At 34.6% G+C, this 121896-nt stretch overlaps 5 protein-coding genes and 1 long non-coding RNA gene across 11 annotated transcripts; 5 read left to right on the top strand and 1 right to left on the bottom strand.

Moving 5' to 3' along the window:
• Positions 1-1015: 1015 nt before the first annotated feature.
• LOC127878515 (uncharacterized) lies at positions 1016-4776 on the bottom strand. The gene is made up of 2 exons (XM_052425047.1): positions 3780-4776; positions 1016-2091 (listed from the first exon to the last, which is right to left on the bottom strand). The coding sequence occupies exons 1-2, from the start codon at positions 4774-4776 to the stop codon at positions 1016-1018; spliced, it is 2073 nt and encodes a 690-aa protein (XP_052281007.1).
• Positions 4777-7362: 2586 nt separating this feature from the next.
• LOC127880304 (uncharacterized) lies at positions 7363-9507 on the top strand. Its single transcript, XR_008049503.1, has 3 exons — positions 7363-7452; positions 8261-8407; positions 8943-9507. It is a non-coding gene; the product is annotated as an uncharacterized LOC127880304 (long non-coding RNA).
• Positions 9508-13076: 3569 nt separating this feature from the next.
• LOC127878082 (26S proteasome regulatory subunit 6A-B) lies at positions 13077-30927 on the top strand. Its single transcript, XM_052424498.1, has 10 exons — positions 13077-13167; positions 14235-14315; positions 14913-15146; positions 18994-19056; positions 24031-24168; positions 27165-27237; positions 27925-28134; positions 28907-29013; positions 29544-29771; positions 30575-30927. The coding sequence occupies exons 1-10, from the start codon at positions 13126-13128 to the stop codon at positions 30683-30685; spliced, it is 1287 nt and encodes a 428-aa protein (XP_052280458.1). The 5' UTR covers positions 13077-13125; the 3' UTR covers positions 30686-30927.
• Positions 30928-38499: 7572 nt separating this feature from the next.
• Positions 38500-69093, top strand: LOC127876829 (secretory carrier-associated membrane protein 1-like). Of its 4 annotated transcripts, none has more exons than XM_052422308.1 (10): positions 38500-38712; positions 43832-43924; positions 44644-44673; positions 45816-45944; positions 46997-47063; positions 47633-47761; positions 50604-50763; positions 55106-55204; positions 57407-57524; positions 62798-69093. In XM_052422308.1, the coding sequence occupies exons 1-10, from the start codon at positions 38656-38658 to the stop codon at positions 62969-62971; spliced, it is 1056 nt and encodes a 351-aa protein (XP_052278268.1). In that variant the 5' UTR covers positions 38500-38655; the 3' UTR covers positions 62972-69093. The 4 variants fall into 4 exon arrangements, with proteins under 4 accessions (XP_052278268.1, XP_052278269.1, XP_052278267.1 ...); XM_052422309.1 differs by lacking the exon at positions 57407-57524 and adding an exon at positions 59701-59818 and having other exon boundaries at positions 38502-38712; XM_052422307.1 differs by lacking the exon at positions 57407-57524 and adding an exon at positions 60628-60745 and having other exon boundaries at positions 38503-38712.
• Positions 69094-91838: 22745 nt separating this feature from the next.
• Positions 91839-95263, top strand: LOC127876010 (perlucin-like). 2 transcript variants are annotated; one of them, XM_052420834.1, is made up of 6 exons: positions 91839-91918; positions 92083-92171; positions 92520-92622; positions 93106-93251; positions 94184-94287; positions 95098-95263. In XM_052420834.1, the coding sequence occupies exons 1-5, from the start codon at positions 91876-91878 to the stop codon at positions 94265-94267; spliced, it is 465 nt and encodes a 154-aa protein (XP_052276794.1). In that variant the 5' UTR covers positions 91839-91875; the 3' UTR covers positions 94268-94287; positions 95098-95263. The 2 variants fall into 2 exon arrangements, with proteins under 2 accessions (XP_052276794.1, XP_052276793.1); XM_052420833.1 differs by lacking the exon at positions 95098-95263 and having other exon boundaries at positions 94184-94876.
• An 11310-nt stretch (positions 95264-106573) lies between these two features.
• LOC127878537 (uncharacterized) lies at positions 106574-112392 on the top strand. 2 transcript variants are annotated; one of them, XM_052425068.1, is made up of 4 exons: positions 106574-109894; positions 110020-110064; positions 110204-110269; positions 111830-112392. In XM_052425068.1, exons 1-4 carry the CDS (start codon positions 109738-109740, stop codon positions 112081-112083), a joined length of 522 nt encoding a protein of 173 aa, XP_052281028.1. In that variant the 5' UTR covers positions 106574-109737; the 3' UTR covers positions 112084-112392. The 2 variants fall into 2 exon arrangements, with proteins under 2 accessions (XP_052281028.1, XP_052281029.1); XM_052425069.1 differs by lacking the exon at positions 110204-110269.
• Positions 112393-121896: the final 9504 nt, after the last annotated feature.

The raw sequence follows: 121896 nt of genomic DNA, 5'->3' as shown, positions 1-121896 counted from the left end.
ATACTCGCTGGTTTTGTTATGGACATAACAATATAATCGTTGTGAAAAATCAATTAACAATTCTAAAGGAAGTCTCAATTTTGACCTCAACAATAAAAACGTGTTTGTCTGTGTAAGTTTTTCAACATGTTGACCAATTAAAAAAAGAGTTAATTATATATCAAGTACAAAGAGATATTATTATAATAAAAAATAAATGTTAAAATTTTCAACAATTTGTTAAATAAAAATTTATTGTGAAAAATGTTTCTTAAATAATGTGCAAATGTCTGATACGGATTGGTGCTTCTTTTATAAATAAAATATTTATCGTATGTATGACTATATTTATCTTGTTTTTAAATGCCGTTCAAGTTTATGAAAAGCCGGGTTCAGAGGCACAGACATCGCACCACAATGTTAATTCAAAATCATGTACAGCTGCAGCACATGACGCTTTCACATATATACACAAATTAATGTGTATTTAAACCATACCCTAAATAATTATATATAATAACGCAAAAGTAAAAATTAAATTAATATGCTAACATCAGAATGGAATTTTGTATACAAAGCATGAAAAACAATATACAGCTGTCCAAAGACCCAAAACTTCTGTTGTTTACAGGTATTGTTTATTGTGTGGTGGTTTGTGGTATGGTGTTTATTTTGAGGGACATACTACATGTTCAGCCTTATTTTATCATAATGGAATATAACACTAATGAAAGCCTTAGTTTATCTGAGACGTAAGACAATTTAATTATCCAGAAAGCATATAATAAGTGTAGTTCTGATTCTTTTAAGCAGTACACAAAAAATATATAAAGAAACATAATAAAGTAATTTACTGTTAATATAAGAAAAACACAGATATCCCCATTTAGGAGAATTAATTTTCCGGTTGAAACTGATATACAGCACAGAACAGTACAATGAAAGAAGATTTAAAAACATGCATTTACAATCACTTTTTATTATCATATTAAGTGTGTGTAACGGTATTGTTAATGTTTCAATTCTTCAACGAGGTTCAAACAAATCTGTAAACTTCTATCTCCTCAACCTTCCATCGCGTGATGACCAGGTCCTTATTGATAGGGCTGTAGCTGATTGAGCACGGTTTACTCAGCTCCGGTCGAAATTCCTTCAGCAGCTGACCGTTATGTAACCCCGTCAGCACATAGATACAATCGGGGTCAGTGGTCAGCACAAACACGTGGCCGTCGGGATCAAGTTTTATGTCCCAGTATCGCTTAATGTCCGGGTTTCTGAATTGGCAAATCACGTCTCCAGACTTCGTGTCGAAGCCAACAATTCCATTGTCAAGGTCCGATACAAACATACGCTTGCTGTCTGAGGTTATTGCAATGTAAACTGGTTCTTGAAATACGCCGTGCTTCGGGATGATGACTTTCCGCAAGTGGCCGTCTAGCGAATAAGCCTGAATCTGAGCATTCTTACCGGAACCGCAAACGATGTACAGCCATTTCTCAACTTGATGAAACGCCAATCCGTGACAGGTTCTGTCCGTTTTTATTTTCGCCTCAATTTTCATATCCATCCCTGTTGTGATAATCTCGACCGATTGATCGTACGGATAAGACACAGCGACGACAGTTTTGTAACAGCTCGTCACATTCCAAGGTCGTTCTTCCAAGGCTATCCCAGACAAAAACTCATATTCAGAACTGTACAATTTTAGGTTCTTGTTGTGATTGTCTATCAACACTAACCTGCCATTAGGAAGGAAGGCTGATCCTGTCACTGACGTTAGTTCTGCGTCGAAATCCGCCATTATCTCCTTACGGCCAATGTATGTTATTTTCATGTTTGTATTCTTAGGTCCGAACACTTCCCCGATGACCTTCGCTTTAGAGTTATTGGCGAGATGATAGCCTTTGTCAGACTGTTTGCCGACTTTGGGCGTTACCAGACCGTTTGATGTTCTCGTCATGATCGTGCCTCGAGCTGTCCGTATCCCCTGAGGCAGACTGTTTGGTCTAGGCCCCAGAGAATGCCGGATAAGATCCGGAAGGGGTGTCTTGGACTTGCTCAGCAAATTGGTACTTTTGACCCAGGGAGAAGGGTGCGCTTTAATGTCGTCACCTTAAGAGGAAACAAATACATTTCATTCAAGATTTTTTAAAGATGGTGCGAGGTAAATGTACTGGCATTATTTAGTTCGTTATAACTCCAAAGAGCTAAGTACTTGCTGGGCTTCGTGTTTAATCTCTGTAGCTTATGTAAAAAAAGTAGTTTTAGCGCTACACGGTTTTTAACACTTTCTCCATAAACGAAGTATACATTTTTTAACACAATCATCGATAACTTGAAAAATTATGTTAACCCGAATAAGACTCATAGCCTCGGCAAAATAATGAATATTTCAAATAGATATTAACTTCCGTGAACTAGAGCATCGATAAGTCGAAAACTCGAGCACATTTTCTACCCTTAATTCTGTGCAATATTGTAATTTCCTATTCATCACTCGATGACCTTATTCACATGTGTAATCAAAGCGCTGAAGGCACTGAAGTTTTTCGCTGTTGTCGTCCTTGAATAGCTTGTGCGCATTGCACAGGCTAATCAGTGTGCACAGGCTAATCTTATTTGACGTGCATTAAGCCCCGTTTTCCCTAAAAGCAACCAATATGTACAGATTTCAATGATAAACACTAGACTGGCCAATGTCGACTTACAAGCTGGTATATAAACTCACTGCAAGAGGGTATATACACTCACTGCTAGAGCAGAATCAGTTGTCGTCTGCTGCAGACAGGCAGCGGTAATCGTCCCTTGCAGAGTGAGTTGTGGTTCTTACCGTACTTAAGGCTTCTAAGCACATACTGGTTTGCAAAATATGCTCTGTACATTTAGCTGGCAGCTAACGCGACCAACTTAAAACTATCTGACATGGGAAAAACGTTCGAACTTTGTGACAGATGCAAACTTATAAAGGGGAAGGGTTCTCAATACCAGCCAATTAGCTTAATTTAGTTAGCGTAAATAGCAAGCTTAATTTATTATCTCCAATATCGATGTACACTTAAAAACAATACTGGCAACTCATTTGATTTAATGACTCATGCTCATACTATACTTTTATAAACACGGCATAATCATTATTGAACAAAGTAAGTATTTATAACGCCGTAAATGATTAAGTTGGTGGATGAACATTGCTTTTTCCAGCTGCGCAATATTGGAACTTCAATAGCATAAAACATTCGATAGCTTGAACATTTCTCGTATATGGATGTTAACTCGAATTAAAGAATTTTTCTGTTTGTTCGTAATTGTGCATTAAAATCCAGAGGGCGACATGCGATAGTGCGATAGTACGATGGCGACAATGCGATAGTACGATGGCGACAATGCGATAGTACGATGGCGACAATGCGACAACGCGATAATACGATGACGACAATGCGACAGTGCGACAAAACGTTGACGAAAGTGCGATAGTACGATGGCGACAATGCGATAGTCATATTGTACTGTCGCAATCGTGTCATCGTATTGTCGCCATCGTACTATCGCGTTATCGTACTGTCGTCATCGTATTATCGCATTGTCGCCATCGTACTATCGCACTGTCGCCATCGTTTTGTCGCACTGTCGTCATCGTACTATCGCATTGTCGCCATCGAACTGTCGCACGATCACATTGTCAACCTCTAGATGTTATGTGTGACCACGATGACCCTAACGGTATTCCGTAGTTTCATCATATTACTACATGTATTTTAGCTATTCAATTATTGTTAGCATAAACTTCCAAGCCCATGTACCTTCCCAAGGAGGCTTGAATTTGGAATCAGCATTTCTTATCGAGGGCGCATCATTTCGTTTTGAAGTAAGATCAGTGTTGTTTCCGTAAAGTCTGGATGATGTTACTTTCATTTTACCCATGTTTTCGGGAGCCTCCAATATTCCTTGTAGACTTGCGTTTGGAACGAATTCAAACCTAACCTCGCTTTTGTCATTTTCAACACCAGTTACAATTCCATCGTAATGCGTTATCATGGCTTCAAGTTTCTTCATCGCTATCCACATATCTTCCTTTTTACGACCCCTGTAAGCTTCATCAAGATGTTTCTGAGCTACCTCAAACATCGGACCAAGATCATCGCAGAGTGTTGCGTCTTTTTCTATTAGCTGACTCTCCGCTTTGCAAAACTCATCTTTTTCTTTTACAATGGCGGCAACCATACTATCGAACATTACATTTATGCGTTCTCTCAAATCCCTCACGTAATTTTCAAATAATGTGGCTTGTCTGGCCATGTTAATAATCTCTTGTTTCTTAGCGTTGCCAGCTTTTTTGCCACGTCTGCGTAAATCGGACAACTCATTTTTGGACTCTACCATTTCGGCCTCTGTGAGCACATCTTCACACATAGTTTTAATAGCATCGATCGTACAACCTGCATGCAAGTCTCTTGTGCAGTCATTGCAACACAAGGCCCCGTGGTCCAAGCAAAAACTTTTGATTCTCCGTTTAGGATGCGTTTCGCATTTTTCCAAGAAATTGAATGTTGGAACAACTGGAGTCTCAAAATGGCTAATCAGTCGTATCTTGTCGGCCCAATGACCGGCCTGTTTAGGGGTCTTCTGGTGCTCAGAGGCACAATTTTCGCACATGACACCGCAGTATTTACAGTGAAACTGACCATCCTGTAGAAGTTTATGGTGCTTCTGGCACGAGAAACACGTAATGTCAAACAACTCTACGTTGTCAACACCCAACGCACGAGGTCTAACTTTCTTTTCTGTTTTCTTCCCCATCTTGTTATCGTGTCATAAATCACGTCGCAAATCTTGAACCATCTACAGATAGTACTATCCACTTCTTGCTACATAGCTTTTTTATATTCACATTACTTAATATTTCATAATGAATCACCCGTTTTAACAGATTTGGTTGGTTATTATTGATTTACATAAATGTGTTCAACACTACAGTGTATTTGAATACATGTATATTCACAGATCGAACCAGTGACAGTTTATTTATATTGTTCACAAATCATACGCTCTGGTTGTTCTTTTGTTTTAACTCAATAACTTGAATTGAATTTAAAAGTGAGGATTTATTTTTTAAACCCGAAACACACACAAGTAATAGGGGGAATTTGGCTTAAAATTGAAAGCAAGGGCCGACGAATATGTTTTATTGTTGTTTATTCTTAATTTGATAAGCATTTTCTTGTTTCGTATTTTTTTTATAATTAAGATATGACAGTTGTCTTAGTAAAATCATGTTTTGAATTATTGGTTTTGCTGACGCTTATCACGTTGTATGTTTTAGTAAGTAAAACGAGTGTCGTTAAGCGTATTTGTTTGTGTAAAACATTACCGGTATATGATAACTCCATTATGATGTGCATATATTTAAACTAAATATTGTAAAATTCTGTGTCTAAAATGCTTTAATTGAGTCCAGAGAAATTAATATGCATGCTTTGAAACATATTTATGCTTGTTATTTGTTTTAATTTAAACAATTTTGTTATATGTAATATAAACAGCATTATTTGTTTTTGTCAGTTGTTTTAAAATTATTAAGTTACCACAATGGATATTCATGCTTCTTTGGTATAAATTACGATAAATTACGCCGTTGCGGAACGGTTAGCACCCAAATGTCGGCAGAATCCGGGAGCACGTTATGTACACGCTTAATTGATACTTCGGTGTAAGACCCATTGATATGACGTCCTTTTGACTTAATTCTTTCCGGATTCGATGTTCGAGGCTAAGCCCTGTATTGTAAATTTGAGCTGGGTTTCATATCATCGTTTATACACTTGGGGACTTTTCTAACGCATCACTTTTCAAACTTGAATATCTCAGTTATGAGTAAAGAAATTGATTTAAAATTTTACATACGATCATTTGACTACGTTCTATGCAAGCTCACGATAAAATCATTCATCCGTGACGATTGGACGCTTTAGCACGTGGGATAGGTGTGGCTCCATATTTTTGCACGTGGAAATGTTGAAACGCGATTTAATTCTAGTTTTATTTCAATTTAATTATTTTTGGTGGGTTCTTACACAAGGAAAACAAAAAATTAATTTACAAAACAGCTCGTATGAATATTCAGGAGCGCAATCGCGCACTTTGCATTTTACAGGCTACAATTCCCACTTGCTAAAGCGTCCGATCGTCACGGATGATTGATTTTATCGTTAGATTGCACATATTGTAGTCAAATGATCACATGTGCAATTTTAAATAAAAATATTTACTCATTACTGAGATATGTAAGTTTTAAAAGTGTTGCGTAAGAAAAATCACCAAGTGCAGTAAAAGACGATATACATGTTATTCCAATTTAATTTCAATTTCATAACTCTGGGTAAGTTTTTACACAAGAAAAACATTTATTACAGAAAAATAATATGGCTCGTATGAATATTCAGGAGCGAAGCGGCTCAATCGGCATGCTGCAAGCCGGTCAGTTATTAAGACGTGTAAGTTTATGCGTTTTACTTTTCATATTGTTGTTATTTTACGCTGTACGAGTTTGCGAATTCGACTTTTGAAGTGACGTTTTTAATTTGTGAAGTTTTATATTTTGTTGTTGTTCAATTTCGAATACATTTTCAGGAATAAGCAGATATGTGTTGAATTATTCTTGGTCCAAATTTCAACACAAGCCGTTCAAAAATAAGGGAGCTATTTTGATATGATTAAGTGATGCGTTAGAAAAGTCTCCAAGTGTACATGAATTTGTGTTGGTTGTTGTCAGTATTCTTACTGAGTTGCGGGAGTATCACAAAAAAAGTTTTTATTGAACGTGGTGTATATTAGAAACGGTGAAAATAGTCTCTGGCTTGTACATTGGATTAAACAGGGGTCAGATATCAATCCACAGTGTGTAGATTTTTTATATCTACACGTGACAGTATTGGCCCCAACTCATCGACCGTCCAGTACCACTGATTTTTATTGAAAAATTAAACAAAAGTAATAACGGGTATAAAACGGAAAACAATAACTGTCTCGGCATGGACGTCGCCATCTTAACTATCACGTGATTACCCCCTCTAAGCAGGGACCTATACAAACAAATTTGTTTGTATAGGTCCCTGCTCTAAGTTAGAGTAAGAACTTTGACGCGAATGTAATAGTTCGGCTTATACAGGTTCTAGTTCAGCTAATATCGCATTGACCAAGATCCACCTTTTCTCCCATACAAAACAAATACAAGAGCAATATGCGTCAGTGAGTGAAAGATTACTTATATGTACACACACACACTTAAAAAAGTTGTTAAGTAATCATCATTTGCAATACAATTGTTAAAACGCGAAGAATATGTACATGTATATTGTTTCTGTTGTTTTCGTTATTTTTTATGAGAACACGTTCACCGGGGATGAACAACTTTTGTCACGTGACCGCAAAAGTCAACGCCGGTTGCAGAAACAGATTGTAATCTTGTACATTAAGGTAAGTTTTGTTGTTTTTTCATATAATCAAAATTTCAGTTTTTAACAAGTGATAGCCTATGACACAGTATACTAAATAAACTTTTATTTGAAATGATTCCATTGCCTTTACTGTTTCCACTTTCCGAGAACACTTCGACACAAAATTCTGAAATGCATTGCAAACGCTGTTTGTTTATGTGGTGTTGATGATTTTCTTTCAACAATATTGGTTTAACGACTGAATTAGTATGATTTTACACTTCATTTTAATATATTTAATAAGATTCATGACAAAAATAGCGGTGCAAATTGAAAAATATCTTATTTTTTTGTTTTGTTTTGTTTTGCAAACGCAGGTTGGTATTTCTTGAGCAATAGGAAATGGCAAACGCAGGTTGCGAGAATATTCAAAGGATAATGAAACGCACACTGTACACATTTTTGAAAGTCTTCTAAAATATGATATGGTTACAAATACGAAAATATTAACTATTCAACACAATATATGACTACGGAACTTCAATTGAGGACATTTAAACAGAGCGGAAATATGCTTATCAACACATTAAGTACTGTTACAAGTATATTGAACCACAACGTGCGTTGCCTCCTTTAAGCGGACCTCGAATGACGCTAAACGCGCCAAAACTCACGAAAATCCCGTGCATTAGTAAACACGCATGTTTATTGAACTGTGACGAAAAGAATAGCAGATAGTGTGTCACATCCAATCACTTGCGTTTCATATCTCTTTTGGTGTAGTCTTTAAAACTTTATAAAAACATTTTAGAAATATATTTTAACAAAAAGTAATTCTTTCATTACAGAAACATGACGCTCGTGTGTGAAATCTGTGGAAAGACATTTAAATCGAAGTGGGGGTTAAAGCTTCATGATAAGCGCCACAGAGGGACTGGACGATTCGCCTGTTGTGGAAAAACATTTTACACAAAACAGGCGTTCAACAGACACAGGTTTGTATTTTTTTTGTTTTTAGTACAATGCTAGGTTCTGTCGGTTTAAAAATCAAGATACAATTCAACATAGGTCATTGCATTCTGAGCGAAAGTATGTTTTTATAACCTAGTTGCAAAGCACTATTTAAAATGTTTTGAATGGTGTTTTCGAAAAAAGCCGGCTTTAAAACACTTAACACATTATTACAAGTGTGGTGCATATTGGTGTGCTCATTATAGTATTTAGTTTTTAACGACCATAATTGTCCAGATAAATTTCAATGCAAATTGTCACTGAACAATTGGAATTTACACCGTATAAATCCAGAATGTACGCGTTCCGATACTTCACGTATGTAATTGGACCCTTAAACATATTATTTAATGCGTATTTTGGATTTTGAAATGCGTAAATACGCGTTAACGCGCCTTATCTGGAGCGCTTCTGACGACCATCATTTTGTTAAGTTCCACATTGTTATGGATAATATTCTGTGTGTATTTTTCTGTATTGAATAATAATTCAACAGTTCCATTTGTTTTTGTTATATAGATGCAGCATTCATGGTGTTGAAAAGCCGTTCCCCTGTGAACAATGCGGCAAAAAGTTTTCAACCAAAGATGACCTGAATCGTCACGTCCGGAGGGAGGTTGCTGCAAAGCAATTTACCTGCTCAATTTGCAATGCAACGCTCCGGGAGAAAATTGACCTTCAGGCCCACCTTGCCACCCACAATGGAGAGAAAAACTTTGCTTGTGATATGTGTGAAAAGAGGTACCGGCACCGCAGTAGTCTATCAAAGCACAGATCTGCAAAGCACCGGGCCTAGTCATCTGTTGCATGACGATGATAAGACCAAGAATTATTTTTAATTCTTACCAATGTGCCGTGGTTATTTTCTTAATTATTGAAAATACAGACTGTCATACAATAATATATAGTATTACGCGTGTTTTTGCGTCTTAAACATTGTGTTTCATATCGTTTATCTTGTGTTGTTTTGTTTGATATTCCTGTTTTTAATAAGATTATTGTTGTAATATTTATCATTCTAATTTAAAATGATTATGATAATGGTTGATCTCATACAAATTATTGTGTTCATTATTGCTCATCTGTGATTCTCAGCCCATGAATTGTGATTTATATTGATTATCTGTGATTATTGTTGATCTTATCAAAATAATTGTAATTTATGTTGATTATCTGTGAATTTTTTATCTTAACCTATTAATAGTGATTTATATTATCTGTGATTATTGTTGATCTTATCAAAATCATTGTGATTTATGTTGATTATCTGTGATTATTGTTGATCTCAACCGATTAATTGTGATTTATATAACCAGTGATTATTGTTGATCTTTTCAAAATCATTGTAATTTATGTTGATTATCTGTGATTATTGTTGATCTTTTCGAAATCATTGTAATCTATGTTGATTATCTGTGATTATTGTTGATCTTTTCAAAATCATTGTAATTAATGTTGATTATCTGTGATTATTGTTGATCTTTTCAAAATCATTGTAATTTATGTTGATTATCTGTGATTATTGTTGATCTTTTCAAAATCATTGTAATTTATGTTGATTATCTGTGATTATTGTTGATCTTACCATATCCGCTGGAATATACATTTGAGCCGCGCTCTGTGAAAAGGGGGTTTAATGCATGTGCGTAAAGTGCAGTCCACATAGGCTAATCAGGGACGGCACTTTCCGCTTTTATGATATGTTTTGTTAAAAGAAAGTCTCTTCTGAGCAAAAATCGAGTTTATCGGAAAGGTTTGTCCCTAATTAGCCTGTACGGAATGCACAGGCTAATATGTGACGACACCTTACGCACATGCATTAAACCCCCTTTTCACAGAGCGAGACTCATTTGTAATCTGCGATTTTTGTTTATCTATTTCGAATCAATATGATTAAAATATATTTTTGGTGAGTTAGCTTTTTGTCTCATTGGAATCATTGTGCGAATTGTCAACAATTACATGTAAATCTGTAATTCCTTCTCAAGTTGCACATAGGCCAGTTTAATGTTTTGCGTATAAGCTATTATTGCGATACGGGATATTCTTTGCAGCAATAAAACAATTAATCTGCATATGTTTGGTTCGTTTTGTTGTTAAAGACACTGATCTTGTTTGCGTTCAACCGCTGGGTTTTTCAATGTTTTTCACAGTATAGTTAGACTTATCTCGGTGAAGTGTACTTTGTCATGGATGTAGTATGCCTTCAGCTTTATTTTAAGTATTATCTCCAACAATCATATTGTAAGATTGTCAGGATTCTCACGTTACACATAAAGACATTATATTGTATGACCAATATGAAGACACTAGTGATTTGCAAGGCGCCCATGTAAAGGTCAATAGTTATTATTATATTTAAAGTTTCGGATCAAAAGATAATGGTATACACCTAAAATGAAAACTATGTCTTGCAGAATAAGAGGAATCGATTGTTTTATTTGGGACAACACTTAACGCACATGCTTTCAACCCCCTTTTCACAGAGCGAGGCTCAGTTCAATTTTGCTATTATATTAAATTTATACTGGTACGTTGCTAACGGAGACGCCGTGCTACAACCTGTAACTCGAGCCCATTGTCGTAAAGTGTCTCAACATTCAGGTGTTCAATACGTTTTCCCAAACACCGTATATTTTGTTTTTATTAACTTTCAACATTTTTGTAAAATGCTCGTGTGCCGAAAATATAGTATTATGAATTGCGGAACAGTAGCAACACTGTAGAGATGATTCTCACAGTTCTTCTATAAATTGTTCCCTCAATCTTCACAGCTGAGCAAAACATATGCATACAATTGTGTTCATTCAAATTGCATTCTTTAACTACCAAATCTTAATATTAAGATAATATTTAATATTAAATATATTTGGACAACTAACAAAACAGCATGAGAAAAATAACATTCCGACAAATTATTTTTCAATTCTTTTGAGATCTTCATTTTACAATACTCCGCTCCGAATCGCGATTTATTTTATGATGATAATGGCGATGAAGATGGAGATGATGATGATGAAGATGTTGATGATGATTTGATTTGAACAGTACATATCGAGTATCGCTTCGTGTGTCGTGTGTCGCGGTCTGAAATTAGACCGCGTTACACGAAATTCGGATAATATGGGCGATATTTGAATAATAAAATATCGCGCGTCGCCGCGACTGTCGCGCAAAATATCGTGTATCGCTTCGTGTGTCGTGTGTCGCCCTTGATGAAAGAAGGGCAAGAATATAGATGTCACTATCCGGATTCCGTAATCTTAACCAACCTGCGTTTGCCATAATCCAGCTTCAGCAAACTGCGTTTGCTCAACCAACCCGCGTTTGTAAATTTTTGAAATAGCAAGAACTGCCCAAATTAAATATAACAACAACAACTTATATCGCAAATACAATAAATCATCAAAAATTAAGCATCGTGTGCTCTCATTTTTCTAGAAATATGATTTATTCGTGAATGGAAAGTAAAAAAATATAAAATCAAACTGCGTTTGCATCGAAAATCTAAAGTTTGTGTCGAAGTGTTCTTAAAAACTGCAAAGCTTCGAAACAAGTGCAATGCGTCTTAATATGCGAAAAGGTATGAAGCATGTCATAAGCTTTGTATTGTCCAGAAATTTTAACATATTCTCTATAAAAAGATGAAAATTACCTGACGGAGCGGGATTCCTGATGTAATTCAACAACCTGCGTTGACTTTTGTGGTCACGTGACAAAAGTTGTTCATCCCCGGTGACGTTTGTCAAAATATAATGTATAAACGTATACATGCAATAAAGCGAATATTCGATAGGATATACTTTCAATCCAAACAGGAAGTTGATTCGAATCCCGATTATTCTTTATTTGTTTGTTTTTTCTTTCTTCTTCAATATTTGTTCTGATGTTTAAAGGGATCTTTTCACGCTTTGGTAAATTGACAAAATTGAAAAAAGTTGTTTCAGATTCGCAAATTTTCGTTTTAGTTATGATATTTGTGAGGAAACAGTAATACTGAACATTTACCATGGTCTAATATAGCCATTATATGCATCTTTTGACGATTTTAAAACCTAAAAATTATAAAGCGTTGCAACGCGAAACGATTGAATAATTTGAAGAGTTCTGTTTTTGTCGTTAAATTTTGTGAAACTACGAAGATTGCTTATATTAGGTATAAAATACGTCAAAATTGTGTACTCGGCGGAATAGCTCAGTAGGCTAAAGCGTTTTTACTTCAGGACTCTGGCAGGACTCCAGGGGTCACTGGTTCGAAACCTGCTCCGGGCAATGTTCTTTTCCTTTTTTTAATTTTATTCTTGATTTTTTACTGGAGCTTTTACGATCCAATGTTTACATTTATCAATATAAAGCATTTAATGAATAAGTTAAAAAATGCCAAAATCTGTGAAAAGGCCCCTTTAAAACTATTATTTTAAAGGCATTGAATTGCAATCTTCAAAACAAAAATCTATGTGATTTCATATTCATACATGGTATAAATAAAATTACGCCTGTATTTTACTCCACTATTTTATTTCTGGATGATATATATTTTGAAATAGTACAAATATTGTTTGCAGTTGGAATTGATTTTTGTATAGTCGGCTTCTTTCGAGGAATTGATATCCCAAAAGAAATCCGTGTTCTGGACAAAATATAAATTGCGGGTATTACAACCAAAATATATTGTACACCGGCGGCACAAGAAAAAATAAAAATGCCAACGCTGGAAGATAAAGCTATTTGGGAGGATGTTGAAGTAATTATACAAAAATGAAAACTATTAAGTAAACCATTTATAGTACAGAATCGTATCATTACCTTTGCCTTTTCCCGTAATTTCTCGTTTTGATGTTTTTTCATTGAAATAGCATTCGCTGAATCATTGTTGTAATAAGTGGGTGGAGAATGTTATGGTCACAGTATACTAGCACGTCTATCCGAAGTATCGGCCCTATTAATGAATACTAATAAATATTGGAAGTGAAAAAATACAAAAACAGGAATGTCTTGTATGTTAATTTATAGTCAAAAGTGTATTCTTGAACTTAACAACAAAAACTGCATTTAAATCTGAATTGTTTTGACAAACAACTGGCTAGACTTAGCTCCCTGAAGTAATATATATCATGTACAATGGTTCTCATGATATCGGCCCTTCTGCTTGGTTGTTAAGGTTTGTTACCTTGCCCATTTGCTTGTTCTAAAAATAGTATCTTTATGGGAAAATGAAACTTTGCTCATGTTGCTCTTAAAATATATTTTTACATTTTATTCAAAAATAACTAAAATAAGCAGCATGTAAAAGATTTGATAAAGCTGCCAATAATCCATTAACAAACTAACTTAATTGCGTGTTACATAAGAAAAAAAAATCATAGCATCGCCCTGGAATAAACATGACCTACTTTCCAATGAACATCAGAAACTATGAGAATGATACTCGCAATAGTCCTAGATAACCATCAAATAAATTACAACTTCTAAAAACTAAAAAAACACTCCAGCACTTCTGATATTCTCATGTATTTCTGGATTGTTGTAAGTCTGGTTTTCTGATGCACATTGTGGTACAAAATCAACAAGGACACTTTCCAATCTGTATAGCCTAAAGAAATTCAACTTTTAATGTGTCTTCAAGGTTGTTTTGTGAATTAGAAAAACAGACAAAATTTCTTGATAGCTTATATAATTCACATTAAAACAGCGCCTGAATCTCTGACAGGAACAAGAAAATATGAGCACGCTGTCCTCCAACAGCTCTTGTTATGAATACACTTGGGGAACAAACACCAAAGTACACTTAAGTTCTCTATTTTCATGTAGGAATCACTTGGAGAGGAGGTTCTCCGTATGTCCAACGATGAAATTACCAGCAGAACACGACTTCTAGATAATGAAATCAAGGTACAGTGATTGATTTATATTGGCTGATTAATTTGAAATAATAAAGACAGGTCATACATGGTTACCACACTCTTTTAAAACTGTTTAATTTTATAGTAAAAAATATATGTGTTTTATTTGATTTACATGTACATGTTCAGCAATTTTTTTTAACCAATTGGAAAAAGTACCGGTACAAGCCAAATTGGGAAAATTTGTGCGCTAAAAGCCCTGAAATTGGGAAAATTCGCGTCGTGAAGTCTTCACAATGGGAGATTGGTGTATTTGATTTTTTGCTCCCAAATACTATAAATTGATAACTTAATGTTGTCAATTTGTCAATATTATATTGACTTAGGTTCAAGCCATAGAGCTGCATAGGGAAACTAACTAAATGTTACATTTTAATAAAAAAAAAAAATTTTTTTTTAGAAACCTTTAATTGGGAATTCTTTTAAAAGCAACTGGGATTTTTGCAGTTTTTTCCTAATTGCGAAAGTGCTGTTTTACGGTACTTTATAAAGAAGAGAAATAATGGCTGATGATTTTGTTAAATTTAATGTAGACCAGAAATAATTAGACAAATATGATCAGATGTATAAAATTCTTCTGTCACAGATAATGAAATCAGAAATAATGAGAATCTCACACGAGCTTCAAGCGCAGAAAGAAAAGATAAAGGAAAACACAGAGAAGATCAAAGTGAACAAGACCCTGCCCTACCTGGTGTCTAATGTGATAGAGTTGCTGGACATGGATCCACAGGATCTGGGGGAGGAGGACGGTGCCAATATTGACCTTGATGCTCAAAGAAAGGGCAAATGTGCAGTCATCAAAACGTCCACTAGACAGGTGACATTGGACTACCGCTGGCTCAAAATGTTTCTTTTGCTTGTATATTTGTAGTGTACAATGTCAACATTATTCTCATTTTAACCATTTTATTTGTTTAAAGTAAGTGCTGATAGGCCCTTGCTAGATTAAGCAGGCAAGTTTTGCATTGTTGTATACATTTGTTTCCGCTCAGGGCCCTCAATCCATTTTAAGGGAAGCGGGTCGCTACCCATAGCAGGGGGAATTTTCGCGGCGTTTCCCTTTTTGGGGGATTTGTAACTTACTCTCTAATTATTACATTTGTACATGTTTGCACTATATTCATTGCTTATTTCATAATTTAGTATATTTGACAAGATTAAATTAAAAAAGAATTGAGATATAGCAGTGTCCGACAAATTTCTTATTTTTCAGGTAGCCCACTGGGCTTCCAATAAAAATATTTGGTAGCCCATAAAATTTTTCTACAAAATGATAAGAGACAGGTTTTCATCTTTATTTTATTTCTTCATTTACATATACATAATATGTATACATACATGTACATAAAACAGCAAGTAGTCTGATGTACACAGTCAATATCGTAAATTAATGTTACAGAACAGGCACCGTGTACTTAAATGTAAATGTACCAAAGAAAATCATATACTACATGTAGATATTACATGTATGTGCACATGTATGTGTACTTAAATTCGGACAGCACGTTAAGTCGTAAACGTAAATAAAGTGTTTAGATGATCAATACGATTGACTCGTATGGTGTTAATCAATGCAATTGCCCTTTTTAACAACAAATACCAAGTTTCAAGAAATCAAGAGTATTAAATCATTTATTTACTTGTGTCCGACTTTAAGTACTGTCCGAATTTACGTTTTGCATCCGTATGTTACGACACTTGTATGCAGTTAGTATACAACACAATAATTGTTTCAATAATGAAGGAACTGATACAGCGTAACGGTAACGATACAACGTGTTTACATGATATTTTATTAAGAGAAAATGTCAATGCCAAATAATTCGCGAGATACCCCGGTACTTTAGTTGAAATTCACAACGAAACTTTTAATGGAAATTAAATGATCTCAGTGTTGTACCCGCTACGAAATTTTTATTTACAAATAAATACACCCACGCCAATTTTCGCGCTTTTTTATCAGGACAAAGGAATTCATTTCTTAAATGTAGAATTTTGTAACCTAAAATAGCTGAACACAACGCGTGCAAACCGTGGCAGGTTATTTACGCATGTTGCAATACAACGGTCCTGATTGGGAGCTTATTTCATCATATCTTTAAATAGAACCAAATGCCGAAATTCATTTGACACTTTAGAAAATTTCAAACGTTTGTGTTAATGACTCTTATCGTCTATATTACCCACCCATAAATCGGGCATATATGGGATTATTGATTAACAGTCGATTAATCCAATTATTAATTGACAATGCAAACTAATTAGCAGGTGTTAACCGCATTCACAAAGTTGTCATTAATATTCATTTTCGGTTTCGTTACCGTTTTGAAGAATCCGCTATTGCTTTGATTTATTTAATGTTTGGCGTCCTTGGATATTTAACGACATCAAAAACGTTGTCGCTATTACTCATTGTTGCGGTTAACAAAGAATTCCAAACTGTGAAATGATGTTGCATCATGTGCGCCAACTATCCAACCGGCTCTCATTATATTATTAGCAGACGACAAATGTTGATTCTGATTGGATGATTAAAATACACTGTTACTGTTTAAGACATTACCCCAAGTGATCGGTGACTGATTAGATAATTGATTGCACTTTGTTATCGGATTATAAGCAATACACAGTGTACAAACACATGGTCAGCGTGTTTATTCTACGTATGTCTGTCAATAAACCGGGCTACCGCTCTTATAGATTTATAGTAGCCCGGCGGGCGTCAGCTGGAAAATTTCAGTACCCTGATGAAAAATTTCGGTAGCCCCAGGGCTCCGGGCAATGGATTTGTCGGACACTGGATATAGTAATCATGAGACATCATTCTATCTATTAAAAAAAAATATATATTTTTTTTTTATTTTAAAAAGGGGAAAAAAGTATACTTTTCAGGCGGGGGAATGCGGCCGAATTTTCGGCCGTGGATTCGACAGATTGAGGGCCCTGCCACTATATAGATAAATATTCAGAAGTCCATGGTAGTCTTTATTTTGCAAGTGGTGATTTCAAAACAACAGAGCTCCAGATAAGGGCCGTACAGCCGTAAACACGGCTTTTTCATGAAGGTTTACGCATTTATTTTTATAAACTAGACATACAATTACGACTTTAATATCCCTTTTACGCATTTAGGAAAACAATCTGGCCGTACCGATACGTCCGGGTCAGCGTGGCGTGATTTGTTGGTCTCTAACCTAACGGCGCTTTTTGTTTATATAAATTACCGAAAAGTTGTAGACTGGGTTCCGATATTATTGTCTATTATGTCGCGTGATTTCCAGTAACTTGTAAACCCGTCAAAAACAATATGTATTCGCGCAAGGGAAGGCCGGCTAACTTTCGGTTTCAAAAAACACTTTGTTGTCATATAATGGCTACATACGGTCGTCTAACTATCCTGATATTCAATATGTCAACCCAGAAAAAGACATTGTCGCCCCGATATTAAACAATTTGATTGCATCGGATGCTACTTTGCAACTTTGACAGTTAACTGCTAAAGCAACGATTTTTTTTAAATGAAACACTTACATTAGTGTTCATTTACTTAGCTTACTAGTTGGCTTGTGCTTTATTGTCAAGAAAAATGAAGAAATAGTATTTAGTCATGCGTTTTAATGTGTAGTTTTATTTGTATAATAATGCAGAATGGAAAACCTAATAAAGTAACTGTTTAAGAAGCTAAGTATATTTAATATAATTTCTGCAAATGTTTCTGTAAAGTCGGTAATATACATTTCAATATACAAGAACACGGGTAGTATAGTACTACCTGTATTTTTGGATATGGTAGTACAGGTACTTATTGATTTTCAGCGTTACTCCTTTTCTTTCTGTCAGTGGCAGTACGGTTACTAATTTCACAAATCCTTATCTGGAGCTCTGAAACAATGCTTGTAAAACAATTCTGTTCAATATATCTACTATAAGAAATGACCGCAGTGAAACATTTGGTCAAAAAAGATGCTTTGTGTCTAAAATCAATCATAATTCATATATAATTTTGATTATTCCATAGATAATTTCTTTGAAATTGTCAACACACCCACATCACCTGACTATTGGAAGGCCTAAATTACTCATTAACCAAAAATGACATGTTTCATCTAAAATCAATATTTCTTTCTACAAAGTTTTGATGCTTGCATTGATGTTATCGGTTAACACTTTCATCACATCCACATCATTTGACCTCCTTTTTACCTTGTCATTTAATTTCTTTTGGGCTAAGACAAGTAAAGAAGGTCAGGATTCTTTGTTCACTCAAAGTAACCGTTCAATTATTATTAACATAAATAATACTTATTTATTATCTTGTAATCAATCTAATTGAAAATTAAAAAAGTTCTGCACCTTTTTGCAGTTAGGATTTATGTAAATTTTTTAGTGTTACGTTATACTTATATATATATACTTAGTGTGCAAAAATACATTTTTCTGAAACAACAACATCCTACTGTGTTATATTTGGTAAGTATCATTAGTATGTACCGGTAATATTGTATAATAGCCACGCTGCCTAGTTTCAGCAAATCATGAACTTTGGGTCAAACCCCGTTGTCAGATAGTTGATGTAAGGGGGTTCCACATTACTGACACAAGCACCATTTATTTTATGAGTTTGATGTAACTGTTAAGTTATGTTAATGTAATTTTGATTGCAGACCTACTTTTTGCCAGTAATTGGACTTGTTGATGCGGAGAAGTTGTCCCCAGGAGATCTTGTGGTAAGTTTCCTTGGTCAATAAACACTAGTCAGAAATAACAACTGGATTGTCAAACTGTATTTTAATACTGATTCTAACAAAATAATTCAGCTCACCTGGGCTTTGAGTCTCATGGGAGCACAAGGTAGTAAGTCATTGTCCATCATTGTCAACAATTTTGATTTGTTTCATTCTCCTTTTCTGATATAAAAAACATGGTATGAATGTTCTTTTGATGGTCCTGTACCAAAATACTCCAGATTAGTTTGATTTGTTAAGAAACATTTAGTGTTTTTCCCAGGCCATTTTAGCGTGGCGAAAAGCCACGCCGCCCTCCCAGATCGCCATGCTGCCCTTTTCAAAGGCAAATTTTGCCACGCGCCATCCCAGATCGCCACGCTGCCCTTTTCAAAGGCAAATTTTGTCACGCGCCCTTTTTTTCAAAGGCAAATTTCGCCACGCGCCCTTATCGATAACATCTTTATTGCCTTACGATCTAACTTGGTCCGCAAAATCAGCTTTCTTGATTGTCTATGACGCTCCGACTGTGCTTGATTTACTCGAGAGACGGCAACGTCTAATCGACTACATTAATCGAGTAGATTTAATCTATAACAGTGCTCGATTTATAGGTAGTCAAACTGACTGCTTCAAAGCATATATGCGAGGGAGTATAAAACAGGCTCAATTAGAATGAAGTAATCTTTATACGCATCCCATAAGAAACATGTTCTTAGATCGATGCAAACACAAATTTCTGCGTTCGATAGGGATTCATGTTAAATTTATCATAAGTATTCACGTACAGTCGACAAAAACATGTTTGTGTTTAATCTTATATTCAGAGTAAATGCACGATTTATTATTAATTATGTATTTACATACATGTATGACAATTAACTTACACACCTTTACCATAGTAGATAAACCAAATATACGGACTATCTAGCTAGAGATTTTTAAGGTGTGAAAATTGCGGCCATGTATTATAATGCGTGTCAATTCATATATATGTCTTTCCTGCCAACACATGATGGGCTTCAAAAAATGGACTTTTTTCTTAAAAAAAAAATACGGGCTCTTTAGCTAGCGACATGAAAGGTGTGAAGAGGGGGTCTTGTATTAAAATGCGTGTCAAATCGTAACTTACCTGCCAACGTTTATAGGGCTTCAATATACGAACCCTTTTATAAAATACCCCATACATTTTTAATCGAACTTTAATCACATCTCTACGTCTGTAAAGAAGTGTTGATCAGTGCATTTTGGAATACATAAATATATAAAAGACTTTAATTTGGACAATTTATTATTTAATTGTAAAGGCGTGTTGCTAATATTTGTTAAAGACTGAAAATGTCGTCGTGTAAACGGAGGTTGGCGCAAATGGAGAAGGAAAATGTGAAAGTTGCAAAAACTAATATAAGCTTATTAAAATTCATTATGAAGATCGACGGAACTGAAAGGTAAATATGCATACATGTATAGTATGAAATGTTACTGTGCAACTGTAAAGACTCAGTATATAACGCAAACTAAAACACATACTATAACGAAGTTTAATTTATTTCTCATTTACGTTATCTTATTTTGGACAGCATAATAATCTAATATTAATTAAACCATGCGGTACTAGTTGAAGAGCATTAGACATAAAAATAAATTAGTATTTGCCGAAACTTAATTGTTAAATTTTCAGGAATACAGATTGCTTGATTTTTTGCGTTGCAATTAATAAATACGTGAAATATGCGTATTATAGAATAAACAAACATACAAACCAATTATAATAAACAGTATCGCAAAATGCATAAATACTCAATATTCGTATTCGCATTTTTTTGCGAAATTATGAACATATAATTACTTTTTTGCTTTAAATTTACAGAACGGACACGGCTACGGATGGGGCGCGCGAGCACGTGACCATGCCGGAGCCTAGCGACATCGCTAAGAAGAGCGAAACGGATGCTAGCAAGTATGATAATAACGGCCATACGACTTGCTTTCGCGAAGTCCGTGGCTTCGTTGTGAAACCGCCATTAGTGCCGATGGACACAAGTTTGAGAGTATGTTTTGTGCCTTGTGTGACAAGTGAACTGTCGGAAATAACCCTGTTGTGTGGACAAAAGTAGGATGCACATCAATACGTCTCGACGTCATTACTGTTACGAAGAATCGGCTCAGCACCAGTCTTGCGTTTCTGCTGAGCTCAATAAATCTTCACAGATCGACGCGATCAGCAGGGAAATGGACACGAAGGAGGCGAAGGCTCTGATCGACGCCCAAAAAGTGTTGTACTTTCTTGTTCAACACAATCTGCCGCATACTACGCTGTTCAAGCCGCTGGTGGACCTGTGCGTGGAGCTCGGTGCTAAGAACCTTTCGTACTTGAATAAAGCTAAAAATGCGCAATATACAAGCCCGAGGATAGTTAACGAGTTCCTGCAGTTCCAGGCAGACACCGTTGAAGAAGACGTTCGCCAGCTGGTACAAAACAGCGAGGTGTACGGGTTAATGGTGGACGAATATACTGACGTCAGCAGTAGGAAACATCTTGCTATGGTAACGAAATACGTGGACAACGGCGCCAGTAAGTTGGCCTTCCTGCAAGATGTTCAGCTTCCGAATGGCACTGCTGACGTCATCTATTCGTCCATCAGGGACTACCTGAAGACGGCCGACATTGATCTAGCAAAGATGACGTCGTTTGCCAGCGACGGGCCATCCGTTATGGTTGGGGGAAAAAACTGAGTTGTGGCGCAGTTAAACAGAGACAATCCACGTTTAATCCACGTGCACTGCATGAACCACAGACTACAACTGGCAGTATCAAAAGCATTTGGAAGTGTTAAGGCAATTGATTCAGTGGACGAACTGTTAACTGCCCTTTGGAAATATTACCACTACAGTACAATCAAGGCGGGAAGCTTGGACGCAATTCAAGATCTTATGCGAGAACTTGGTGGCCTTGACACAAAACAGAATTTAAAAGTTAAAAAGGCGGTGCACACCAGGTGGCTGAGCCATGAGAATGCCCTCCAATCAATCAGGAAGCTGTATGAAGCTATATGCATGGACCTGGAAAATGCCGTCACATCTGGCAGGGACAAGGCGCTGGGTGATAATGCTGGGGCTTCTGCGGGAGTGTTGTTGAAATTAATGAAACAGTACGACAAGCTGTTCTACATTTACCTTCTTTGTGACATTTGCTCTGTGTTGTCCCGTTTAACACTTTGTGTTTGAACGGGATGACATTGATCTCTCGGCAGTCCAACCGCAAATAGAATCCACGGTTCTGAATTTAGAAAGAATGAAAACCAGAGCGGGACCATTCTTGTCCAAGGTGCCAGCACTTGTGGAAAATACTTGAGGTATTGTTGTCGAGGACACAAACGAAAAGATCCATAAAGCTTAGGAAAGCTTCATTGACGCACTCCTGGAGCAACTGCAATAACGACTCGACCACTCAGAATTGATAACGGCGATGGCTGCCTTAGACCTGACCCATGTGCCACAGGGCCAGATCCCCATGCACGGGGAAGAGGAAATACTCAAGCTGGCTGGGCACTTCCAGCTACCAGAAGAAGAACTGCTGGCAGAGTGGGCAGATTTAAAGTTAAAGTTTGTGGCTGAGAAGAAATCCCCAAAGTCATCCTGAAGGAACTTGTGGCGAAAAAGGGATCAATTGGAAATCTGTTTCCAAACATGACCAAGCTTCTGTCAACTCATGAAACGTTGATTCTATCAACAGCGGCTGTTGAAAGAGTGTTCTCACAAGTACAATTAATCGTGACAGAGCACAGGAACCGTCTGGAAGTTCATACCACTAACCGTCTTCTCATAATTAAACTGAATACCAGCTCCCACACTGACGTTGACATGCAAAAAGTGGTTACAGCTTTCCTGAAAAAGAACAGGAGAATCATGTGAAGCCACCAAACAAGATACATACGTAACAAGGAATCGTTAAATATAAATATATATATTTAAAAGTATTATTTAAATTGGTTTAATAAAAAAGCATATGTTGACCATTTTATTTATAAATGATATATATTATTTTAGAGCAATTAATATGTATGGCTCTATATATATTTATTTTGTATTGATGAAATACACATTCAAGTTTCAATGAGTATTATGCAAAACCTTTTTCTTCTTGTATGTGGAACAAAGCATCAACGTATGTTGATAAAATTGTTTTGGTATACCTTTATTGCACAAAATATAAAAATCCTAATAAAATATATCCCGTGTTACCTTCATTATGTTGTCTTCATTGTTTCACACATAATTATGTGTAAGAAATGCACTTAAGTAAGATATGCATCTCTTCAACTTAATGATAAATGTTGTAATCACATTATAATTGATAAGTAAAAATAACCTAAACAAGTATACCCATAGCCGTTATCATTGATAAGTTATTATCTATAACATTACTTTCATAGCTTAAAAGGCACCACGCCTATGTCTGCCCTTTTTTGCAAAAAACGCGCGCTAAAATGCCCTTTTTGAATTTCTGCAACATGCCCCTTTGCCCTCCTGGGTCAAACACTAACATTATTATGATCATACGAGAAAACTTATTAGAAACCAAATTCAGATTTTGACAATCTTACACCATTTTTACTCATGGTTAGTTTTCAATGAAAAAATATTTTTTATGCCTCCTACCGGTAGGATAGCATATAGCATTTGAACTGTCTGTCCGTCCGTCCGAAAACTTTAACATTGGCCATAACTTTTGCAATATTGAAGATAGCAATTGGATATTTGGCATGCATGTGTATCTCATGGTGCTGCAAATTTTGAGTGGTGAAAGGTCAAGGTCATCCTTCAAGGTCAAAAGTCAAAAAATGCAATCCAAGGGAAGTAGTAAGTAGTTTACTGTAGATAGAAGTATGATGTAACATCCAGATTATTTTGTCAGTCATTATAATAGTTCTTGAAGTTCAAACAGAAGTTTAACTATTGAACTCTCTTGTGTAGGGTGTAAACAAGGACTCGTACCTGATACTGGAGACCTTGCCTGCAGAGTACGACTCCCGTGTGAAGGCCATGGAGGTGGATGAGAGACCCACAGAGCAGTATGCAGACATTGGAGGGCTCGATAAACAGATTCAGGAGGTAAAATGATGAGTATTGAATGCTTGTGTTTACTGACTGGATTCACTTATTTTCAATCGGAATACCCCGGTGCTGTTTGGACATCAATTTCATCAATTTTTAAAAAAAAGTTTAGGCAAAAATTCTGTTGATAATTCCGGAAAAAGACACATAATTTAAAACACATTTTTTTTAATATTAGACACAATTTGCTTTTTTTTAATGGAAGTTCCTGATTCTACAAGATTATTGAGTAATAAGTCATGAAAAGTCGTATGTTTGCAGTCATTTGTTTTATGTTATTTTATATTAACTTCTTCATTTTTACACCGATTTACTTCAAATTGATACTGAGCATCTCTTATGACAATACGGTCAATCTCAACTATGCATGGCCCCATTACCAACCCTGGGGCGCCCCCTGGGTCAAAAGTTATGGGGGTTGGGTTGGGGATTGGGTCAGGGATTTTCACTCATTTTTTATGTTATTTTAAATTAACTTCTTCATTTCTACACCGATTTACTTCAAAATGATACTGAACATCTCTTATGACAATACGGTCAATCTCAACTATGCATGGCCCCATTACCAACCCTGGGGCGCCCCGCCCACATAGACCACGCCCACCCAAAATTTTGTTTTAACAACTTCTTGATTTATTCACCAATTAACTTCAAATTAATACTGAACATCTCATGGTCAAGATCACGAGCTATTTCAGCATAATTAAAATCGAAGCCAGTTTGGTGGTCAAGATCACAATTTATTTCAGCATTATTGAAACCCAAGCCATTTTGGATGTCAAGACCCCGAGCTATTTCGGCATAATTAAAATCCAAGCCAGATTGACGGTCAAGACCCTAAGCTATTTCAGCATAATTAAAATCCAAGCCAGATTAGCGGCCAAGACCCCAAGCTATTTCAGCATAATTTACATCCAAGCCAGTTTGGTGGTCAAGATCAGTATTATTATAACCCAAGCCATTTTGGCGGTCAAGACCCCAGGTTATTTTAACATAATTAAAATCAAAGCCATTTTTGTGGTCAATACCCCAAGCTATTTCAGGCTTATTAAAATCCAAGCCAGTTTGGTGGTCAAGATCCTGAGCTATTTTAGCATAATTAAATCCATGCCAGATTTGCGGTCAAGACCCCGAGCTCTTTCAGGCTTATTAAAATCCAAGCCAGTTAGGTAGTCAAGATCCTGAGCTATTTTCGCGTAATTAAATCCAAGCCAGATTGGCGGTCAAGACCCCGAGCTATTTCCGCATAATTGAAATCCAAGCCAGTTCAGTGGTCAAGATCCAGAGCTATTTCAGCAAATCCATAACCAGATTGGCGGTCAAGACCCGAGCCATTTATCATAAATAAAATCCAAGCCAGTTTGGTGGTCAAGATTCCGAGCTATTTCAGCACATATAATAAGCCAAGCCAGATTGTTGGTCAAAACCCCGAGCTATTCCGGCATAATTAAAATCCAAGCCAGATTGGAAGTCAAGACCCCGAGCTATTTCAGCATAATTAAAATCCAAGCCAGATTGGTGGCCAAGACCCAAAGCTTTTTCAGCATAATTTAAATCCAAGCCAGTTTGGTGGTCAAGATCCCAAACTATTTCAGTATTATTAAAACCCAAGCCATTTTGGCGGTCAAGACCATAGGCTATTTCAGCACTTTCAAAAAACATGCCAGTTTGGTGATCAAGATTCCAAGCTATTTCATCATCATTAAAATCCAAGCCAGTATGATGGTCAAGATACCGAGCTTTTTCAGCATAATTAAAATCTAAGCCAGTTTTGTGGTCAACACCCCAAGCAATTTAGCCTTATTAAAATCCAAGCCAGTTTGGTGTTCAAGATCCTGAGCTATTCCAGCCTAATTAAAATCTAAGCCAGTTGGTGGTCAAGATCCCGAGCTATTTCAGCATAATTAAAATCCATGCCACATTACCCACCCAGGGCCCCGCCAATATAGGCCACACCTACCCAAAATTGCCTTTTCGTTCGTCCGTCCTGACCACTATCTACTCCTTCACTATTATCACTAGAACCTTGAAACTTTAACACATGGTAGCTTGCGGCGTGGGGATATTCGTCATCCTTTGCCGCGACATTTCTAGTTAAAGTGTTGTTTTGGGCACAATGACATACTTCGGAAACACGACTTTCAGAAAGTATTGGTGGATTTCAAAGAAGTAGAGGGAGATGCCATTCATTATGAATATTGAAAAGATGTGATAGACATGATGAATGCATGATTAATGATAAATGCAATTAAGTCTAATAAATGGTTTCTTGTTTTGCAAACATATTTACCTTTTAAATACATTTTCCTCATTTAGGGCAAACAAAAACGTTTTTATGCCCCCAACAGGGTGGGATAAAACAGTTGGACAGTCCGTCAGTCAGTCTGTCAGGCATCTCATTTTCCAATTTTTTGTTTACCCAAACGCTTTTTGATATTGAGCTGATATTTGGTATGTGAGTCTACCTTCATGGTCGACTTTACCATGAAGTGTAAGTTTCATTACGGTCCATTGATTTATGGTAAAGTTATGGGCCTTGGACATTGAAAATGTGTCTATATTAATTGTTTTCCGGAGTGTTTTTTTACGAAATGCATTCAGATATTAAGCTTGTTTTTGGTTTGTGAGTCTACCAACATGACTTACAGATGAAGTGTGAGTTTTGTTCTGGTCCGTTGATTTTTAGCAAAGTTAATGGCCCTGGTTCTCTAAATAAGCTTCTATACGGCTTCAAAGGTAGTAGGGAACATTGTGTTTTACAAACAAAGGTCTTGTTTATCTTCAAGAGCAATCTCATCTACTTGAATTTAAGGGCCTTTCCCCCAGTAGAAAAAAACATCACTTGGAGGATGAACAGTGATTGCTCTCTGTTGTAATGTGTTTTAATTTCACAGCTATTTGAATGTACAGTACAATGTACAAATGTGCCATCTCACAATGTCAACTGAAATTCCACTGTGATGCAACTTATTTCAGATAACTTTTATTTACAGCTTATTGAAGCAGTAGTCCTTCCAATGACCCACAAGGAACGCTTTGAAGCCTTAGGAATCCAGCCACCTAAAGGTCTGTGAACATCTCGGGGTTTCATTACATTTTGCACCAGCATTTTTATAACTTTAACAATACCTGTACATTTCTGTTGTTTTGAGAAAGAGATTGGTCCATATATATCGATTTCTGTATTTTCTTAATTAAAAAAAAAAAAGAAAAACATCCAAATGTCTTCCCAGTGATCCATACATGGCTATCTTCCCCCAAACATAAATGGCTTAACTGTGCAGGGCTATGAGTCGCATTTGTTACAATCCTCTTGATAAATTTTACTTTAAAAAAAATGGCAATCAAAAATCTTTTATCCTATTACCAGATGAAAATAGTATAACAACGATGGAATAAACTTTAGCTTTATACTATTGCTATTTTTAGATCAGATTTGGGTTTTTCCAAAAATTGGAGAATCTGTTTTTGTCAACTTCCTAAAAACAAAATCGTCAAAAAATTTGATATTTGATATTCATTAATGGAGAAGGGAAGAATTAATAGGATAAATAGAATATTATGTGAGTTTTGAATAAAGATCAAGTTTTTCATGCTGGGCAAGCCTCACGCTACCATGGTTCTAAGCCTTGCATGATAAACTTGATCTTTATCCAAAACTTACATAATCTCTATATCTTTAAATTTGTTTCCAACAGGGAACAAGAAACACCACACAAAAACATTTCACACTTTAATCATGTTTCACTACAGGTGTCTTACTGTACGGCCCACCTGGCACGGGTAAGACCCTGTTGGCACGAGCCTGTGCTGCGCAGACTAAGTCCACCTTCCTCAAGCTGGCAGGTCCCCAGCTGGTGCAGATGTTCATCGGAGATGGTGCCAAGCTCGTACGAGACGCTTTCGCTTTGGCTAAAGAGAAGCAGCCTGCTATCATCTTTATTGATGAATTGGATGCTATTGGTAATTTTTAAGTACTTTGTCGTGTGTGTTTTTCTGTTGTAATTAAAATACTGTTATTTGTATCTTTGTGTTTGATTTTATTGTTGCTGAAGTGATTTTTTGGATATGATTTATGTTAAACACTAATTTTATTTAAATCAAATATTCAATTAAACTATCACCTGGAGTCTTATACCAGACAATGTTTAAAAACCATGAATTAAAGTTGCAACAAAATAAAATATGGGAGATTTTACAAATCCATGTTATTTCATGTCAAAGAAATTATAAAGACAAAACATTTTATGACTATGTATTATGAAGCAATATTAATAAGTATATATTTAATAGTTTAAGGATCACTTTTTGCTGTTTTTGATTGATAAAATAATGTACATTTTGAAACTGAAATGTGCTTTAACAGAGGACAGCATTTAGTTTTATCAACTAAATGGCCAAGTGAAATAAAATTTGTAAAGGCATAAAAAATGTACACACAAGAGCAAATTTGACACACAACTATTGTGATCAGATGATCACTTCAGATTAAAAACATGCTGTAAATACTCTGTAATTCTTATTATTGTATTTCTTATTATTTAAGGGACAAGTCATCAATTAAACTTTTCCAAATTATAGGAGTACCAGAAAAAGTTGATACCACCATCATTATTGTATTGACAAGAAGCAAACCTTATTGAGCCTTGTTCTGGGATAACTGAGCTTAATGCATTTGCGTAAACTGTTGTCCCAGATTAACCTTTGCAGTCCGCTTTACTGTGTTCTTTAATAGGCACAAAGAGGTTCGACAGCGAGAAGGCAGGTGATCGTGAGGTCCAGAGGACCATGTTGGAACTGCTCAATCAGATGGACGGCTTCCAGCCCACCTCCATGATCAAGGTATGCACTGCAGTACGGTGAGATTAGACAGGCCACATCAAACTTAGAGTAAATGCCAGGGATCAATAGAAAGACAGAACTTATGTTGTAAGGTTTTGATGTAAGCAGAGTGCTGATTATGTGATTTCCTCAAATGTTATGCCTTGAATGACATTCATGCCAATAATTATAATTTTTTCAATGTTGAAAACTTTGCAGATTAATGTTCATTATCATTTGGTTCACAATAGTGTAATTTACCTTATTTTTCTGAGTTCTTACCCAGTAACTTTTATAAACACAAATTACCATTTACACAGTTATGGTGCTTACTCAAAAGTCCCATGATCAAGACTAGTTTTTTTATGCAGCTTTGAACAGTATTTATTTTTGATTTTCATTGTAAATATGTTGTTATCTGATGTGTATTGAAAAATGTGTATACTGTTTCAAAACTTTTTTGTTGAAAATGAAAATAAAAGTACAGATTTATCTAACTGTTTAGTTTAATAATTGATTGCCAATACCATTATAAACTATCTTGTCTGAAGGTAATTGCTGCAACCAACAGAGTGGATATTTTGGACCCAGCCTTGTTGAGGTCTGGTCGTCTGGATAGGAAAATTGAATTCCCAAACCCGAATGAGGAAGCAAGGGCAAGAATTATGCAGATCCACTCACGGAAAATGAACGTGAGCAAGGAAGTTAATTATGATGAGTTGGCCAGATGTACAGATGACTTCAACGGAGCACAGCTGAAGGCCGTTTGTGTAGAGGCAGTAAGTGTTCATGTTTCTGTGTACTGAATACTGTACATGTAAAATAATGTGAGATTGTTGTATATGGTTCATCCTTGGTTAAGAAGATGTTGTCTGATAATTAATGCCTTTGCTCAATTCAGGAGTACCACATTTGTCTTTGTTCTACAAACGAATGAAATTACAAATCTAAATATGACAAGCCCTTTGATAAGTTGCTTCAATTCTTGGAAAGCTTGTTACTATTTCAGGTGCAAGTCTTATAAAAAGCTTTTAATAACACATCTTTTCTCTTGATAAAGAACATAATTCATTATGATTAATGTGTTTATGAATTTATCATTCCTTATGTTAGTATGTTAGTTACTGATGAAAAGCTAAGCAAAATACCAATGAATTATACCAGATATTTTAAGTCGGATGTTTTCTTAAAAATATATTTAGAAAAAAAATCGCTGCTCAGAATGTTGATCAAACTTGGTTTAAAGAAAGGTACTCTACTGCCCTGCTATAAAAGTAGCTCAAAGAGCACTGTACATGTAGTATAATTCCTCCTTTTACCTTAACCTTTTACATAATTGAGCAAGTCTGTGGCAAAATCGAGCTTAATGCATGTGCATTAAGTATTGTCCCATATTAGCTGCTGCAGTGCCCTAATCAGGGATGACACTGTCTGCCTAGATTGGATCAGAAAGTGTCATCCCTGATTAGCCTGTATGGTCTGCACATGCTGATCAAGGAGGATACTGTTTCCACATTCATCAAGACCGGTTTTACCGGAGTACAGCTTGTTTTTAATACTGCTGGATATTGTCCCCTTGTAGGGTATGATAGCATTGCGTCGTGGTGCCACTGAGCTGCAGCATGAGGATTACATGGACGGTATCATTGAAGTGCAAGCTAAGAAGAAGGCCAACTTGCAGTACTACGCTTAAATATATATATGTATGGAAACCGACATCTGACAGTGTTTTTTTTTGTAATTGCCTATGGTTGGAATAAAATATATGACAAAGCATAACGTTGAAAAATTTATTTGACGCTTGTTTATATCATCACAATAATAACAATTTAAAAACAAGGAGCAGTGTTGAAAAGGGAACATTTCACAAAAAGGATTTATTGTTTTGTACAGCAGATTTGTTTTTCTTTAAATAAAATAAAACATGTATCTTGATGGCAATGTTTCTTATGTGGCTGTATACTAGTAAAACCATTTTAGCACTCTACAAGTAATATTTTAACCCACTTATGAAACTTGCTTGTGTCATTAAACAATTGTGTTCTTATGATATCTGGGATGAGTTTCAAAATGATTGTGGTTTGTTCAAAAGCATGGCTGCCATGTGTTGGGGTAGTTTTCCTTACAAGTATATTGTGAAACCTACATAGGTTCCTGATCAAATCAGTTTAGTTCCTTAAGGTTTCATGTGAGCTTTCTTGTTTTATAAATGTGCATTACTTATGTACAATAACAGAAGTTGCTATGAAAAGTAAATTGTGCATGCATATATATACTGAGTGGATATATGGTATATGAGGTGTAACACACACATGCCATTTAACAAATATGAACATCTGTTACAGGACCTATTGTTGATCTGTGGATCAAGTTTTGTAATACATGGATCTTGATTACCAAAGGTGTTTTGTTACGTATTGTTTGTATAGACCATTATTAGAATGTCAATTGTTGTTATGTGGAGGCACAATTATTTTATGAAACAGACTAGTACAAAGCAAACTGGGTTTTGTTTGTGGCTTAGATTACTAAGAATTTAAAACACTGTCCTGCATACATACAATTATGGTATGTGTAAACATGCAAATATACATATGGTTTAAATGAAATAGAATATTCACTATTGGGCACAATGACAGTTTTCCAGAAAATTGACATGGATTCGAAATATGCAGACATTAAATTTGATATTTAAACAAGCTAAATGTCACTCTTAAGAGGACAATTACAACGAGCGAGGCATGGTATAGGGGAGATAACCCTGGGTTATGGTTAAGTTAGGGTTAGTATTAGGGGTCGTGTTAGGGTTAAGGTATGGGTTAAAGCTAACACTAACCCGAGCCCCAACCCTTACCATAACCCTCTAACCCCCCTACCCTCCCCATGCGCATTACAATACCATTTCTCCCTCGTTGTCGTTGTCCTCTTCCCGTTTAAAATAGGATGCTTCCGAGCGTTAAACATACCATTGTAATGCCGGAGTAAGCGAATAACCCAGTGGTAACGCGTAAAATGGGTCCAAGATTCGAATCCTGGTGAAGGCATGTTTTTCATTTTACTTTTTATTGATTTAGTAATGATACTAAATTGTTCCAAATTGTTTTATTAGCTGACATGGTGAGATTATGTGACCGTGTGATGTCCGGCGTCCGTTGTGCGTGCTTGTGTCTGTCAACAATTTGTTTGTGTAGACAGTAGAGGTCCCAGTTTTCACCCAATCTTTATGAAATTTGGTCAGAATGTTTATCTTGATGAAATCTGGGTTGGGATTGTATTTGGGTCATCTGGGGTCAAAAACTAGGTCACTGGGTTAAATAATAGAAAAACCTTGTGTAGACAATAGAGGTCACAGTTTTCATCCAATCTTTATGAAATTTGGTCAGAATGTTTATCTTGATGAAATCTGGGTTGGGATTGTATTTGGGTCATCTGAGGTTAAAAACTAGGTCACTAGGTCAAATAATAGAAAAACCTTGTGTAGACAATAGAGGTCATCATTTTCATCCAATCTTTATGAAATTTGGTCAGAATGTTAATTTTAATGAAATCTGGGTTGGGATTGTATTTGGGTTATCTGGGGTCAAAAACTAGGTCACTAAGTCAAATAATAGAAAAACCTTGTGTACACAATAGAGGTCACAGATTTCATCCAATCTTTATGAAATTTGGTCAGAATGTTTATCTTGATGAAATCTGGGTTGGGATTGTATTTGGGTCATCTGGGGCAAAAACTAGGTCACTAGGTCAAATAATAGAAAAACCTTGTGTAGACAATAGAGGTTACAGTTTTCATCCAATCTTTATGAAATTTGGTCAGAATGTTTATCTCAATGAAATCTGGGTTGGGATTGTATTTGGGTCATCTGGGGTTAAAAACTAGGTCACTAGGTCAAATAATAGAAAAACCTTGTGTAGACAATAGAGGTCACGGTTTTCATCCAATCTTTATGAAATTTGGTCAGAATGTTAATCTTGATGAAATCTGGGTTGGGATTGTATTTAGGTTATCTGGGGTTAAAAACTAGGTCACTAAGTCAAATAATAGAAAAACCTTGTGTACACAATAGAGGTCACAGATTTCATTCAATCTTTATGAAATTTGGTCAGAATGTTTATCTTGATGAAATCTGGGTTGGGATTGTATTTTGGTCATCTGGGGCAAAAACTAGGTCACTAGGTCAAATAATGGAAAAACCTTGTGTAGGCATTAGAGGACACAGTGTCCATCCAATCTTTATGAAATTTGGTCAGAATGTGTATCTTGATAAAATCTGGATTGGGATTGTATTTGGGTCATCTGGGGTCAGAAACTAGGTCACTAGGTCAAATCATAGAAAAACCTTGTGTAGACAATAAAGGTCACAGTTTTCATCTGATCTTAATGAAAAATGGTCAGAATGTTTGTCTTGTTAAAATCTGGGTTGGGATCGAATTTGGGTCATCTAGGGTCAAAAACTAGGTCAAAGTTTAAAAACACTTGTGTAGACACAGAAGAGGTCACAGTTATCATCCAAACTTAATAAAATTTTGCCAAAATGTTTATCTTGATGAAATCTGGGTTGGGATTGTATTTGGGTCATCTGGGGGTCAAAAACTAGGTCAATAGGTCAAATAATAAAAAACCTTGTGTAGACAATAGAGGTCATCATTTTCATCTGATCTTAATGAAATATTGTCAGAATGTTTATCTTGATAATATCTGATTTTGGATCGTATATGGGTCATCTGGGGTCAAAAATTAGGTCAACGGGCCAATTCTAGTAAAACCTTGTGTAGATGAAAAAGGTCACAGTTTTCATCACGTCTTAATGAAAATTTGTCAGAATGTATTAATTGATGAAAGCTGGCTTGGGATTGTGTATGGGTCTGATAGAATTTAAGTTGATGTAGCAAGGTTGTTAGTCAGGTGAGCGATCCAGGGCCATCATGGCCCTCTTGTTTCAAACAAGCGCGATACCTTTCGCTATGTTGACACGTATTTATAGCTTAAATCAAGACAGAAAAAACGTGAATCTCCCGGATTTCAATTTATTGTGCACAGTTCTTTAACAAGCGATTCATGATCCTCTCAACGTATGTGTGACCAACACGACGAAGAGCAGATATTTGTATGACCTCCTTTTTCAAAGCAAATAGGTTAAGTCCTTGTGAAAAAGGAATATAATTGATTTGGGAGTTAGAAAATCAAGTCACGGAACATGCCAGTCAATTTTTGCAAACTGAAGTATGTGGCAAAAATATATTGATCTTCACCTCGTTTAAAACATAATTGACGTCAGTAGTTTTGATATTGTCTTTCGAGATTTCATACGGTGTGCTTGGCCGCTTTTAGAAGAGTTGGGGGGGGGGGCTGCGTGTGTGTGTGTGTGTTTCAATGCTCAAAGCCCTTCTGAATCTCGCGATGTCATTGCATATTGCTTTTCCAATCCCATATATTCGGCGTCAGCTGAGCTTGCATCGATTCGTCTACACAGATTTTATAGCAAGGACGCTAGTCTGAATCAATATATTGGCCTTTGGAAGTCATCTTCACAGGACGGATGTATTCTCGTGTGGTTTCCGGCTCTATCGGTGATAAATTCTGTTGCTTGTAGGATACGGATTTCACGTATTGATCTTTCGTGGTCAGCTGGTCATCTCGGTTTCTGAAGTAGCTACTCGGTAAGTAGATTGCCGCTTGTTCTCGCTAATTATTGTTACAGCTGGTACGCAGACCTGTGGATTCATTCGAACAGTATACCGATAATGGGTAATGCAAACTACAATCTACCGGCGTATCGTATATGGATGCAATGACCACGTTGACAATCAAGTATATAATCCATACATACATGCGATGTTTACATTATAGCAATCGATGAATTTTATACAGGAAATGAAATTTCAATAAGAAAATCGTTATATGTATGGATAATCATTACTATAATTATATTTGAAAAATATATTAAAGCGTGTGTGACGCTTATCAACGATAATTTTACCGGAGACAGCCAATTTTTTTTAACTGTGTATGTAAATTATCTTTTATGATTATATCTTATGAATTTTGCCGGATAGTCAATGTGGCATTTTACCTCTTGAGACATAAGAGGGAAACGTTATCATGTCATCTATCAAAAATGTATTCCGAGAATGATGATTATATTTCTTCTCTTCTTTTCGAGATTTCTTTATCTTTGTTTGAGGACACTAAGACAGACGAATAGACTGGAAGATTGGCGTCCTGTTAAAGGGCTTACCTATAGACCAAGTTTCATGATGATATCTTTGTTTTTTACAATAGTAATAGTTTGTCCTCGCATCTGCCGTTTCGAGGAAAAGGTGGGGTACACGTGCTTCCGTTTGGTGCAAAATCACGTAGTAGTACCTATATACATGTTGAGAGGCATGTGTACCACAATGCAGGGACTTGGAAGACCTTGCGAAGACCCCCGTCTTTTGCACCATTTTACTAACATCATTTTAACCCAATTGCATACTTTGTATTTGCATTTAAATATTCTTCGATAATGTACGTGTGCGTGTTCAAAATTTCGCCTGATGCGGTAGTATGTTAGTATATCCCTGGAGTTTATCCCATCACTCATTCCTGATTTAATTACCGGTACTGGCTATATATTCACGAAAATAGGACTTATTTTAATTGCAGTCATTTTTACCGGATTGTAGCATCGAACGACGACCTAGGTCACCTCGAGATACGTGCCGCATGCATTTGATCAGATACTAGTGTATCACAACAGACATGTATCCGTAAAATAGGACTTATTTTAATTGCAGTCATTTTTACCGGATTGTAGCATCGAACGACGACCTAGGTCACCTCGAGATACGTGCCGCATGCATTTGATCAGATACTAGTGTATCACAACAGACATGTATCCGTGATCATCATACAGTGACCATAAATTAATGATGTTTTTTATATAAACAGTGTTGTCATTGTCATAACCTTTTTTTCGTGTGTGTTGAAATAATCGTACTGCAACTTTGCAATATGACAATTTAAAATTTAAAGCTTGCACCAATTATATCTGTTTGATATACACGCGAAATTAAAAGTGATCACATTAATACATGTTGGATATTTGCCAAAAAAATGAGAATAGTCATTATTGTGACAATATATTATTGAGACCATAAAGTTGCATGTCGCTGCCTAAATGGTGTCCGCCCAGCAATAAGGAGATCGTTCTCACGAAAGTACTGGTTTAAATTTAACGTAAGAAACTGACTCAAGGATCGCAAAATTGACAATATGCCTCAGATACCATTTGATATATTCCTCGAGCCTTGAACGTGCACGTCATTGCTGTGTTAAATTAATTTTCATTACATGTTATTTACGATAAAACAAAAAAACACACCAGAAGTATGATTTTCAGGAACAGTTGTGTTTTGGTTTTCAAAATTGAAATTGCACGGCAAACTTGCGGCGATACGCATGCTTCACCTGCACTCCTTGACCGCAAGAATATGAATATGATTTAACTAAACGCATGCATCTGTTAATCTTAATGATCTTCAAACTTAATAGCAAAAAGGGGCGAAATTTAAGAATGTTTGTATTGGCGCCCTAGCTTTCTGTCGTTCTTGCAGGTATATTTTTCGTTCTCTCGTTTTGGCGGCTTTGAAAGTTACTGTGTGGGCTTCTCAAATACAGACTAAATGTGCAAATGTTGATGCCTGTAGAAATATATTTCTGTGGCATTGGTATAATTATTATATTTGTTCACATCAAACAAGAGGACAAGCAAGATTACAGAATATTAATAACAGACACCAAAACAAAGCAGGGAAATCTAATTGTAAATAAGTAAAAGAACCATGACATGCTTCCTAATACCACTAATACCGACGATTAATAGAAAACAACATTATAACGGTGATTTCCTTGATTAATCAATCGTGAAAGTGTAAACAAGTAGTTTACAAACTTTCACATAAAAAACATTTAGAGAATGAAACAGGCAATAAAACAAATCACAAAAATAAAGAAATACATACAGAGGCATATATAGGTGGGGTCTAGGGGGCTAAAGCCCCCCCCTCCCCCAGCTGGCTGGCTAGATACGATTAAAAAAAATTAGCCCCTTACAGTTTCAATCCACTTGTGTATTTCCTGTCAGTTGCCCCTAATTAGGCCATAAACAGCTGTCGATTTGTGTGATTAGCCTCCAGGCATGTGAACAGACGATCTAACCTTCGCCAGCTAAACTGCACGCTTCATTGACCGTAAGTGAAAAACTGCGCTATTTGATAGGCTAAAGGAGATAAGTTCAACAGAACAGAACAGAACTTTATTTTCACCCACGTATATAATAAATACAATATTGGCAATATAACAAAGTACAATATAAAGTACAATATTTAGACTTCCTATATTTTTTACAACAACAACACATGTTATACAGTGAGAGTGGGGGGATGAACGGTAGAATGAATATATATACCGGTATAGAAGATATTGAATTTGTAGAATGAAGCAACACCAATACTCATACATAGTTGTTATTGCAAACTAATGAAATTCATCGATGCATTTAGCTATAGGTAAATGTTTACAAATGGCTGCCGCATGGGACTTATGAAAAACAATATTTCAATTTGTAGCAATTAAAGAGTTTAGACGAACGCAATGGACAATCATCATTATATTTTCGGTAAGTTTCTATCATGAATTTAAATAGGTAAATGTTTACAAAAATGGCTGCCACATGGGACTTGTGAAAAACAATATTTCAATGTGTAGCAATTCAAGAGTTTAGTCGAATGCAATGGACAATCATCATTAATTTTTCGGTAAGTTTATTTGATGAATATAATTCGTATTAGCTCTTGAGAGTGATAATCCTTTTGAGTAACAAGTTATTGCCAGTGAAATTCAACAGCACACTTAATGAATGGCAATATATTTTTTATACAAATAACGCTAATTGCTTTGATGTTCATCCATAGTTTTTGAAATTTAAAAGGACTCAAATATGAAGAATTACTTAGCTAGTATGAAACTTAATCATTTAAATAGGAGGTCCACCCATCTAACACTGTTAAAAAATTCTGGATAAAGACTATGTCTCCCACCACTTTAGTGGTTTGAGAAACATTTGAATTACCCTGTGTGTCTGTCACACTTGATGTCTGAACTCAAGTTCTTGTTTGTTTTACATGCACTTTTATCATGCAAAATGCTGATTAGATAGCAGAAAATTGCATCATTTAAATGTGCAATTTCAAAAAAAAAATTCGACGACGAGAGGGGCCACCCCTCCCGCACCCTCCCCGCTTGAGCCCCCCCCCCCCATCTCAAACATTTGTGGATACGCCTCTGACATATGTAACTAACGTTCATCTTTCGTCTGATATTTGAATACATCTTTGTAGGCTACTGGATAAAGAAATAGAATTTTTGGGTTTCTATGCGTATTTAATATATGTTTAATTGAAATGTCCATTCATTTACTCGTGAGCAATTTGTCATTATTGATTCTGTCGATGACGTGCACGCATGTGACACATTAGTTATGCGCATGCGCCAAACGGAAGTTGGTGGTTAGCCATATTTTTTGGACACCTTACTAGATCAAAACAACTGTCAAATTTGATATTGGAGCGTAGATCGATTTTTACTCGTGATTTTGAATCATAAGACATAGAAAAATCATGTCTGACTACGACAGCAATCCGTTTGCTGATCCCGAGGCGATTAATCCGTTTTCTGTGAGTATTAAAATGTCCAATGAATCGACAAGACAACCGGTGTTTTTCATATTTTCGTTTCGTTGGTGTTGTATTTATTTATACGTATGACATGCTTGTGAAGTTTGTCAGTTGCATGTCATTTCAATTGGAAAATGAATTTTACATTAATACTTCACACATAATAACACAGATGAAAGCTTTCACCCTTCCACATTTTACATCATTACTGACGTTAGTCATTAAAACCTTCACATTAGGTTACACACAACCAGATTTATTTGTAAATGAGTCGTGTTCTGAGAAAACTGGGCATAATGCATGTGCGTAAAGTGTTGTCCCAGATTAGCCTGTGCAGTCCACACATGCTAATCAGGGACGACCCTTTCCGCTTTTATGACATTTTTAGTTTCAAGGAAGTCCCTGCTTACCGAAGATACGTTTAGGCGGATCACGGAGTGTATATTGACAGGAGATGAATCGAGTATTTGAACCTTACTGTAGTAAATTCAATCTTATGCAAAAACTATTCATCCGATTTTATTGGTTTATACATTATCGTGTTGCTTATTAATTCCTCTTTCAAAAAATATAACTTTTAGTATATTCCCGTTGATATTAATGGATTTATAGCGAGTTAAACACAAGAAATACACATTTTATGTTTTACCACCGCGCCTTTTAAGTGTTGTGGCTATCGATCTTTTACAATTAGCGTACAGCGAAGCGCCGAGGTTATACATTTTGATGTACCCACTCACGTCTTTTGTTAAATTATAGTTTCATTTCTCGGCCGATTTTGACAACAGGGTTTTTTTTGGCCCGATTTTATAGCCGAAATTCGGCTATGTTCCCAATCCCAAAAAGTATACTTTTTTCCCAAAATGTGGCAAAAATTTCCCAATTTCCAAAAAAAACAAAAAAAAAACATTTTTTTTTTTTTTTTTTTTTTTTTTTTTTTAGAAAGATGTCTAATGTATATTTTATCTCGTTTTTAATTCAATTACATCTAACAAAGTATTACTGTGAAACCATTATTAATCGTCAGGCATTAATTTTCATAAATTTCGTCAGTCGACCGATCGGCGAATTTAAGATCCTAACGAACAATCATGCTCTATGTTTGAACAAAAAAACAAACTAAGTTGAACAATATTTTAAAACTTTACCGCAGACGTGAGGCATTCAATTCCAACATAATCCATGCACACATTCACTGCTGTTTCAGAATCAAGATTAATCCGGTTTTGACACAAAGGGATGTTGATTACACAAGGTACTTAACTGACACGTTACACTTCTTTAAAACGCGTGTGCAGTACAGCTGTATCGAATGCGTTGACTTCGTTTATGTAGAATGGTAATGAATTAGCGCTAATTGTTTATAACTTTATTACCCATTAGGTGCATTGTGTTTTTCAGGGGTGTTGCATATTAGCCATCACGCAGCGAATGCCGATGAAAGACAATAAACCTAATGAAAAGATGACGATGTGTGATCAACATGCGTATTTATCACAAATAAATAAAGATTATTTTAATTGCAGTTTGTTGTTTGATTGTTGCGTTTAACCACACTTATTACTATTTTATATGTATCAATTTATTTATTTTTAAATTATTGACATAATTGATTTATATACCGGTAGTTTACTTTTTAAGAACAAACACACACATAGAGTTTATAATTTTAATGTTGATATCAGAATAAAAAAGCATTTTATTTGAAAAAAAAAACACTTAACAATCTGGAACCTCTTTTGTATAACACAAAAAGTTTTAAAACAGTATCGACAGCATTTTAATAAAATTGTTATCAGTATGGCAATTATAATAATAGAATAAGACTAATTGGCAATTGACCTGTTGTTACAAACACTCGTTAACGGTTATTCGATCCTTCTTGTCCGCTAATCATAACAATGAACGTGTGAAAGGCATATATTATGAGGGTCTGATATTATGACTGTCCCTTGATAACAAAAGACTAGTTAATTGGCATGTGACAAACAGGCCCCACCTCCTGCAGTGATTCCCAAGTGTGTTCCCGCATTCGTACCACGATTTTTCGCAACTGCGATTGATCGCGAATATGTATTACACACAAATCGGATATTGACTGACGCATTTTTTTTAAATTCAAAATCAGAAATCGGCGAATTTATGTGCTGACGAAATCGTCATTTTTATAAAAATGGCGAAATTTTGTGCTGTCGAATATAAATGGTTTCACAGTATATGATTTTGTTCTTTTAATTTGAATGATTATAAAGGGTTATATCAAATTTAGTTTTTCCCTAATCAGTGGACTTTTCGTGTGGAAAAAAAAGCTAATTAATTTATTTTCCCAATTTCATGAAAATGCCGATAAAATTCCCAATTCCAAAGCCATGGGCTATCTTCCCAAAAAGTGGAAAAAAAAAACCTGGACAAATTATATATCATTAGAAAGCTTACGCTACGTAGTAAACAGATATATCAATATATATTAAGTTTTTCTTCTGATTTCGACAGCCCGGCGAGTTATAACTTTAACTTTTGCAAATATCATACCGTTTTGGAGTTTTAGAATCTAGATTTACGGTTGACATGTTCATACTTAATACCAATTTGTAGCGTTTATATTTGGAGTTCAGTTTTAAAAATTACATCTTGCTTAGGAGAATAGAATTCTGTATACGATAGAAAAAAATTTTGTTTAAAAACGAAAGTAATTAAGGAATGAAGGCGGGAAAATGTAGCGCGCGTTCCTAACGCACTGAACTGATGCTACGGTCTTGGCGATTATGCTTTTGTTTAGAAACCGGCCATTGAATTTCTTTTGCCATCTTATTATATTTTTTATGGAATATATTGTAGTATTTTGTTCACGAAACATATCAATAAAGCTTATTATAAATGAATCTTAATAAATTAACGATTTCAGCTCTTGTTTATAACACAGAAAGGGTGTAAAATTTATGATGAAACAGCGTATATAGCGGACCCTCTCGATATTATTCCGCTTTGCATGCATACTTGAAATAAAATGGGTGTCAAAAACATTCATCGTTTGCTGTTTATTATCAACAAGGTAATTATGTATAATTATTTGAAATGTTATTTACCTTAAATTATCAATTTATTAAAGATTCTTGAAAATCACGATCCGTGTTATGCGGGTCATTTCGTATTTTGACATCAGGGCATCATGTTCAACTATTGAAAATCAGATTTTTTTTCACCGGGACGATGACAGCTTGGATTTAGACAGGCAGACAGATAGTTTATTCAGACTTAAACAACAGTACATCGTCTTCAACTCAAATATATAAATTATTTTTAGACGAATTGTTAGGTGATTACACATATAGCAGTGATGATTCTGAGAATGGTGCCATGTTTCTTATCCGTGTAATCTAGAGTCCATGGTTTGAGCATTTTTATCGCGGTGTTCAAAAAAAGATATCTCAATAATCTTGTTTATTGATAGATCTGTGGTTTTATTGCCCCTGTGTTCAGCACAAACCAATTATCTCGTTATGATCAGAAACTGTGCAGACCAATACTAAATAACACTATGGTGTCATACGCCACAGCAGGGACCTATACTTGTATATTGGTCCCTAACCACAGGTGGCAATGTCTGGTCAGATTACACTTTTTATGATACCTCCATGTCTTCTCGTGGTATTAGTGGTCATTTCTTGGAGTAATGTAACGCCAAATACTCAATTTTGCGTTTATAAGATATGTAGCGTATTGAAAACATTTATAGTCATCTGCCCATACAGATTGCCATAAACTAAATACTGTATAGATGTCAGCCAGCTAAATCACAATAATTATAAGTGCTTAATACCTATACATGTACATTTTAAACATTTAAAAAATCTAATATTTAACATTTAACGTATTTAGCGGGTACCGGTAAAAAAACTCCGTCATTTTGTAGTCCTATAAAGAGTGTATGGTAGTGTACGGAACAACATAATTAAAAACAGCATTCTCATTTGACCACAACGGGGTTAAATAATCTTTCAAAAAAATGCAAATAATACAGAGTTTTAATTTAGAATTCTAAATATTTATAACTCTGTTAACTTATAAAGATATTTCAATATACATGCATAGACAGTTGACCGTGATTTTCAAGAATCTTGAAATAATTTTAATTAAATGATAATTTATGGTTATTAACCTTTCATATAATTTTACATAATAACCTTTTTGATAATAAACAACAAACGATGAATGTTTTGACACCCATTATATTTGAAGTATGCAAAGCCGAAAAATATCAAGAGGGTCCGCTATACATTTGTATACGCTGTTTCATCATAAAATTAACACCCTTTCTGTGTTATAATCAAGAGCTGAAATCGTAAATTTATTAAGCTTCATTAATACTTAGCTTTATGGATATGTCTCTAGAACAAAATATTTCAATATATTCCATAAAAAATATAATGAGCGTGGCAAAGGAAATACAATGGCCGGTATCTAAACAAAAGCATAATCGCCATCAGTTCGGTTCGTTAGGACCGCGCGCTACTTATTTCCGCCTTCATTCCTTACTTGCTTTCATTTTTAAACCAATTTTTTTTCTATCATATACAGAATTCTATTCTCCTAAGCAAGATGTTATTTTTAAAACTGAACTCCAAATATAAACGCTACAAATCGGTATAAAGTACGAACATGTCAACCGTAAATCTAGATTCTAAAACTCCAAAACGGTATGATATTTGCAAAAGTTAAAGTTATAACTCGCAGAGCTGCCAAAATCAGAAGATAAACTTAATATATATTTATATATCTGAAAACTACATTACGTAAGCTTTCTAATGATATATAATTTGTCAAAATCGGCCTAGAAATGAAACTATAATTTAACAAAATACGTGAGTGGGTACATCAAATGTATAACATCGGCGCTTCGATAAAAGATCGACAGATACGACACGGTCACGTGACTTAGACACAACAAGATATTTGGCGTAACGGTCCCGTTTCATATCCGTGTAATCTAGAGTCCGTGGGCGGATAGGGTCGTCCCTGATTAGCCTGTGTGGATTGCACAGGCTAATCTGGGATGACACTTGACGCACATGCATTATACCCAGTTTTCTCAGAACACGACACAAATGTACCCTTGTAGGATCCCTCTGTGCAGCAGGCAAGAGGTGGAGGCCGACAAGCAGGCTTAGACGATTTCAACCCATTTGCAGAGGATAACCAGACAAGACCAGCGGTAATTTTAAACTTTAAAAAACTGAGATATTTGAACTATTCCTTAAATTGAATGGCAGTAATAAAATCCTGGATATTCAGATTAATTTCTTTAATTTAAGTCAACTTGTTGGTGATTTGAAATTGATTAGTATAATTGTTAGTTGTTATAAATGCATGTTTGTTGTTGATTGTTTTTGGTTGCAACTATTAATGAAATGTTGTTATTTTTCACAGAGGAGAGTAAAGTTATTAGTAAATGAGTTTAGTTTTATTGGACTAATAATATAGTAATATAACAAAATTGTTCACATTATGTTAATTGTTTCAACATAAATTATTTAAATATTTGTGTTTTCTATTTTTGTATTAATTAGGATATCAGTTAAGTTTTATTTGAAGTAAAATTGTATGTGTTTTTTTTTCGACATAAATTATTTACATACTTTGATTTTATAATTTAATTTGGTACAAGAGGAGATAATAATCCCAATCCAATTGTAAAAGTTGTAATGTTTGGGGGAAGTTCTAAAGGATCCCAAATAAAGGTATGCTTTTTATCTGTTTGACGCTCATTCATCTCCTCAAAACAAAAATAATTATGGAAGAATCTATGTATTAAAATTAGTAATTCCAACAAAGTTTGAAAAAGTTCAATATATTTAAAAAATGCTGACACTTGCTTACACTGGACAGTTTGATTCCTAGTATCAATATTTTCCTTATTATATTCAAATTCAGGCTGAGAAAACAAGTTTACTTCAACCGGAGGTATTTCATTGTGATGGTTTTTCTATTCCCACAGTAACTATTTTTTTTAAGCTTTCCTGATTCATAATAGGATTTATAAATACATGTTACATTATTGTCTTAGCACACAAAACACTGCATAGAAAAAATCACACATGAGGTTGCACAATCATATGATATTGAGTTATTTTTGTTGTTTACTTTTTGTTGGCAATGTTCAGTTAATGGGTATTAAAGCATTGTCATTTTTCAGCTCACCTGAGCACAATGTTCTCATGGAGAGTTTTTGTGATTCCATTGTCAATCGTGGCTCATCAGTTGTGCATTGTCAATCTTGCCTTATGAACACTTGAGACCCCATTTATTGCTGAATGTTAAGGAAACTGCTTGAGAACATTTGTACTGATGATGTCTCATCCAAGTTTTAAAATGTGTCACATGCGCTAAGACATTAAGTCTCAGTTGAGCGCCTTAGGGCTTGTGGCTATCTTGTTTTTGAAAAGGGAAGAATCTATACTAGTCAATAGTGACAAAAAGAAAGATGCTGTTTTACACAAAATAAATACGAATAGAATGTAAAAAAAATGCAATATAAATCTTGCCTAATTAAGCATGTTATTAGTAGTAAGCATATTTAGATCCCATTAATTGCACTGATATTAAAATCATAATGACCAATATGTCACATTCTGTACGATTTTCTATTGTATTGTGTATGTCAGTGTATCTGCACAACCACTTATTAAATGTCCTTCGACACTTATCAGAAATACATGTAACAACATCTGCAAATTATTTCGTTATGTCAGTTATAGTTGTCATTTCCAAACCAAATTTGTTTAAAGATTCATTAAATGAATTTTCAATTCACACAGGCAAGTTATGTAAATCATTTTAATAATATGAGAATAATTGTCAGATAAAGCAAGTGAAAGAATACATGTAAGCTCTGAACCATTAAAATGATTTAATTGATTTATTACAACAACCATAATAAAAGTAAAAAAAAAAGTAATAATGGTAATATCAACCATTCAAAGTCTTAATGCATGGGCTATAGGTTGTTTGTTTAGCTTTCTCACACATTTAACATTATAGTTGTTACTGGCATTGCTCATCAGCCTCACCTAGATGATGATGTTGGTGGTGTTGCTGTTTTGCAGGCTCGCCCAACAATTCCCCCACCCCAGTCATCACCAGCCATCATGCAGCCATCTAATGATGCTCCGCCCCCTTACTCCCAGAGCTCTGCCCAGCGGGTGGACACCTCTGAGCTTGAGAGAAGACAACAGGTAACCAGTCACTTTTGTGGTCAAATCTCCCCATAACTGAGGCATGACTACACTGCAGAGCAGGTTTATTGGTCTGTTATATTGCTGTCCACCATTATGCAATGACCAGTCCTACATACAATAAATCAGCCGTTTACCTAGTTTTTATTGTCACATGCTCTTTATTATCCAACTCTTAACTAAATTCAGTTTGTTACTGCTCTTTTCGCTTGATTTCCTTCATTTTCAATGTCAGAATTTCTTTAAATAAACGTTCCTAAGTTTGCTGGATATAAAGTAAAGAGATTTTGCATGGGCTGTTTTTTTTGGGGGGGGGGGGGGGTAAGAATTTTTCTCCCAATAATTTATCTGAAATCAAACAAGTCTTTCAAAGGAAAGTTTTTAAAATTATGACAAGCTGCAACTGAAGATTGTTTGTGAACTTTGACTTTTTTGCTCACATTAAATCTTGGTTGCATTTTCTTCTGAAAAAGGTTATATTGTAAGGTCAGATGTATTGTTGGCAGCAGAACATGTAAATCATTTCAAGGGCATGTTTAAAAAACAACAACAATGTTTTGATGTGTTATTGCAAATGTCAAAGTAAGAAGTGAATCTTCTATGTAAAACAATATCTAATTAACAGTTCATATACACATTTTTGATAATTGACCACTTCAAACAATTAAAGAACAGCTGAATGTCTTAGTGTGTGTCAAATCTAGTCATTAGAAGATGATAAATATATAAGGGCTGTTTTGAGTACATAATTATGTTCTGTGTACTAAAAGTGGTGAAATTACAGTCTTGCAAATTTCGGTTGTTTTAAAAATGTACTGACAATTTTTTTTCATGTTATTTGTGTATATATTATAGTACACGCATTTCAACGTACATTGTCAGAAAAAAGGCTTAAAATGTGCAATCTTATTTGCAATTTGAAATACGTATCACATACCATTAAATAGTAGTTGTTGTTGCTTTATAGCATTCTATGTTTTGAGGACCATGAATGATAGATTCCAGTGAAAAATGATACTTAAGCTCTACTTAAAATGTCTTTTTCCATTAAGGAATTGGAAAAGAAGGCCGAAGAATTGGCTCGAAAAGAACAAGAAATGAAAAACATGCAGTTTGGAGGTATGTCATCATAATAAACTAATTTGTTTGCATAATTGAATTAAAGTACAATTGTACCCACAGTGTAAAAAGATACTGTTTTGAAATATAGGCCAAATCGTAACCGCTCCTTCCTCTGAAAATCTCTGGAACATAAGCACCCTATGCTTAAAGGCCCCGGGAAAGGCTTGGCATGCAAGTCATACTATATTTTTGCAGTCAAAAATGTCTTAAATTAAAATAGCTTTAATCAATATACAAAAGATTATTTTTATCACATCATTAATGCATGGATGAAATAATCTGACTTGTTATAAAAAGATTTATAACTTTCAATCATATTGCATACCAGTTCTTGATTGCGAAATTTTCATAATAAATAAGCTTATCAAATAACTTTTGTAGCTTTATATCATGTTAATCAAATGAAGTGTTTTATTGTGTTTTATGTCAATGTTTTTTAAATGGTTCATAATTTGAAAGCAATATTTCTCCATGCATTATTTGTCTTTAAACCATTTAAATGATTTTTGTAACTATATTCCATGTTCATAATCATTTAAACTTAACATGTCATGTCTTACTTGCAGAAAGACAAAACAACTGGCCACCTTTACCAAAATGGTTTCCAGTGGGACCATGCTTTTATCAAGACTTTTCTGTTGATATTCCACTAGCATTCCAAAGAACAGTTAAAATGATCTATTATATATGGATGTGTAAGTATTAAAGTATTAAATCTAATTTCTGTGACAGGTGTTACATGGTGCAGGATCAACAGGGTTCACTGGGGTTTACACATGGGTTGGACGGAATGTAAACACACTGTTTAGAGCTTTATTTTAGCAAATATATCAAGTTACTTAAATACATTTGAAAAATATTTTAGAGCATAAAAGATAGTTGTTCTTGCATTTGTGCCGATATCCTAAGAATTGAGAATAAAACATTGAATATATCGGTGTCGAAATTTCACCTTGTGTGCAGCATGAACATGAATGCGTTACACATGGAATTTTTTGCCAAGAACACAGGCTTATTGTTCCCTACCAGTTTCACCGGAGGGGACTTATGGTTTGCGCTCTGTGTGTCCGTCTGTCTGTCTGTGAGTCTGTCTGTCACACTTTTCTGGATCCTGCGATTCCTTTAAGTTTTTAATATTTTTTCATGAAACTTGCAACATGGATAGATTGCAATATGGACATTATGCACGTCATTTCATTTTGTTCCTTCGTCAAAAATTATGGTAGCTATGGCAACAAATAGACAAGAAATACTGCTGAAAATGGTGGTTTTCTGGATCCTGCGATTACTTTAAAAGTTCTTAATATTTTTTCATGAAACTTGCAACATGGATAGATGGCAATATGGACATTATGCACGTCATTTCATTTTGTTCCTACGTCAACAATTATGGTTGCTATGGCATTTAAAATTTTTTTAATAAATTCTGAAAATGGTGGAACTTCTGACAAATTTTGGAGCCGGTAGGGGATGATATTGCTTGACAATAGTCTTGTTAAATCAAGTAATTCTGGTGTATTTCACATTGCTATAAGCAGCATAACAAACTGTTTTTTTATGCACTTATTGTAATTCTAATGAAAAATTATTCTAAAAAGTTATTTGAAGAAAAGCACAACATACCCGCAAACCTGTGTTTTTACATCCATGAAGGTTTAATTGTGAACCCCGCAAAGTCATGTGATCTTGCACCATGTATGCACTGCAATATTGCAGTGAAAGTGTTTGTAAAGTGACAGTATATTTCTTATATGCACTTAAGTGTTTACCATATATATAAATTATTATACTCCCATTTAGTAGCTTAAGTATTCTCGAATCAGCATGGTGATGTGTCTGTAAGTCTGTCCGCAGACACACTTTTGTTCAGAGACTTTTTCACTTTTTCATGTGCAACATTCAAACTTGCAGACATTGATCTTTATGATATGAAGTTGTTGAAATGATCGTATGCGATGATTGTCATCTACCGTAAATAATTGCAACTATCATGCCTCTAGCAAACAAGACAGTGCAACATGGGGCGTATGGAGGGTTTCTAAGTCATTATTGTGACAAAGTGTAGTATTTTGTATGCATATTTTAGAAATGCCTAACTAGAATTCTGACTTGTTGACCAAACATGTTGGAATAATAAAGTGATGCATTTCACATGTGCTTTTACATCCAGATGCTTGTCAGTAACCCTGGCAGATATTAATCCATTGATTATTTTTCTGCTCAACATGACAAACAGGCTCTTATTGTATGATGTGCTATCACTTGTTGTATGTTTGTAGGTACTTGAGATAACCTATTTAATAAAAATATTCAAGAAGAAACAGCTAACAAACAAAACCTTGGCACATTTTATTCCATGCATGTCTTTCATAGGCTTATTATCTTTTATCTTGGTGGTCAACTTATAACCTTGGCATCTTTTCTTTTGTTAAATCAATATATAAACAGATTTTTTAAATTCAGAATAATTTCAGAAGAAGCTGAAAGTTATTTTATTTTGCGTTGTATTCTTAATGTCCTGCTGCAAATAGGAAGGGGAGATTTTAGTAATGCCCTTTGCATGTCCGTCATTCCATCAAGCAATCTGTCTCATACTTTTTTGTGTGCAGCCCAATAAAGATTTTCATGAAACTTGGCTTTAATGTTAAGGTCATTGAGACAAAATGCAGAAGGCATGATTTAGTCACTCTGCTTAAGGTGAAAGCAGTACTTCAATGTCAAAGGTTTTAGCCTCCATATGTGTGTCTGCTGCATATCTCCTATATATAAATGCTTTTCAGGAAACTTTGTTAAAATATTTGGGTCATTGAGACAGAAGGCATGGTTCAGTAATGCTTGCTCAAGGTTAAAGTTATACTTCTAGGTAATAAGTTTTACTGTTTGAGTCTCTATTTTTGTGTCGGGTCCATATTTCAGTACCCATTGAAGGTTTTTCATCAAACTGATTTAAACAGCTTGTCAGAAATATTTATAAGAAATAGCACTGTCATGTTTACGCCTGATTAAATAAAAAATAACATATATATAAGGAATAGTAGTGTGTGTCATTTGAACTGATTTAATCTAAAATGGCAGACTTTTCTGCCATCTTAAATAAAAGATGTCCTTCTACATCTCCAAATTATAAATAATTATAAATAAACCTTTTCACAATTCATATTGTTTGGCATTTTGTGGGCCATATCATTTGAAAATTGGACTTTTCCATCTTTGGCAAGCATAGCTCCAGACAAGCCTGTAGTCTGGTCAGGAGCTACCCTTTCTGCTGACGAGATCATGAAACCTTGATTGACTTTATAATCGTGTTATTTGATAATTTGATATTTATTTGGTACTTTATTGTGTTAAGACTGAACCTGCTGTTTCTGCTAGCACCTACAAGTTTAAGGAGACATTTTGATACTGAAGGTTAAAATACCGCCCAAATTGTCAACACTCTTTAGCTGTGTAATAGCTTTATTTACGCTCAGTGACAGCTCTAGTTATTTAACCTGTATTGTATTTCTTAAAATTCAGTTATTTATGTGTCAATTTCAGTTTATTCTTTCACGCTATTCCTCAACTTTCTGGGCAGCTTAGCATATTTCATCGTGGATAAAGATGGTGGAGCCACATTTGGACTGTCCATTCTCTGGCTAGTGCTGTTCACACCGTGTTCATTCGTGTGTTGGTACAGGCCTGTATACAAGGCTTTCAGGTAGTCTTCTCCACTTGTTATTTACTTATATGGGTCCTTTTGCAGTGAATAGTTAAAACTCATTCGCCAGCTTTTCAATGTTGTTTGATAAAAAACATGACCAAGTATTGGTATTTGCTATTATTAAGACTAATGAGTCTGTTTGGGAAGTCTTCCTTGAAGTAATCATTTAATGTTATAGCCAACATTAGAAAGGTGAGCTAATGTGTTCAGTCTTCTTCTGTTGTACATCATTAAGAGTGTCATGAATTTTTAGCTCTGTACCTCTCTAGAGGTCATAGTTTTGACTCAACCTCTAAGAATCTTGTCAGAATGTTTATCTAAACAATAAATAGGCAAAGTTTAAATTTGTGTCCCTTTAGATTATAAACTAGCTTACCATGTCAAATCTGAGACAAACCTTGTTACCATAAGAACTGAGTTTTTAAATGTTAAACATAAGCAATATGGCTTTTTGAGCATTTATTATCAGCTAATCTTTGTTTGATCTACCGACTGATCTGGATACTTTTTTATGCTTATATGAAGTTGGAATGTCAATTAACATTTTGCAATCTAAACAATTTTTATTGGGTTTTATCAAGTAATTTAAGAACATATTAATTATCTTTGCCAATTTAAAAGCGCATGATAAAAAAGATCTGACTCAATGATTTCATTTCATACCAAGATTTATTTAACTTGTCCAGGAAATGTGTTGGTTGCAAAAGGCTCCCTAACCAACAAAATTTCTGAACTTGTTTAATCTTAAGTGGTATGAAATGACTACTCGTAACAGGTCCTTTATATATCAGGTGTGCTTTTTAGGCCCTATTGTTTTTATACGCCCGTTTTTAAAAACGGGACGTATTATAGTTTCAACCTTGGTGGGCGGCGGGCGGGCGGCATCCACAGCAGTGTCCGCTCTCTAATTCAAATAGTCTTATTCCGATCTTCACCAAACTTGGTCAGAAGTTGTGTCTAGACAATATCTAGGTCTAGTTTTAATATGGGTCTTTTGGTGCATTTCAAGGATTAAGCATGGTGTCCGCTCTCTAATTGAAGTAGTCAGTCATTGAAATTCAGATTTAAATCTACAAGCAAGTCGGGCTAGTAATATGGGAATTTGTACTAGCCCGAGTCATATAAACATAACATAAAACATCCAAAGAATCATTCATTTATTATGCCCCCCTTCGAAGAAGAGGGGGTATATTGCTTTGCTCATGTCTGTCGGTCGGTCGGTCCGTCCACCAGGTGGTTGTCAGACGATAACTCAAGAACGCTTGGGCCTAGGATCATGAAACTTCATAGGTACATTGATCATGACTCGCAGATGACCCCTATTGATTTTGAGGTCACTAGGTTAAAGGTCAAGGTCAAGGTGACCTGAAATAGTAAAATGGTTTTCTAATGATAACTCAAGAACGCATACGCCTAGGATCATGAAACTTCATGGGTAGATTGATCATGACTTGCAGATGACCCCTATTGATTTTGAGGTCACAAGGTCAAAGGTCAAGGTCACGGTGACCCGAAATAGTAAAATGATTTTCGGATGATAACTCAAGAACGCTTTTGCCTAGGATCATGACACTTCATAGGTACATTGATCGTGTCCTGCAGATGACCCCTATTGATTTTCAGGTCACTAGGTCAAAGGTCAAGGTCACAGTGACAAAAATCGTATTCACACAATGGCTGCCACTACAACGGACAGCCCATATGGGGGGCATGCATGTTTTACAAACAGCCCTTGTTCAATCTTTAGAATACAATACAACTCTCTTATTAATTTCATCCTTGTCCAAGTCAGCTTCCTCGTCATCTGAGCCAGCCTCTTTTGGATCCTGAAATAAGAAGAAATTAATTTCACGCACGGATTTCAAGCTACTCACAATTATTGATATGTACATAAAAGTTTAATTAAAAAATGAACAGAGCTGTATCCAATATATTGTAACGAGTATACCGCCTCACGTACTCTTGTCAGGATACCTCGCGTAGGTAGTATACCGTTGGTACGCATCAGATATAGCCATCCCTTTGATTATAGTTGACCCTGAACCGGAGTTTCAATCCCTCGGGTTCATCAACAACGAAGCCAAATAAAAGTTTCAACAATTTAATACTGTGTTTGTTATATCTATATATATATATATAATTTGCATATAGATAATACAATATGCCAAGCGGGCGTCCCTGAATATAAGTGGACACAATGGACGAGGAAGGACCGAGCCTATGCACCGGGATCTTCTTAACTGTAGATATTACATAAATAATTACATTTACTGTACTGAAGCGTTTATATTAAGTAGTAAACGGAGGAGCTCTCATTTGTCTGAACATTCTATTTCCCATCCTGTTTATTTTATAATAAGTGTATGTAATGAATTTACCGTTGTTGTTGGTTGTCTTAAGGAGGTGTGAACTCCAGAAAGAAGATGCTGAGACTGAATTCTGAGTCCGTATTTATAGATTCCGACTCAGTTACCACGTGACAAAATGAACAAATAAAATCCTCTGCTTTTAACAACAAAGTGTGCTCAGGTCCATTCCTTAAATAATATAACAATCTAAACTCAATGCATCATATACAGCTCTTCGGTCAAATGAACAGCCTTAACGAAAAGCAGTATTTACAAATAATCAGCTAAACATAGATACATGAAACAAACAATCGCCGAACTTAACAAATGGTAAGGCGTATGAATAGGTGAGACAGTAGAAACTCCGCCCCATGAGAAATAACATCTGCTCATATAAATATTAACATTTATATAATGCAACAAATGACTAGGCTGTATCTTGGCTAAGCATCCAAATACTCTCAAAGGATTACTGTTAAATTGTAAAAACAATAATGTTAATACTGATCAGACGCTGAGACTTAGCTTACAGACGAAAAATAGTTCGCGCCTGAACTTTACATGGCGGTCACTTTCAAAGACGCTGACTTACAATATCGTTTACTGATTAAAAAGTAATTATTTAAAGTTAGAGATCATAAAGGGGATGAATATAATTACATTCACAAAATTAACTTCCGCAACTATTTAAAGTTTAAGTGTGCAGTATAACCTACACGACAATTTACAATCAAACGAACGCGGAGTTTAGTGTTTGACAAAAGACAGTGACAGACTAACAAATAGCAATATTTGCTAAATAAAGGATAAGCAATGGTGATTTCTGGTGGATTCAGCTGGCTTCCTCCGTAGGCTATGCAGGTATTTTCTGTCGATGTGTTATGAATTTTTATAATGTTAACATTTTCACAATGTCACCTGTTTCCGGGAGTGATACAAATGTCAAGTAAGGAAACTTTCCTTACACTATCAATGTGAAAGAGGGCAAACTTGAACCACCAGAAAATATATAAGCAATTAAGTGCCAGGTTATTCTACAAAAAGCCAGTTGACAAATGCGTCAATCACAGTTACCTCAGATTCGCATTTCTCCTTGGTATCGCCCCCGCGGCATACTTCTATAACAACTGTTCGGCCATTACTCGCTGTGTCCCGAACGCAACGCAAAACATTTATTTTACATGATAGTAATCCGGGAACACAAAATCATGCTCTCTATGCGCAGTTATCCAATTATCAGCTGATTGCGCAGCATGTGTGCGCAAAATGTTAAAGACATAAGCGGCAGTTGATATAAGCAGCTCAAAACTTTGTTTACAAATATTGAAAACGAAAGTGGAACTCGTTTTCTGTTTTCTAAATTTTACAAGCACGTCGGGCTTGTAATATTGGATTTTCCATAAGCCTTAAATGAAAAATACTAGTTTTTTGCTGTCGGACTAGTGCGAATTTCGACAACTGAGTAGTTTTCATCCAATCTTCACCAAACTTGGTCAGAAGTTGTATCTAGACAATATCAAGGTCAAGTTCGAATATGGGTCATGCCGGGTCAAAAACTAGGTCACAGGGTCACTTAGTGCATTTAAAAGATTTAGCATGGTGTCCGCTCTCTAATTGAAGTAATTTTTATCCGATCTCCACCAAATTTGGTCAGAAGTTGTCAATAAGGAGGTCAAGTTCAAATAATGGGTCATGCTGGGTCAAAAACTAGGCCACGGGGTCACTTAGTGCATTTCAAGCATTTAGCATGGTGTCCGCTCTCTAATTGAAGTAGTTTTCATCCGATCTTCACCAACTTTTGTCAGAAGTTGTGTCTAGATGATATATAGGTCAAGTTCAAGTTGTCCGAAACCTTCGAACGGGCATATCTTGTGACATTTTGGCACTCTTGTTTTTATATTGTATTTTTGTTTATCGCTTTTGTTTTTGCTTCATAAAGACGTAAAAAAAGAGGTTATTAATTTAAGTTACTGGTGTTTTTTACCTTTCAGAAGTGACAGCTCCTTCAACTTCTTTGTGTTTTTCTTCATATTTTTCTTCCAATTCTGCGTGTGTGTGCTGATGTGTCTGGGAATCACAGACTTCTCAGTGTAAGTATTCTATTTATTGGTAATACAAATGTGATTTTAAATGTAAAAAAAATGTTTTTAATTAATACATCTTATTTATTAAGAGTGCATAATATCTATCTATCTATCTATCTATCTATCTATCTATCTATCTATCTATCTATCTATCTATCTATCTATCTATCTATCTATCCATCCATCCATCCATCCATCCATCCATCCATCCATCCATCCATCCATCCATCCATCCATCCATCCATCCATCCATCCATCCATCCATCCATCCATCCATCCATCCATCCATCCATCCATCCATCCATCCATCCATCCATCCATCCATCCATCCATCCATCCATCCATCCATCCATCCATCCATCCATCCATCCATCCATCCATCCATCCATCCATCCATCCATCCATCCATCCATCCATCCATCCATCCATCCATCCATCCATCCATCCATCCATCCATCCATCCATCCATCCATCCATCCATACATACATACATACATACATACATACATACATACATACATACATACATACATACATACATACATACATACATACATACATACATATATATATAAATGTGTCTAATTCAATTATTTTGAATTAAGAAATGTTGACTATTGCATGAGTGGAAGCATTTTATCCAATAAATTGATTGCGCAATAGTTGTACCATATGATATCATGAATGCTGAAAGTAGTTTTTAAATTATTTCAAACATTAATGTTTGTATCAATACAATATGGATGTAGATATAGCTATCTTGAAAGTTATCAGATTAGTTCATTCAATGTGTATTTATACCGACAATAAGTTTTGAGTGTGCACATGATGAAATATATAAAAACCTTGATTGTGATGTTGACTTAATATCTGATCTTTAAGTTAGGTGTTAAAGTGAAACTGTTTTATCTTCTAATATCAAGTACAATAGTTCCACTATAGCCTTAATATATTAAATAACATAAGGTTAATGAGTTGAACCGACACAGTATGGTTAGCTGGTAAAGCTGGTGGTATTACACCTTTTGGTGGTCATCTTGCTTTTACTTTGCTTTATTATGCCCCTTATAATAGCTAAACAACATGTATTTTCTCCCTCTTCTGTATGTGGGAGTGTTTGTTTGTGTGTTTGTTTTTGTGAGACATTTTGTGTCCAGCTCAGAACTCTGTCGTACATTTATATTGGCACAAATGATCATTATATCAAAACAATGTGTGGCATGCAATAACCATTCTCACTGAAGGTCAAGGTCACAGTGACACTTGAAAATTATGCATATCTCTTATGCCCATAACTTGTGTGCTTGATGGGATTTTAAATGATCATTCTATCGAGATAAGTGGAACTTGAAATAATCCTGTCAGTCGTGTCAATTTCAAGGTCACAGTGGACAATTAAAGGTTTGCATAGTCCCGATATGCTTTAGTAATAGTAGATGTTCATGTGATGCATTGGCAAAATATGTCGTCATTTCAAGACATGTGCACCAACTATGGTTCCTGCTTCAAGGTCAATCTCATATATGTGAAATGGGCTTGACATAAAGCCACAATTACATTGCACTGGTACAAACTTGTTGTATTAAATGTTTGCATTATTTAAGGCACTTAATACTCCTTTTGGTGTTCAGTGAAGTAGAGGAGACATTTCTAGCTGAACCTGTACCATTTATAGACTTATCGTTATTTTATGTATTGATTTTATTTATTTAAACAAATAATATGTTGCCTTTTTTTATTTCTATATTTATTTTTGAATAAAAACGAATTAAAAGTCAAGTTTTATGAAGCCTGGTAGGATGGCATGTAGCAGTTGAACTATACATCAGTCCGTCCGTCTGTCCATCAGTCAGTCCGTTTGCCGTCCGAAAACTTTAACAAGCAAGATTGAAGATAGCAACAGCAACTTGATATTTGGCACGCACATTTTGTGTGGGGAAAGGTCAAGGTTATCCTTCAAGGTCAAAGGTAAAATATATGGCTTTAAAGCGGCGCAGTAGGGGGCATTGTGTTTCTAACAAACACATCTCTTGTTTATTGAAACTTGATTCTTAATTCTTGCTGTATTTATATGTAAGTTCTTATAGTTCAAACTATCCATTATATTGTGCATTGAATAATGCATACAATATAAAAGATACTTAAAAATGTACATTACATGAAGGTGGATCATTTTGTATGACAATCTAGTTTTCTCCTGTTTTGCAGCGGAATAATTGGAGGCCTGTCAACTGTTGGTGATAATGTGGCAGTCGGCATAATAATGATATTTATTGGCATATTGTTTGGTGCTATAGCTGGTTTTGAGCTCATCCTGCTGTTTAAGGTAACTGGGTCAAACCCAAACAGTTACTATGGTCAGGAGACAGTGTTGTCATGGAGATGACCTTTGTTGTTGTCACCACATGGATGTCTGCACAATGATTCATTTGAAGGATTATAACGTAAAATTGCATGTGAAAGAAAAATCAAAAAGGTTTTTGTGTTTTGGGGTTAATTCTCAAAAGTTTACTTTTTATGTAAAAAAGAAACACAATCCAGAGGTTTTGTAATATTATTGTGAAAAAGTGTTTGATTTAAATGATTGTTATTTCGTGCATGGAGATTGAAAATCTATTTAAAAATGTCAAAACATCCTGAATATGATGAATCTTTGTGCATAAAATTGATGTTGTGGGACTTTGCTACAAAAACATTTTCTCTAAGTCATTGATTGTGTTGAAATATGAATTAACTATTGCTGACAACTCAACATGTTGCTGAAAGTGTTCATTTGTGTCAAGCATATAGAAGGTTAATATTGAGTTGACAAATGTTAAATACCGGTAAAACTTCTGTACTATCTTTAAGTAGTTCCATAAATAAAATGTCTATTTCAATACCATTCATAATTAACAGGGTAAGCTGATACTGATTTCTCATATTTGTTGCAGATCCTGCAACTGTGTCTGTTTGAAAAAAACCTGAATAATTAGTGGTGATTTCCTAAACATGTACATATTTTATATTTACTGGTATTTTTAAGTTTTGATTTCGCATTTCATACACCTGTTTATTTTTTATGCACCTTTTCTGCTTTTTGAACAAAGAAGTATTTTGATGAACTTTTTCAGTTTACTAAAAACACACTTAAAATACTTTGTTATTCTATGGAAAGTGTTTTTTTTTAAGGCAGAAAAAAGTGCAATTACGATGACATTTTATATCATAAATATACTTTTTGAAGGGGCTCTTCTTTTGAACTTTTATTCTAGTGTTTAATTCATCAGCATTTTACCTGTTTTTGAAAAAAAGAGCAAGATATATCACAACATGTACTTGTTTCAGGCTAACACAAATGGCTATGTATGTATTATTTTCTTATACAAAGTATTGATTCAAATTACCAACAGAATTTCTATGAGATTACTTGGTCACTATGAGGGTTGACACAAAAATGTACACAATCAATGGTTCAGAGATCATCCACTGAAAAAAGCTTTTCAGCTATTTGAAGCATTCTATGATAATTTCTCTTTATATTTTGTATTATAAAGATTCATTAAAAAATCCACATCAATATTCGTCATTCTTCACCAACATGATCCTATATGGCATTGTGTTTGGTGTAAAACCCTTGTCATGGGAAAATGGGTCTTACGCCATATGCGGTCAGGATAACTCCAAACCAAAATGTGTATCCATGCAGTCTTGTTAGGAGCCACCCTGTCCGCTTTAAAATTATGCAAGGTTTCATTAATCTTGTTAGCTTTTGGGAAGCTCCTGACCAGACTGCATGATTGCGCTTTATGGCCTGGAGCTATTCTATCCATATTTGGCACAAGGCCCAATTTTGTCATGAGGTGTGTCATATTATTGCTTCACATAGCTCATTATAGCTACTATTCAATGCTCAAGGGTCATTATGCAGATCCCTATTTTGGTGGTGTCAGTACATGTAGGTAGACCAGTGGTTTGCATGCAGTCACCTCCCCTTGAGTTGCGTAAATTCCTTTTGATTTCAGAGATTGTATCACATTTAAGTAATGCCCTGCAGTTTCAGGGATTTTTTCCCCTTTTTATTCAAGTACACTTCTTAAAAAAGTGCATTTAATGTGCATTTAACACAGTGGTATTGGCACTGTATCTAACTAACATAAAATTGGCATTAAAAACATTTAAAATCAATTTACCGGGTAAGCATACTTACTTAATGGAGAAGGGTATTTTTCACAAGGGGAAGTACACTTGTTACCCCTGAAGTGTATCAATGTAGGAAGATTGCAGAAAAGACGATTTTTTTCTCTAAAAAGTGAGTTTTTTTTTCATTTTTAAGTTTGTTGAATGTGCATTTCATGTGCAGACAAACTTTGGTGCCAATAGGGCTGTTTTATACCCATTATGTACACTTTTGTGAGAAGGGTATTCTCAAACATTTAAATTGAACCTCTCTGCCATTGTTTAGGACTTTGTATTTGGTTGTTGTTAATTTCTTACTTATTATTTTAATCTGCACATTGTAGAGGCTGGATCATGGCCTTTAAGGAATGGGGGACTGATAAAGCGGCTGCTAGTTTCATGATGGTTATAGCATCATTTTTTATGGTCAATGCGGTTTTTATGATCTTCCTGTTGATTAAGGTATACATCAACACATATTGCAGCTCTATCCATTCTTTCCAGTTGTAGCTTTCCATAAACATTTCCAGTCGTTCTTTTTATACATCCAATCCCCCTGCCTCTATTATTGATTGAATTATGATTCAGTTTTCATTTAATTCTTGTGCAGTCACTTCCAGCTTTTACTTAGCATTTCTTGTTTGCACTTGATCAAACAAATTTAAGTAGATGAGGCAACATGGGTCATGAATGTGTGAATTTTAATTTGATAGCAATTTGTGAAGTTTTTAGAAGTTAGAGTTTGAACATTTTAGGGTTAAGCTCTTGTTCTGTTACAGTTTTGTTCAATAACTTAGACATTTACCTTGCCACCATAACTCTTGGTTTTCTTTTAGACTGGTCAGAATACTTAGTGCAAGCAGTAGGCAATTTGACTTTTGAAGAAGTTGTTGTTTATTTCCCTCTTTCAAAAACCATTTGGCATTTACTTCTTAGAAGGAAACTCTTTTTATAGAATTTTTGCATTGAAATAAACCTTGGGACATGGTGTGGACTTTAGTCAATCCATATTGGGAAATAAGTCTTTTGATTGCCAAGTCTTGTCTTAATGTATCTTTGTTCGCTGTCTGTTTCTGACCCCTTAATGCTTGTCCACTGTTGTACTATTGTACCATCATATTTTTTATTCTGCACTTGTTTTCAGCAATCCAAGCACCAAACTTGTGGGGCGCCCATATATCTTTAATATAGTCCTCCTATCAACGAGTCAGTTTATGTATGTGTGTTGTCACAGCACCATAATATTCCCCTCTGTTGCAATGTATTTGTAGAGGCTGGATTAATGCTTTCAAGACCGTCGGTGCCCATGTTGCAGCTGGAATTGTGATGCTGGTTGTTGCATTATTTTTAACTCTCTGTGCAGTGGCATCAATTGTAATGCTCATAAAGGTATGAAATGAGAGGGAAAATGAACGATAGAAATACTGTTAAATATTTACCATACATGTAGTTACCATAGTTAAATGATAGTTATAATTTATGTTTATACTGCTAAACCAGCATTTTGTTATTTTGATAATTTAAAACTAAGCAAGAACTGTAACTTTGTGGGAAATTGTTTTGGTCATGGAATTTTACTTTGGAAAGCATGGTGCTTGTTTTGCTAACTTTTAAACCACTTGCAGGGGTGGCGAAATCAAATGTCCGAGTTGCTCAAGTCGTACATTTGCTCGTCTGGGCAACTGATTTTTTTCAATTAAGTTGTCCGTGGACAACAAGTTTTTTAAAAGTCGGGTCCAGGTATACAAAAAAACAACATTGTATTAAAGCCGTTATTAAGTTTTACAAAATTGGATGTTGACATGCGATTAGATTGTCAGTGCTTTTTGCGGAGCAATCAAGCTAAAATACGGGCACTCTCCTGCGCAGTGATCTCCCTTATTCTATAAGAGACCAGGAGCATGCCGCATTTTAAACATTCGGCCCGACTGTTAGACAGTGTACAGACTGGTTTCTTTATTTTTACAATCAGACGGAAATAAAAAGTATCAAAGTAAGATAATCAAAACACGGTCTACCTTGTTATTTAAGACGACTTGAATGGTAAAAATGGAACATTTAGTTTTTTAAAATCTTCAACAACGGAGCAGAAATCCGAAGCTTTGAGCAGTCCACCTCCCCCCCCCAAAAAAGAAACATTATGATAAAAAATATGATTTAAGTAAACGCACCAGAACTTTTCAAGAAACTTAGCTCACAGATTTACTTATGTTCAACACATGTTTTAATAACACTAGCTTTGCAAGATTTAAAGTTTTAGAAAGTCTTTATATTGTTTATAATATACTGCTATAATGAATGTACTATTGAAATACAACTATATACACAACTAGCAAATCATACTCATTTTGGTATAGTCCACATTGTTTTACATTAATCAATAAATGCGTTTATAATTTATATAAACATTAACGGACAAGTGTAGTTCAGCAACGGACAAGTTAAATTTCCTAAATGGTTGTCCGTAGACAAGTATAGTTTTTTGAGATTTCGCCACCCCTGACTTGGGACATTTTTTTTATCTTGTGTGTCCAATCTCATTTAAGTTACGATGTCATCTTTTGTCTGTATAACTTAAAGTCCAAGATTTAATTTTTGAAATTTCTGATAAAATGGGTCTTAATTTTTATTATAAAAATCATCCTGTATGCCAAATGTGTTGTAACTTGTTTTAAATACTTTAGCTTATGTGTTTTGAATCCCAACATATTGTATTTTCAGTAATTATTTTCAGCTTGTAAGATAAAAAATTTGTTCAAACATGTTATAAAGCTATTTATGTTATGTCCAGTGATGATTATCTTTTTCTAGAAAATATTTGACTGAAATAATGTTGTGATAATGAGTAAAAGTAATAAAATTTAATGTTCTTTATATGTATGTTCAATGTATTAGTACAACTGAGCGACAATCAATTTAAAACAGATAAAAACATATTTTCAGCATAGTATTATTCTTCCCGAACACTGTTTAGAGCAATAAATGTATCATAGAATATGAACAAGTCTGATTGACAAAAATAGTTTTAAAGAACACAGAATTGTGAATTGGCCCCTTTCAATATATACAGTGTAGCGCTACACAAAAAGGGCCTGTGAAAAACACTATACACATGTAATGGTCTTGATGTCAGCTGATTCATCAATTAATAATTGAACTTGTTCTGCAAAAACTGGCCTAAAGCATGTGCGTAGTGTCATCTCAGATTAGCCTTTGCAGTCTGCACAGGCTAATCAGGGAAAAAACTGTCTGCCTACACTGCATTGATGTTTAGAAGAGATCTCTTGTAAAGAAATAATTCCATAAACGTTGAAAGAGTCTTCCCTGATTAGCTCTTGCAGATTGCAAAGTCTATTCTGGGATGACACTTAACACACATGCAGTAAGCCCAGCTTACCCAGAATGAGTCTCAACTGATTTTTCACCTTACACCCACTGTAGGTGCACAGGATATACCGCAGCACAGGGGCCAGCTTCGCCAAGGCCCAGCAGGAGTTTGCCACGGGCGTCATGAAGAACGAGGCAGTGCAGCAAGGGGTGGCAAACGCTGCCTCCTCAGCCGCCCAGGGGGCTGTAAGGGGTGCAGCATCACAGTATGGCACTGGGAAGTACTAGAGCCAGAGATAACTGGGTGTGTGGTTAAAGTCAAAATTATTATTGGAAACCCTAGTTATGAATATGTTTGTTTGCGCTTCATTACAATACAATTAACATACACAGCATGGCTTCAAGTGCATGCCCTTCTTGAATAATTATTTACAGAGTGATTTGTGTAATGTCACAGTTTGAAATTAAGGACAACACTATTTAATATGTGTTCACATGCTTTTGTTGACATGAAAGGAAGGAAAAGATGGTGTCAAGATTTTTCCAAGTTAATGGAAAAATTGAGGTTGCTTTGTAGACTGAATGAAGTACCGGTACTCACTTGAATAACTTGTTACCAAATTTAAAAGAATGTCACAACCAAATAAAGGGTATTTTTAATGTTCGATGTATGGTACAGTTGATGTTATAATGTAAGAAAATGCTGAATTAAATTACATTGGCTTATTCTAGTGTTGTAGTTGTCTTGACTAAGATTTCCATATGGTGTATTTATTTCTTGAATTGTGGTATTTATTGTAACATCACTTTGTGTGTATATTTCATCATACATATTTTTATATTTAGTGTTTAATTGAGAATTCCACTTTAAATTCATAAAAACCTTACAAATTGAGTTTGCAAACATTTGAAAATGTGAATTGTTTGACACACAAAATGTGAAATTTAAAACATTAGTTTGTGGTTTTAATTAAAGAATCCAATGTTAAAATGAGGCTTTAAAATCCAAGTATGTAGCAAATATTTTGTTATTAAACAATGATAATTGTTTCTAGCTTATAATTCTTAAAAAGGGTGAGATATGCGACATTTCATTATGCGATATTTCCATGGATTTCTGTAGCCCATTGTCTGTTAAGTAGCTACAGGCTATGTTTGCACATTGCTTACATAGAGATAGAACTAACTTGTATTGGTTTGTGCAATCTGTAAAACATAGTTAGCTCACCTGAGCACAACGTGCTCATGGTGAGCTAATGTGATTTCCTTTTGTCCGTTGTCTGTCGTCCGTTGTGCGACGTCAACATTTGCCTTGTTCATTCTCTACAGGCCACATTTATTGTCCAATCTTCATGAAATTTGGTCAGAAGATTGGTCTTAATGATATCTTGGATGAGTTCGAAAATGGTTATGTTTGCTTGAAAAACATGGCTGCCAAGGGGCGGGGCATTTTTCCTTATATGGCTATAGTAAAAATCTTGTAAACACTCTAGAGGCCACATTTACTGTCCGATCTTCATGAAATTTGGTCAGAAGATTATTTCCAATAATAACGAGTTTGAAAATGGTGCCGGTTGGTTGAAAAACATGGTCGCTAGGGGCGGGGTATTTTTTCAAATATGACTAAAGTAAAACCTTGTTAACACTCTAGTTATGTTATAAAGTGCTGCTTTCATCAGGGATGTATAATAGATCATTATAATAAATCTATTATACATCCCTGCTTTAATGTATTCTTACAATTAAGACAATGTTAAGTTAATATCCTTCCTATTTTGCATATTAAACTTGCAATAATCTATAGATTCTTCAAATTAAATAACACCATTAATACATAACCTCTTTAAAATTATTTATTTAATTCAGTTGCCCAATCTTCATGACCTTTGGTCAGAACATTTGTTTCCTGTGTAGTAAAGTTTGGTTTTATTATGTCATTATTATGTACCATTTACTGTTTTATTTACTTTTTCATAACACAGAATTTTCATAATTAACATAACTGTTTTAGTCATAATTACTTATGGTAAGCCTATCAACTAAGAGATAGCTGAAAGAAAGACAACATGTACACAATTTTGCAGTATTTATCTCCCTTGTTTAACCTGCTGAGTCATGTTGCCCAATCTATTTTTTCTTCTGCTCTAGAATTTGTAAGACCCCTTGGTTTTAAAATACTTTAAGGGTAAATACTTCAAAATGCATATTTTTCTAGTATAATGACATTTTTGGCTAAGTTGTAATTTCTTGTGTAAATCTGTACTTATTGTTTTGTCACATTTGTTATCAGTTTGTAGCAAATTAATCTATAATGGGAACTATTACTGATAAGCCATCTTTGAGAAAATCCCTGCATATATTGATCATTGCAGTGTGTAACTTTTTACCACTCAGCTTTCTTAGCCAGGTAGTGTCTGATACAGTTAGAAAACCAGCATGAGTTGCCCTGAACAAATTGATCATGACCACAAACTGACAGAATCATGATTCCTAGGTACTAAATTTCCCTCTAACTGTGCTCTATGCCAGAAGTTAATAGCAGTGGTCAGTAATTCAAGCTAGTTGAAGTGTTTGATATATTTTATTTCACAGAAGGAGTATTAAATGCATGTTTTTAACGATTAACAAAAATTTATGTAATTTAAATGGGAATGTCATATCAAAACAAGATTCCATAATTATTCACTCTATATAATCATATTTAAGATATGTTAACACATATCAAATAGATGCTCTATGAAAACAATAAAGAAATAATTTCAATTATAAGTTTCTGAAGATAGAAATCAGAATCAGAATAACCTTCAAAGTCAAGATTTACCTTTCTTATTTGCAGAGTTCATTTATCAAATTTAATAATTTTCAGGCTTTATGTATTAAAAAGATGTCAGAAAATTGAAAATAAAACGGTAATGAATGATACACAATATTAATGAAATGAAATATAAAATCAATACATTTTCATATTTCTAAATTTTTAGTGTAAAACAGCCTTCTGTTGAAAAATATGTTTATATAATTATATTTAAGTAAACGGCAATACCTTTAGTTAATTGAATTACAACCAATCAGCGGTGTCATCCTGACTGGAAATAAGCGTTTGTCGAATAAATATTTCCGCATTACATAAGTGCTCACAAAGTAACATAACCTGTAACCATCCCGTGACTGGTTCACTTGCGTAAGCAAACGAGGCCGCAATACCACACCTGGATACGACAGTTGAGTTCAAAAATGGTTTGGATCGGTAAAAAAACATGGCTGCCAGGGGGGTCTTTTTCCACATATTTATATAGTAAAAAACCTTGTGAACACTCTAGAAGTCACATTTTTTGCCTAATCATCATGAAATTTTATCAAAACATTAGCTATGTGGATGTCTGGGACGAGTTTGAAAATGGTCGTGATAAGTGGAAAAACATGGGCACCAGGTGGTGGGGCAGTATGTATAAAGTGAAAACATGTGAACAGTCTAGAAGACACATTATCTTTATGAAATTTGGACATATCTTGGAAGAGTTTAAAAATTGTTCAGGTCTGTTAAAAAAAACATGGCCACCAGGGGGCCATTTGTTGTTCATTCTTCATGAAACTTGGTTAGAACATTATTGTGTTTCATTGATATCTTGGGCTGCAAAGAACAGATCATTTCTTTTTATCTCAGGTGAGCAACTTTGGGCCTTTCAGGCCCTCTTGTTATGTATACTCTTAATAATGTATGATCCTCGTCCTGAAAATTAGTCTTATACCATTTGCTACCAGAGGTACTCCAGGTCAGCTTGCACATTTGCACAGTCTTGTCAGAAGCTACCCTGTTTCCTCTAATAACTAATGATATTAAAAACCTTGATTGGCTTTGGTGGTCAAAGTTGGCTTCTGCGCAGGCTGGTCTTGAAGTACACTGGATGCATATGTCTTAAGACCCTCTTTTGCACAACGCAGCCTATAATTGTATAATTATAATAACAATCTTGCAATAAAGAGGTGTGTGTGTTGACATCTAGAGTTATATCAGTGTATTGATTACTCTGCAAGTCTGTGGTATAAATAAATATTTGTTCATGTGCACATCTAATTTGTATATTTAATTGTTCAATTATTGTTTTGTTTAATGTGTTTGTTATATTGTAACGTCAAAATTAAATATAATTACAATAAAAAATAATCTCCATTTTATTAGATTATGTAGGTGTGAATATTAACAAACAAAAAGCATTTGACAGTGTTTATTATTCTCCCTTTTTGCATGGGGGCTGGACCCTTTAAATTGAGAAAATGAGCCTCGTTACATTATATTTTGTGAACATTTCACTCTATTAATAAATTTATAAAATTTGTTTAAGGTTTCATGAACTGTAAGCCTAACGGTGTCAACTGAATTATGCCCTTTTGTATAAGCATCATAATCAATCTAGAATATCTTTGTATGGAAAATATTAAAGAAGACAAAGTGACCTTGTGCAGCTATATCAAATTTGTGTAAAAAGGGCGTAACTACTTTGTGCACTATTTTGACCACACATTTGCAGGAAAAAGTCAAACATAATCATAATTAAAGTAAAATCATAATCAGCTTATGAGAGATTGAATACAGAAACGAATCTTGTTGTAATTATGCATTTCTGATGAACAATTAAGAATTTAGTTGTCATTGAGCTTACAATGAAATCATGATGATGGCTTCTGTGCTGTGCTTAATTAAAGTGCTGACAAATATAACCCAAATGTAGTGCATTCTTCAAGTGCTTAATCCTCTAGTCTAGTAAGCATTCATACATTCATATGAGTTGTGAAAACAGGCTTAATGCAAAATGTGGGAAAAGCATCATCCAAGATTAGCCTATGATGATTGCAAAAGCAAATCTGGGAAGAGACTTGACAAATATGCATTAAGAACTGTTTTCACATAATCAGGCTCATTTATTGTTTGGTCAAATTGAATAAAAGACATATTGTGTTAAATTTGCATAATCATTATTTTGTCATATTGTGTTCATGTTCAGGGTAGAACATGAGTTCAGAGCTTGTTAATTAAAATGGGACCATACTGTAAAATTTCTTTGTAGATAGTGAGAAGAAGGAAGCATGGGAATAGTGGTGGAACTGTAGGATAAAGTTTTAATTGATTTCAGTTTGATTTGACACACACACTGACTTTGATGTTCATTTCAAATTTCCATTTATTACAACAAATAAACGCATATAGCCTTTTCAAAGCACTGAACACCTCAACATTTAGTTTTTAATGCCCACATAATTGTCATAATATGCTTAAAGCATCACATTGTGGGGATCAACGTTGCATATTATTGTATGCTCCTTATTTTTATGTAACTTGGAAGAAGATTATTTGTTAACACTTTAAAGATATCAATTTGATACTTGAAACATAAGATACTTCGAAGTTGAGCAATGTACCAATACATCACCATTCAACTTACCTTTGTGTAGGTCAAATGTGTCCTTGAATTAAACCTAAATATCTCAAGCACTTATACCAGTGATCTGCAGTGATTGGTGGATGAAATTTCGAGTCAATTTCTCTAGTTTATTGAATGAATGTACTTTCTGAACAAACCTTTTGCTGCTTAACCTATTTGTTGTGCTAGAATTCCATTTCATATTGTTTTGTTTCTCCACATTAAATGTTTATATGAGTATCAGCTAACATTAATTTTGTGTGATCATTATAAAACTTGTTGCTGAAAGAGACCCATTTTAGATTGCAGAGGCTAGTTAGAAATAAAATTGTTCTGGTGATGTTTGATGTAAGCAGTTAACTGATGTTTTGTTTATTTTCGTTCGGTAATTGTATATTCTTAATGTAAATAAGTCATTTGTTCTAGAAAGGGTTTCTTTGGCTAAATTTTTCTGTTAAATTCTGTAGGGTGTACCCATGAAATTCGGGCAATTAGAGTGCCAGTTTTAGTAACAGGCATATTAATATCTGTTGGGAACCACTTGTAGTGCACATTTTGGTAACTCGAGAATTTATTAACAAAATTCATTTTATAGGTATGACTAATATGGTGAAATCTGTGTCGGATAAATCATGTACACTTCAGTATTTGAGGCGTTCTCTGGGATAACTTGTTGAAATGCATGTGTGTTAATTATTGTTAGTCCATACAAGCTAATCAGGGAAAATGCTCTCTGCATAGACCTGATTGTTGTTAAGAAGACGCAAAATTCTTGATGATAATTTCCATAATAGCGGAAAGTGTAGTCCCTGATAAGACTTTGTGGACTGCGAACGCTAATCTGGGATGATACTCTACGCACATGTATTAAGCCCTGTTTTAGCAGAGGATAGCTGAAACACTTTTCTTTATGACATCTTTTGTTGTTGTTATTTCTCATAATGCAGTGATGTTTAAAATTATATGTATTTAATAAATGTCATAATTTTAGGTGAAATTTGTTTGTTGTTTATGAGATATTTATTATATATTGTATATTAACTAATTGAAATAGTAAGAAAACATTAAAATATAATACTTTTGTTAAATAACAAAAAAATTAGTATTTTTGTTAAAATATTAGTATATAAGCTGTATTTGTTTACCAGGATAATCAATTGTTATCAATGATGGGCTTAAATGGGTTAATAAGGATTGCCTTAAGACTGATACCGTGTAGAATGAAAGGAACATCAGCATGAAAATCGTTTTGTTTCTAATGTAATATCTTAATAAGTAAATCGTTTGGTACTTAAATGTGAAACATACTTGACCAGTTTGTGAGTACACGCTTTCTTCACAAAAGAAATTGCTGTATCAATTTTGAAAGATATCACTATTTATGAAATAGAAAACCTCACGGAGGGCCCTATGGCAGAGTAGTGACCAGCCAGGCAGCCCAAAATAGTATATGGACCGAAGCCGAAGACTGAGGTCCTTCAATTCTTAAATCAAAGTCTTGAAGATCCTCGTGGATCAACCGAGTTGTAACAACGGTCAGGCTTCTTGATTATCAGTAAATTCCCAGCACTATTCTCAGGGCAAACACTACTTGACAAAATTGTAGTGAGCCGATGCAGCACTCCTCGACAACTCGAAGATTTTAAAGCGTTCGTATGAAATGTAAAAAACAGACGCCGATATTGAAACTCAATTCTGTGAAGTTTCTGACATTCTACTTTGGAACATTTGTGCTTTTTGTAAAGAACTGTTTACAGTACAATCAATGAGAGCACTTACTTTCTGTTCTTGGGAAGGATTCTAACTCTCGATGTCTCGGAGGATAGGATCTCGTACCGTCGCCTAGCCCGAACATTCGAGGACCATGATGTGTTGAAGTGTCTCAGGAGACTTGTAGCACACTCTGCATGTGTAATCGACCTTGTTCTTACTAAAGGCTGCCCGATCACTATGTAGAACGTACTTGCCACACATAAACTTGTGTTTGAGTACTTGCAAGTTCGCGTCGTATGTAGAGACAGCCTGTTGTTGTAGAAGAGGATGTGATTTTCCTGGCATCACCATGTTCATGTAAAGATTTTGTAAAGTTTTCATAATTTTTGACTCAGCAATTGTCTCTGTTGTAACCATATAATTTTTTTGTCCTATTAACTGTTCTCTTCCAGCGGTCCTTCTCTGTTGGAGACTCGAGCAAATCTTTTGATCGCCAAGTTCATACAGCCAGAATAACTTACGGATGTCTACAAACCAACTAGCCCTCTTGTTGCCCTTTACAGTCAACTGTCAAACAGCTATACGACGTTCCACTGCACTTTCGCTTTGTACACGCACATTGTAATACATGATTAAAGCTCTCTTGTGTATCTGGATTTTAACTGGAGGGAGACCACTTATTGAGTAGATTGTAATGTCAGGTGTACTAATAGGTTACACAAGTAGTTGCTTCAGTATTCGTTTTTAAAAGGCTTCAAGTTTATCTATTTGTGTCTTTAGGTAAGATAAGTTCTAGTCCATATTACAGAATGAGAATGATATGCATTTTCAAAATATATAGAATTGATGGGACGTCGAAACCACCAGCACCATAGAATCCTGACGACATAAAACTATATACTGTTCTTCGTTCCTTTTGAATATTGTTATCAACATTGTGTTCCGCTGTAGAACTGATAGTGTGAGATCGTTTCAAACCCTGATGAGTACTGGTATAAGTGTTTGTAATTTTATTTCCATATGGTTCGAAATATTCTTCGACTATTTCCTTTCTAGAACTTGTAACCACTTTGAGAGCTTCCGTCTTTTTAGGCTGCAACATATATCTTTCATAGTTGGCAAATGTTTCGGCCATACTTATAAGAACTGATGTTTCTCCTGGTATTTCGGAATTCAACGTAACATCGCCTGCACATGCACTAGTGTTACACCTAACATCACATATAACACATCCTTCTTCCGCCATCTCTAAACGTTTCAAGCAGAGGATTGACGTAAATCTTTTATAAGTCAGTACTAGTGACCCCTTCTTGTCTCACACCTTGTAGAACCTCAAAGGGGCCTGATCTTGAATTTGTCCATTTCACAACACTAGACGACTACTTATGAATACTGTTAAAATTGTTCAATGTTTATCATTAACGCCAGAGTGGTATAACCTGCGTAGTAGGTGATGATGATCCACAACATCGAAAGCCGCTTTTGCGTCGAGGAACACAAGATCAATGTTCTCTCCCTTATCTTTATACTCGCGGGAAACATCCTCGACTATCAACGCGCGTGAAGTGGTGAGGTTTTGGCAGTAAATCGTCGTTGGAAAGCACTCCGGTCTTTTTCGAGAGTTGGAACAAGTCGTTGTTTCAGAACCATTTCAAGAATCTTCTATAACAGGTAGCACGGCAATTGCTCAGAGGTTTCAAGCGTCGTCTTGGAACCCTTATTTTTGTATACCGGTGTCAAGATACAAATTTTCATACACACAGGCACGTATCCAGATGACATGATAGAATTCAAGAGTTTCAAAATCACATTTTGTAGAATAGGGCCTCAATTTATAACCCATTCAATAGATAACCCATGGTAGTCAGGTGGTTTCCTACGGTTTATTTCCCGTATTGACCTTTGAAGTTCCGCAATAGTAATTGTCTGTACTTCTGTTTCAAAAACCATATCACTGATGTGGTCAAACTCTTTGATTACTGTTTGGTGATATTCATTGTCAAAATTTGGATTGTCTGAATGTACAGATGTAGCGCTTTGAAATGCTTCTTGAAACCATCAGCTACCTATTCGACTCCTGTGAAAGATTAACCATTCACATTTAAATCTTCAATTAAACAATTCTTATTCTCTTTATTCTTATTGATAAGTTTGTGAAATATCTTAGGATCTTGGGCTCTAGAATTCACAATTTTGTCACGGTCTTGCATTGTTTACTGGCTTGCTCATAGCGGATTGAACTACGAAAGAGTCTTTTTGTGGTCTTGATGTTAGAGAGTAACTGATTATTCGGATCTTGCGGTTTGCATTTGGAAGCCCATTTCTTATACGCTTCACGCTTGTCTCGAAGAGTGTTTCCAATGTCTTGCGTCCAGACTTTGAGTTTAGGTTTGGAATTCATATGTTTTATTTCAGTTGAATGCAGTTTCATGGTGTCTTTCGTAACTGTCATAATGTTCTGAGCAAAAACTTCGATATCCTGATTGTCTTTAAGTTCATTTGGATCAAGCATTAATACACCTTTTCTCATGTCTTCTGCAAATGATTCTTGATTGTTTTTTGTCCCATTTAACTTTTGACTTATTTTCAGATCTCTGAACTTTATTTTTCATAGGAATTATTAAACCAACTTTCACCGATATTTGAACTGGGTGGTGATCAGATACGTTAGAGTCGAGTTGGTTCAACACAATTTTCCCCGTGGACTTAATGTTTGTATGTCTGAATTTCACAAGAAAGTAATCTAGTTCGCTGACTTCCCTGCCAAGAGAGTTTATGAAAGTTTTTTCCGCTGCAGTCATATTTCAAATTCAGTTCATCTATCAAATGTTTAAAGTAAACTGTTCGTTTCAGAACTGGCCCGTTAACCGACAAATCAACATTTAGGTCACCTTTTATAATGATGTCATGTGAGTTCTGATATTGAAGAATTATTTCTATTAAGTTGTCAACACATTCTAGAAATTCTGTTTCAGTTTCAAGTCCACCTGTCGTTGGGAGATATGCAGCTACTATCAGATATTTTGTATGTTCTAACACTATCTCCAAACACTTAAGTCTCTCAATTCCGTCGGGTAGCACTCTTACGAGGTGATCAATTTCTTTCCTCCATTACACGGCTACTCCAGCGTGGCCTCTGTGACGTTGTCCAGGAAGTACCGGGTTGTAGAGATCACTGCATTTTCCTGCGGAACCAAAATTACTTCCTATTTCATTCAAGAGATGAAGTTCATATTCATTAAGCCATGTTTCTGATAACAATACGAATTAAGCAGTTCTAAATAGTTTATTGATGCATGTAACACTAGTTTTAACATTATTGCAGTTGTATGCGACCAAATTTATAGTGTCTGATTTATTGTCTTCATTGCGTGCAATCTTATTTTGTTGAGATCCTGGCGCTCGAATAAAAATAATCCTTGTTTTTAGATTGCTCTTTTGTTAGGTCAATAGTTTGGCTTACAATAGGTTTGTTTGTATCAGCCAGTTCAACAGGTTGACTATCAGGTTGTTCATTCATGTTAGTATCACATGGTTTGATAGTTACAACATCAGGGTCAGTGTTAATAGATTTCAGCTTTAAGTCCTTTTCAATAACTTTATCGACTTTCACAGTTCTGTTTTGTGGTTCAGTAACTATATTGCCATATTTGTTTAGGTTATGCTGATCTATTTTGTACAGTGTCAGACATGAATTACTCTTGTTTCCCTTTGTTTAATACTGAGTGTTGCTTGGGGGTTTGTACAAACGAGACTTTAGTTGTCCCTGCATCACAGCGTGGAGCTGGTTCCTCGGAAATGCCACAAATCCTTCTGGGAGTATGACGTCACATTCACCCTTCGTCAGGCTGTCTGTTGACTGAGGCTCACCAGTATGAGTTCGCCCATCTCCTCGACATGTCATGTTATTATTTTTCATAACATTGGAGTATACTGTATTATCATTTAATTTGGGGTATGGAATAGTTTCTTAAGCAATCTGCTGTTTCTCAATGCTTGTGGTAGTTGGTTGTATTTGTGTACTAAATTTATTAACAGTGTCATTCGATGCAAGCAATTGTGAACCAAAGCTTTCTAATTCTTGACTCACTTTTTCAAGGCTAAGACTTGTCACTTGACCGTGAATCGAAGCTGCAAGCTAATTGTTTTCGGATATACCATACGACTGTGTTGGCTGGTTCGAATATTTAGCAGTTTTCTCAAGGGAGTCAACTTTATTTTTCAAGAACTCAATCTTATTCAATATAGTTTTATTTGTCCTCTCTTGTTCTTCATATATATATATGCTTCTGATAGTTCTTTATATTTTAACTTTAAATTATTGTTGCAATTTCCTTATCTCTTTATCTTTTTCATTCAAACCTCTCAGTAGAGCTCGTTTTTCACTATGTTCATCATGTGATCTCACTGTTCTATCCCTTTGCTGGTCTTGGATAGCAATCACATCTGTGTCTGTACTCACCAGCTGGTTCCCCTGTACCTGCGGATTACTATCGCAAGACTGCTCTACTGCAAGATATAGCTGCTGTTTCTCCACTACACATGCCAGGCAGGTAGCTGTAACATTGTCACTGTTAAACTTAACACAATCACGATGACAAATACCTTGACAAGTTACACAGACAACTTGATCATTTTGTATGTCCTTACTACAGACATAGCATTGTTCAATGTTAAGAACAGGGTCAGTGTTAGCCTGTTCCTCGGTAAGAATGGCAAATGCATTTGAGACGGATGTATTTGGTAGAGCTGGAGTAATAAACGTAGAACTGTTTGCCGTTATTTTCACGGGTAGAGTCTTTGTATTATCATGCATGTGTAAGGAGCATCTTCAGGTTGGTTTTTAACAAGTTCAAGTTCAGTGTCACTACAATTTAAGCACCCAAAATGTATCCAATATGGTTCATTCTCATTATTTACTGTACATTCAGCATCAGTTTTTAGAGTTCTATTACAATAGAGACATTTAACTTCAGGTTCATCACCATTGGTCGGTTTATTTCCACTATTATTTTCCTTAGTATTCTTTGAGGGTTTTGAAAAAATATAAGTTTTAGCCTTACTTGATTGTTCAGTTGCTGTTGAAGATTTGATCAGTGCACTCTAGATATTGTCTGCCAGCAGTTGATTCACACTATCTAGATTTACAAGCTGTCCATTCACCGTAGCATGTCTAACAATTTTCTGTATCGCTGAAAGGTGTTGCCCTGTAAACAACTGTGTATTCTGTCCATTTACCATGAATTTACTTGTAGTTGCATAAATATTAATAGTGTAGAATTTATGTTTGATGGCATATGAAACTGAACTGAACTGTCGATTGGATAAATGTATCACATTAAACTGATTTATCATTTCTATAGAAATACAGAGCAGCTTCCTTAAGCTGTTCGAAGGTAGCCAGATCAGCGGAGATTACAAAATTGTCGCTCTTGATCTCGAAGTCCAAATGTTATGTACGTCTAGCTGCAGACAGTTTCTTTGCAAGACTCTTATCCATTCGGAGCTGATATTCGATTACCTTCTGTGCTTGTATGGTTTGAGTTCCAGTGGAGCCGGGTATGTCAGATCCCTTACCAATCGCGAACCCTTGCTATGCCCGTCTTGTCTGCTGGACTGCCATGCCAATCATACCATTACCAGCAATATCATTACCAACGATTGTATCAATCAACAATCTGACCAAGTATCTGCAAAGAGCTGGACACATCTTTTCATAAAATCAGAATAATATTTGTTTATAAAATAGGACAATCAGCTTAATGAATGAGTTATATACAGGTTGGCTATGCTAGAATGATCAATATTTAAAACTAGGCTTCTGATTAAATGTTTTAAAAAGATATGAGCGAGCTAGAGAAGAGAGAGAGAGAGAGAGAGAGAGAGAGAGAGAGAGAGAAGAGAGAGAGAGAGAAGAGAGAGGAGAGAGATGAGACGAGAGAGAGGAGGTAGGAACGAGAAGAGAGAGAGAGATGAAGAGAGGAAGAGAGAGAGAGTAGAGAGGATAGAGAGAAGAGATGAGATGAGTGAAAAGAAAGACAAGAAAGAAAAGACCGAAAGAACGCAAGAAAAACGAAAGACCGACAGACATAAAGAAATACAGAACGAACGAAAAGAAAGGCTACGAACTACGCACGACATCCCGCCCGCCAAGCACCGACCGCACTCCCTCCTCCCCCCCCTCCCTCCCTCTCTCTCTCTCTCTCTCTCTCTCTCTCTCTATATATATATATATATATATATATATATATATATATATATATATATATAAATATATATATATAATTTGTAAAATTGACGATTTAAAACTTATTAAAATTGTTTGCTTAACGTCCCAACGCTCGTATTATCGATAAGTGCTACATCCACAACTGTGCTCTTAATGCAAATAATGTATTTTTTTCACTCCTGAAAAATAAGATGGCGGATTTTCAAATTGGCTCCAAGCCAGTCCTTTCAAACTACAAATTCACTACTTACACAAACCGTCTCTGGGTTTTACCGCCTAAAATGACTAAATGCAGTCATATAAAATGTGTGTGTAACAGTAAATTGTCTAAAAAGTTCAGTAAGAATAAGAATATTTGTAAAAATCTTTCTGCCATTTGGCCTGAAATGGGTGTTTATTTCAATTTTGTCGACAGAATCAAACGTCGTGGATATAAGTAACAGGATAGACAGAACTCCAAAAAGTCGTACAGAAAACGGCCACTTGCTGCAAATATAGTTAATGCATTATCTATCGGATAGTGTATCAGTATATGTACTTTTAAATAAATTATTTTTCAACACACACTGTCTTATTCATATTTCAACATTTGTATTAATCCGAACAATTCATAAATTTGTATTATAAAACAACAACACACCACTCGAAAACATAACACAACCGATAAACAAAATGAATATATTATCAGACTGTCGTCGATGTCTGAAATGTAACAAACTATTTTTCTATATTCAAGCACCCATCATGTCATGCTCATGACGAATGAAGAAGCGGATGAAGCATTTTTTATTAGTTCACCGTTTCTAGGCTGTTCCATGATATCCTTTCATAAATGAACAATTGTAGATGACAATTTAAAGGGTCCAAACAGTAGTGAAGCAATTCCACAAAGATAATACACGCAGCCTAAATTTAGTAAATCGTGTGCGATGTAATCGTTCTATTGTGACATAACTTAACCCTGATCCTTTAAATTTGTTGCTATGATCATACAGTATGTTAACATAATACAATGTACTAAATAATCAGTCAGTCAGACATTACACGCATCGTTACGTATGTACAAGTAAAATTGTTACATGTTTATTATACATGTAATTAAATGAGCCTTCCATATGCATTTGATATGTAAACAAAACAGACCTAGAATTAGAAGGATATGCTGGTGTAATTTGTATCTAGCATACAATTTTGGCCCGATATATATTTGAATAAATTTTACAATGGATTATTTTACATTTAGCATAAACGTATTCGCCTTTTGACCCCCATACAGTTCAGTTTGGAGTGGAAGACGTATTCAACGAGTTGTGTGGTGTCTGCAAGCAGCTTAGTGGTTAACGCATTAATGTAACAACATTCAAGTGTTACCAAGCACGCCCTTTTATTCGTTACTTAAACGTGTAGGTTCAAGTACAAAAACAGCGCTGCTGTGAATATGATGGAAATTTCCAGAAACGTTAATTATTCAAGATGTAATGCACCACATACAACGGAGGCAACGCACAACAGAACACTTATTGGCGTAGACGAAATAATGGTCTAAGATACAGCGGTCCTATCGTAAGTACCATCATTAATATTTTTTGAACGGAAAATAGACTGCAGGTAAATTTGAGTTTTATTTATATTTCCCTCCTTATAATATGAGTAACCATGCGTGTTTAAAACATTGTGAAGTTGTATACAAGTATTTAGTTATATTAATGTCACTTTCACATGCTTAGTTTTTTCTTCTTAATCAATATATATTTAATATGAATTGTTATATTAGTCTTATTATCTGCATTAATATCAACAAATAGTTCTGAATTAGAATAATCTTCATCTTTAAAATATGGTTCAAAAAGATTCCATAGAACGTCATTAATGCACTTTGGGAAATGTGTATTCGGATTGATCACAGTGTCAATTAATTTTAATAAATGGAGAATACAAAATAAATATACATGCATCTAAAAAACTGGAAACAAAACTCACATAAATATCTTTTAAAATTGTCGTAATATTATTTATTTACAAACCAAAATATAATTTATATATTTTTAAAAGACATTGAAATAACATAGAGAACATATCGAATAAAAATTCGCAAGTCCTTTGGTTTCTGCACTGAACATCGTCAAGCAAGAGCAAACGCTACCACTACACCAGGGATAAAATTTGGACAGTAGTTTAACGTTTTGTCTATGATAACTTTTTTTCTGAGTTGTCAGTGAAACGCAATTCAAAAAATGTATAATAAATATCTATAGATATTTATTTTGAAGGGTTTTTATTTTAGCCAAAAAGTTGTCAATATCTTTAACAAGTATTATTAAAAAATCAACAAAACATTTAGGTCATACATTTTGACTGCTTCTGTCGAAGTACTTTTTATAAATAAAATTGTATTTCTATTTTGATTTTATGTTGTATGTTTGTTAAAACTACTTTACGAAATTCGTTTGTGTTTGTGACGTGATTTGGTTTTTGAAAACACGTGACCAGAAATGAATATATTAATTTTAAATTTTGACTAATTTTGCTTACGATCGGGACATAGGCAGAGTATAATTAAAAAAAGCGTGGTAAAGCAAAAGAGCTCACATTCAATATTATAACAGTTACGGTACGACAAGAGAAGTACGCCTTGATGTGTGACGGAAACTTGTTCATCCAACTGGCCGAACTGATTGAGAACATACAAAAGTTTAATGAAATAATCCAAGGAATAGATAGAAATTTTTATATATGGCTTCATACCACATATTAATCACAGTCAGTGAAAAAAGTTGCATGTTTAATGTTTTTGATTATATCGACTTTCTTAACGTGTGTTTATAGACAAAGAACTATCACCATATACATGAGGAAAATATTGACTTAACTTCATATTGAAACGTAATAATAATCGCTGTTTGTATTCGAGTATGTTGATAAAACAGGGGGAAGTTATTTTTGCATAAACGTAAATGGAATCATTTCCTTATCGTTTTGTCACACGCTCATGTGCTTTTGTTGCATTGTGATATCTTAAATAAGTAATAAAATGGATAAAAAGCACAAAGCGCCCATAGTCACAATCATTTAGGACGTGATATAGAGGATATTTGTTGGATTCGGTGGATTATCGATTTTAATTCACGAGCGATCATATAATTTTTTTTTCTATGATCACGAGTGAATTAAAATTGATAATCCACCGAATCCAACAAAATTTCTTGTTATTTTATGCCTTTTTGCACAGTTTATATACATTGTTACAGAGTTTAACTAAAGAATGTCGCTGGGAAAATGACGTCATTCCGTCAAAAAAAAAAATGACGTCATTTCACAGTAAACAGTATATAAATATTACATGGCTGACAGGGTGACAGTAAATTTGTCAACTTGAGGAAATACTGTCAACTGAGGCGAAGCCAAGGTTGACAGTATTTTTCCGAAAGTTGACAAATTTACTGTCACCCTGTCAGACATGTAATATTTATTTTATTATACCGAATAAACAATTAAAACATGAACAATTTATATGAACCATGAACAATTTAAATATTCAATAATTGAATTTTGTTTCAGCAATGAACAACAATTAATATGTTGAGTGGTTCAGATTTACGGGCAGAGCACAATGAACTTCGCTTTATTCGGCACCGACCTAGTAATCAATTTATCCCATCAATTTTCTTAGTTGTCAATTATTTCTTTAAAAATATAGATCTATTACAGAACCAGCTTTCCGTATTTTATTTTCATCACTTGATTACGCAATTTATGACGTACTTGTGTGACGTCATTTCGGTGACGAAACATTTTGGGACAACAATATAGACGTGTTTTTTTTTTATTACAGTAAAATATTTGTTTAAAGCATCGAACGAATCCAAAACGTATTTCGGATTGTGTGTTTGTCATGCATAACACCTTAAGAACAGACAGTGGAAATGTATATCGTTGTAACTTTATTGTTATTAGCATTGGATTAAAGTTGCCTTTGATGTAAGAGTGTCGTTTATACTAAATTGATTTCCTATTTGACTTCTGTCAAAGCTTAAATAATGGCATTTATCTATTCTAGAGCACAGTTTCAGCTGAAATCGATATTTTAATTACCCAAATACAACGGACACGCAAAACTGCGTACTGCGCATGCGCGAATGGGACAGTATAATTTTCGAACATTCCTCACGTGATTGCTAAGGCAGCGGGATACAGTATTTTTTTGTCAGTAAATTTTTTCCCGCTGGTGGCACTTGATTGCTATGGCAGCGGGATACAGTATATTTTGGACAGTAAATTTATTCCCGCTGGGTCTGACAGTATTTCTATGTCACGATGGCCTATGGGAGTTTAGCATTGTAAATAAAAGTAAGGTATAATAATGAAAATTATCGATAATTTTCAGTTTGAAACAGTGAAATTATCAGTTTTAATTCACTGGTATTTCTTGTTGTAGTTTTTGTATTATACCTTGACCGCACACGTTTACTTCTTTATTCAATTATTTCTGATATCAGGCTTATACAGTCTCACTTAGTCTATGTTCATGCAAATAAGCCAATGGTAAAATCGTGTTTTATCATTCCGAGCTGAACTGAAAATTTAAAACGAACACACTTCATTTTAAGTGCTCTCTCAAGTGAAAGGTATCAGCAGATTCAATGTTCAAACTTTTATTAATATCCCGGCAACGTTAACTCTTAACGACTGAAATTTACCAGAGGCAATTCCTTACATTACAATTCACGGTTGGTTAAAGTAAATAATTACTTAATAGCGAAGTTGAGAGCTGTTGAACGCATTCGTCTTGATGAAAAAAACTTATAAAACAATAGCGCCTAATATTTAAGAGAACACTATAATTGCAACGTTTTGGCGGATTGGAACTAATGAAATGAAAATATATTCAAAACATACAAATTCTGACTGCTGAGCATTTAATTAAGGGGAAGATTTGGTAAATGTTTTGTTTTTACGACCGCCTGAAATAATTTGTCGAGTAATACCAGCCGCCATTTAGCTGATTCTAGTTTTACTTCAGTAAGAAGAGATAGAGGATATTTGTTGGATTCGGTGCATTATCGATTTTAATTCACGAGTGATCGTAGAAAATATATTTTTTCTATGATCGCGAGTGAATTAAAATCGATATTCCACCAAATCCAACAAATTTTCTTTTTATTTTATGCATTTTTTAACAGTTTATATACATTGTTCAAGATTTTAAGGGGTGTTGCGGCAGTTTATTTAACCGAGAATATATTTATAGCAACACCGATGATGCTATTATCACAACTCAATATTTTTTTTATCAGTATCATCAGAAATGACCGAGTTGGTTCATAATTCAATTGTCAGTGGTTCGATCCCAGGTGGGGTTAACTTTTTTTTACTTTTTTTATTTCTTTAATTTTATTCTTGTTTTATACTGGAGTATTTAGTCATGTCGTTTAAATTTATCAATTTAAAGCATTTAATCACAAACTCCAAAAGAAGCCGAAATCTGTGAACAAATACATGTAAGTTATTAATGATTATGGTCGAGTTTGATACTGTATGGTATTGTGTTTGTGATTAAATATTGTTTTTTATTAATGTCTTTTGATAAGCTGTTGTGATCCCAGTTAAGATTGTAAACAATTTCTAATTTTTATGCATATTTCTTACAATCTATGTACCGGTACTTGGGTTTTGCCGAATTGATGTATTTTTATAAAATTTGACGTAGTCGGTAGGGATAGTTAAAACAAAAAATCTCGGTTAAAATGCGGTGACCCCCTTTTTTTTGTGTTTTATGATGACAACACGTAGAATAACATATTTGAGCAGTTTTTAAGAATTCTATTTGACAGATTTTTTTAAAAAATTACATTTTGGTGTTAAAAATAGTAAAAAATTGATGTTTTTTGGTGTGACATAAACATTTTTTTTTTAATTTAACTTGTGTTCTCCATTTTTTTGGCATTGTGTTGTTTAATTAAATGGTATTTTATGTATCTCAGCTTATATAATATCTATATGTTGTCTATTTAATATGTTATTAATTGTTTTGAGGCAATTAGAGATTTTCCAGTTTAAATGAAAAAGTACATGTTATAAAATGGTGAATAAAATCAGAACAAGGCCGGTGACCCTATATTTTTATTTCATTTTTCATATAGTATTTGTATATAGTACTTGAATATAAATTTTGAACACAATTTATTTGGTGGAAAAAAATCAGCAAAACTGCAGCAACACCTCTTAACTAAAGAGTTTCGCTGGAAAAATGACGTCATTTCGTCAAAAAATGACGTCATTTCACATTAAACAGTGAAAATTATCGATAATTTTCACTGTTTGAAACAGTGAAATTATCAGTTTTAATTCACTGATATTTCTCTATAAACCACCGGAAAGCATAACATAAATAGAGGATATTTGTTGGATTCGGTGGAATATCGATTTCAATTCACGAGTGATCATATAAAATATTATTTTTACATGTGGCGCAGCCACGAGTGAAAATATATATTTTCTTTGATCACGAGTGAATTAAAATCGATATTCCACCGAATCCAACAATTTTTTTTTTATTTTATGCTTTTTTTCACAGTTTATGTACATTGTTAAAGAGTTTAACTAAAGAATTTAGCTGTGATAATGACGTCATTTTGTCCAAAAAAATGACGGCATTTCACAGTGAACAGTGAAAATTATCGATAATTTTCACTGATCATTTTCATTGTTTGAAACAGTGAAATTATTAGTTTTTATTCACTGATATTTCTTTATAGACCACTGGAAAGCATAAAATAAAAAAACTGTTATCATACTGCAAACTGTTGGTGCATCATCGTTAACACCTTTCATGATATGACCAGTAAAAAAAACAATATTTTAGTCATAAGAACAGTGATCAGATAGCAATATACATATTATATTCACGAAAGTATTTTATCCCACTTTTACAGCGATTTCGGTTGATTAAAGCCCTGTTGATTAAATATCATCTATAATCAACGGCAGGAAATGACGTCAATATTTCGACGAAATGACGTCATAAATCCAGCAAAATTATACAGTCAAACTAATTTTGTTTAAATAAAAAGGGTTTAAAAAAAGTGGGATAAATAGAATAATAGATTATTGTTGATAATAGATCAGGTTTATCATGCTCGGCACGAAGGGCTCGTGCTTTTTGTTTTCTAAGCCTCTCATGATAAACCTGATCTATAATCAACACTAACCTATTATTCTCTATGTTTCCCTCAGTGCTATTGTGGTAAAAAGCTGACGTTGATACCCGTTTTAGACGCTCGAGATCAAGCTTATGCAAACACCGTCGAAATATATCCATTGTCGTACATAACGTTATAAGTAAATAAGAATGTTCGACTTGCTTAACATTGTTTTAACAAAAAAGATAGTATAATTTAACATCTTTGAAGGCAGTTTCGGTTATTGCGGTATTTACCGATGGTTTGGAGTTCCGATGCACAGGAATTAAACCACAAAGACGATAGTCTATTAGACGCTGAACTTATATAAAAAAAAGTTAAGGTATAGAATCCAAATTGTAACTATTTTACAATTTTAAAATTACTTACAACCCGATCAAAGACATCACAAACAAACACTAATCTACAAAATAACAAGTTTCGTTGTTTTTTTTATCCAGGCATAATTATAAAATAATTTTCCAAATCCTAAAGATTAAAAAAAGCTACACGTTAGATGGATTCTTTTGTAATAAGACTGGTGCTCTTTTTGCCAGTGAATCAAGTTATGTATACAAGGAGTTTTTGATTCTTCTAAGTAAGAGAAATTCAGTTTACAATTTTACATAAAATATACGTCTGTTTATATATTGTTTTCAGTCAAAAAATAAAATTAAAATAACTGTGCGGAAATAAGACGCTTAAAAAACAAAAATTTTACTCCATAGTATTTAATTTAAGAAGACTTGTTTGCTTAAGTTTATAAAAAGCTTTAGTTTCTCAATAAAATGATGCATCTTAAATCTGTTACTTGCGCACTGTTGCTTAAAGGCGTTTTGTTTTCGAAATATTTATAAAAAAACGTATGTAGCGCCGTTAAATGTCGCAATGTCGTTATATGTCGCAGGCTACGAGATTTGTCGCAACGTTGACGATAAATGTCGCAAGGAACGATAAATGTCGCAAATCCTACTGACGATATATGTCGCAACTTTAACGATAAATGTCGCACATATTTCAACTAACGATATATGTCGCAATATTAACGATAAATGTCGCATGTGTATGACATGTTAAAAATGAAAAGTTGGAGTAAAAATGACTAACATTTTTCAGGTTAGATCTAGATTACCCGACGAGGTTCATCGGGCCGATTTCCACCAGAATGGTCAGTTTTTAGTTAGTATTGTCCGAATTGGTCAGTTTTTATCAGTGTTGTCCTTAATTGTCAGCTGCGGAGAAGATCTACCGAATCGGTCATATTTATTCATTTCCGACCAAAAAAACATTAGGTTGTATTAAAAAATTACAAAAATCATTGTTTTAACTTAATCGAAAATCGGAAAAGCGAGGTGCTCGTAAGTTTTTGTTTTAGGTTTAAGGCCGTTTCAAAAAGTTTGGTAATATAAGGCCAGTCTTACAGGAGCCGCCTGGGTAGAACAAAATGTGAATTCCTCGGTATTTCTACTGGATACTGACAGCTTTGCTATCTTTGCATCAGCGATAGAAGGCGAATATTCTTGGATAGAATCATCGATCCAGGATCGCACCGGGACCTCTGGTACCAACCGTTGTGCTGAGCTCTTTGGCTCATTATGGGGCTGGCAAAGGAAAATGTATTTTTATGAAAACTTCCAGGAATTACGGGTTCTCTTGTTAAACGGTTGGTCGTTCGGTTGCAGCTGCGCAATGCAGCAGATTCTAAACCCATAATCAAATAATCGCTGAATACAGCTCACTTTACTCTGTGAACGGCTTTACACCAACGTAAGTAATCAGGTTCAAATGACATGGGCTCCGTGTCGTTCGTTATTACCAGTTAACTGAACATGCTATCCGATTTTCCTACCTAAATTTGAAGAAAGGCGTGCACTAGGGTCAGTATCCATTCAATATGTTAGTACGGCGATACGTTCAGTAGCTGAAACAGCCTCTTTAGCGACACATACATTACTGTTGTCATTGACAAAAATAAGATACAAACAATTATTTTATTATTAACAAATCTACACAGTTGTGAAATAAATGTGTCGTTTTGGTGCTACCCTGAACGATTTGGGATCTTTGCAACAAGAGCGGTTTTATGAGGGCGGAAGCGGCGTGCGTCCACTCCCCTTAATCAGCGAAGATTTTTTAAAATTAAAATGTGCATATCTAGGGCCTTTAAATCGAGTGCCAAAATATACCTGCGGCGCATGAATTTGGATATTATAAGCTACTATCAACCGTTTAAGGGTTAACCAATTTTTAACTAAAGTATCCGTCACCTGTGTAACTTGACCTACGCCCCCCCCCCCCCCCTATTCGAAAACCCTGGATCCGCACCTGCTTTTATTTCACAAACATGACGTCACGAATTTACAGATGTTTAAACGCCAGCCACAGTATGAAAGTCTTATTGATAACAATCATTTTAATAGACAATTTCATTTAATTAAAAAATGGCAATAAAATAAGTTTAGACATATTTCTACAAGATTAGAATACGAGCATGATTTAATTGTATGAAGTCTTCTTATCCAAAAGTTGCCTTTTCTGGGATTTCATTTTGGCACACTTACTAGAGAAAGAACCCTGAAGACAACGATGCTGATTTTAAGGAAATTATTTTTATATTTGATTTAAGTAAGGCATGAAAATACCACGATTGCTCGAGTGGTTAACTCATGGTGACTTTAGCATATCTTTATAAACCCTGATTTCCTAAAAAGCTTTTCAAAGTCATATACATAAAGTAAACGTGATTTGCATGAGTTTTGTAGGTGAATTTTGACTTTTTTAATGTTGAAGAAGATATTTTTTTTTAAAGAAGATAGCAAAAAATGAAAAACAATGGCGCTAACAATTACTTGTTGTTATCCGAGGCGAACATTTAATTACTTATAAAACGTAGCACACAGGGTGCAATATTTGTGGTTGTTCATTTTCTTGTATCTTTAAGACGTTGCCAATAGACTTTAAACGAAATATTTAAATTGGTACATAAATCCCGTCTATTTACTCAATGGTTTAACTGTCATTATAAAATGCATTTAACATGAAAAGTATATGTTTCAGAAAAAAACGCCCTCAATAAACGTATCGCGAGCGTTAAAGGGCGACTACTCTAAATGAATGTGTCGGTGCTGAAGTATAATGCTGCGATCGGACTAAAATATTTAAGAGTTTTTTTCATTGGCCATTTTAATGAAGCGCATGTTCCGTCGTAATTCGTTATCACGCGCTCTGTATTAAATAAGCCAATGGAAACACTCGATAGTATTCAACCCGGAGGCAGATTTTGACTTCTGCACCGACACAATCAGTAGAGTATTCGCCCCTTTAACTCAGTACGCGTGGTTCGCGATACCTTTATTTAACAAGGTGCCTGAACCACGTGACTTTTTCGGCTATGTGTGGGACAATCGGATGTAAACAAAACGTCGCTTCAGGTAACTTTTTTGATTATTTCTTCATGATTTCAAAACCATTTTCCAGAAAACAAAGACGAGTGCCCGGTCATTGTAAAAAGACACAACTTTGTTAAGTTTGCGCAAAATTAATTAAGTAATTTTTCCAACAAGTGCAACCTCGTGTTAGAAAACACATGAAGTGAAATGCTATGTGTGGTATATTTTTTGTTCAATCAACAAAAACATTGATTATAATATTATCGAGGGTTTAAAAAATAGGGCGGGCAGTGTTATTCTTCATAGATAAGCTACTTACATGGTATGTTTGCGAAAAATACATCTAATTCGGAGTGTGTGTATATAAATGTTATACTGCTATGTGTGGGACACATTTTTTAAATGCTATGTGTGGTATACAAGAATTTGCCCGTCAGTTCTGCATTTAATCTGAACACAGTTTTGTAAGAATCTAGAACATAAACTTTAGTCTGTCCTGAAAATATATCAAATTAACCAAATGTTACATTATTGAATACTGAAGTGATCGTGTAATGATTAAACAATTTATGTTTAACTGAACATAATTCTTATAAAAGCATACATGTTATGTTGAAATATAATATTTCTTTGTTTTACTTATTGTCTTTAAATAAATATAATGATTGATATTACTGCCTGATTATTGAATTTGGTCCATTTTTTAATGAATGATAACGAAAATAAGAGCACATGCTTTAAAATGGGTTTTACTTCTATTGTTTTTCAGACTTGAAAAGGATGAGTCGAAAGATCTGTAACGCTTTTTAAGGTTCGAAGCTGTGTAAGAACTCCATGAACACCATCAAACCACACGGAAGGTGATATGTGGCAAGTTAATTATCAAAACCACAGTGACAGAGACAGGGACCCCGCTTCATTCTGTGATGTTTATGGAAAGCTATTTCAACTAACTATGCAAACATACCATTTAACATGTATTTTTGCATAAGCAAAACAAAGTGTGTGTATTGATATGTGTGTATATTTATGGGATTTGTATCTATGTTATTACTAAAATTGATTAGATGAATATAAAATCTGATTATGTGTGTTAATAAAACAGGTGTTTCATAACAAATAACAATTTAAATCCAATGATGCTTGTTTGTGGTTTATTCCAATATAATCTCCATATGAACATCTTCGAATCCAATAATGCTTGTTTGTGGTCTATTCCAATATCATCTCCATATGAACATGTTCCAATCCAATAAGTCTTGTTTGTGGTCTATTCCAATATTATCTCCATATGAATATCTTCAGTATATCAGAATAAACACGTAATTAATAATTACATTACTTTATAACTAGCATGCACATGTAACAATAGAAATTAAAGCACCAAATACATAAAGAAGTACATTAGTATTCACAAAGAAATTGTAATCAGTCAATTTATGAATTTGCAAATCTTGCTATTCAAACATATGAATGCTCCAATTAAGTCATAACAAATGATCATCGCCAAAACGTCTTGACTTGTGGGTGTTATTATACCAACAAACATATTGAATTGCATCAATACTTCATTTACTCAAATTCAAATGAAATCTGAATAACTAAAAATAGTTTGAGATGTTTAATGAAAATACTCATTCGCCCCGGTCATGAAAGGGAGCTGCAAGATCTTGTTACCACTGCACCAAGAAATTAACATTAAATCATATAATGTTGTTCAATTTGTTGAAATGTCAAATTTTTATGTAATGTTTACTTTGATTGTTTTCTTTCCCTGCAATACTTGCACCATCTGGTAATAAAACAAACAGTCATTTAAACTTTGGAACATTTAATACACATGTTTGTATATGACAACTTTTCATTGATCAAGATATCAGGTCGTCTCTTGAAGGTGCGTCCAAAAATACTTTAATCTCCCTGAAAAGAATAAAATACAAATGAAATAAACTGTTCAACTTAAAAAAAAGCATGCGTGATATATCAGATAGCTCAATAGGATTTAGATACAAAAACATGATTTTCCAGAAAAAAAAGTTATTGATCCTAGTGTCCATTTGTTTCAAAATGATGTATGATCTCTTTATGCTTATTTAATAACTATCGTTACAGTCAAAAATGCCTACACATTCCTGCTAAAAAACACACAACTAATTTTTTGTAGTTTTGTTGCAATAATATTCACATGACATCTTGCACTAACAATCCTTACGATTTTGTGTATTAAACAAGTGCATTAGTTGGCAATAACAATTCACTGAAAATTCAACATTTTGTAACAATCAATTTTATAAAAACAAAGAAGAAAAAGTTTGCCCAACGGAACTATTTTCCTGTTCGTGCGTGGGTGGCTTTGTGTTAGGAGATCCCCCGACCGTGTTTTGACCTCTCTGCAACACTGTTCGAAAACAAATGGCATTCTGAAAGTAAACAAAATATGAATATAAGTTATCGACAATCATGATAATTTTAAGTAACACGAACGTAGGATTATCATATTTAAGGCGCGCAAAACACTACCAACAATGTTTATTGACCAACTTTTGTTATTCAGACAGACTTTAAATATTATTGACGTGAATGTCAATCTGTCGATTCTCTAGTTTAGTTTGTATACCACACATAGCATTTAAAAAATTTGTCCCACACATAGCATCATTACGATTTCACACACACATACTCCGAATCAGATGTATTTGCGCAAACATACAATGTATGTAGCTTCTCTATGAAGAATTACAATGTCCGCCCTATTTTTTAAACCCTCGACAACATTGTAATCAACGTTTTTGTTGATCGAATAAAAAATATACCACACATAGCATTTCAGTTCGTGTGTTTTCAAGCACGCGGTTGCACTTTTTGGAAAAATTACTTAATTAATTTAGCGCAAACTTACCAAAGTTATGTCTTTTGACAATGACCGGGCACTCGCCTTTGTGTTGTTGAAAATGGTTTTGAAATAATGAAGAAATTATCAAAAACGTTACCTGAAGCGACGTTTTGTTTACATCCGATTGTCCCACACATAGCCGAAAAAGTCACGTGGTTCAGGCACCTTGTTAAACAATACTGTAAAATGTTGAGATGACTGAGTACGAGGGTCATCCCCAAAGCATCTAGAGTGTTTCAATCATTGTTAAAGTACTTGACAAATTTACTTGACACTGTGTCCACCCATCGTATTACCAAATGGTTATTACATGTTCGACCGCATGGGAAAATATGTTTCGTTTGCTATGGAATAAGGGAACGAACAATTAAGGTATCATATGATCGGACGGTGCAGGTCAGGAGAAATAACGTCGTAACCATAACGATTCAATTGGAATAATATCATACAGTGTAATTTTATGTCAAGCTTGGTAAACAGTGCCTTTGATTAAGGTCTTATGATAGAGATTGACATTCCCGTATTTTGCTATTTTTCGAAAAATTGTATTCTAAAACTATTACAACAGTTTAACGTTGATAATACATTTTAGTAAAAGAAATAAAAAATAGAACCGTTAACAGAGTTTCAGTTTATTGTTGTTAACCAACATAATATCAATGCTGTATTTCAGGTTGATATGTTTGCTGTTGCTGATTGTGATTGCGCTAGCAAAGGGCTGGAAGACGTGCGGGCTAATGTCCGATACAGAGTATAGGATAATGCTCGAAGTGGTATCGGACGGGAGGTATCACGTACCGATTGCAGAAAGGACATCCTTAGAACGATATACACTGCGAAGATTTCAAAGATACAAGGGGTTTTATTCGAGTGAAAATAATCGACTGTACTATACGGGAAAAGGCATCTAAGTTATAACTCATAATTACCATTAAAGTAAAGGCATTGTTGAGAGAAGGTTATATCATCTGTTAAAACAAAGATGTACTGAAGGTTCAGGGGCAAATATAAAGCAAGTTATTGCTTAACTGCCGCATTATTAAAAGAGCAATGCAAAGTTTTCGAACAAAGCACCTGTAATGCATGTGTGCAGCAGCTCTGTGCACGATATACTTTAAATATATCTCGTCAATATGCAGAGACATGCAGTTATATACAATAAAGTAAAGTGTAAAGTTATTATAAGCGTAATGGATATATTAAGTCGGTTTGTGTGGTTACGAGCTATACCTAGCAAATCAGCCGATGTAATCACTTAGCATTTGAGTCGCATATTTTCAGAATTTGATTAATCAAAAATAATTCAGCATGAAAGAGGACGTGAACTCGATAGGGAAGTAAAACGGTTGTTGAAAGTTCTCAATATAAAGATTAGCAAAAGTCGCCCTTATCACCCTCAAAGTCAGGGGAAAGTTGAAATGATGCATACATGTGAGATTTATGGTGAAAGGTTGTTCCTGTAATGTTTTTGAAAGCAAACTTGTTGTTCAAACTCGTGTACTTGATATGATTTAGTTGCCTATTATTTGCTAGTCGATATTTCTTTCCTTATCGAAAGCTGATTCATTGCTACACAATTATTTATTTGCAAGTTAATTTTAATAAAATGTGATAAATAAATTAAGACTGGTCAACTAGTGTATTGTTTATTACTGCAAAATTGTCAAATTAATGTGTAGGCTTGGCACTTTACAAGACAACGGCAATGAGTTATTATTGTTCACGAGATAGAAACGTAATAAATACCTCTTACACACCCGACGGGGTCACGAGGATAACTAACAACCATATTCACATACTGGGTTATTAGTATTAACCTAAACGGGCATGAGCCAAGATAAACATACATTTAAATTGATAGATATAACGCATAATCTCTTTTATATAAATGATAAAAAGATGGTAATTTATATTATCTATCAATCGGAAGATCTAAGTCGACGTATAAAATCGCATTATAAATATGAAACATTCAAAAACATGACTTTTTATCCTGAACCATAAACACTTCTACAAAAAATACTTTTTCCGTGAGATACGATGAAGAATACAAACAGGAAAATCCCCGATGGCACAGACGTGCGTGAATGTTAAATTATGTTCTGTTTATAGGAAGTTTAAGTTAAAAATAAACACTTTTCAATGTGTAATTTACAAGCTAAACACAATTCGCCAGCTTTAACTATCCGCTACCATAAATAAGATACCTGTCATTCACATGTCAGGATAGCACGTGACGGTCCAAGTAAATTATCCAATCGCGGAATGCTTTTTGACTGTTCATGCATATACATATTGTAGATGCAAACATGCAACTGGTTCATATCCAGATCACAGTTTCGACAATTCAAGCATCGCAGACCTTTAAAAATGATCTTTATTCTAATGATCGGGTTACTTGTCGTTTCGAAAGGTATGTTGATTTTTGTTATAATGAGGAACTTTTGAAAATTAAGTTTTGTCCGATAAGTTAAACATGGTGACAATAACACAGAACTTTTTTGTTTGAAAATCAATAATTTAAAATATATTAACTTATAAACTATCCTAAATCCATTCAATTAATTATATTCACAGCACGTGGCAATTGTCCTGACGGGTTTGTGCAGTTCAGGGAATCGTGTTACCACTTTAGCCACAGCAGGGAAACCTGGATGGGCGCGCAGGTAATTTTTTAATTAACTTTTCAGTATAACTGTCAGTATACATTATACAATCTAATAGAATAATATTTTTTAAATGGATAAATGAACTTTTTAAATCGATTAACACTAAGCATACATATTTTGATATTTATTTTGTATCTATTTTTGGGGCTTGACAACTTTACATTTGCCTTACCCCAAACATTTTAGCAGTGAATATATGTACAGCTCCAAGTAAACTTGTACAATAACCACTATCTTATTCATTTTCAATTATTGACACAACAACTGATCAATGTCAACATTACGCATCTGTTTCTTATGAATTGGCTCTACCTTCCAACGTCTTCACAATGCCCTTGCTTCCAGGTAGCATGCAAAGAGGCATTCTTTCCAACCAAGGCGAATCTTGTTAAAATCGACGACCAAGCTGAGAATCAATTCCTGTTTAGACAAGCCCAAGCAACAAGAAGTAAGTGGATTTATGCGGATCCTTACATATGATTGTTTACGGATGGAAACGGGGTTCAAGATTGACGTGCTAAACCTGTATCGCATTCTGTATTTTGAGTATTTAACTATTTAAATATATTACCAGTAATATAATAAATGTTTAACTTATGTAACAACAATCCATGGGTGAATTTGCATCGTTTATGTAGAACTAAATAGTTTTAGTTTCTTGTACCATGGACTTTTAACTTAAAAATGGTCAAAGGTCTGCATCCACAATTAAGCGCAGATTGTGTTGCAACTGCCTTATTAGATTAAATACATATGAAAAATACATAGAGAATACTAGGTTAGCGTTGAATAGAGAGAAGTTTATTTTGCGAGGCTTAGAACACTGGGAGCGCGAGACTTGGCGAGCGCTTTCGGTGTTTGAGCCGAGCAACATTATAAATTCACCAAATTCAAACAACTATTATGAATATTTGGTGGTGTACACTTATAGCGGAATACTGGATAGGAGCCTCGGATCTTCAGGTGAAGGGAGTGTATCGTTGGCTTAACTCGGGACAGGAAGTCGGGACTTACTTCAATTTCTGGATTTACTCTGGAAATCCCAGCGGAGGTCCGGAACATTGCATGGAAATTTCGGTGAGATGTGTCAACTATTTTTTCTACTATTTTATTATTATTTATATATAGATTTAAATGAATTTAATGCCTAACGGCGGATAAAAGAGTAATGTATAAATTTGCTTTATTTATAAACGATTGTTACTTAAAACGAGAAAGTATACTGTGTGTGAAGATATGACTCTATTATGGCTATTATACAAAATTGTAATGACATTTATAAATGCTATATCCTAAATCAAATCAGTGATTTTTTTTACTATATAATCTTTAACAGACATAAGAGGGCTACACTTGTTCATGTCTAATAAGGGACCCGTAAGCCGTTTGGATGGCTGGGTAGTACTGTTTGATTAAAAGTGTATATAATAACTATTATGTGTATGTACTATGTGTCACTTAAATACAATTAGATATGAAACTATATTTTATAAGCTGGTTCCGTAAAGAAATTCCGAATATTTGTTGATTTAATGGTGAGGATATAAAACACTTCTGTGTTTAAATGCATATTAAATGTGATTGCTCAATAAAAATGTACAGTTACAATGTTCGCTATTAAGCTGTTTTAGACAAGCATTGAGCATGCCATGTTTTTAAATTGTGGGGCCGGTAAATATCATTTATCTGTTTTATTATGCTAAACACAGTTTACAAAAATTAAGAAATAAGTAACGGATTAAGATTATTTTTCTTTATTGTGGGATGTGTCCTCGCAAAAAGGCTAGAAGTGAGGTAAGCGACACCATTTGGCGGTTAATATATAGTTAGAAAGTCGTGGTTATGACATATCCAACTGCTTGTAATGAGAAAGTGACCAGTTGGAACGATTAAATATGTCGTGGTAACAAGTTACTTAGTCATGGTAGCGACATTTATAAAACATGCATGTATGTGCCACCTTTAATAATTGATTTATTTAATAATAATTTACTTTGGCCGGATTTCAGCTTAATACTAACAATGTGCCCTTTTGGAACGACCAGACCTGTACCGACTTCCAGCACTTTATCTGCGAGACAGCTGCCAAATAAGCATCTTCTTTAAAGCCCAGGTTGTTGTTATCACATGACCTGATTTTGTTTATAATTTTATTTAATATTTTGCAATCTTTATTTCTCCTTATTCTTAAGTTTAATATAATCATAACCTTTCGTAAAATATACATGAAAAGGTTAGAATTCAACACAAATATTAATAGTATTAATATTACATCAACGTTGCAAAAACATGTCCAAATTACAACCGATTAAAAAGGGTTATATTAAAAACAAAGTTCGTAGTCAATCGTCCTTATGAACGGTGATGTTTGTACTATTTCTAGTTAACAAAATTCAATTACATGTAATATTGTTTGTGCCTTTTATACGAACGGAATGTATAGCCATGTCCATAAATGAAAGTCCAGAGGCAATACTTTATATATTATACAGAAAATATAGACCAAGGGATTTAATAGCGGCCGTTTACAATATGTATGCATAAGAATCGACTTATTAAGGTTAAGTTTTATTGATATTTAATAGTTTTGGGCTGATGTCTAATAGCCTTTTGCTCATATTTTGACGCAATTGCCTTTGTCTTTAAAATTTCTATGTAAAAATCTGTACGATATATAGATATATGTATGTCATTGATTCCAATAAAAGCTGGACTCTTAAGTGTTAAATAAAGTATAACTATCGTATAATAAAACATATATTGTATTAATGTTACATATAAATACATCAACATTAATGCGTTAATTTCTTGGCGCACAAACAGCATATAAGCTTAAAAGCTTAGCAAACAGTATGTATATAAGCACGTTGACAATCACGTTAACAGTTGACTATGCGATTAATTCTCATTACGTACATTTCAGTTTGCAGTGTACACAAACCAAGCAACAAAACAATAACATACGTGCAGGTCTTGTCTCAGAATACTGACACATATATTTATGAGAACATCGTTTAATGTATAATTGAAAACTGATTTTGAAGAGCACAATAAAAGAAAATATACATTGATTGATATCTGTATTCTTCATCACAATTATCGATAAGGCAATGCTAGTTTGTTCAAGAATATTAATTAAATACCACCGGTATATATTCATATCTAGACATTTGTCCGAATGACATTGGGCTTACATAACCCAATTTTAAAAATACATATCCAGGTACTCAAAACGTGTTCCAATTTTGAAAAACATATTCAGGTACTCAATGGATTTGCTCGTTAATACATTTGAATAAAAGTTTCAACCCTTGATGGACGTTTTATAAAAGTCTATACAATCTTATGGTATCGGCACAAAATTAACGGAGGTAACTTTTAAAAATGGAGTAGAGTATAGGAAACAAATAAACTCGAGATAACCGTTAACTACGGAGGTTTTCACGTTTTGCATGTTGTTAAATATATTTATTCAGTTTCAGCATTCTAGAAACCGTACTTTGTGATTAATGCGCGAAACAACATGAAACGCGTTATTTTTACTCAATAAGGGCCATTTCTTCGGGCATGTCGAAAACATTTCATCAAAATTATACAGGTTTGCTCGTTTAGACGCTGGTTGATATGTTTGCAAAGGTTCACCGCTCTAGAAGGTGGGTGGAGGATAGGATTGTCGGAAATGGCCAAATCTATCGCCCCATCAATAAAAAGTGGGAGCTTAAAATAGCTTTTAAACAAATAAACACATGGTCCAAACGAGCTGTCCATATCCGGCATAACCGGAAAAGGTTCAGTGGAATCACTTATGATAAGAAAGCATGAATGGTTCAGGTAAAATCACAGCTGTAGGGCGCGTGGCCCAGTCACTTTAACACTATCATTTTGTCATAAAACAATATTTTTTATCATATTGACAAAAAAAAAAAATCTATTTTTTTCTGATATAATATATATGAACAAGGTAGGTATCTCTTGACACAGAAAAATCACCTTCATCAACATTTTAAGCGATTAATTGCCTAAATGGCGGTCGATTTTCGTAAACTATGTACCATTTTGTTGGGAAAGGTTGCCTCGTGACGAAAAATGACCACAAACAGCTAATTGCCAACATAAACTACAAGAAAATACTTCTCGAACACTGGCGTATTTCGATAGTTTTACTCTTGTAAATTCGACACTGAACTATCGGTAAGATCGACGCCGACCTAGCATTTCTACGAGTTCGAGAAGTATATTCTTGTAGTTAATGTTCGCAAGTAGCTGTTTGTGGTCATTTTTCGTCACGAGGCAACCTTTCCCAACAAAATGGTACATAGTTTACGAAAATCGACCGCCATTTAGGCAATTAATCGCTTAAAATGTTGATGAAGGTTATTTTTCTGTGTCAAGAGATACCTACCTTGTTCATATATATCATATCAGAATTTTTTATTTTTTTAAGAATATTTTTTTTTTGGTCAATATGATAAAAATGTTGTTTTATGGCAAATTGATAGTGTTTAAGTGACTTGGACATGCGCCCTACACCTGTGGGTAAAATTGTCTTATCTGTAGAAAAAAATATGACGATTTTAGGTTGAGTGGTCTATGTGTAAAAGACTCATGGTTTATCGTTGGAGCAATTGTAATCGGTAAAAATTACTGCCGTAGAAATTGTGTAACTTTAAGTTATAATAACAACCAGAACCTACCAAATCAATTCCAGTTGTTACAATTTTATATAACATAACATATCTTTATTCTGGCATAAAATAGCACAATGCATAATTATAGCCAAATATCATTTCAAAAAACTTCTTGGCCTTTATATTGACAATACTCGTTCTTGGAAACTACACATTAACAGCGTTTGTTCAAAAATGTCATCACGAATGTTTCTTTTGCAAAAAATAAAACCATATTTAACCCTTGAAATGCGTAAGCTCTTCTATAATGGTTATATCTCACCTATATCCGACTACGCATGCGTTACCTGGAGTTCAGCGGCCAAAACGGAAATTAATAGAATAGTCAAAATACAAAAGCGTTGTGGTGCACATATTTTAAATATAAAGTACAACACTAATTCAAAAACACTATTTAAAGATCTAAAATGGTTGACTTTCGAACAGCGTAATCACTATTTCACGTCAGTTATTGTATTTAAAGCATTTCATAATCAAACCCCGACATACATACGTGACCTTTTGACACCTTCACAAAATAATCACTATAACTTGCGATCTTGCGAAAAGGGGGATTTAAAGCTAGTGCGAATACCCAAAACACACTATTTCAAACAATCGTTTCAATTTTCTAGCAAAACTATTTGGAATTCGTTACCCCAATCTATACGTCAAACAAACAATTTAATTACATTTAAGAAAAAATTAAAAGCTTATCTTTCTTCCACACTTTATGAAATAAACTGAACATGCTTCATGTTGTTTTAGTAAATAACATTATTTTAATGTTTAAATACTGTTTTTGCATAAATGGTTATTGTAGTTTTATGTCTGTCATTTGTTTTTAATTATAATATATATCATTATATGTGCATGCATATATGATTCTTTATGTTTTGTTCTTATTGCTCAAGATGAAATATGATGTATTTGTTGTAAATTGTATCTTGTTAGAAGACCTTGTTGAAAATAAGAAATGTATTATATAAATCGCATATTATGTAATTTCATCTGATGTATTTCTTAACAAGTCTATCTTCTTTAAATAAATATTTTATTATTATTATTATTATATTATACCATATGTAAACATTTCAACTGAAAAAAAGTTTGTTGACTTAAGTTATAATATTAATCAAAACCTACCCAACTCAATTCTAGTTATTACAATTCGATATTATATGTATAAACTTTTCCTTTAATAAGCTGGTTGACTTTTACATTTTACAACTTTGATAACGTATTGATTTTTACAACAGATGAGCCAATATTTAGAACAGGAAAGCCTGCAAAGCCATGATGTTATCAACGTCATTACCTCAAACCAATTATGTAAACGGTTTTGTGACTTATTAATCCTTTCGTTTGTTAAGATTGACTATTTTAAAGCCAATCGAAGTAAGTTGGACATGCGATATTAACCGTCGCACTATAAGCTTTCATTAGTGAATATACTGTATTATGTATTCCGACGATCAAACATTTAGTTTGCCCAGATAGACGTCCACAAATGTGTGCGAAAATTTCTTTTTGTTGCTACTCAAATGACAAAAAGAAACGATGAAGAGCATACACGCTTTAATAGTTGACTATTTGTTTCAATGTTATTTATGGTAAAAAATCTGTAAGTCCATATGCGTTTTTGTTACACATTTCTATTTACATCCTTAAAGCGGGTATATACGATTTTGTCAAATATTTATGAATTTATATAAAATGTGTAAAAAACTAATTATATATATATTTCAATATGAATTAAAATAAAAGTTAAGAAGAACGTGTGTCGAAAAATGCGAAATAAGCCAGATATTTAATTCTGAAATTGAAAACGGCTGTACAGCCGAATTCGCTAGCATGTATATCATACATGTACGATGTGAATCTAAACTTAGTTTAACAGTTTATTTGCATTTCTGCAACGTTATCTATTCATACGACACACGAACACTAACTCCAATCCTAATACAAAGACGAATGCTTCGGTTATTGTAGGAAAATATGTTCGTCACAATCGGCTCGGGCCGCTAATTTGTCTTTGCTGCATTTTATGAAATTCGTCTTTAATGTATAATTTTTCTTGTCTATTTTGTGTAATTGTAACATATTTTATCAATATATTACAAATAAACACATATAAAAAATCGTATATACCCGCTTTAAGTCTGCAATATCTATTCGCTGCTTATTTTTATATTGTCAGATTGATTGCAAAGCCCCGGGAGGCAATATAAACGACAGCTTAATACATATCTATTAGCTCTTGTCTGATTGTTTTCAATGTCCGTCATTCACCAGTTTTTTTAATCCTAAATAGTTAATCAGTTTACATACATATACTTAGACTTACCAACTTGGCTCTTCTAAACGTCAACACGGATTACGAGGTCATACAATGTATACCAGTCTTTGGCCCTACTAGCGAACCTCAACGACGGACACAGAGCTGTCTCATCTGGACATTTTCATGCGCTGTGAAGTACTTTACGAACAAAATTGACAAACAGTGCATATCTTGTTGGTGGCGAATTAACATGATGGACGATTTGCCATTTCAGAATTGATAATGGTTCATCTTACAGTAAATTAAAAGCCACATTTATTGTGTGTGTGCGCGTGCGTGTGTGTGCGTGTGAGTGTGTGTGCGTGTGCGCGTGTGCCTATGTGTGTATTTTTTAGGGGAGGGGGGCTTGTACACGTATGCACTTAATTTGTCTTACAATTTATTTAATAAAGGTAACTTATCTGTAAAATGAACCGAATCACTCTCAAATATTTTAGGGCCATTGGCTCATTTCAAAATGTTTATAGACATTTCTTATTTAAACTCATATCCAGTCTGTAGATGAAGACCAGAGTTTAATTACAGGAGTATTTGGACAGTGTAAGTGCAACTCTGGCAGAAAGGTCATTAATAATATCCGTACGGGCGTACTGGTCCTGTGTATATAATATTTTAAATCTCGGATGTAAACATGAAGTAAATCTACAAACAAAGAACATTATACACAACAGAGACGAAAATATAAATGGTCTTCACATATTTACTTCACACTTCGTCGTTTATTGAAAGGCTTGAAAAAGAAGAAGCAAATAGAAATAATGATGTCAATGATCTGTTGGCAATTATGAACAATCATAAGAAAAACATGCAGACAATCAACTCTCTTACTGCCAACATGTTCTACGCATGTGTCGTAAAACCAAAATGAAACAAACTTCTATATTACACATTTTGTCGAGCTTGCTAGAAAGCGTATGTGCGTACGATACGACGTCCGATCTTGCATGGGATGTAACTCTGTTCTTAATCATGTAAATCTTATCTAAGATGCTTCAGTTCCTTTACGGACATAACACAGCTTGTCCGGACTATAACTTTAACATTTTTAGTCAATTTAAAAATACATCACCACAATGAAAGCCATCTTGTCCGGACTGTAACTTCATCATATATCAGGCAATTTAATATTATCAACCACAAATGTCCATCATCAGAAAACGACTTGCCTAGTGTAACATCTTTCTATCTACCTCAAAGGTTAAGATAACATTTAGTTGTCAAACATTAATTTGGGCACATACAGGTTATCAGAACAGTAAGTACATGTATTTCACGTATTATGCACTTAAAATTACTCTCCACAAACGACCACCATGATGAGACGGCGTTTCGCACGTAAAACCCATCTCCCTTCTTCAAAGGCTATAGTTACAATTTTCTTACATGTCAAAGGTCATTTTTTTATTTACAAAAATGCCAACATGGAGTAGACGACGTTTTGCTTTAAACACGTCTCACAACTTCAAAGGTCAAGGGCACACTTAAAGGTCAAATGTAATATTTGACATAAAACAGCTTGTCCGGATCGTAACTTCGTCTTTTATCGTTAAAATTTAAGATATTTTACCTAAAATATCCGCCATAAGAAAATAGTGTACTATCAAACTCGCCCCAGTGGGACTACTCCACGACGTCAGATCACAACGAGGTATCTTTTACCAGTGTAGAATATGACTCTTGGCCCCACCAAACCAGTGACATAGTTCAATTCCTAGGTCGTAACTTATTTGGCCACCAAGTACCATGCGCTGTCTTCGTCCTTCATTCAGCAACCTCTCTCATGATACCTGGTAGGACGGAATGCTATCCGGGCTGGAACAATGAATACAGCGGCTACACTGTGAGCAGATACGCGGGATTTGTCGCGGTAACGGAGTATGTCTGACTTGATCGGCGACCAGAAAGCAGTGTAGGTAGCGAAAACTAAGATGACCAGAACGTCCTCTTTTTTTATAGAACCGAAATGTCAGTCTGGGCTCGAATGCCCTCCGTATGAAAACGGACGTGAATTGGCTTGTGTTTTTAGTTCTAATACTGCTTTTGAAACATTTAACACCCTTAAGTTTCATCTTGTGTTACTGACTTTCCAAAATAATGCTACATCAACGCGTAAATAATTAATTTAATCTTATAGAATGACTTATAAAATGTTCTTTATTTTATTCAAATACCGTTATCGATACCTATTAAACACATTCGAAGGATCATCTTTCTTTTTTGTTGTTGTTTATTTTACACTCACCACATTCAACATACACACACACAGATAAAAGATAAAAGAGTTATTCAGCATTGACATAATCCAATGCTTTTAATTCCAAAACGAGACTGAATTAAAACATGGATAAACGTATCTCTGTCTGGATTTGATAACTGATATTAAACAAAATGTTTGCTTTCTGTTTAATAGTGTAGTAAGTACTTAAAATGATACCATTGTATACACATATTGATTAGTTTAAAAAAAAGGTTTTTCTATGATCTTATAATTATTGACATATGAGCCGCGTCATGCGAAAATGGATTGTATGCCCTATGCGCAGTCTGGTCAGGAGCTACGCTGTCCGCTATAAAGCCACGCAAGGTTTCGTGGTCTCCCTGGCGGAAAGGGAAGCACCTTACCAGACTGCGCACATGCGCAGGCTTGTCAGGAGCTAATCTGGCCGCATATGGAATAATACCCATTTTCGCATGACGCGGGCCATATTGTTTAGTCTGTATATGTGACTTGATAACAATACAAATTGATTTCCTGGGCTATTAAAATGTTTCAAGTGTGAATACGGAAGACATTTATAATTTAGAAATGGATAATGGTTTACCAGTGCCACCTTACGAATGTGTTGTCCTAAGGCCACTTACTTCGAAAAGAGCGACTGAAGTCGCCTACCAACTACTAGACATTTTCCTACTGTTTGGGGCTCCATCAATTCAACAGAGCGATAATGGATCCGAATTCACTGCCAAAGTAATAAATGTAACAGTGCAATCAAAATGGCAAAAAAAGAATATTTTTCGAATGCGGTACAAAACAAAACAAGTGCGAAATCGCTCTGGAAAACTATTAAATTAGCATCAAATGAACACACAGAATCCTCTATTTTGCCAAATGTAATAAGGAAGGATGATCAGATAATATCTGGTAAAACAAATGTAGCTAATGCACTTAATGACCACTTTGTTGGCATCTCGAAACTTATTAAAAAGACTAAATTTGCTGAACACGATTTCCACTCATTGAAAACATATCTAGATGCTAAGCTAGAATCTAAGCATTTCTCTGTTCAGTTTATTACTACATCAGAAGTTAGTACTTTAATTAATCAACTTCATTCAAACAAATCTGCTGGGGCTGATGGTATAGGGCCCAGCATTATAAAACTTTGCAAAGAATTCATTATACAACCAATCACTGCTCTTATAAATAACTGTATATCACATGGAACCTTTCCCGACTTGCTTAAAATTGCAAATGTAATACCTTTATACAAGGGTGGATCGGTAGAAGATCCCAATAATTATAGACCAATATCAATTTTACCTACTATATCTAAAATATTTGAAAAGCATATAGCTAAACAATTGCATATATATCTAGAATCTACAGGTCTATTAAACAAAACTCAGTCGGGTTTTCGCAAATATCATTCTTGTCAAACAGCATTGATTAATATAGTTGATTCAACGCTTAAACAAATTGATAATGCAAATCTGGTAGGTACAATTTTCTTGGATTTTAAAAAAGCATTTGATCTTGTGGACCATAGGGTTCTTTTACACAAATTAAAACTTTATCATTTTAATGATAGGTCATGCGACCTATTTTCTTCATATCTCCGCAATCGATTTCAGTTTATCAAAGCAGAAAACACTACCTCTATTTGTAAAAGCATCATTGCTGGTGTTCCCCAAGGATCTATTTAAGGACCTCTTCTATTTCTTACTTACGTTAATGATCTTTCGCTAGGTCTTACATGTGATTCTGCAATGTATGCTGATGATACAACATTGCACACTGTGGGAACAAATATTCAAACACTTCAAAACAAGCTACAAACAAATCCTTCAATTGTAAATGATTGGTGCCAAACTAATAACATGATTATTAATCCACTGAAAACTACTTGTATGGTATTAGGGTCAAAACGGAAAGCTCAAAATATAACAGATCTAAAACTTAAAATTTCAGATACGGTGATCCAAACAGTAAATTGTCAAAAACTTCTTGGCCTTTATATTGACAATACTCTATCTTGGAAACTACACATTAACAGCGTTTGTTAAAAAATGTCATCACGAATGTTTCTTTTGCAAAAAATAAAACCATATCTAACCCTTGAAATGCGTAAGCTCTTCTATAATGGTTATATCTCACCTATATCCGACTACGCATGCGTTACCTGGAGTTCAGCGGCCAAAACGGAAATTAATAGAATAGTCAAAATACAAAAGCGTTGTGGTGCACATATTTTAAATAAAAAGTAAAACACTAATTCAAAAACACTATTTAAAGATCTAAAATGGTTGACTTTCGAACAGCGTAATCACTATTTCACGTCAGTTATTGTATTTAAAGCATTTCACAATCAAACCCCAACATACATACGTGACCTTTTGACACCTTCACAAAATAATCACTAGAACTTGCGATCTTGCGAAAAGGGGGATTTAAAGCTAGTGCGATTACCCAAAACAAACTATTTCAAACAATCGTTTGAATTTTCTAGCAAAACAATTTGGAATTCGTTACCCCAATATATACGTCAAACAAACAATTTAATTACATTTAAGAAAAAATTAAAAGCTTATCTTTCTTCCACACTTTATGAAATAAACTGAACATGCTTCATGTTGTTTTAGTAAATAACATTAGTTTAATGTTTAAATACTGTTCTTGCATAGATGGTTATTGTAGTTTTATGTCTGTCATTTGTTTTAAATTATAATATACATCATTATATGTGCATGCATATATGATTCTTTATGTTTTGTTCTTATTGCTCAAGATGAAATATGATGTATTTGTTGTAAATTGTATCTTTCTAGAAGACCTTGTTGAAAATAAGAAATGTATTATATAAATTGCATATTATGTTATTTCATCTGATGTATTTCTTAACAAGTCTATCTTCTTTAAATAAAGATTTTATTATTATTATTATTATTATTATTATAAAGTCATAACAGAGCTGAAAGAGTTGTGGCTGCAACTCATTATGGTACATGGAAAACCCAGACATCCACAAAGTCAAGGGTCTGTTTAAAAAGCCAACAGTGACATAAAAGACATCCTTGTAGCGTGGATGAGCGACTGTAGCCTTTGGAAGAGACAGTGCCAGACAATAAGATGCAAGTGTTTTAAGGCCCAGAGACTTTGTTATAGTAGATGCCATAACAGTCTGACTTGTAAAAACAAATAAATGTACCAAGTGATTGACATGTGGTATTTCACAAGAGTGTTCTTAAACACATACAAGTTTTAATAATTCCTAGATGATACAAAATGATGTAGCAAACATTCATTTAGAAGTGTTCTATTGTTGTTTTACTGACATGTGTCCATTTCAAAATTGAGAAGTAAAATGAGATTGATCTAATATAATGGGAACTATCAAATATGTACACTTTTATTTTTTGAGTAGAGATACGAGATTGATTTATATATGAGAAATTATTTTCATCTTTTGTTTCAATATTTGAAGTATGAAAACAGTGTGAAATATCTTGTTAGAGTTCATATTGATGCAGGTTTTCAAAGATGTTTAATTTTTCTGAATAAGTAAATGTTTTAATTTCAGTCGTAATCATTTTATACAGCAGTTAACAATTGTGAATACAGCTGAAATCGTTTCAGAAATTTCATGAAACAACTGAAGGCATTTTTCAGTCATTTCGTGAAATTTGTGAAGTAATCAGGCATTATGTGAAGTACCTAAGTGAAATAGTCATTTCACGAAAATCCTGAATCGATTAGGAATTTCGTGAAATTCCTAGTTTCACAGATTAACTGTAACACATATAAGTATCGAGATTATAATTCGCATACCCACAATTTAGTATACCGATGTAAAGTTTAGCGTATGATCTACCGGTAATTTTCGATACACATCTTAACTAATTCACCAATGCGTGGAGAAAACGATAAGTCGCTGTGTGTACTTGATGACTTTCCTTACAATAACTCGGCCGTAAAAACGTACTGCTAAACGTTATTGTATTTAAGACGATTGTCGAGTTAAATTTGGCCAGCAGCTGGACAGGTCCAGTTTTAGTACTATACTATTGCATTAGTATCCAGCCCTTTACGTCTTTGTCTTATATGAGCATGTCGAATACTAGTATAGGTAATAGCCATTTTATTCATTTAACGTTGCTCTTTTCGTATTCTGCTCACCTTTATGTATATGTATACTAAACCCAAAAATGTGTAAAAAGCTGCACGAAATGTTGACTTTGTAATTGCAAACTGCATTTTATTTTTGACAAATTATGCTTGCTCTTCTTTATGAAAATATTATTTCCGACGGATTTAAAGGCCCCGCGAAAATAGAAATACTAACAAATACGCCTCGTTAGTGAAAAATGTATATTTATATTAAATTTATTTAATTTAATGTATTTGAGTTGAAATAACGCGAAGAGATACATACATACTTTAAAGGGGCCTATTTACAGATTTTGGCAAGTATTTAAGTTTGTCATAAAATGCTTTATATTGATAAATGTACACATTGGATCTAAAAAGCTCCAGTAAAAGAACAAGAGTACAATTAAAGACAGAAAAAAGTAACCCTCAACTTTGCTCGAACCACTGACCCCTGGAGTAAAAGTTTAACGCTTACACCACTTGGCCATCCGTGCTCATACAATAGGTGATGTATTTTATACTTTATATAAGCAATCATCGAAGTATCACAAAATTTAACGGCAACATCAGAACTCTCCAATTTATTCAATCGTTTCGCGTAAATTATTTTCACGACCTGAGCGTCTTTAACATGCCCTTTACTAGTACCGGTATTTTGGAAAAATTTTGTTAATAAACTAAAAGCTTGTCGAAATTTCTTTGATAATACCCCACTTTTTATCTACCAAGTGTTTACGTGGCGTTTTGAATCTCTTTTTATTTTCGCAATTGTTAAAGTGTAAAGCATGACTTACATTTTCATAAAGGAGAATAATTATTACTAAATTACAACAAACATTTTACGTGCGGTTACTGTGTTAATTACGGCTATAAGTGGTATCCGGCTATTTTAATCGTTTTTGGTATGGACGCTCTCCGCGTATATTTCACGACGTCTTGAAGTCACAATCTGAGTGACGCAATTTACATAAAACGTCAAATAACGACATCGAAACAACGTCATTTTACAGCAAGCTGCCTAGCGAGCAACGCGCATTTCGAATCTGTCTCACAAAATGGTTTTATACACTTCGTTTCCCTACAAAGGAAACAACACCTTCTATCATGTTGGATGCACTGGCGTTTCTTACGCTGGTCTTATTCAGAAAAACGGAATTTTCCGTTCCTATGCCGAAAAGCGACGGACAAAGTTATGTCAAGAAAACGTGGGAAACATTATTTGCACAGAAACTGAGATTTCCAGAAAAGAAAAGGCATTTGCCAATGGGAGTTCGTGTTAAGTTAGGTTTGGTAAAACCTGAGAAAATTGCCTCAACAGATGCTGATCACAAACCAAACGGAACAAATTCATCTGATCAATGCAAACAAGTTCTTGACACAAAAGCTCTAAGCGACGGACAAAGTAATGTCGAGAAAACGTGTGAAACATTATTTACACAGAAACTGAGATTTCCAGAAAAGAAAAGGTATTTGCCAATGGGAATTCGTGTTGAGTTAGGGTTGGTAAACCCTGAGAAAATTGCCACGGCAGATGCTGATCACAAAACGAACGGAACAAATTCATCTGATCAATGCAAAAAGCTCTTGACACAAAAGCTCTAAGCGACGGACAAAGTTATGTCACGAAAACGTAAGAAGCATTATTTACACAGAAACTTAGATTTCCAGAAACGAAAAGGTATTTGCCGATGGGAGTTCGTGTTGTGTTAGGGTTGGTAAACCAATGTCGGATTAGTGTGTGGACTTCATATTACAAACGCGCGGTTGCACTTTACTGAAAAAATACTTATTTTAATTTGTTTAAAAAGATCATGAAACTTAGGTTCATGTTGGCTGCGACAAATGTTCCGGTGTTAGGATCAATGAAAATCTGATTGACGCACCTTGGCACGCTATTAGTTAGCACTTGCTATCATCATTATGACGTAAATGTGAACAATGAGCTTTTGTACATTAAAATCTTATAGCTCGCCAAAATTAATATTCCACCGACCTTTATACATGAATGTATTTACCAAGCATACGTTAGTGCCCGTACAGGAAGCGATTTTAATCGATTTAAGCGTGTCTAACTTAAAGTAAAATGTTTATGCTAATGTAGTTTACCAGTGCCATGGTATCGATAATAACAAATGATCTAGTTGTACCTGGCTACAAAACGTTCTAATTTTGCGACGCATATGGGTATTGGCATCGGTCAATTTCAGACATATTCGGAAACCACAGTATATAATTGATTACCAATAAATTATTTAAGAATCATATCGGATTAGAGCGAAATGGGTTGCGATGATGAAATTGAAATGGCGAAAGTCAAAATGCGATAGGCCAATTCTATTGCCTATCAAAAAGATTAACATTAAATTTGCACGAACTCAGATCTAGAATATTTTGTATTCACATCAAAACCAACAGGAATGAAACATCAGAAGCGGTACAGTGCAATGATCGACTCCCCGCTGCAAGCCGGGATGTTGATACACATGGAGCTTAGAATATATGACATGGCAAGGTTCTAACATTACACGTACATCTGGCTGTCTCAAGAACTGTGTACTGACTTACTCGATGTGCTGAAATTACCTTTTCAGAGATGTTGGCACCAATATCAATGTAGTTTGACATGTACATCCCTGATTTTAATGATCTGCATAGTATCATAAAATGTTATTAGTACAATGTAAAATTATTACTTTGCCAGTATTAAAAAAATACATGAATTTCAACCGCTTAGCCATTTAAACTAGTAGATTGAGAATGATACATGAATGCAGGATACCATTTAATTTAATAATTTTAACAGTGTCATTTCACAGAGGCATCACCTTATTCTAAGCACAAAGCTGATGCCGACATATCTACTCGTATAAGTTGAAGAACCAAAAATATGTATATTCATCGATATACCGATCCGCATAAAGTGTTGATTTACCAATGGCATACATCCTTTATCTATCCTACACAACAATCATAGTGAACCAGTTTTTCAGATTATTATTTATAACTTTTTGTAGACAAGACATAAGGTTTTTATATTTTGTTTAGTTAATTTATTTCTAACAAATGAGAAAAAAAATCCAGTTATTCATTTCGATTTCTGGCAGGATTAATTGAATATTGGTAAATGCCCATTCAGGTTGAAATTTGGGTTAGGCATTTACGCCGAAAAACTTAACCATATAAAGGAGATCCGGTGGAGGTGGGTATTAAACAATATCTGGAGAATAGGTCACACATCATATCGCCCCATTGGTGCAAAAAGGGACCATGTGCCTTCTAATTTCAATGTCACCTGGTACCTTTTTGCACCAATGGGGCGATATATAAATTCTAATGTTTTTCATTTTTACGCATCCACTTTCATGTTCAAGACGCTATGTTTAAAAAACGTGCGACAACATCATGCTTAGTGACTCGGGTTAGTAAAGCCAGTCCGGGTGTGTACACAACGGACCTTTACTACTGAATATAGTACATAGGTATGGCCAACGTGTTTCATGTATCCAATTAAAAAAAAAAACAACATATTCACTAATCGGTGTTACAAGTCCATTATTAAAACCCCGATCTCTGCTTTGTTCAATCAATTTATATCGGACCGATTCAAAAAGCGTTTAAAGAGGGTCATCCCAGGATCGTTCCAGTGAACTTTCATTACTGGTAAGCGGTTCAGGAGTAAAATTCAATCGACGAAAAATATAACGGGCTCACAGCGTTACGGACGAAGGACAACACGGTAACCTAAAGCTCCACATGGCCGTTATGTGCTCAAGTGGGTTTAAATATCGAGCATAAATACAGAAAACAATTTATGCGAGTAATGCTAATACAATTAGTAAGAAAAGCGTGTAAACATTTATCTGTATCTTGGTACGAGATCTTTTCTTGCCATAAAATAGTGATCGTCAGGCATTACGAAAACTTAATGTGGCAACAAACTTAGGTATAATACTTTTTTTTCACACATAAAAGATATACTTTGGGAAAATTGCACTAGGTTCCGTTAGCACTAAATATCCTCTTGTTTCAATTGCGGACCCAGTTCATGTTTCAGATCACGATCGTGATGACTGTTTCTTAACAAGTGTCAATTAGGTAAGACCACTGGCATTCGTGTCATGCTTTCAAGTCTATAAACCAATCAGTTTGTATCCTGAGCTTTCAGTGACAACACATATCCAACGTATCATGCAGCTGAACGCGATGTTAGTTATTGCGGGTGTTATGATAGCGAACATTTTGGCTGAGGACACGAAACGCTTGGTGCTACATAGCGACGCGGACACGGCGGCTGAAATCATTCAACTTAAGCAGCTTGTTCAAGAAATGGCAGCAAAACAGTCAGGTAACTAACTACACTAGAAATTGTTTTTGTATTATTGTTTGTGTGTGAGTAACAACAAAAAAAGGTTGATTGAACATAATTTATACCCAATAAATTAACTTCATTACTAAAATAAAATGTTTCAGATCTGGCGGATCGTTTAGACCGATTAACGTCCAAGACAAGTGGAGGTGAGAATCTGTTAATGAAATACTAAATATGGACAATTTCCATTATTTTATTATTTGAATTATTACTTAATAGAAATAGCATTAACGATTTGTTTGAATACAAAACAGTTCAAGTCATGTTTGATTGTCTTCCTCAAAGGGTTCACCTATATCTGCTGGGGACGAACAACTTGCAACGAAGGCAATGCTTCCTTAGTCTACCCAGGTGAAATTTTCATGAATAAATTTATGAATAAATATGTAATCAATACAGCTTATCAAATATATAACTGCTACATATGGTTTCATGTAAAGAATTCGTTATCGTTTTACAAATCTATAACAGATAACTGTTAAGAATAATGCACTATACAGATAACATAAACTATATTTTTATTCAGATTTAAACAGTTATGCAATTAACTGGTTGCATAAAACGCCTACATTAACTTCCGGGCGTTGTTTTTGCGAATATACGAGGGTTGTTAAAACACTAGGGCAATGATGTCCTTTAAACGCTCCCCTGAGTTCAAGGTGCACCTTTTGTTTAAATCTTGACTTGGTGATCCTAGTATTTGATCCAATTTTACTAATTTGACCCGACAGCGCCACGCTACTGTCAATAATACAATTCTGACCAAATTTGCTTGTGATTCAGTAATAAAAATGTATTTAAGAATGTTTGTTTCAAGGAATTTATCTGTTGGTTTAGGCTTTGGACGCTCATTACCCAGATTCAATCTTGGCCTAGATTGTGACAAGTTTAACAATCTTACCAAGTGTCATAAATATTGACCCATTAATATAGCCACTAGATTGGTAACACGGTTTCTTAAAGATTTGACCTTGTTTTCGTGTTTTTGGATGAACGCGACCTAGTTCCGAATTGTACAAGATATGGTCAAGATAAACCTACTTATCAAGACTCCTCAAGATTGATTCCATAAAGTGGCTTCTATATTGGAATCATGATTTGTTTAGTAAGGTTCTGCTTGATGATATAGTTTATTGGCGCGGCCTATATATTGTCAAGATAATATTCTGAACAAATTTAAGCAAGATTTAGTCATAAATATGGCTTCAAAAGTGGTTACAATTTTTGTTATCTAATATTGTACCTTGTGACCTAGTTTTGGGATGCACATGAACCAGGTTCGAACTTGCTGATCAATAGCTCACTTAGAGAACTTTTTAGGTGAGCTCAAACAATACTATAGCATATGTTTTCACTAGAAAACAAAAATGAAACGTCATGTTCAACGAATGCTGAGAATGTGATATTTTGCTGTACACAATGTATTTATTGAATCCTTCACATACCCAAATAAAAGAAGCCGAAATACAGCTATAAAAATACGAGAATACTCTTAATTATTTAGTGTAATTAATTGAGGCATTCTCTTTGTTATTTGTTGTAAAATAAGAATAATTGATGATTTTTTTATACTTTACTTACATACGAACAACTGATACGTTGATACAGGGGTTGCTATAAAGACAACTATGTTTAAAGATTTGTCATTTCACACGGAATAAAGTCTGAACATTACGTTATTAACGTCGTAAATATTAATTCTACGCTCTCTTGTTCTCGTATAGTGATTGTACAATAAAGCGTTACTTAAACACTCTTGATTTTATCAGAATGAACTTTGGGAGTGTTAGAGCAGCAGAATTGTAAGCCATGTTGGTTAAAATTTAATTTTATTTTATTAAAAGTATTACCTTATTATTTTTCTTCGGAACAGCCCTAGTATATCGAATTAGCTCCATTCTTATATTTTAGGATACATGGCAGGAACACACTATGTCAAGACTAGCATTGGTGCCGGAGCAAACTATCTGTGCCTATCAAACTCGCCGCAGTGGGTTTACTCTACAACGTCAGAAGATAACTCCGTGTCTTTTAACAGTGTAGAAAATGACTTCTGGCCCCACCAAAACAGTGACACAGTTCAATTCCTAGGTCGTAACGTAATTGGCCACCAAGTACCATGCGCTGTCTGCGCAACCTCAACTATTCAGCAACCTCTCTCATGATACCTGATAGGACGGAATGCTATCCGGGCTGGAACAAGGAATACAGCGGCTACATTGGGAGCGGATACGCGGCATATGTCCATGGAACGGAGTATGTCTGTCTTGATCGGCGACCAGAAAGCATTGCAGGTAGCGAAAACGTAGATGACAAGAACTTCCTCTTTTTTATAGAAGCGATATGTCAGTCTGGGCTCGAAAGCCCTCCGTATGAAAACGGACGTGAATTGCTTGTGTTGTTTGTTCTGTGTAGCATTATTCGTGCCGGCGACACAATGGATATAATTCACAATAAAGTCTTTTCTAACGTTGTTTCAAATTTATTTCTATCTATATAGTATTGTGGATAGTAATAAAACGATGTTATTGAATTTTCCACAAATTTTCGATTTACACAATTTCAAAGTATATAATTTATGAATTCGGCGGAAAATCAAAATGTCTCATAAAAGCTATCTTTCAAGTCAAGCCAAATCTGTCTAGTACAAAATTTGACTCTTTTTTATACTAAATGGTTACCCTTGGATCGGGTCTCCACGACAAACATGTTACTCATAGAGATGACCTACAATATCGTAACATTTTGTTATAAAATGTGTCGACGTTTGTTAGGTTTATAGCTTTCTATGATTTTCTATATTGTACCTAGTACTCTGATCGCTGTTGTGTGTGATCTTTGAGTTTCCGACAATGGGGTTTAACTTTTGTGCAAAACTGTTTTTACATCTGAGGTCTTTTATACAACAATGTTTTTGGATTTAACCATTCGTGTCAGATCGACCCATTTTAATTAATATGTTAATGTAACGTAACAGCATATAATGTTAATTAAGGGTTCTATAAAGAATATATTTGAATGTTAGAGACAATAATAACATAAATGAAGTTTGGAAAATTAATTATAAATATTTGTGATATATTGGCCATGATTATAGGATTTTTAAATTATTATTGTTTGTTAAATTATAAATAATATAAGAATATACATAAAGTAGAACTTTATTCAAGATCTCTCGGAAGTAAAGACCAGTCATACCTTTACATTCAGTGTTAAAGTAGGCTAAATCAACAATTTGAAAGGTCTAAGATAAGGTATTCAAAACGTATGATTATGTTACTCAGCGACTTGTATTTAACAAGGTATCTCAGTTGATAGTATGGTCAAAGGTATTGACAGAGAAATTGTTATCTTATTAAATTATTTCCTACATCCATTGAACTATGCCGATGAACACGATTACAGTAATACCTTATTATCATCAGACATACAAAGTACTGCAGCGGGAATCCTAGTCTGATTATCTCTCAGATCCATTGAACTATGTAGTCAAATCAGATGTATGAAAGGATTATTCGATAAATGGGTAAACACATGAATAGTTTGGTTACTCCGTTCCCGGGGGGAGGGGTGTCATACTGGAACAGTTCTTTAGCTGTCAGCCAATCGGCAAGTAACAAGTAGTAAGGGCACTCTTTGACCAAACCAATTAGAAATCAACGAGTAGTCAGTAGAACGCTCTGACCAATCAAATATGTTATAAGGAATTATTTCAGTATAAAACGAGTTCTTTTATGTAGCAAGGAAAATCTGCGGTTAGATTTCAAACAAACATTGAAGGCGCATTGTTGCTTGCTTTCGCGGGCTGGGCCCGTTGCGGGCTTCGCATGTATCTTGTATTTGACTACATTATGAAAACATTGTGTTGTGTTAATAAGTAGAAATAAAACGTAAAGAAATCAGAATTTACTCTATTAAAGTATCCTTGTCTGGATTTGATAACTGATATTTAAAGTTACCAAACTGTCTGTCCGCAATCATGATGAATTTTAACACAAGTGACGGGCAGAAATTGCTATTTCAACAAATAAAGATCTTTTCTTGAATCAATATTTATCAAATTGCTAGTTTATTTTAATAGTGTCACATGATTTTGCAGAATCTACAAACCTTTCAACAATGTTGACGGCAGTGAATAAGTTCAAATAAAGTGTTAACAGATGAATATGTCCTATAATTAACAATTATACTGATAAATTTAAATCACAAGAAAATATTTTATGATACTTTATTGTGACAATGATGTTTATTTAGACTATATGTGTCCATTAATACTATTGACAGTTTCAACATTTATATTATGTACACACATTGACTATATTTTATTTCAAGTGGCACAATTTAGTGGCAACCACTTGTTGAACTAGTAAAAGGTAAAGAAATATAAACATTTCTACAGACGCTATAGTGTGCTACACAATTTCATGTACTTGAATAAAATGTTTATCTGACTTTGAAATTGTGAAGGGAATCGTTCAAATTATTTTCACAAAATATTTTATTTTCTCCGCTAAAAACGCTCGTTACTTTTATCGTATGGAATAAATAGCGTTGAGTGCCGTCGACTGTTAACTTTGATGGGGTTTATGCTGGACCAACATTTCTTTCAGCCAACCAGTTTTCGCTCGTAGGCTTGTGAAAACTGATAATCGAATAAAATATTATTGCATGTTTTATTGTTAACAACAACAAACATGTCTAAACATATTGAAAAGTCTAAAAAGTGATAGTTTGGAGCTCTAAAAGCGTTTTATCAACGTGCGATTTACAATTTAAATGTCTGTGGATATTAATTCCAAGGAGTTTTTGTGTTTCAACTTTTGAAGTGAGCCGTTGGTGGTCATGAGAGTTAATTTAGTTTGATGTATTGCCATTCTTTATCTTACACCAGATAGCATGTTTCCTGTATATGCATTAAGGTAGAGCTTAGGAACACAGTATGTTGCTTCTTCATTTAAGATTGACACACCTATGAACTTTATTGATTGGGAACTATATCCACTATGCCGCGGCGACCTGTGAAGTCAGTGTCCAGACATCGCATGGTTGCGCCCTATGGGTTATCTGGTTTCGATTTGCTTTTTTTAGGGCAAGTGTCCCCTGAAACTAGAAAACCCAGAGGTTTCATATTTAACTTGAAACAGTATATAGCGGTATGCTATGTGAGGCTTAGCCCAGGTGACATGTAGTCTAAATAGATTGTAATAGCAAAATGATTTGAAGCTTCTGAAAAACTTCATCTTAAAGATTTTTTTATTGATGACATAATTTTTTTTAGAAAATTTGCCAACTATTGAGGTCATGCTCTTTTAAGTGATTTACGGTGTGTTTTACATCACTAATGAAACTATAAGACTCGGGGGTTTCATGGTTGTTTTTTATATAAAGGTTCTCTAGAACTTTAAACACCTGGGGTAAAAATTTGCAACATTAGGGCATCATATGGTTTATATCACAATACATATAGAAAAGAATAAATAGATGGTCTCAAATTGTCAGAAGAAATAAATACATTTATAAAATGGTAAATTATATCTTATTCTTTTCAAAAGCATAAACATGTTAGTATGGGTATTTTTATTTCATTTAAATATGTTCCATCATGTATATCACAACAAGTTATCTCACAATTTATTTATACATTATCTGTAAAATGAACATTATTGACCTAAACTATTTATATAACACTTGTTCCTTGCAAAATGTTCATAGACAGTAATGATTGGAACTCAAATCCAGCATGCAGATTTCAAATAAACCGTTATCATGACTATTTTCTTTTCTTTTTCATGGTTTCCAAAGAATGTTCTATTTTGGGAAAGCCATTGTGTGTATATATTACAACCTATTTATATATTGATAATGAGTATAATTGATATGTGAATCAGGCTTATATTGAAGCTGCATGGAATGCAAATCTAATTTAACGAATATAAAGAAGCTCAAGAGAATACAACGTTGTCAGAAGTAGTAAAATGCCATTTCTCACTTGTATCATACCGCTACATTGATATCTGCCTGATATAACGCTGCCTGATATATTTATTTATCAGTTCAACAGGAAGTTCTAATATCAGTAAATGTTTTGAGGTAGTTCATTTTAATCTTGAAGTGAATGAAAATGATATTTTTTAATATTGTTCACCTTAATAGTTGTACATGTTGAGATATCCTTCTCAAGTATTAATGTAATTATACATGATCATTACATCTGGAACGGTTTCACCCATTAACTTATCTACGTATGGTTAAACCATAATGTTTATAAAATAGTCAATATATGCAATATCTAGTAAAATAAATCTAGAAAAAAAGATAAATAGTTAACAGCCATCAGTATAACGCATCACACAATATTGAAAGCGTTTTTCCTGCGCACATGCGTGTGTTTTTGTATACATTTATGAATATAATACACTAGCGATGTAGTTATAATTTATATAAAGTATCGCATTCAAAAACAAGCATACAACAGATTTGGCATTGTATCAGAGCAGGACAACTTTTTCAGCTACAAGTAAAAAACGGCTGAAAAAGTAACTATAGCACCGTGCTTGCAGTTGAAAAAAATACTCCTACACCGGTCGACATGCGACACTTGCGCGATATGTGCTCGATATAGTGTCGAGTGTCATATCGTGCGTCGCGCGTCGTATCGTGCGTCGAGCAAATGTTGCGTGTCGACCTAGGATATTTTAGGTCGACAGGCGACATTTGCGCGACATTTGCTCGATATAGTATTTTTCGAGTGTCATATCGCATGTCGCGCGTCGTATCGTGCGTCGCTCAAATGTCGAGGGTCGCGCTTGAAGGTCGACACACGACAATTGAAGTCGATATGCGAAATGGGAAGTTGATATGCGAAGCGACACGCGACATTCATCGCGACGCACGATATGACAGTCGACAATTTAGACGACAGTCAACATTTTCTGCAATATTTTTTTATAAAACCCAGCGCGATATGCGACACTCAAATCTTAAATTGTCGCATGTCGACTTCAAATGTCGAGTGTCATATCGAGCCTCGCATGAATGTCGTGCGTCGCCTCGCGACAATCAACTTGGCCCTATCCGGATTCCGTAAAATTCTCCATATCATTCAATCGTTTCGCGTAAATACTGGCACGACCTGAGCATCTTTAACATGCCCTCTACTAGTACCGGTATTTCGGGAACATTTTGTTAATAAACTAAAAGCTCGTCGAAATATCTTTGATAAGATCCCACGTTTTATCTTCTAAGTGTTCACGTGGTGTTTTGAATCATCCCTTTTTCTTATCGAATTGTGCAAGTGTTACGCATTACTTACATTTTCATAAAGGAGAATAATTATAACTTAATTACAACAAACATTTAACTTGCGGTTACTGTTAATTACGGTTATGAGTGGTATCTGGCTGTTAAAATCGTTTTAGGAATGGAAGCTCTACGCGTATATTTTGCGACGTCTTGATGCCACAGTCTGAGTGACGCAATTTACATAAAACGTCAATAATGACATGGAAACAACGTCATTTTAGCGCAAGCTGTCTAGCGAGCAACACGCATTTCGAATCTGTCTCACAAAATGGTTTTATTTACTTCGTTTCCCTACAAAGGAAACAACTCCTTCTATCATGTTGGATGCACTGAAATTTCTCCACCTTTGTTAAATGATTTAATTGTTAAGAGACAGTCAACCATAAATTTTAGATATACCAATATTTTACAGATACCACAGGTACGCACAACAAAATATGGTAAACATTCTTTTAGATATGCTGTCCCCTCGCTGTGGAACTCCATACCAGAAGAATTTAGAAAATGTACAAATTTCTCGCGATTTTAAACTTTAATTGGGACATGGAATGGAAAAATCTGTAGGTGCAAATGCTGTAGACTGAATGGGATTTCCACAGCAAGGGAGCATCACATCACTTAGTTTTAAGTTCATTTTTTACTATAATGTTATATAGTGTTAGATTTGCTTAGCTTTGTGTGCTTTGGATGCTTAGCATGCTCTATATGCTTTATTTACTTAAATGTTATATGCTGTTAGTATTTTTCTTAGCTATGTATGCTTTGTGTGCTGTGCATGCTCTGTATGCTTTGTAGGCCCTATATGCTTTATATGCTTTGTGTGATCTGTATGCTTTGTATACATTGTGTGCTTTGCATGTTTTAATGTGCTTTATATACTTTATATGCATTGTTTTTGTGTATACTTTGTGTGCTTTGCATGTGTTTTTTTGCTCTATTTACTTTATATGCCTTGTTTGCTTGGTGTATTTTTGTGGGCTGTGTATGCCTAGTATATTTTGTAAGCCTGGCATGCTTTGTGTGCTTTGTTTGCGTTGAATGCTATGTATGCTATGTATACTTTGTGTGCCTTACGCTTTGTATACTCTGGTTGATTTGTACGCTCCGTACGCTTTGTATGCTCTGCATACTATGTATGCTCTGTATGCTTGATATGTTTTGTATGCTCTGCATGCTGTGTCTAGTTGATATTTTATTCTTTCTCTTAAAAAATTATCTGATTTAATGTAGACAAATCTAAACTTGTTAGTACCGTATCTGATGTTGTAATATCATGCTATATATTTATATGTATATCTGCCTTTTAATTGTAGAACAATTTGTTTCCAGTCTTTCAGCTTTTATACACTTGTTATTTCTTATTCATCATGTTTTATAGTCGGTTGTACAAGCTGTCTGAGCTTATGTTTGTTGTTTAACTCTTGCCGACTCAAAATAAATCTTATCTTATCTTATCTTACTGACGGCTCTAACTTGGTCTAGTTAAGAAAAACGGAATTTCCGTTCCTCTGCCGAAAAGCTACGGACAAAGTTATGTCAAGAAAACGTGGGAAACATTATTTACACAAAAACTGTGATTTCCAGAAAAGAAAAGGTATTTGCCGATGGGAATTCGTGTTGATTTAGGGTTGGTAAACCCTGAGAAAATTGCCACGACAGATGCTGATCACAAACCAAACGGAACACATTCATCTGATCAATGCAAACAAACTCTTGACACAAAAGCTCTTAGCGACGGACAAAGTAATGTCACGAAAACGTGGGAAAAGTTATTTACATAGAAACTGAGATTTCCAGAAAAGAACAGGTATTTGCCGATGGGAGTTCGTGTTGAGTTAGGGTTGGTAAACCCTGAGAAAATTACCATGAAAGATTCTGATCACAAACCAAATGGAACAAATTCATCTGATCAATGCAAAAAAGCTCTTGACACAAAAGGTCTTAGCGACGGACAAAGTAATGTCACGAAAACGTGGGAAAAATTATTTACGCAGACACTGAGATTTCCAGAAAAGAAAAGGCATTTGCAGATGGGAGTTCGAGATGAGTTAGGGTTTGTAAACCCTGAGAAAATTGCCATGAAAGATGCTGATCACAAACCAAACGGAACAAATTCATCTGATCAATGCAAAAAAGATCTTTACTCAAAAGCTCTTAGCGCAAGCGCAAATAAAAGCGAACATTTGTAGCCAATAAATGTCACTTTAAAAAAGAGATCGACAGGGAAAACAGTCACACAGCAGCAAACAAAGATTCCAACCTAACAAATGCAGACAATTTTGAGGAGTACGCTCGCAAACGGATGAATTCCTAAAAACAGTTGATGCGATTCTTAAAGAGAACAACGCGAAACCAATCGTATACAAAGACATGACAGTTGACGCTTTGCTTGATGAGATCGATGGAGTTCTTAAAATTATTTTAGTATCTTTGGATGATAGTGTCAACGATTCAAGAATGGCACAAATCGCAACGAAAATCAATGCTAATGTTTCTTATCTGTTCCCATCGGCCATCCAAAGAAAGATAACATTCTCAAATAAGGCTTCTCAAGCTTAAGATCTTCTTGAAGATGTTATTGAAAGTTCTAGTCGTGAATCATTGGATTCAACAGACAGCAATAACAGTAACATTGAGTGCAGTACAGTTCAAAGCAAGAGAAAGCGAGATATAACGAATCTATGCTTTTCTGACTGTCATGAAAAGAAAAGGAAGTTCGTATTTGAATCAGTTAAATCTGACATTGATAAGAAAAGATCACCTGCCATTCTGCTGGGAACAAATTTCAACATTCAACAGCCCATAAGATTAAACGGAAAGCGAGAGGCTCCAAAGGGCGAATAAACTTTGCCAAAGAAACGTCAATTCTCTTTCCAGCCTGTTTCCTTCCCGTAAAAATACTTAAACATTATATTTTAACATCCACTTCCGAAATTTCAGAATTAAATCAACACGTTAAAGCTGAAAAAATGCAACGAAAATATGAATGAAAAAAAAAAAACCTATCGTGGGGAAATATGTTCACTGTGTCACGTGACACAGTGGGCCACCACCTGATGAGACCCGCGGAGGGGTCGAAATAGGTTTAAACTTTCTATGGGGACGAATGGCCTGGTATCTGCTTACCGGCCGGGTATCCGATGTTTCAAATAATCATCATACCCGATTAAATGAAAATGGGCGGATTGTATTTTCGTTGTTTTCATCATCATCATCTTCGTCGTCACCATTGTCATCATCGTCATCATCAGCAGCAGCCGCAGGAGCACCACCACCACCACCACCACCATCATCATCATTTTCTGTATAAATATGTAGGAACAAAACGCGGTCATTTTCAATACCCCACGCAATTTACACATATCCATTATACAAAAAGGGGCACTATTACTAACACTTTGGCAGTTAAATTAGTTTTTTAGTAACAATCATTGCTTGTGGTAAATACTAAATTGTAAGTAACACAACTAGCGCAATGTGTGATTGTCGCATAGTTCGTCGTGACACAATAATCGTAAACAGATTCCAATTACGATTTCTTTGCGTTTTATTTCTGCTTATTAACACAACACAACGTTTTCATAATGTTTGTCAAATACAAGATACATGCGAAGCCCGCAACGGGCCCAGCCCGCAAAAGCAAACAACAATGCCCTTCTATCAAATCTAACCGCAGAATTCCCTTTCTGCATAAAACATCTCGTTTTATACTGAAATACACATCAATATAAATAACAATATTCCTTATAACATATTTGATTGGTCAAAGCGTTCTACTGACTACTCGTTGATTTCTAATTGGTTTGGTCAAAGAGTTCCCTTACTACTTGTTGCTTGCCGATTGGCTGACAGCTAAAGTACTGTTCCATCATGACACTCCCCGGGAATGTAGTAACCAAATTATTCATGTGTTTACCCATTTATCGAATAATCCTTTCAGACATCTGATTTGACTACTTGTGGTGATAATAAGCTATTATTGTAATCGTCGGTACTCGTGATTGTAATCGTCGGTACTCGCACAGTTCAATTGATTTAAGAGATAACTTGTTAAATACACATTGCTGAATAACAGATTCATTCGTTTAGAGTAATTTATCTTTGACCTTTCAAATTGTTGATTTAGCTTTCTTTAACAATGAATGTCAAGGTATATCTGGTTTTTACTTGCGAGAGATCTTAATTAAAGTTCTATTTAATGTATACTAAAGTTATATTATTTATAATTAAAAAATAATACTAATTTTCAAATCCTATAATCATGGCCAATATATCACATTAAATTTCCAAACTTCATTTATGTTATCATTATTTCTAACATTCAAATATTTTCTTTATAAAACCCTTAATATTTTATTTAACATTATATGCTGTTACGTAAAATGAAAAAGCAATTCAACTGGCAAAGAACAGGCGAAATGGAACGTGCTCGTATACATTGCTGATTTCGCAACAGGATCCACTATATTAACACGTTTATAGAATATCATTCTTAAACATAATATTTAAATTAAACAATACATTGAAGTAGAATCTCATTTTTGAATGTATATCTACTAGCATTTCACAAGGCGGACAAATTAGAAAAGCAATCGATCCCCATCTTCATGCATGCATCAGAATATAAATTATTAATGTTTTAAATGCTTCATGTGCAGCATGAGCAAATGAAGTTA

The sequence above is a fragment of the Dreissena polymorpha genome, chromosome 4 (genome assembly GCF_020536995.1).
Source record: "Dreissena polymorpha isolate Duluth1 chromosome 4, UMN_Dpol_1.0, whole genome shotgun sequence".
Lineage (NCBI taxonomy): Eukaryota > Metazoa > Mollusca > Bivalvia > Myida > Dreissenidae > Dreissena > Dreissena polymorpha.
Note: the sequence above shows the minus strand (reverse complement) of the source record. Positions and strands in the feature narration are given on the sequence as shown.

What these genes read in the sequence shown, in the direction of transcription:
- LOC127878515 (XM_052425047.1), bottom strand. Translation starts at nt 4,776, where the DNA reads ATGGGGAAGAAAACAGAAAAGAAAGTTAGACCTCGTGCGTTGGGTGTT. An exon ending in ATTCAAGCCTCCTTGGGAAG is followed by an intron (nt 2,092 to 3,779) that starts GTACATGGGCTT and finishes TTTCCTCTTAAG; the next exon opens with GTGACGACATTAAAGCGCAC.
- LOC127878082 (XM_052424498.1), top strand. Translation starts at nt 13,126, where the DNA reads ATGCCAACGCTGGAAGATAAAGCTATTTGGGAGGATGTTGAA. An exon ending in TCAAAACGTCCACTAGACAG is followed by an intron (nt 15,147 to 18,993) that starts GTGACATTGGAC and finishes TTTTGATTGCAG; the next exon opens with ACCTACTTTTTGCCAGTAAT. An exon ending in AGGAATCCAGCCACCTAAAG is followed by an intron (nt 27,238 to 27,924) that starts GTCTGTGAACAT and finishes GTTTCACTACAG; the next exon opens with GTGTCTTACTGTACGGCCCA.
- LOC127876829 (XM_052422308.1), top strand. Translation starts at nt 38,656, where the DNA reads ATGTCTGACTACGACAGCAATCCGTTTGCTGATCCCGAGGCGATTAAT. An exon ending in GATCTATTATATATGGATGT is followed by an intron (nt 47,762 to 50,603) that starts GTAAGTATTAAA and finishes TGTCAATTTCAG; the next exon opens with TTTATTCTTTCACGCTATTC. An exon ending in GGAATCACAGACTTCTCAGT is followed by an intron (nt 55,205 to 57,406) that starts GTAAGTATTCTA and finishes CCTGTTTTGCAG; the next exon opens with CGGAATAATTGGAGGCCTGT.
- LOC127876010 (XM_052420834.1), top strand. Translation starts at nt 91,876, where the DNA reads ATGATCTTTATTCTAATGATCGGGTTACTTGTCGTTTCGAAAG. An exon ending in AAACCTGGATGGGCGCGCAG is followed by an intron (nt 92,172 to 92,519) that starts GTAATTTTTTAA and finishes CCTTGCTTCCAG; the next exon opens with GTAGCATGCAAAGAGGCATT. An exon ending in ACAAGCCCAAGCAACAAGAA is followed by an intron (nt 92,623 to 93,105) that starts GTAAGTGGATTT and finishes GTACACTTATAG; the next exon opens with CGGAATACTGGATAGGAGCC.
- LOC127878537 (XM_052425068.1), top strand. Translation starts at nt 109,738, where the DNA reads ATGCAGCTGAACGCGATGTTAGTTATTGCGGGTGTTATGATAGCGAAC. An exon ending in AATGGCAGCAAAACAGTCAG is followed by an intron (nt 109,895 to 110,019) that starts GTAACTAACTAC and finishes AAAATGTTTCAG; the next exon opens with ATCTGGCGGATCGTTTAGAC. An exon ending in TGCTTCCTTAGTCTACCCAG is followed by an intron (nt 110,270 to 111,829) that starts GTGAAATTTTCA and finishes CTTATATTTTAG; the next exon opens with GATACATGGCAGGAACACAC.